The sequence below is a fragment of the Pholis gunnellus genome (assembly GCF_910591455.1).
Source record: "Pholis gunnellus genome assembly, chromosome: 8".
NCBI classification, from domain to species: domain Eukaryota; kingdom Metazoa; phylum Chordata; class Actinopteri; order Perciformes; family Pholidae; genus Pholis; species Pholis gunnellus.
Genome location: NC_136534.1, coordinates 7,083,527 through 7,227,705, shown reverse-complemented (window position 1 = coordinate 7,227,705; position 144,179 = coordinate 7,083,527). Strand labels below are relative to the sequence as shown.

Sequence of the window (144,179 nt, the reverse complement as noted above, 5' to 3'; positions counted from 1 at the left end):
TCTTTTAGCCGGGGCCAGGTGGGGAGTATGTCCACACGTGGTTTTAGGTTCAGTAAAATTCACACCAGCCTTTTATATCTGACAGGAAACTACATGGAAATGTGGCATAATGGAGAACAGGCAAGTGGTGCGACAATTGCTGTGGGGGCGACGAAGCTGAGGGCTACGGGTTTCATCACATCTGCCCCCCCCCCCCCCCCTCCTTTCTCGCACTCACTCATTCCCCTCCCTCTGCCTTCACAGGACAAAAACGTTATGTTCAGGCAAGAATTTTAATGTTGTGCCGCTCTGAGTTTGCCCACACCACACCAAACACAGTCCTGTCCCTGTAGGCTAGCTCTCTCCTGGCCAAGATCAGCTGTCTGACCGCAGAAAAGCTTCCTGTAAACACTAGCCAGATTACCACACAGACAACACACACACACACACACACACACACACACACACACACACACACACACACACACACACACACACACACACACACACACACACACACACACACACACACACACACACACACAGCTCTGCAAGAAAGATCACGCTGACAAACTTACAAGCAATCATTGTCAACAAAATAATTTGCTTCCAGCTGCATTGATTTAGATGGAGGCAGTTAGAAAGATTACAACTGGATCAAATAAAAACGAAAAACAACATGAACATCCAAATCCATTTCAGACTGTGGGAAGTCTTACATTTCGTAGAAAAAAACAAAACGCAACTCTGGTAATCATGTGCACATGATTGGCAATAGCTGACTATTAAATTTCACCCCCCCCCCCCTTAAGAAAACCCCACTGCAGGTGCTACAAAGGCACGATCAGAGGTAAAGACTGAAAGCTATAACCAACCAAAGCCCTACCGCAACAGGGACACAGTTGTTATTGTTCCAAGTGCCGCTGTCAAACGTAAAAATGACCCTGAATTTTGTTGGTCTGTCTCCCTATGCTGATGTGTGTTTATGTAAGAGTTTCTGTCAAAACATGATGGAAAAAAAGATGAATGTGGCCAGTTAAAAGAACATTTATTTGGTAGTTGTTGTAATAGATACCGCAATGTGGGGTCCGGGGGAAAAGCTCCCCTTTAACCAATCACAACCGCTGCGGACATTGAATTTGACTCAAATGCAAAAGTGGTTGACTTTCTTAAAGCCTGTACCTTGCTTACCACTGCCACACACACTCGCACCGGGGCATAATATGTAAGAACACATCCACACAATGTTCATTAAAAAGAAAAATCTTCACATTCTGAGCTACAAAGCTGAACTGATGGAAGGACTGAGTCTCGGTGACTCACGGCTCTGACATGAATTGGACCGAGACACTGAGGCATGAGCACACCTGCTGCACCTTCTCCCTGCCCGCAGAATGTCCTGTGTGTGTGTGTGTGTGTGTGTGTGTGTGTGTGTGTGTGTGTGTGTGTGTGTGTGACTCCTGCTCTGTCGTGTCAAAATGCAACATGTTCCAGCTGACTGCAATTAAACGGTAAACTGGAAATACTTACTGTTGATTTAGTTGTACACAAATTGGTGGAAATGTGTTCCAGGGAGGAGCTGGTTACCTCACCGCTCACCACCCAGCAAGGACACACATTTATCTAACTGGGGGTTTATCAATTAAGCCCCCCAACCCCCCCCCCCCCCCCCCCTCCCTCCTTCCCTCCTCCCCTCACCTGCTTTTCGTGCGTTTCAAGGCAACATACGAAAATCATCTGGAAAAAAAACAGCACACGAATTCTAAGGCTTCGCAATCGATCAAGGACTGGACTCAAACGAACACAGCCAAGCAAAGAGAGATTCTGAAAAAAAAAAGCACAATTTCATGTGTTGTTTTTTTATTTTCTCTCTCTCTCTCTCTCTCTCTCTCTCTCTCTCTCTCTCTTTTCTTTATTATTTGACTCTGTTAAACATCATAAATCCTCTGGATGGGAGATAGACTGGAGAGCCTCAGTGAAAGATTTATGTCCCTTGCCTTTTTCTAATCCAATATCCCCTCCTCTCCAGCCATTCCCAAAATGGTTTGGCTGTGAGGACTCTGTGGAGGCTCTGCTGAGGGGGAAGCACACACACACACACACACACACACACACACACATGTTCACACACCCTGAGTGACCAGAGCAACAAGAGGAATGTAGCGAGTTGCGCCACATCCCAGCTGGACTGACAGTGAGCGCTAGCGGTGTCCTCCTTTCCACCGAGCAGGATGAAAGGACATCAACTCGTCTAAGACACAGAAGGAACGCCTGGAATTAAGAAAAGGGGAAGCTCTCCAACGGGGGCTTGCCTGGGAGACGACCTCGGTTCACTGCTAAAGCAAAGAAGAAGGTGGAAAAAAAAAGAGAGAGAGAGAGAGAGAGAGAGAGAGAGAGAGAGAGAGAGAGAGAGAGAGAGCGAGAGAAGAGAACTTCAAAAACACTCCCCACGCCACACCTGTGATCAATTATGATCTGCAAAATTAGAGAGTTACTAACAAAACCCCGGCCTGTAATAATTCATAATTATCAAAAGAGCAGCGAGGAGGGAGCTTGCCGGGTTCACACAGACTTTGGAACCTGTTTGGAGGAGAGAGCAGGGGTGTACGAGTAGGTACGATGTCCTCGGCGTGGAGTCTAATTGTGGTTTAATCATGCATGTCTATTGTCAGTGAAAACATTTGCCTCGATGTGTGATGAGAGCTGTGTTTTTACGAAACATGGACGTTACTCTCCCCCTCCAAAACCTCTTCCAACTTCAAAAAAACTGCATTGTAAAATAAATAGTGCCGCAATAAACACCTACTCCACCACTCTGTTCTCGGTTTGTTTTTGTAGCTGCTAGCGATTTCTCTCTGATACATCACATGTAGGTTAATGACATCTATTATCAATTGATCTGAAACAAATCAACACAAGACATTTTTGGCCGAGAACTTTCCAAAGCACGTCCCTGCATGAACCAAGGACTTTTTAGATGGAAAACTCAAAGACATACAAGGCAGACATCCTATTCCTAATTTCTTTTTTTTGCAAGGCCACAAAGGACACAACAATGAGGATGACGCAACAAGGTGGAAATCGCACTTCAAAATGTAATCTTTTTATCTTTATCACCGGCCTTTATGGTTGTAGAAACAGCTCTTATCTTAACGAGGGATTAGGAGTGATAAATGTTCACAACCCTGTAATGGTTGTCCCAGCTGTTTTTAGCACCATCATTAAGACAAAGTCTAAAATAGAAGTGTTTAGATATTGTACACCGAGAAGTAATGCAGGGAGAGATACTATCAGTGTGAACTGCGATGCTCTAGTCATCAAAATATCTTTGTTCATCGCCGCTGCTGCTAAAACCTGTCAGAGAATCACAGCAGTAATAACCAGACATGGCCTCACACCAGTGGACACTTTTCGGACTGAGAGGAGGAGGTGAAGAGGGGGTGGGGGGGGGGGTGCAAAATGAAACTCCTTTCCAAACAATCCCTGTGCCAGAGAATATCCCAGAGAATACACTCTCCCTGAAAGAAAATAAATGGAATCTCCTGTTTGGGTTAGATCGCCGAGAAAAAATAAAGACAATTTGCCGAAACTGCTCAATATTTAGTGTGTTAGCGCCGGAGTTAATTGGAGGAAAAATGTGAAATGTGAGCCAAAATGGACAAGGATAATTGCTGTTCACTTTGAGCTGGTAGTTCACAGCACTATCCTGAAATAAGGTCCTCAGAATTCGACAAAGGATCACTGTTGACATGTGTTTTTTTATCGCCGTGATCAAGATGAAGGAGCCATGTCTTAGATCCCCGTATCAGATTTTGTTTTAGTACTTGATTCCAACTTAGAAATGGGAAACAGAGGCAAGATTGTCATTTATTTCGATTCACCACTAAGTTTTCTCAGCTGCAGGTATCTGCAGTTGTCTCTCATATTACATTGTACACTATAATCCATCATACTTTAATGCTGAAGTTTTATTTTCTATAATGCATAGGTCTATGAAAGCACCTGTGTACTCAAAAAAATGGCTAAACAACATTGGAAATGTAACGTTGAGCTTTTCAAATCTTAGTCTGAGAGCTAACATTTCCAAATACCACTGATGTAGCTTTTGCATGAGGTTATAATTACAACCAAGCCAGCTTGGATTTTCCCATTTCTCGCTTCCACTGCAGTGCAGCTTTAGGGCCCCAGTACTTTGTCCAGGAGGGTATTGTGTACAGTTTAATCGAGTATTATTTAATTAAATTACAGTATATTTCATGTTGCTCAGGGCCACATGAAGGCCTCCTACACGGTTTTCCAGACTCCAATTCAAGAACCACTATTGTCTAATGATACACCATTTTCAAATATTATAATACAGCCTTAATCAACCTTATTATTACACATTCCTTCATTGAACCCTGCATGATAAGCCTGTGTGTTGCCCTGTGAGGATATGGCTGCTAACTGGGAGAGTTAAATTATGCAAAGAGGGTCAGGTTGCTCAAACAGTTCGCCTGCAGGGCTGCCAGGGTGAGGTCCGACCGCGGTGGACCCGGTTAGCAGGAGGCCCAATCTGTCTCCCAAAAGCCTTCAGTGCTAGCATGCATCTCATTAAGCTAACAGCTTGCCGTCAGCACGGAGACAGGAAGTCAGACTGTTGTGTCATGATGAATGCTCTCGTAAGCACCGCATGTCATGGATGGAGGTTAAACTGAGGTATTCAAAGAGGGGGAGTGCGTCGGGTTAGGGGTGTATTGTGTTGTTGGAATATTCAAGTTATGTTAAATTATATTCCCTTCCTTTTTCCCACACCTGTACAATTAACCACGTCATTTTTAAGGGAAATAAAGGCATTAAATTCCATCCGTTTTCATTATTGAAAAACATTTTCATAATGTAACTCCTTAACTACTACATGTCAGACATCTCAAGCTTGTTGACTGGCATAGTTGTAATTACTTGTGGCTTTGAACAATATCATACCCAAGTATAAAGTTGTAAGATTTATTCTCCCTCATCACCGTGTCGCAGTTGCGCACAAGCAACAATTGTGAAATGTTCCTTCTCAAATCAAGATAGCCATAAAGGAGAGTTCTGTAAACAGTGTGACAATCCACAGAGTTTTTGCCTGATAGTGTAGATTTATAAACCACATAATTATTTTAGAGCCAAAAAGCAGATTTGCGATCGGCTTACACAACACTAACTGGCCTGGAAGTCTTTACTCCAAAGCAGCAGTGTTTTATTGGGGGTCGAGGCAGAAAACGATTGCTTGTCAAACTGATACATTTGTTATTGCACAAATTTGCAAACAATACCCCAAGCACTTCATATATAACCATTTTCTGGGATAATTTGATTGCTCAGACGCTTGTCTGGGTCCCCTGTGTCAAAGGTTTTTGCCCCAGTGTGCAATGTACACTATTTCAGCAAAGAAAATAAACCTCATAAAAACTGGGGTCTGTGCCAGCAAGTACCCAGATGGTTCTTTTAAGTACCATGGAAACAACATTATAGGTTTCTGATTGTACATATTTCATAAAACTGCTAAGGTCACCCCTTGGTTCTCTCCATGCGTGTGCTCACAGAAATCCTGTATGCAAATATATTTCATCTTCATATGTGGCCGCGTGCGTCTGCACATACAATGGACGTTTGATGTTTGTCCACATTAACATTCATGCAGTTACTTGCATATGGTCAAATCATGTAGGAGGAAAAATATCCAGATGTGAATCATACAGAAGAACACTTTCCTAATTCAGGCTGTTTACGTATATATTAGGTGGGTGCTCGGGCTCTTTTTTTTTCCATATCTAATCACAAAAAGTTAGTAATGTGTCATATATATCTTGAACTTAGTAGCAAAAGCCTGGGTAAGTTGAAACTAAAGGTAATGATAGATGGATTTTTTTATTAGATAACTAAACTATCATATACAAACATGACACGTCTACAATAACTAATACAATTGTGGGTTGATAATAAAAATCTCAATACAATAATGTGTTTGTAGGCTAAGGTCTTTGTTACAAATACGTACCTCATGCTGATGCGTATGAATTTGTTAACACGTTTTTTTTTTCTCGGTTTTAGTCTTCATCAAAAATAAATGATAATGTACAAGTCCTTTTTCAATCTGCCATCTAACAGATTGATGCACAAAGGAGAAGGAAAAAATGTCACAAATGTTTACATTTTGAAAAACAATGCAGTCCTTAAGCAGGTATTCTCTTACTTTCGAGTAGACATTTCACAAGCTAATACAGGAGACGCTCCACGAACATTTTCCTGAAAAGTAAGAATTACAGCGATATTTCCCGCCCATATTTGAAGTTTTATTTTCTTTGAAAGGGATGAATTTTTTTTTGTGCTGGGCAACGACTAACATTTTTTCAATAATGAATTCAAAAGTAGTGTATTGTGCACTTTTATTTTAAAAGTACTGCTATATGAACAAAAGTGCAATAACATTTGGTTTGCAAACACTTTAAACAAATAAGGTGCTTTTCAACAGCAGTATTCTCTTTACACAGTAGCAGTTAAAATACAGTTATGATTCTGATAATAGATATTCAGCCGGTGTTCACAACTTTATTTTCATGTGTGTAATAGATGGAATTTGAAAAATACACCTTGAAAACTGCAAACCTCATCATGTCATGTTTTTTTCTTTTTTTTAATGTTTGTTAAATTCTCAGTAGCAATAACTAAATGATATGCTTATTATACATATTCCAAACAAAAACACTAATTTAAATGAATAATTTCGTTTTTGCTTTTTTTGGTATTTTGGTCAGACACAACGCTGATTACCGTAATATGTGTGGTATTTGTTATAAATGTACGTTGGTACATAGAGGGTGATAAGATGCTGTACATGGAGGGACTTAGGACCCAGGGGAATGTAGGTGAAGGAAACAGGAAGAGACGCCACACAAACAGCTGTTCACCCCTCGCTGCTAAAAATGTCCGCTTAATAATAAAAAAAACTGTTTACGCGCGATAAAATAATTGTTGGCGTTAATTAATTAATGCGTTAACGCGATAATAACGCGTTAACTTGCCCAGCACTACTTTTTTTCAATCTAATGATTGGTTTCAAAGCATGAAAAAAAAGCACCACTGTAATGTGGCTACCTTCATTTCAGCTGCCAATATAGTCACCACTATAACACATATATGGGAATAACACCATGTGTTTTACTGTACTGTGGAACAAAACAATGGACTCAGTGGATTCAGACGGAAGCAGAAAGTCGATTCATCCATAATCTCACCAGGTGGTGGCGATAATTCACCAGTTGATTGTTTGCCAACTGCCATTCAACGTAAATCAGGGGAAGAAGAAGAAAACATAAAACAGCTTGTCTGTTTTGGTATTTTAGAATGAAGTTTCTGAGAAAGCTTTACACGTAAATCAATATTACTCATATTGGCCCTGCATGCACTTTGGTTTGTATGTTTGTGGATGCCCCGCACCTGGATGTCCCTCTCACTGTTGATTTTGTTATCTTCTGCCCACCGATGCCTGAATTTTCATTGTGAAAACAATATCGAAATAGCGGTTTATTATTTATTTTACACTGTCACTCTCTAATGGAGAAAAGCAGTCATCCTAATAAATTCCACGACGACAGGGCACTCCCGAAAACGACGGTCGCTCCCTCTTTCACCATCTGCTCCTCTGGCATCATTCCCGACCCCTGCCAGTCTCTGGGAAACTCCCAGCGTGCTCTCTGTTCCACCAGGAACCGCAGGAAATGAGACTCGGAGAGCGCTGAAGTTTAATAAAAAATAAATGAATGGGGTGTCCCAGGGACAGAGCGAATGAAGAGTGGGAAAGACAGGGAGAGAGAGAGAAGTCAGAGTCGGTGCCCTGAAGTGGAGGACAGGCAAGAGAGCAGAAACACGGTGTAAAATCCGAACCCATTACTGTGTGCGTTTCTGCACAGTGATGAATCAGGGAAACCAAAACCAGCTGCAACGAGGGGTTGTCGTGAACAAGAATGGCAACGCGGATCAACTAGCGGATCGTTGAAAACCATCTAACCCTCTCTCTACCCTTTCTCACAATGACCAGTGGGCACCGAGCCTATAAACACAGCACAAACACACACTCAAATGTGCTTGTGTGTGTGTGTGTGTGTGTGTGTGTGTGTGTGTGTGTGTGTGTGTGTGTGTGCGTGTGTGTGTGTGTGCACAGAGATAGCCACATAGATCCCTTTCTTCCCTCTCCCGACACAATAACTCTCATGCTCTGAATGGAGGGACAAACATTCCAGACATGCCACATGTCGGGGCTGCTGGCGAATCATTAAACTGTGGAAGAGAAACTGCAGGATACCCTCTTTTTCTCCCATGTCTTCTCTAATTACCCTTATACCTTTAATTGATGTTAAACATGAAACAGGTATTAACTTAACGAGGAAGGAGGAAAAATGGAAATCTGCAGGGCATTTGGACGTAAGTGGATGCACTTTATGCTCCGACGAGGATATGTGATAACTCTATAAATTAGGGAGGGTATTAGCTTCCTTCGGCAGCTGACTGCTCCCAGGATTACAGCTTACCTCTGGGCCTCTTGGCCAAAAAGGGAGAAAAAAAACTTCCAGGGAAAACATGACAAGGGAGTGCGGTATAAAAACACAAGCTAGAATAATAAAGGTTTACTCAACAAATCCAACTCTGAGCTGGTCTCGGAGAGAAAAAAAGGGGCGATTCGGTAACGCTAGTTGTTGGATATCTACTCAGAGCTTGCATGCCCCGAGGGCCCCGGCCCCCCTTTGAAAGCGTGGCCGTCTAAGTGCCTGAAGTGTAACACCAAGCAGTCTATTCAGAGGCAGGTGATGTGCAGAACAAAGGGAGGATTCAGCACCTCAGTGACACAGTGGGAAAGAGATGAGTGATTATTAGCCCCACCGAGGGCCTTGACAGACCATTTAAAGGCAGCTTCCTTTGATTGTGACAGTGTAATTGTTTCACAGATACAATCACGTTGAGCACTTACCTGGGGCAGGGGAAACTGGACTTTCATTAAAGTGCGGGATTGTCTCCAGGCCGCTCTGTAATTGTGCCTGTTGTCTTGTTTTGTGATGTTGTCGGGCTCCGTCCCCCTCCTGCTCTGAGGTAATCCGGAGGTGTGAGAGTGTGTGTGTGTGTGTGTGTGTGTGAATGCGTGAGGATTTGACTGTAGGCTATTTAGAATCTGATACAGCTTCAGATGCCACACATAGTGGGTGAGTCAAAGTAAAAGTGTTTGAGATGCAATGAAACAATTCTGTTTTCAGATTGCAGATTTCACAGATTATCATTAACCGAGGAAACATAATGAAATGGGATTAAACGCTAATAAAAAATCCCTAATTCGAAGGGATTAATTTGACTTGTACAAACCTGTCAAGAAGGGAGAATAAATCACACTCAAGGAGTGTAAACAAAGCTAAATAAACGGCGCAGGAGGGTGGGAAGACTTCTCCCTTAATCCCGGTCTCCTCAAAAAAGAGAACTAGCCCCCGTGTTTGTTTTTGATTCAGCAGGCTGAGATGACACAGTCTGTTGGGTACTCTATTGGCCATGTGGTCTGGGTCCATTGAGCGTGGCTGTGTGTCCAAGGGCCGAGCTGATTAGATAATAAACCACGCAGGACGAAGCGAGAGGACAGCATTGTTGGGAAGGCCTCTGAGATTCTGTTTTTTAAAATCTTTTTACTGCTGCATCCTCCTGACAGGTTGCTAAAGAGCTTGATGTCTGATAAAAAACAGCACTGCACAAAAATGTTTTAAAGACCTTCAAAGTGTTGACATCCAGCCTGTGTTGCCAGCTACTCATCTATAACTAAATATGTTTTTATCAAGAACGGAATGAACTACTTTGAGGGATTTATCTGCTTCGTAAACACAGGATGTTTATGCGCTTGTTTAAGGAATTACACAAGTCGAGCACCGGGCCACAGATTGCAGATTTTGCAACTTGATAAGTAAAACATACAAATCATCGGCGCTTTGATTTGAGAAGATTAGTTCCGGAGCAACAACAGAACCACAGCACGCTGCCAACCGTGATTTGGCAAGAAGAAATACACAAACACACAGCTGAGGGCTCGGCGCAAGAGCTCTCCCTCGGTTGTTTATTCCCCATGTCGAAATGCGGTGTAAAGTATTTTTCATTAAAGAAAAATTATTTAGCGTTATTATTGTTTAAATCAGTCATGCCCCCCCCAGCGCATGTAACATAATCCCACTCGCCTTCCTCTTGGTTTTGTGTTCACCGCTCATTTTAAGTGATGTATTTTTGTTGTCAAATGACAAATGTGTGCTAACTAAGAGCTTGTGCGTCTGTGTCCGTGTGTGTGTGTGTGTGTGTGTGTGTGTGTGTGTGTGTGTGTGTGTGTGTGTGTGTGTGTGTGTGTGTGTGTGTGTGTGTGTGTGTGTGTGTGGCGGCCACTGACCCCTGTCCTGCATGTTAATGCTCAAAAAATACCCAGCTAATTTGAAACCTGTTGATAGATATGATGCAGATCATATGCAATTCTAGGGCAGCTGCACAAAAAGTCAATGAGGAGAGGTGAGCGGGGAGGTGTAAAATGCGTAGATTCGATCTGATCTGGGTGGCACAAACAAAAGACCAAGGAGGAAATCAAGAGAAACAACTGGAGCTCTTAGTTAATGGAATAGTTTGAAATGTTGGGATATATACGGTACGTTTTTCCCCCTTTCTTCTGAGAGCTATTTTGAGGAGTGATACCGCTCTCTTGAAGGCAGAGTGAGCAGCCGGTTAGCTTAGCTTAGCATAAAGCCTGGAAGTAGGGGTAAACAGCTAGCCTGGCTTGTGTCTAAAGTTTAAAAACATAGTGCACACCTATGGCGTGTCTGCACAGAGAGCGTTACTGCTGTCCGTCTCACATGCATCTGATGGAACATATGCATTTTTATTTGGATTGGTCTAGCTAAAAAAAAACAGGCTGCGTTAACGGCTTCCATTTTAATTGAGTTATATGTGCATAAACCCAAGGCTTCAAGTCTATTTTCTTCCATTTTTAGCACATAAATACAGTGATTGGGCTCTGAACACTGCCACAACATGGGTGACCTACTCTCAATACTGTGCTTGAACGCATCCTGCGTAGAATCAAAGGAGCACTGAAGCGGCTGCTGCTCTGCTACTTTGCTACTCATGCTACACCTCCTGTGTATGCATCATGTTAAAGCTCCCCTACTAACACATTGCATATCATTAATGAGGGGCTTTGTGTAGACCGTAGACACAACTGCAAAAATATTTAAGTGGTCATATTAACGTAAAATAAAGCGAGGTGAGTATTGTTGTTTGTAGTCAAAAGCAGCTTTGGAGACACAAGTGCAGATTCTTCAGGCATGGAATAACAATGCTGGAAGTTTTTTGCTGTGCATTGCTGTTCCTATAATAACTTTTGTACAGCCACAACTCTGTTCACCTGTAGATCCAGTCATTTCATGTGAAAAAAAGTTGCATATTGTAGCTTTTCTGCTGGTGAATGAAGAGGTGAAGTGACAGTCGACACCAGCATTGTATCCCTTAGTGGTTTGGCGTGTGTCCATGAGTCCCTGTGCTATGCGTTCGACTCAAGAGGCTCACCAAATCTAATTCCAAAAGGCTTGGGGGAGCGGAGCTAACGGGGCCCCCAGGAGCAGCACCGTAATGGGGATCCTGATGGGCCCCGATCTCTGTGGAAAGATCAGTTCTCCTGTTTAATGAGGTTCCGGGCCCCTCCACGCCGTGGACTTACCTCTCCCCGCTATTTCTCACGTCCACCGGATCAGATTCACTTCCTTATACCGTAAATCTGGAGAGCAAGCACCCTGATCGACGTTAATTACCTGCACTCCTCCTCGAGGAAGTTCACTCGCTCGTCCGATGACTGGATGGGCCCGCCAAGCTTGTGCACATGTGTGTGTGTGTGTGTGTATGTGTGTGTGTGTGAAAGAGGAAATTGAGTTACGATAACAGGAGATGAGCAAATTGAATTCTCACACCATACATCAACGCAGTGGGACGGCCCATACCTCCCTCCCTGCCTCCTCACCGGCCACCCCCACCTCCCCCCTCCCTCTCCGCTGCAGAGTCCCCTGCTCTCTGTTTATAATTGCCTGAGCCCCCAGAATTTAAAATAATAAGATCAGGTTTCCAGGCAGGTAAGTGCATCCAGACTTGTTATCTGTGATATCACCGGTGCTTTAGCCCTCTTCCTCCCGCTCCTTCGTTTTCTCCCTTATCCCCTCTCTCGCTCTCTCCCTCTCTCCATCTCTTTCTAGGATATCCCCTGCTTTTCTAAAACTGTACAGTGAAACACAATACTTTGCATTATATACTTTGTGAAAAGCGGTTTCTGCAGCATCTTGTCATCGTTTGGGTGACCGGCTGCTGTTTGAAGTGCTCTCGGGTTCAGGGCTCGGCGTATAACAGTGACGGCTCGGCTGCACAACAGCGTATTATTTACCCAGATGGGGTTAATTGCTGAATAAAAGAATGGTTCTTTTCAGTTGACCATTGTAAAGCTTCGCCCACCCCTCTACTACCAAGCCTTCCTCCAAACTCACACACACACACACACACCCACACACACACACACAAACTGCCCGTCTGCAGAAATATGAGCGCGCATACGGACAGCACACACACAGGGAGATATACATGCACGTAGACACTTGTACCCACACTAACACATGTGCACAGACATACAAACATTACAAGAATGCAAGCACAACATCACACACAATTGCACAAATGCATATGAAATGCCCACACAAACTCACACAATTTAACAATGAAAATAAAACACAGACTTCTGCTATCGCAGTGGAGACGCTTTAAGTTATTCTAAAGAAACGACAATGTGTGTGTCTGGTGTGCGTGGCTGAAGTGAAAAGGGGGGCTGGTGGGAGGGGGTGGGGTGATAATCCACCGGCTTCCCCCATCAGATCAGCACTAAAGGAGGTGGCATCATTCCACAAAAATGCAAGCCTGTGATCACATACAGTACAGTTACTTATCTAAATGAAACTCACATTGCCTGAGTAATCACATGACATATGATGGCATGCAGTAAGTATGAGAGGAAAAATTCATAACGTGTGAGAGGGAAGAAAGGGAGAGGGAAAAAAAATAAGAGTTAATGCACTGAAGGGGTGGTGGGGGGGGGGGGGGAGAAAATGAGAGAATGTGAGAAAGAAAGAGGAGGAGAGGTTAAATAGCTCCCACACTTCAGGGCAAGATGGCAGGTTGGACAGGGCTTGACAAGTCCCAGAACAGTAGCCTCTCCTGATCCCCATTAGCAGCAGCCTGACAGTATTTCTGCTTTGAAGAACAGAAAGTCAACACTCCATTTGTGGAGATAAGGTGCAGGTGAAGGAGTGAGCATGGGGCCAGAAAAATGGTTTGGGCGAAAAAAAAAAGGTTAAATCATTTGAACTACTGCGCTGTTTCATTGAAACAATGTGTACATGTTACTGTGGCTCCTTCCGTCTTTCTGCTAAAACTCCTCATCGGAGCCTTTGAATGCTGAGCGCTTTACGCCGCTGACCCATTCCTGTAAACATCACTTGGACGGACGTACAGATGCAGTGACGTCACGCACCTGAACAAAGCTCGGGAGTGGAGGCCATCAGAGTTCCCACTCTCCATCTCAGTGACCTGTATGTCTCTTAAAAGAGGTCCACACTCTCCAACCCCCTTTCAGAGACCCCGGTGTCCCATCTTAGCCCTGCTCTTCAAACAGGCCTGCATTGATTAACTCGGGGGGGGGGGGGGTGCTTTCTCTGCCATCCACCTATTAATTATATGGCCTTCATTAACACTGGGCTGATGAATGGCCTCTGCTGGAAAGGAGAGTTAAGAGGAGGTGTTAACACAGCACCTGCCTGCACTCATGTGGCCACTTATTAACCAACAATGACCTTCCACATCATAAACCCACTGGCCGGCTATTTGCTGTCTAATAAACGGAGCCCCTCTCTCTCGCCCCCCCCATCCCTTTCCCCACCACGGCCCCCTTTACTTGAGCCCCTCAGAGTTTATTGTTCTGGAGGAGAAAAAAATTAGATACCCGTAAACTTCGGACACCTGGAATCAACTAAAATACAGATCCATGGGACCAAAGAGGAGTTAAGGAGCGTAGGTGGTTAATGGATTGATGGAGAGCCTCTCCACAAGCCCTCTGAAAAGAAGGTGGAAGCCGCCATAGGTAAGCAACAAAGCTTTTCTCTCTTGACCCTGTAGCCAATGGTAGCAGCTAGGCAGCACTCCAATACTAATCTATCATAATAGCAGGTGAATATGCACTGTGGGTTCACTGGGAAGATGTAGACCCTGGAAGACATAACACTGCTGTTTTCATCTATCAGTTAAAGTAATGGCTATAAGTTACCACAATGAACCACAATGCTCGCCCAGTATTCACCACCTGGTGAATCATAACAATATATAATGTCCGACAGCTAACAAGCATGACAAGACAGGTTGGTACTCCCACTTAATTTGTATTTGCTCACATGCTGTAAAGCGTTTCGCTAGATATTACTAGCAAATCCACACTGTGCGGGGTCGGCTTGTTCTGTGTCTTACCCGGACTTTGATGCACGGTTGGTAATAGTTTGGTCTCTCTGTGTTCAGTGACAGTGTGTGAACCCTGCAGCTTTATCGCAGCTTTAATTTAACTTTGCGCACACAAGATGAAATTTAAGTAATTCAATCTTGCAGTGGTCTTAATCAGGTTGAAAAAGAGTAATCAGATTAATGTCGTCTTTACATTTGCCATGGTACAGTTTGTCATTGTCACCTTCATGTAAAAGCAATATAGATGCCGATTCAGACACGAGACGTCAATTTGGGATCAAATTTAAGATCAAATTTACTTAACGAGGTGCACGTGTTAAAGGTAGCCATAGTTTGCTGAGCAAGTGGAATCATATATTTGCAAGTTGATAATGGTGAGCTGAGGAATGAAGGAAAACACAGTAAAGCCCCCAGAAAATGATGACTGGGATTGTTGCAGGGATATATTTCTGTCAGTGTCAGAGTGAGTAGTTTCGGCCATTTGCTCAGCAGTTAGAGTGCTCCACAGCGGCTGTGCGGACGGAGACCTCTCAACAGCAGGCCATAGTTTGGTAGATCTCAGACAGACATAATGGTCGGAGGCCGAGCCACCGCTCAGTCCCAGCGCAGACCAGGGGGAGAAATGGGAGAGAGAGGCCTGGTAATGGGCCCTAATGTGAGGACGTATTTATTTCATCCACTGGCCCAAGTAATTGGCTGTCTTTCAGTGTGGCTGGGGTTAAAACGCCGAGTGATGGATGGCGGTTTTGACAGAGGTTAGCTGGCTTCCGCTTTCACTGCTATTCTTCTCTCTGAAAGATGGATCCTGTCACTGGCTTCGGTGGAGGGATCCACTTTGAACCTCTTCATCACGGACCAAAACCACAAGGCCAATTTTTTGCACAATTACAAACTGAACATTAAATAAAACACACATTAAGGAAAACAATAGAGCCATTAGCAAGGAGCAGAACCCACATATTTACCCTGGACTGGAACATAATTCTCCCAGTTTAGGTTGTAATGTCACATTGAAATTCCTTCATGCGGTACCAAAGTCACTTTGGGAGTATGGAATAAATGGGCATGTCAAACCTTATAGCAACTAATCTTAATGAATGTAACGATGAGAGATGAATTTAGACGGGGAAGCCCAAACTGACCCAATTATAAAAGCCACTGCTATGCTGGCATGTGAATATTTTCCTGTCTATTAGTAGAAATGTATTGTACAATAAACTCAACTAATTCCCTCGTCAATGGATCGGAGGGGGAAAACGATGGTCTGGGGGTTGGGCTCAAGTTTCAGTTGTTTATAGCATCAGCATTGAGACCTCATCTGCTCATTTGAGTCAAAAATAGTTCTGTGTTGACCTCAAAGTGGAATCATTTAGGATTTGGTTGGGATACCATCCGCCGAAATGTTTTTAATTGAACATTTCATTCATTGTGAGCTTTGCCAAACCCATGAGGAGCTCAATGTGCGGATTCAATCCCCAAAAAACGGAGCCAACAGACTTACATTTGAGATTGAGGCAAGTTTCCTTTGGCTTGGGGACAAAACTGTACAAGTGATTCTGAGAGCCATAAAAAAAAAAAAAAAACACATTCATGAGGTTCCTGAAAAAGAAGCGAGGAATGTACAACACCAAGAAAAATGAATGGGGGACTCGTTTTTATGATGAGCAGGTATCCCCGACCACCACCATTATCTTGGCTCAGGGCGAGGGGGGCGGGGGCTGGCATGTTAAATAACAATGACAAGTTGTTACACAGCTGCCAGGCCACCTAACCCTTCCAGCTAAAAGAAACCCGTTTAATGCATTCCATAAATCTAATCAAACAAGCGCCTCTCTCTCATTACTCCATCTGATTCAGTCGTGTTCCCTCATGCCACGCACGGCTCGCCATGCCAGGACAGCTGAAACATCAGGACCTGAAATCCAAAAACAATGTAGAGGACTTAAGCCAGACGTGGACACAGTGCATGTTTTGCTTTTTCGCCCAGAGGAGACTTGAAGAATTATGTTCCCTGTTATCCTTCAGTTGATCCCTTGATTATAGTCATACAGGTTATGCTGAAATTCTTAAGCAAGCTGGGAAAGGGACTTTGAGCATGCAAAACATACTGCTTTATGGGAATGAATCAACCATGTGACAGCTTTTGAATTCCTCAGAGTCTCCCAAACAAATGTTACTCCTGATGGTTGGAGAGGAAGTCTTCGCCGCATCCAAAAGTAAATCAAATGCATATTTATGTCTCTATTTTGTGTGTCTCACACTCTTTTTTTTCCCCCCTCCCTGTTCCTTCTGTGAAGCACAGCCTCGACGGAGAACTTTCCCTGCTTCAGCGGACTAGGCCGTAGGGATATTAGTCGAGACAGGCAATAGTGTTGATTACTCATTGGCCATTAGATTGCTTTCACGGCAGTGGCTAAGCCTCCTGCATCATGAGATCGCTTGGCTGAGTGCAAGATTAGAGAGCGTGCTTTGGTCAAATCCCCCCGCTAGCCCCCACCCACTGACCCGCCACCCCTTCAGCCCTCCCAGCCACCCTTCCCTTCCCTTTCCCCACCTCGAAAAAAACTTCATCTGGCTCCCCTCAGGTCAGTGAGGCAGTGCAGCGGCAAGACAGGTTGACTAGCTGTGCAGTCCTTATTACCTCATTTCCTGTGACCACAGCTTTACCCCCTTTTCTTTTTCTAGTGCAGGAACATGTTTTATGATGGTAATACATAGTTAATGGTCCCTATGACTTAATTGTTTTTAGGGTCAATTTGTAGTGACAAATTCAACTGAACCCAATTGTTTTGTTGGCTCCTTGGCAAGCGAGGAGCGAGCGGGTTCTGTTTATGATTTTAGGCGAGACCTGTCACACACACCATCACACAACTCCCCATATGCACCAAACACATGGATAAACATGCTGCCACACATACTTGTACTTATAACACCCCTGCGGATAGAAGGAAGGATGGTGAGAACTCATTTGTTACATAAAAGCCCTGTGAACTATTTCATACTGAGTGGTATGTCCATGTTTCTATTGTTGGCTTCTTAAGCTCTGACAAGTTCCAGAAAAAAGCAACGAAAGATTTCGTGCTTAAAACAGAACAAGAGAGAAATAAATCACACTTCACGTCCAAAAGTTAGCGCCGCTTGGCAAAGCGAACCCGAACCTTACTATGAGGGTTTATAGCTTCGGGCCTCCTCTTCAAAATAAGCTTGGACTTGAAAGGTGGCGAAGCAAAGGCAGGGAGAGGCATAGCAGTGCAGCTTAAAGCTCATTACCCTCTCTCCCCGGCACCTCGCTGAGTTGAAAAGGCTCGGCTGCCTCTCGCAGACACATCCACCGGCTCCTAATCAGGTCAACAGCGGAATTAACCAATCTTTTAAATTTGGTCACTGATGCTTGCAGGTTGTAAAAATACTTGCTTTTGAGTGTCATTGTGGTTTACTGTGATATAGTTCTTGTCTGTCATTAAGAACAAAGAGGAAACCTTTGAGAGAGTTAAAAGACGAGGCTGAACTTCAGGGAGGACAAGGCCACATAAAGGCTTAGTTATGAATCTAATAGAGAGCTCTGATGTGGTGGAAAGCAACTAAACACATTTGCTCAAGGGTAGCACAATTTTAAGGCACTGCTATATATATACAGATATATATATATATCTGTATATATATATATATATATATATATAACCAGCTCCTTAACCAGCTACAGCATTAAAATGCATCAGTACAAGCCCAATAGTTAAAATATATGAAATAAAACTACAAAAAGAGAAATTCTCCATAATGAGTAATTGTCAAAAGTAACCTCTGATGTCAATGCATACATCACTGGCTATAGTGACTGCATGTAATGTAGTGGTGGTGGAAGAAGTACTCAGATCTTTTACTTAAGTGAAAGCAGAAACACCACAGTGTAAAAGTATAAAAACAAATACTGCACAAGTAAAAGTCCTGCAATCAAAAAGTTAAAAGCACAAAAGTATTAGCGTCAGAATGAACTTAAATTTGCAGCAAGAGCCATATTTTTCCCTCGGAAGTTGTTGGAGACCAAAATAGCGCTACGTAAAAGAACTTCATGAATGCTAATTGTGCTCAACTTTTTCAGGTGATAATATTTAATTTTTTTGTTTACAGCCTTTTCGCTGCCCCCAAGTGGTAGAAAAAAATAAATGATTGCAGCTTTAAATATAATTTCTAATGCTTCTATATGCAATATGCTATTTTTACTTAAGTAAATGGTCTTCCTCCAGCCCTGCAGCTCAAATATCTACAACAGTATGTTACATGATACCAGTAAATAAGGTGCAACCTATCTCCACTTGTGTTGGGATTAAATTACATTACATAGACAGCACATTCAAGGATAACATAATTCCATAAATATTGAGTATTTGGAATACGCATTTGTGCATGTCAGATTGCTAGTACTGCATTGTGTGGGACATACACACACACACACACACACACACACACACACATTGGTGCAGCTGGCGTGCACTAGCCAGCCTCCCTGACACGGACGGTCATGCAGCACATTGTCCTTCTGAGAGGTGCATCAATCTCTCTCATGCAGCACGGCGCTAAAGTCGGGCCATAAAACCGCTAAAACACAGAGTGGCATGTGTGTTTTTCCCCAGAGGAATTTTTACTGAGCTTTCCTTCTGAAAGACCAAATCCCTGCCTTCAGTTTCTTTTACTTACCACCTCTTTAACACAAAAATGAATGCGGCGGACCTCCAAAGCCCCCCCCCACCCTAACGCTCGGTGCTGTTTCACCCATGCGGCCTCAGGGAGTCAAGGGGGAGAGATCATGGAGGAGGTTGGGAGGGTGAGAGGTGAGGTGTGGGGGGGGGTTGTAGCAGTGGCAGAGACCTGGGGTGAGCGCTGCTCAACTGTGGGAATGTGTGATATGCTCTCTGACATCTCTGTGTGGATTACAGCTCAGGAGCCATCACTCCCATTTGGCCCGGCTCTACATCACCGTACAACAGCACCTATGAGGGAGCAGGTCTGGTAAGAAGGAACACGGACCGTCAGCTCAGTCCAGAAAGATGAGGTGGTAGAGAAGGTACATGAGGGACTACAAAGGGTAGGTGAGAGGGGTCTGAAGGAGATTTATGAACCCCTCACAGAGGCCCAGTGGGTCAAAAATAAAAGTCATGGAATTTTCCATTCCCTCTTCCCATTTTGTACATCTCTATAAAGGAATTGTAACATGTACGTAGTGCCTCCAGCCCATATAAAGGGCAGATAAAGTGGTTTGGCACTGGAAAACTTAAAAAAAGAGATGTTGAAGAAGCAGGTCGGTAAGCAGGAGTTGTGCCAAAAAGAACACAAGTCAAAGGAACACCAAACAAAAGAGAGCTGCAGCCTCACAGAAAGCTGCCCGCTCCTCTCTCCCCTCTCCGTAGTCCAGTGAATGGGATACCTCCTCAGTCTCACCTAACTGAAACCTACTACTGCCCATGTAAGAATAGAGGGAGCTAAACAGAGGAAGCATCCAAATCCCTCAGAATAATTAACATAAATGAACAAAAGATCTCTAACTTACTGCTGACGTCTCAATCTATCTATGGACACCAATCCATACCAACGAGCACAAGAAGTATTATAGAATGTGATTTACTGCAGAACTATCTTACCTATCTTCCTACAGCTTAACAGTGGCCAACCTCTCCCTGCTAAGAAGACATAATGAGGCAAACTTGTTTGCACTTTCCTTAATTGAGCTGCTGAGCAGCTGATCCAGCCCAACATCCCAGGCAACACAAAGATCCTAACTCATAAACAAACAAACCAAACAAGCTCGTGTCAATACATCTGAAGGGATAATATATCACGTAAACTGAAACATTGGACTGTAATTAATTATTAAGCCGAAAAAAACACACACTGTTAATGTTGGGGAACAGGGCATAGTATTAAGGGAGAAGGCAACTTTTCACATTTAGCATTTAGATAATAATTACGAAAGGTTGGGCTGATGAAAAAGTTATAAGAATTCATCCTGAGGGAAACACGAATGTCGGTGCTTGAAAATAAATGTTCATGGCATGGGGCCGCGCTGCCAGCTTGGCTGAGAACATCTTGGAAGCAAACTGTTGAGCTACAAGGATTATTCTCACAGCTGAAGTGTTTGATGAGATGTGACAGACGCTGTATTGCACATGTGCATTCTCTGAAGGGACAAACAGGACATCACAGGTGAGAATAAAGCTCGTGTGTGTGTGTGAAACACAGCCATTATATGACGTACGATTCGTCATCCACTAACTCCACGCAGTTTGAAGCCATTAATGAAAGACAGTCTGGACTCTGACACCGTGACTCACCTCCATCTTTGTCTGCTTTTTGTAAGGGGCAATAAGCACACAGGGATAGATGGGTAAAACAAGTCAGCAATGGAGATCATGTGTGGGGCATTTATGTCTTGCAAAAACAGGGCGCAGGAGAGATATCAAAGCTCCGAGATAAAAAGGTTTTGCTCTCGTCCCTGAGAGTAGCCTTCACCCAGTGAGCTCATTCCTCAAATTCCAGTCAGAAGCAGGAGCGAGTCTCACCAGCAGCTCATTTGGCATGATTGACATTATTTGCTACCATTAGCCACTAGTATGCAGTTGCCCTCTGACCCTCTGGCAGCCATGTTGTTTGAAACAACTTTAAGCAGTACGGTTTAATCTGCATGGGAAAAAAAGCTTGTGGAACCCGCCTGTCCTGGGCCACTTAGATCAATCAACAATTAGAGGTGAGATAATGGTGGCCGTATCTCCGGGGTCAATGATCGTACACTCTCCTCCCAGACCAGCCTGGCTTAGCCGGGAGTCCCTCCCGCTCCGTCACCACCGCCATAACAGTCGTGAAGGTTGTAGCCGCAGACGTAGTGTGTTTTCTTTAACCGCAGCGGTTTGACGTTAAGAAAAGGAGAAACGCTCTCCTTTTCTCTGAGCAAGAGAAAAACGTTTGAGACAAGAAGAAGTTCCTTCCTTTGCCTCGTCAGACTAAGTGTGAATCAAGCAGCGCAGCATGGCAGCGAGGCAGAGCCGGCTCAAAGCACTTTGATTGACAACTTGATCCACGCGATGAAAGCTTGTTTACCATCCACTGTGCGCGGTCTGTGGCGGCGCTGAGACATTTACGCTCAATAAAATTAGGCGGGATTATAATACAGTTAAATGAAGGATACCCCAGTGACTGTGATGGATTTACTGTGCCAAGCAGTCAAGAGAGTTCTGTTTCAGAAAAGACTTGTGGTATTTTGTAAGAGGAATAAAATGCACAAAATAGATTTTGACGAAATGTGCAGCATTTCTTCCAACCGTAATTCCCTGTTTTGAGTGTCCCCTCTATGTTCTGCCTCCCCCGCTGTCACAAAATGCCGTTGCAGAAACATGTAAGTAAGGCCAGTGTATGTCCATGTTAAAGGGGTGTAGAAATGAAGAACACCTGAGGCATATTAAGTTTGCAACAGGCTGAACTGTGACCCTCCCGTATTGAGCAGCTGGTGTGAAACAAGGGTTAACAACATCTAACCCCCCCCCCCCCCCCCCCAAAAAAAAAAAAAAACATCTTCACCCCTTTCCCCTGGTGAGGAGCTGAGGCTCACATGAGGCGAGGAAAGGGGAACTCAGAGAGGGGGCAAAGAGGACCCTGTTTAAAAGCTAACAATAGCTGCTACAATGTAATCTGTTTCCATGTAATTTGAGGCGATTTCGTTTCTCAGAACATCCAAGTGCTTTAACATAAGGAGAAACCATCCAGGTGAATGCTTCTGAGAAGACTTTCCCTGACATGTGATATCGATTTGCTCTTGTCTGTCAGTAAAGTGAGTCATTGTTTAACTTCCTCTCCAACACCCAAAGCCGTCTCTCCACGGGACGAGGAATGTTTGGATGTTGAAGGATGAGAGTTCTACTGTTGGTAATAATCCTCCTCGCTGTGTTGGGCTGCACAAACACATCGGACATATCCGTGATGACAGCTCCGAGCCACACTGAAAGTAAACATATGATGCTATTGTTCGACTCAAAAATTCAAACTATTTACTTTTTTTTTTTAATGTCTGGAGTGGTGGAATCATTTATGCAAGTACTGGCCTTCTACTGTACTGGAGTATTACTGCTATAAACGACCTAATATTACAACTATAGTACATGTTTCAAGGGGAATAGTGTACTTTGTACTCCACTACATACACACTGTATGTAATAGCTTAAGTTATGAGTGATGATTAATGTTTTAAATACCATATGAAGTAGTTAAAAATGAGATCCACTTTGACCAACTACAACAGTAGAATATCACTAACACATTAATGATCCAACAATATGGTATTATGACTCTCACTGGGACGTTCTTATTTTTGATACTTTAAGTACACTGCTAACGATACATCTGCCTTTTTTGCTTTACTGTAAGTACAATTTTGAATGTAGGACCTTTTATAAACTTCTGTTTATTGGAATTTTCGATTGCAGAGCTTTTACCTGTAATGTACATTGTGGTTACTTGAGTGAAGGATTTGAGTACTTCTTTCACCACTGAAGTACAGTAAACTTCAGTGTGTCCACACATTGCTAAATATGTCTTTACCTAGTATACTCAGCCAGGGAGCATCTCCAGCACAGACAGATATGTTAACATTAAACAAGGTAATGGTTAACGTAACCGTAGTGTCCCACTGAGCCAATCAGTAACAAGTCTTTGTGACATTTGCAACGATTCTCTTCGGACACTTCAGGAAATTCTCAAAACACTTTGCTAACGTGAGATACATCGATCCGGTTTTGTTATAATGCGATCAGCAGCATGCGAGAGATCACATGTGACGGGCAAAAGCACAAACTAACAACGAGAGACGCTTCTTACCTTGATTTCATCAAACAACACCCGCTTCAATGAGTAACTACTTTCCATTCACACTCCACCACAAGAACAGCCTGAGGCTGTTGTTTATGTCATGCTCAACATGTTCCTTCCTTCGGGAATCAACACATTTTCCCGGGCAGTTTAAGCACTGCAATTTAGGATGCGTCTTTATGCACCACGGACTTATGGTAGCTTGATAATTGTTTAAATGTGTTTTTTCTTTTGTGTGTGTGTGTGTGTGTGTGTGTGTTTATGTGTACTATAAGGAGGTTAATAAAACAGCATTTCCTTACTTCAGGGAACATTCCCTGTCGAGGGAAGTGTTAATAAGTGCACTTAAAACCTGTAGAGCCTTTCCAGAATGATACAATAGCTCAGCATTCGGCCGACCGTGCACAACAGTGTAACCCTTTGTATATCGTTTGTGTTTGATGCTAAAAAAGTCTTCGACGTACGGAAAATGTCAGTAAAGCATCACGCTGACACAGAACCGTTTCAGGTCTTACAGCTGACATGAAGACTTGTATACAGTAGTGGGTAGTTGCTGTGAACACACGTGTCCCGCTTCAGACCTGTTTGTCTCCTCTCTCTGCGGTGCCAGATGCTGCACTGATGTGTTCTTCCATATGGAACCACTCGGCTAAGCAAACAGAGAGGAGGCTGGATCACCACAGTGGGAAGAGAACCGTCCCTCTGAGTAATAACATTGAAAAGTAGGCTAACCATACGTCCACTATCCCACATTTACAGCATTCTCTATCCCTCAAACCCTTCCTCTCTGCTCCTTACCTGCCATAATCCTTAACAGGTTCACAACAAGTGCACTGAAACTAGAATTGAACTGGTGTGGGTTTGTGACTGGATATGTCAATTATTGCTGCCTTTTTGTACCATTATTGAAAAATCAATATTTAATAGATAATTAATTGTTGTCTGGCTCAGCCTGAGAATAAAAAAGCAAGGCAAGTTTATAAGTATGTATTTGTTTATTTGATAGCAATAATAATTTGGGAAAAATGCAAGAGAAAGCGACTGGTACATACATGACAAGATCTACAAGACAGTTTAATTAAATATGGAGAGTGTAATATAATATATGCTCTAAACAAAAGTCCCTCACAATTCACCTGGAATCCAGGCTTTGTGAAGGTTAGGAGAAGATCATGGTCATGAAAAGCACTAACTGACTGGTGGCGATAGTGGAAAAGTCAGGGAATGACAAAAGTCATCCTCTGGGGACCATGAAATCAAGACCATGGCAATGTAATCACTCTCCTCCATCCGAAAACATTGACATCCCTCGAGTCTACTCCCTTAATACTAGCTTGGGTAAAAACGAAAACATTGACTGCTTCGAGAAGGGATGCAAACCATGGTCTCAGGGGTCAGAATCAAACACTTTGTAAGTCAAACCATCCACCGGAACCTCCCAGCTTCGAGCGTTTGTGGAGATACAACAATGTCATGATGATTGTATGTTAGCCTTTACAGGAGGATGGTCATTATATCAGGTTGCAGGTTGCTTGACTGTCACCTTTATCAACAGGATGATGTTAAAGGGATGTTGGTTTTACTGGTCTCATATTTGTCCAGTGTGAGTTTTTTACAGGGTTGTATAAGCCTAAAGGTCATGGACTTTCTCTCAACGACGAGCATGTCATTTTTCAACTGATGTTAAAACCTAAAAATGCGCAGAATGAGAACTTTTATGTACAGACACACAAAAACACGCACACACTGGCTGTATCATAATGTCTAAAATGTCTACCTTACAAACAGTAAAACAAACTAAATTCCCTGTGGCAGCAACTCTTTGATCAGAGAATTGGCTTCTTTCAGCCCCTGGTGACACATATTTCTGTGTGTGTGTGTGTGTGTGTGTGTGTGTGTGTGTGTGTGTGTCTCAGTCTGCTGCCTTGGGGTCCCCTGGGGTGAAATTGAGACGGCTTCATATCAAGACATACACACCACTGCTCTCCTAGCCAATGGTCCCCCTATCCGCCTATATTACAAAATATGATTTATAGCCCCTAAATACACAATGAGGTGCTTTAATAAGACAGGGAGCTTATAAAGAGGGACGTGTGATTAAGAGCAGATCCCTGATCCTCTTGGGTCAATGAAGAGCATATAATATGGTTTGGGGGGGGGACAGATGCACAGAGCTCTGGAAGGTAAGACCATGAGATCGTATAGGCTGTTGGACACAATCCAGCCAGCACCCTACCACTCTGAGCTCTGCAATGATCCTCCTCTATGGGAAAAGATATTACAAAATAGAATAGGAATTCTCCTTTTGTAATGTCTGTTTTACAATTAGAGTGGCGGTATTTATCTCCTGGTGTAATGAACAGAGACGTAGAATAATGTGCAGGGTCAAGGATTTCTACTAGACCACTGAGGAATAACTAAAGCCTCTCTGTACGGCCCCTCCTGACGGAGCTCCTTACAAACTGAGGTTGTTTTACTCTGAAACAATTACAAACGCACCGTGTGATATGATCCAGGCTGCACTTGCACTAATTGTGGCATTTTAGTCAAAGGGTGGGGTCTCTGGGATCCTGTGTGAGGCTAGAAGCACACACACACACACACACACACACACACACACACACACGTGTCTATCCCTCCCTCTGCTCTTCACCTACAGGGAACAGGGTTGAGCTCTGGCTTCAGTCAATGAGCTGGACCAAAACTAAGGGCAGTGTCCACCCTGTGCTGCCTATGTTGTATGTGGGCAAACAAAAGCACAAAGATCTAAGTGCTTGATCTGGGCCAGCCATGTCCAAAGTCAGAAATAGGCTACATACAGTCGACATCATCAAAAATGTTGGCAACAGAAGTCGAGTTTTGCCCCGGCTATTCAGGCGAGTTAGCTTTAAACATTAAATCAAAACAGTTCCAGCATCAAAATGTCTGATTGTTGCATGTTTGATTGTCACAATAAATATTTTAACAGCAGACTCAAGTTCTAAAGAATTCCAACAGGATCACAACTGTTTCAGAGAATCAGGTGTTTCAGTTTAACAAATGAGCGCGTTAACAGGTGACTTTCAGCCACATGAGTCCGTGGTTGCTTGTAGTGGCTGTCGTAAATGGTTGGTATAGATAAAGAACACAGATGAATCTGTATTCAAAATTAATTGAAGGCTTTTACAAGGAAACCAATATGTTCTGTTGGTGTTTTTAACAGCTGCCAAGAGGCTGAGAGTCTCCAGTTAACACGGTCACTCGTTAAACTGAAACACACGTCTATGGCTGCAAGCTATTAAATGTGTTCACTACCACTGGATCAAAAAATGCTTGTGTTTGTAATGCCCATTTCAAAACTGAATAAACGAAAAACTCATGGTATTTGACGTTCTGTGCATGACCACAGATAACGTAGTTGGAAGCATCTAGTGAGCCGTATGCTCGTAATTTCTCGCTGGTGTAACATTAAAGGCTAGTTAGCTCTTCCAAATACATGTATATATCTGGCACTATATATTAGGCCACTTGCTAATGCATTCTACCTTCTCACTAACAGCGTACGGATCTGGAAAGTCAAATTCATTAGTTTGCATTTACTATCTTTGGTGATTAATGCCCCTACATAGCTTGACAAGATACTCCACTCCGCTGTACTTCCGTTGCCAACTATTATGCCAAACATATTGGAAGTGTTCAGTTTCCGCTTGTAGCCTGAGTAGCATTGACCAATAACGTTTGACTGGGCTTTGGTAAAAAGTCTATGTGGAGAGCAAAAGAGGTGGAACGCATTGGTCGAAATGCAATCTCGGAATCCATCAGTTATCGTCTGATGTAAACTTTTTATAAACTTGGCAAATTGGCTAATTGTCAAACAGTCCGGTCGTATCCATAATCCGGATATCAATTAAGGAATCAAGACAACCAGAAAACGATATGAGAAATAAAGCAAATATTTTTGTCTGCATTCCTTCTTTATAGAAGCATTTAAGTGTCCATGTGTACATCCGGTTATGTGAGTCATTCACTTGTAATGCATGGTAATATTGATGCATGGACATACTGAAGTTTATGTGCCATTAGGGGCAAACAGACTGTCCATTGGAAATGGGTAAACAACAGCATCGCTAAGTGACACTCTCTTTTTTATTTGTCCTTTTGGCTTTCGTTTCTTCCGGTTGCTATTACTAAACTGGAAGTAGTGAAAAGGAAAACTTTAATTACATGAAAAAACATTATTACCAGGGGGCAAAAATATGAAACGCTTTAATTCCACTGTTATTTTACCCTGGATGCTCTGTCCCAGACTCAGCTGTGGAGCTGGGGAAGCCATTAGCATCAGAGAGACTTTAACAGAGACGTCCCTGCAGCTCAGAGGTCTGCTGAAGTCCAGGCTCTGACTTGGAGTCGACTGAGGCGTGTGGCAAGCAGGCAAGGTCTCATCATCACCACCACTCACTCTCTCACTCTCGCTCTGTGTGGTCCAAAGTGTTGACCATCTGGGAGAGATGGAAGAGGAGGACAGGTTCCCAATCCAACTAACTCTGTCAGCGAGGCAACACATTTTCCCGCCATCTGTCTACGAAAGACTGAGGAAGTAAGAGAGAGTGGTGTGAGACAGAGAGAAAGAGGGAGCCTGTCCTCTCTCCGACTAGTGTCTGCTCACTGCTAACCTCCCCAGGTCCTGCATTGCCTCATCCTATATGAGCTCAAAATGGGCTGGGACCCATGTGTCAGGGGTCGCACTGTGGGGACTAGGCTTGGCCTGAAAGCCTGGGAAACGTGTAGATATTTGGCCATATACATTGTAGCTGCCAAGAGCAAATACTGCATGCATGCATGCTCGTGCACAAACACGGAAATAGACACACGCTACATTTGAAACACATGGCTAAGCAAGTGGGTGTAAAACTATAAAAAAAGGGAGGGAGGGAGGGAGGGAGGGGCCTGCTGTAGGTAAACAGGTCGGGAGCATCGTGGTTGTGCAGAGGGGAGAATCCCCCTGCAGGATCCCATCCCCTTGTTGTCCTTCCACCACACACACACCTCACAAATCATTGCAGAACTCACCAAAGTCCACATTCCTCAAGATTCAACCTCATGAGAAACATATGGCTGACGTGAATCACATTATTCCTGATTAAGTGAGTATTGGAGGAAAGCATCCATAATAAACAGTTTGGGTATTCAACGTGAATTCATTAGATTGCTACAGTGCATTGTAGAGTAAAAGCAATGCCCTGCCACAGGTAACGCACTTGGATGGGGTTTTACGTTTCCTGGCATGGGATCAATACAATGTTCCAAAGATGGTGAGAGATAAATGCAAACGTAACACTTATGAGGGATTCGGGTTTCAGCTGATACTTTCCAAAGTTACAGCATCGAAGAGGGGAATAAAGAGAGCTTATGTCCCTTGCAATAAACAAATAGCTTTTATACAAAAATACAAATGAAATCAATTATAAACCAGCGGAGACATAGTTTCAGGGTCAGAACCGAACAGCTGGCAAGAGGATGAGAAACCACTAAAAAAGAGAGGGCTCTGTAGGTTCACTACAATGTACATGTTCAACCACAAATAGCACGAGTCAAAAGGGTAAATAAGGAAAAAAACATATAATCCTTAATTAACTATAAAAACCGTTTTACATGAATGTGTTTTGAACTACAAAGAGAGCTAAGTTAACTCAGTAGCAGTGCTGCTTTGGTTTGATTTCAAATGTAGAATAAAGAAATGACCTGCAAAGCAGATTTCAATTTGTTGCAGCTGATGGTGTAATATTTAATATGTATTATGTATTATCAGAGGAGGCTCTCGTCAAAGTTCAATCTTAGATCATGTCCTTTCCACAAGCTATACTAGTAATCCAGCACTGTTCAACAATAAATCATTCAACACTCCACTTGTATGCAGATGACACTATAATATTTACAAATGCAGACACACATTTGATTGAAATACACTGCAGTTTTGACTGTATACAAACGTTGCATATCAATCTGAAACACAGTTCATAGCAGTGTACCCTTGATTTGACAATGCAACAAAAAATATATTTTTAATGTCGAACAGTGTTTTGCAACTCTGCATGTGTGTGTTTGTTTGGGCGTTGGCACTTCATCTCACTCCTGCAGCCACCTGCACACCTGTGACCCATCCGCTCATCAAGCTCCCACAGAATATATACCCCGGCTCTAAACTCCAGGCTACGTCAGGTAATTCAGTTTTCCAGCATGGCCCGAACACCATGACCAGTTTCTGGTTTCAGTCAGTTAAATCCTTGCGTTTGCCTGAACTTTGTATAATCTTGTATTTTCCATTATCCGCCTGCCTCGCCCAGTGCCTCACCAGTCTGCTTCACAGCTCAGCTCTCTCTTTCTGGTACGCTCCCCTGCAGTCCCTCTGCATCAACTCTCACCACACGTTTATTAAATAAAGCTGCTTGTTAACTATTACAAACCTCTGGACGAGTTCTACTTTTGGGCCGAAAATCCACTCCATACAACAAATACACAACTTTGTTTTATAAGTTATTAATTAACAAAGAGCTGATACAGCATTGATGTAGTATTTGTTGAAAAAAAATGACAAAGCCCATTGAAATTGAAATACACATAGCATTTACTGCAAACACATACCAACAGTTTCTCTCTCCCAACTCGTCAAAAAAGGCGTCTTGTTTAGTGGCCGTACCTTACGTAACCTAGCCTACGTAACACACATACGAAGGCTACACTACGTATGTCTTTAAATGAGTCAACATTGACATTTGGTTTCACACGGGACACACTGGTCTGCCGGGTGAAAGTCCTGTGTTTTTGGGATTCAACAAATACTTCCTTGCAGTGTTTACCTGAGTTAAAAGGTGAGTGCTTGTGCTTTGACTTGTCAGAAATGAATCACAGAGATTAAATAGTGTCGGAGATGAGGCAGAGCCAGTCTGTTTGGCCTGCAGGGACGTGGCTGAAGGCTTGAGGAGTCATTACACGAAGAAGAGATTGACGTGTAAGTGATGGCATGGCATTTGGTCATTGAGCGCACTCTACCCTCCAATTCACAACATCCCACAATCAGCTGAGAACACAGATGAAAGGAACAAGACAGTGACACCACGGCAGAGAAGAGAGGAAAAAAAGATGTATCGAAAGAAAACACAGACGGGAGAAAAAAAAAAAAACTCCCGCAGCAAACATTGGTGGAGGATAATTAGAGGGCAGGATCTTGTCATGCCATGCGATTACTCAATTCCTGTGATATCCTGAGAAGCTCCAGGCAGCTCGCTCTATAATCTAGAGCTCAGCCAGAGGACACTGCAGAGGAAGAAGACGGCATAGCAGACAGACGGATGCAGCGAGAGAGTTCACAATGTCACCAGTAAATCATGACTATAACAGGATTTCAGGGGGTGTTTTTCCTCATATTTTGACACAGAAGTCCATAGTTACACCTCAATCACCACAGAAAATGGAGCATAAGGTGTTTAGCATTATATTCAGCCAATATTTAACAGAGTGATACAAACCAAAAACGTGTTCAGTGCATGACTCATGTTGCCCCTGGGAGTATGGGAGTATGAAACTTTATTAAGAGCCCTGTAAACCCGGGGCACCCTTTGATTATTAATTACCCAAAAAGAAGCCATCTATTACTGAAACCACGTCATTCTGCTGTTGGCGGAGAAGCCAGCCAGTGATTCAGAATGGTGAAGCACAGGAAACTACTCCGGCAAAATGACACAGAGGGCAGGAGGAGTGTGAAGCATGTATAGAGGAAAACATTGTACAGCCTGCAGTCATACAGACTGGGTGAAGTGGGGTCATTGCAAAAGTACCACAGCTATATTATAAATACTAGTCACTGTCGTCCTGTCACTTCAAATGCTACCACCGTACCCTCATTTCATGTTACCACTCATATTTAATATGTTGCTGATGACGGGGTTTTTTTTCTTAGTGACCTTGGAATACCGGGTGCAACATGTCAATAATGATAAGTGGTCACATGATCTAGACCATTTTATTTGGTAAGGAAACCATTCCCATACAACCATATTGCATTCTAAATTATGTTTTGAGGGAAACATAACGTATAGTTAACGTAAATTGAAACAACAACAAAAAACACAACAAAAGTATTTTGTTAGGTTTAGTAAAAAAAAACATGGTTTGGCTTAAAATGACTATGTTTGTTACGTTACCTAAGCCATAGACGAAAATCGTTTTCAAAGTTGACTTTTCTTTTCACACGCGACACAAACTGCTGTCTCCTGTGCGACAGTCTTGTGTTTGTTTAAACCATCAATCGGCCACCCGGACCCATTAGAAACGTATTTGTGATCAAAAACAAACTCAATCCATGACAAAATAACTTTGCCATTAAATGTTATTCACAATGCATTTTTGTTGTATAGGAACGTAGTTTTTCGGGCACATTAACCTGTGCATTACGCTGCATGTTTGCACTCATGCATCTACAAAATGTTTAGTTTTCCCTAAATTGTGCTTTTGTACATTTTCAAATGTTTCCATATATCTAAGTAGTTCTTTCAGATCATTTTCCTCCCTTTATTTCTTTCTATGTTTCTGGTCCTCTTTTCACACATTAGTGTCAGAGTAGCCACATTGCATTTTTTTTGTATGTATGTGACATATTAGAGGAAAGTAAGGTAAATGTCAGCAAAATAATCAGTTGAGAGTATTTTTGTATGTAACAGAGAGAACAAATAAAGAAAACAATTGGAATCGAACTCTGCTTGTTCCCCAGTGACAGACTCTTTCATAAATCTGCTGGTTTGATCTAGAACTTTTCGACCTCAGTCGATTAATTAGCACTTTCTCTGAGTAGCTGCAGCATCCGCTCCGTCCGCCTGAAGATTTATGCCTGAAAGAGGGAAAGACAGCGAGGGAAAGCACTCTCTGATTTCAGACTCTCTTTTTTCTTTTTCCTTTCCGCTTCCTCCTCTCAGACCGAGTCCCAGCTCCTCTACCCTCCTACTGCCGCCCATAACAGCACTGATCTATGAAAACATACAAACATGACACTGAGCCTATGATAAACACCAGGTCTGTATTTGGGGAGTAGAGGAAATCAACTCCAGTTCAGGATGTGACCACTACCTCTGCCCAGATCAATCATACTCCAACAGACCTGCATGTGGGGGGCAACCATATCAGTACAGGGGGGGGTTGGGAGGTGTACACACACACACACACACACACACACACCCACACACACATATAGACACACACATACAAACAAAAGCTCTGGAAGTCTCTGTGCAGTGCAATGGACACATGGGAACAGCACACACAAAGTTAACAAGTCTCCCAGGCAGGCAGGTAAAGAATAAGCCCGCTGCAACTGGATTCCAGGGCATTGGTGCTGGGTTTACACTTTCAACTCCCCCTTCCTTATCTCCCAGATTAGCTCGATAAGAGAATTATGAAGCCAGACGGACATCTAAAGCTTCCTGGGGGGTCAACGGTGTGATGAGAGACAGCCCGCGAGGGGAGACCGCCGCCTCCGAAACGCTTAACCCTCCCACAACATACATGCACACACATGTGCACTTATATGCACAGACCCCCACCCCAGGGCTCCATCATCCCTTCTCCCCTTTATCAGAAAGAGAAGGAGCGGGAAACAAAGGAGGAGGGAAGTAAAGGAAGGGGGTGAGTACAGATAGCCTTGCTTCTGTGACTTCCTTCCTGAGCATTCCAGGTTTTGTGACCCTCTTTCAAGGACAAAGAGCTGAAACTCACTTCCCTCCTTCTTCTCAAAATTCAGGGAAAAAATGAGAGTTCCTCCCCAAGTTGCAGGAAGTAAAGAGCGATAAATTATGGAGGTCAGGAAGTCACCTGGTCACAGGAGCGACTCAGCACTGTGCAGGTACGAACATCTGGGTGTGGAATGTCCATGAAATGTTTGCAACGGGGAGTGAAATATTTGTACAGGTTTTTAGAATTGACATTGACATTTTATTTCTGCAAAAGAGCAACTTTCTATATGAAAAAACACAACACAACATCCATTTTTGGAAAAAATTGCTCATAATTGCAAAGCTTTTATTCAGCCAAAATCTCAAAGTGGTGCGATGGCAGCACTTTTGAAAGCACCGCTAAATAGAATCAATGTTCTGCTTGTAGCTGCATTGCCACACAGTGATAATGTACTAACACCGAGAAGGTTCAAATGTCTTTGGAAGTTAACATGTTGTATGATTTGCAGTTCAAGTTGGAGAAGTAAAAGCAGTGTCATTTAAAGTTGAAGCACAGCAATAGTTTGAAGTGCAAGAAGTGAAAGGATTTGATATGCAATGTGTAGCTCTGAAAGTAGTTGAATTAAGCGCTGAAGAGTAAGACTTGAACGCAGCCGGTTAAACTTTAAACAACGAGAACCATCAGTTAGTGTGTAAGAAGTACTAGCAGGTGAGATTTTAAAATAAATGTACAAGTAAATGTAAATTATTGTTTATTGTGATGGCAACCTATCATGTCAAGGTTTATGATTATAGTTGATAATTATACCAAATTGAAGTGAATGGGATTATGTTTTAGTCTTGAAAGTAGGGAATTAAAAAGCCTATGAAGGATCAGCAATAATATTGTGGATTTGGAAAGTAGGGTAAGATTTATAGTTAATGGCCTAAAACATGCAAAGCCACATACAAAACGAGTGTAGGATTACAACAGAGCATCTACTGGATTGAAGAACAAACTGTTCACCTCTACAAGATGCTTTACAGCAGTCGTTCCCCAACCTTTTTGCCTTATGACCCCTTAAAATAAAGGCATTGTCTGACAGCGACCCCATCACATGTTTTATTGTGTCGATAAGCTGTGAGAAGTTCCCAAAGAAGATTGATGTTTTTCTGCCCAGATTTTTTTTAATTTGAATAACTTTTTCAAACCTGAAGCAGTAAAATTGTCCAGGTTTTACACGCAATATGCAACGTTTAAATAAATAAACTATTATGTGTGGAACGGAAGTATAGCAGAATTTCTCAGGATGGAGGATGTGTCAGTATCCCTTCAGGATGATTGTCTTACTAAATTCTCTATAAACAGTGTCCTCTTACTGTCCAGCCACCGGAGATGAGAGAAGATGTGAGTTGATGAAAGAAAAGGTTCATACACACATCTGAGTCACCTTAAGTTATTCTCATACACTCAAAGCAAGTAGCTTGACGAGCAGCAGTGAGTGTTTTGCAGACATTGTCTCCCTGGGTTGTTGGGGCTGAAAGGAATATGAGACCTGAGACACTACTCAAGGCTAACCAGCTTTGTTTTCTGGTTAATATTCTTAATTAACATTCTCATAAAAAGACAGTCAAATTGGACGTCAGGCAAAGATTAAATCGTAAAGCACCCTGCTGTTTGTAGTAAAGATGCAAATTATATCATTATGTCATATCAAGGATTAGATCTACAAAGGAAACAAAAAATGAGGTATTTGCTATTATTTCAATGTGTATAAATGAAGATAATAAATAGCATGTAGAATATATTTACCCATACGTTTGGTGTTTTTCCTTACCGCACAGCACTAAAACGTCTCCTGCAGGGTTTTCTGTTGGCAGAAGGGAATCTGTGCCCCTCACCGATCGCACATCGTCCCTTGGGCGAACACCTACGTGATGCCAGAACCTAAGAGTCTCAAAGAGGCTTTAAAGGAACAGCAAGCAGTACCCCAACCGCGCCCCAAACATCTCTGCGTTTCCCCCCGCATCTAAAAAAAACCGTCAAGTCTCGGCGTCCATCCATCCCATGATTCATCCTCCAGCTCTGTCATCTGTGACTGGTGACGCACCATGCTGCCCGGGGCATAATGAAACCTCTTGCAGAGATTGCAGCTGCGCCGACACTTTCGCCATCTGATCCCCTGCTCTGGTATCATCTTCACCTATGAACCGCGCAAAAGTGCCCCTAATGGACCCCTTAATGCAGACCTTGTTCACACTTGTGCCCTCACCTTTGGCTCAGACCGGCCAACCTCTCATGCCATGCTAATTTAATCCAAAAACACTTCCTATAGCAGCCTGTTAATGTCAGAGTAGATTTCCTCCGCGTTCTCCGTAACCCAGAAAAGAGCACCACCCTGCCACTTTGCCAGGAACCTTCCTTGGTTTAGTGTTTCCCAACAAACGGCAAATAAGCTTCAAAACCAATAAACCTACCCCTGATATTTATTAGGCTGTTATTCAAGTATTCCCTTCCTACTCGGCCAAATGGAGACACATGCAAGTGTATGCACACACACACACACACACCTTTCGTCAGCTGCAGACGTATTAGTAATTCTAATGAGGAGCAGAAGATTAAAGAGTTGCGCTGTCTTGGGTGTTACAGTACACGTCTAGCTTTACCATGAGGACCAGAGGTCAAGAAGAGGAACACGGAGGGAGGAAATTGAGAACATTTCTTGATTAAAGGCCTCTGGAACATCTAACCTTTGACAGACTCACCGCTGCTCTGACTGCATATGCTGCCTGGCCCGGGTTGGGTTTTTGTGTGTGTGTGTTATAGGACCTGGTAAAGAAAAGAGGATAAAGGATTATATTCTAGGACTCACATCGCGTGCCCAGACATCTGTGGACAAACTGGTAAAATCAGCAGCCAGCTTGGCAGCAGCGGTCATTGTTTGGCTCATGTAACTGTAGAATGACATCGGCATGTAAAGACTGCTCATGATTTTGTATGGAAATAACAGGCACGCACTGAACATTACATTTGCTCCTTCATGTCCCTGCTAATGCTTTCCGAATTATTTTTTTTTTGGGGGGGGGGGGGGTTGTGGATAAGTGTTTCTCAAAACAAATAAATATTCTAAGGAGTATGTGATGCACTCACATCAAACACATCTTGAAAAGGTCAAGCACTAGATTTTAACATTGCTTTTAAGCTGACCGAGATGTTGAAAACAAACAATTCCCATGCTGAAAACAACTTTATGGGGCGCATCTCCACCTTTTCCTCTCATTCATTCAAGCCACTGTTTCCTCCTGTCCCCTGACCTTACAACTGCCTCACCCCCACCCAGCAGTTTGCTTATCAATCCTCCCTCAGCTCCGTCATCAATCTCTCAGTGAAAATCTCCTTGTTTCTGCCAGTTGTTTCCTCGACTGCCAGCGTATTTGCTAAGACCCTGCAAAAGCTCCCCCTTTCCTGCCGGGTGAGTCGGAGGCTAATAAAACTGTCTTGGTCAGTCATGAGACACCCAGAGAGAGAGAGAGAGAAAGACAGAGAGGGAGGGGGGGGGGGGGGGGGTAGCAGGGTCACGGCTCAGAACAGGCTCAGTCGGACCTTACTGGCTCAGCCGAGGGGAGGTTCTCGCTTTTTAGACCTCCAAACCTTGAGGATGATAAATGGCATTTAAAGGAGACAGTAAAACACAACTTTTGCATAAAGTCATCAGTTAAAGTTAATTACAAAATATATGGGGGTTTGATTGAATGGGTCTCCGGGGAGCGATCAGGGAGAGAAGCTGCAGGCGAGCCGTAGACAGTCGCCCAATGAGCGGCAGTGACTCACACACATTCCCTTGAAGTGGAACCTGGTCTGTGTAAAGGACTTCAGTGAGCCGGGATGATTCATCCGGGGCCGCCATAAAAGCAAAAAACATGAGCGAATGTTGGTCACCACCACGCCGATCCTTGATGAGGAACCTGGAAACATCCCGGCAATCCATTTAAAGTCAAGTTTTATATTTAAAGCTGCTTCGGTAAGATTTGTATGTGACTTCCAAGAGCAAAATCCTACACTTGTTTGTAAGAATGAGCGTGAAAATGACTGTACCTGCTTCATCAACACCACCCCAATCAAGAGGAAACTGAGGTCCAGTAACATTACACTTTACAGACACTGCACCACACTCTTTCACGTTATAGGAATGGCAAGTCAGACGACTTTTAAGTTTTTTGTCCTGTTGCATCTCATGGTTTGAGTTTATATGTGCTAACGTGGCTTTAGGGACAAAAATGTATTTGATGACCTCATGCAGCTTTTTAAAGTTTATTGAAAATCTGAAATTAACACATAAATGTAAAATGTGTTTTGGATTTTTGCAGGTGACCATTGTTTCCTTGTAATGCACACATGGCCAATATTAGAGGGATTTCTATAATTAATTATTATAATTATTATAATAATTATTATCACAAGCATGTCAAGCATGCTCATGATCAGCCATATGGAACAAAAGATTATTTACTGAAAGTCATATAACATATACATATAGAAAACAGTGGTATAGAGGTTAGTATGCATGCTTTATATAAGTGGTCACATCTCTGTGTTTGTGTGTAGGTGTGTGTGTGTTTAGTGGGATCTGTTACGTTTCAGACAGAGGGCTTTGTTTCTGCTTATGACTGTTGGGGTGCAGCCGTGCATGCAATCAGTCTGTTTCTTTATAATTTTTTCAATCATTTTTGGGCCTCCTATACCTCAGCGCCAAGTCACCAACACGATCCCACATTCTCAAAAACGCACACAAACAAAAACGCACACAAAAAAACAAACTGATTTAAGCCAGTTTCTCATTCAACCAGCAGACGCCATGTGTTTCTCATGTTGCTCTGACGGTCCCTTTCCATGAGTTCTTCATGTTTTACTTCAGCTTAAAAGCGACAGAAAGACTATTCTCTTTGTGTCATGTTATAAAGTACAAATCACATTGAGGGAAAATGGTGGAGAAGAGAAGAATTAAAGGTGTGTGTGAGGGGGGCAGGGCTGCTGATGGTGGTGGCGATGGTGGTGTATAAATCTTCATGGGGTTTGCAGGGAAGGAAACTCTTATGCTGAGGAACAAGAAGCACATGTAGCGAGCAAGCTACCAGGAAATTGGTATAGTCTTGTATGATTTTATAGGGATCTTGGGCATGCCCTTCACATTAATTAGGATGTGGAGTGCTGAGGTATTTTTTACAGGAAACTAAGTATGGAACCCCTGCTGTCTGCCTCGGGGCTCCTGAGTCTAAAAACCTAGAGGACTCTGTAACCAAAGTAAAACAGGATAATGCAGGTCATATGCACACAAACACGATGACACACACCAACAGGCACAAACACACACATACACAGAAACATACTGTACGATCGCAGGAGAGATTTTATTTTATTTATTTTATCATTTGTCGGGAGCTTTTGCAGGTTTTAGTGCAGGTACTGTTGACATTTTAAAGTAAATCATTGTTTTAGTAAAGGCACAACGTTTTATTTTTTTGTCATGTTGTTAAGGAAAGTTTGCTAAACTCTACTACTCCACAGTGGCAAGAAATACTTAAATGTGGGTTTACATAGTGTGTACTCTTTTTTATTTTATTGACATTGTGGGGACTATGTTTGCATAGCCACGTTATGAGGACTCGTCTCCTATTTGGTGACAAAAACATGATCGACACAAGCTGAACTTGCATTCTAAAGCTGAAACAGTTACCTCAGATCTGTATTCCCCTTCCCCTATTTTAGCCCAGCGTGTGTGTAAGTGTGTGAGTGCTGACTGCCTATTTGCAAACTCCTCTCCTCTGCCCACCCAGGTAGTTCTTCAAAAGTACACCGTGGTAACTTCATCCTCTGTCTACTTAAATGTGGCACTGCTGAAATGTCTGCGTTCATTCGCCAACCTAAACGATGACCAAAGGGAACTCCAAAACATGTCCTCAAATTGTATTTAACACCCCAACCTATGTGGATATGTATTTCTGTATGCAGATGGCAAAATAATCTCTGAATTCCATCATTTTTCTCTGAAATTTACTCCTTTAGGTTATAATACTAAAGATTGTCATGAAATCAAACCCAATTTTTGATGCTATTTATGGTCAACATTTTCTTACAATAGTCATTCAATATAGTTGCATTCTGTAATGAACTCTAACTACCTCTCTATAAAGTAGTTTCCATTGATATAGGTGGAGTCCGCCTCTCCTGATCTACATGAATTTGTGTACAAGGGATTCCCAGGAAATTATGCAATGGAAAGCATGAAATAAGGTTGTCACTGCAATTATTATTGACCAACTTGGTTATCAAAACAACAGGAATGTGTTTGCTGCATAGAAAATAGTTACACCGCTTGCTCTGCTGTTTTATTTCTAACAAAATCGCTGCTCATCGAGTGTTTTCTGTTGTCTTAAACCACATTTGAGGTCACCAGAAGGATTATAGCTTTAAGGTCACATTACAAAAACAAGTGAAAAAATCTGCTAGCGCACTGAAATTATTCAAAGTGATCTCACAGAAATGATCACAACCTCTTATTAGCGCATTACGTGTTGGTGGCCTGCATGTGTTAAAGTTACGTGCCACCACCACGGACACAACTCAACATTAACTTTAGGCAACAAAACCACTTGGTTAGGTTTAGGATAGAAAAGTTGGTTTGGGTTGGAAGACTGTTTGTTACATAACTTCTTATGTTGGCTATGTAACCAAAATAGCTCAATGTTGATTTTTGTTTTCACACAGGACACAAACATCTGACTCCTGGGTGAGAGTCCTGTGTTTGACCCACCTGTTCACCCCGACTTCCTCCATACAAGGACTTTGATCAAAACAAATTTCTGTTGAACCTGGGAATTTGTGCATCCACCACAACAAAGGATCTTAATTTACTTTAAATTTGCATTGTTTCCAGGGTGCCAGTACATGATTTCAACACATTATGTGCTACCACAACCTAATATGCTATTCATGGGCGTGGTCATTTCCCTTTTTGTTTTAAGGTATGGTTTCTAGTGGACACATTTTAAAATATATTCCCTACATTGTCGTTGAAAATGAAAAATAAGGATTTTGAGACTTAATTTCGACCAACATTTATAAATAGGATCTCCATATTTAGCAGCATATATGCATAAATTCATACTTTGCATTATCGACAAAAATACAGTATAGCAGTGGTTCCCACCTTGAAGATTTTGCTTGACAAGAGTCATCAAATTTTAAACAAAATACATATATTTCTGATATATAAAGTAATGCTTATTTATACCTTCTGCTAATCTTTGCCTTTTCTCATGAAATGCTGGATGATTTTACTTGTTTGAGGCTTTAAAAAGTGTTGAAATACGAGAAAGAAAATCACATTTTAGTTGAAACGATCCAAACCACATGCAACCGATGACAAGTTAACAAATAGTAAATGTTTTGTCGGAAGGCGGCACAAGCCAAAAATGTGGGGAATCACTGCTCTGTCGGATTTAGTGGCGGTGTAAAAAAAAGAAGAGAATATCCCACTCTTAATCCTCTAAATACTTTGCTATTGCTTTTATTCCTGACCATTTGCCCTCCCACACAGACAAACCAGAGGTTAGACCTGCAGTTGCAGGGGAGTGTGTAGCACAGTGTCAGGACAAGCTGTGTCTAAACGTCTCGATGTATGTTTACACAATCTAATGCACAAGTTCAAAGGTGAAGGGGAAAAGGCCTTTTAATGTTTCCGGGTTTATTTATTCAGCCTAGTGTCTGGCTAAGAACTAACTCCCTCCCACCCTCACATCAGGCCCTCCTACAAGGGTTCCCACCTCAAATGACATCGCGAAGCTTGCGATATGATTGGTGAGGAGCACAATGTGGTCTGTGTGAGAGAGGGAGAAAAAAAAGAAAGGAGCTGTAACTTCTATCCACATGTTTTCCAAGGCAAGTTAAGTACACACAGTAGTATATAAGGGTGATAAATCAGCAACAGTACCGCTCATTTCTGCAGAGGGACTCGGGAGGTGTGTGTGGGGGGGGGGGGGGGTTGCTATGTTATCGATTTCAAATAGCTCATGTAATTTTCTTTACAAGCACAGGGCCCTTGCTTTATTGATAAGTTGTGTCATTTTGAGAAGAGAAGCAAATTCTGAATTATGTGTGGAAACTTGTGTGTAAAAAACTGAGTGAGCAGATGTTCAAACAAGTATTAAATGGGCACATGCACACTACGCACACACTGTAAAAAAAATTGCGTCAGGTAGGCAGACGCAGTGTGCCAAACTTTAACTGTTGTTCCTGTGAGCAGTCAATCATAAACAGTTGAGCCATTTTACTTGGCCAACTCGCTGCCAGTGGAAAGTGTTGGCACTCTGGCCAGAGGCTCATAAAATTGACATGTCTGTAAATTCATGCATTTATTGACACAAATTAATAGATGCAATGCCTTTCTCCGCTTTTTCACTCTGCACTTTCCTGAACCAGTCGGACAGTTTTTGGATGAGGTTCCCAAGTCTAAGGGAAGTGCTTTTTCTTCTTCTATATAATTTTTTTGTTTCAAAATGTTTTAGTAGAATGTCGTGGCCAGACTAAACAGAAAACAGAAAAGTTTACTGTGCACAGATGCACTCAAGTTCAGTTTGAGTCCAGGAACTCCAGCCAAAGAGTCATGGCTGGCTGTATATTATGGCTATCAGGGGGCTCTCTTCTTCAGACAAGGACAAACCATTACATTATGCAGGGGAGAGAATTTTCTTTTTTTTTTGAGGGGGACAGTTTGATAGTCACTGCTGGTGCGTTCTGCGTGGAGTCTGCATGTGTTGTCTGTGTGGGTTTCCTGCAGGTGATCCAGTTTGTTTCCCACAGTCCAGACACATGCAGGTGAACTCAAAACTCAAAACAAAAATGTTTGCTCAACGAATCCAATCTTTTGGTGACGCTAATTAGAAAAAAAGGTGTTGAAAAACTAAAATAGAAATATACTTTTGAAGCAAACTCCTCCATATATTTTATATTCATGAACACTATTTCAGAACTAATTTATTTAAATTGTTGTGTCCTCTTTAACGGCTTAAAAGATCTGGTTTATGAGTTTTCCTAATTATACAAGAACTGTTACCTAAATGTTTCAGAAGTACACTACAGGACATGATGCCTTATGTAATTCTGTTTGGGGTATTAGAGACCTCAAAGAAACATACAATGAATCCTATTCTGTATCTGTGTGATTGGTTTTCACAATATTTTTTATAAAGCACCACCTACTATAAAAAACAGTTTGTTGAAATAGGTATTATATCATACATAGGTTATATTTCTTGGTCATTTCTGTTTGTTGCAAAGGAAAATGTGACCTTTTCCATACTTGTCTCCATGCTGGGTTTTAATGAGGTCAGAGAAAAAGGAAAACCCAAGTGACAATTTAATTTTTTACAAATACATCAGTGAGGCCTGCATGACTCCAATCAATGAGGAAGAAAGACCAATGTCAACAAAACACAAGGGTTTCAAAAACAGTTATTTCAGAAGTAACTGTTTCTGTGGGGTATGTTCAGCTGTACAAGAACACAACAATCTGGTTTCTGATCCACCGGTGATCCCACCCAGAGACAGGAAGCACTGTACGTTATGGGTTCAATGTGCCATGAATTATGGGTTAAGGTTTTAGGCCGGAAGACAGTCTTTTAATGTCCCAGATAGCTGGGCAGTGAGGGAAGGAATGGCTCTCACGTGGCTTTCGTTGATGAGTTATGGTTCTTCAGTAATTTTGCTGATTTAAACCAAAGCAAACAGGCTGCAGGCTTGAGAAAAAAAACTAACTCTGCTTTTTCTAAATCTAATTTTCTCAATTTCACCCTCTCTCGTCCCCGCCTCCAACGAGACGTGCCAGTCGCAGGACACCCTGCTGGCCGCAGAGAGCATTGCCGCTGTGGGACAGGTGAGGACCGGGCTTTTGCCGATCAGCCTGGCTGGAAATCAGGAATGCCCTCCTCCTACTCCTGCTTCCCTTCCTAATGGCTCATACCAGACTCACCAGGAGATCTATGACCGCACCATCTCCGGACCATGTGAAGACCGCCACCAACTTCCCCTCAGAGGTGGAGGATTATGAGCGCAAATGCTTTGCATCTGTGCGCTTTCATTCTGTGCATGCCAGACTGCTTTTTCTACAAATGCTAAATGTAATGGGAGGCGGAGGCATATCCCCAGAGGTTGAAGTTTCATGCAGAGAGCGCCGATGTTTCCGATTTGCAAACAGAACAAGACAAGATGCTCAGAGATGCTATTCGTCTTTCAAATCGCATCTGGCGTTTTCATTCATAAACTATTGATTGTAGCCTGTGAGGAGGCACTGGCTCAATTTGAATGCCGTCATACACAAGTGAATGGCACTCTGTCATGAAACTGTATCCATCAATGCGTGCGCTTGTTAAGAGGTTTTTATAAAAACATTCTGAAAAGATGTTTCACTACTGTTCTGGTATTTTTATTATTTTATTTTTATGAGAACATATTTCTTTCCTCCCTGTCCGTTTTGTTTCTTTGCCTCAGTTTACATTCTCTTTACTGCCTCTTCACCGGAGGTCAGCTGGAATTGCTCTGTTTTCTCCACAAGAATTTTACGAGTCTCTAACAGAGTGTTGAGACACAAAACACTTGAGCAGTGCTGGAGAAGACGACGGAACCGGACCGACAAACAGGGACACAAAGCCTTGGAGGAATGAGGAGGAGAGGGATGGAGGCAGACAGGAAGAGAGTGCGTGTGTGAGTGCATGCGTGCCTGCAACATATCTCAGCCTGATGACCAAGCATTTCTACTTTATCATTTAAAGTCATTTCCAAATCTCACAGGAAGCGTGTATCTGGCTTCCAGAGGACATATGGTGTTAAATGTACCTGCTCTGCCCAGTTGTGCTCCAATTTTGACGTTGATGAGCTACATCTCACATGTTTAATGGTTCACAGCAGCCCTGCAGCATCTGTTCAATGTCCGTCTGAGGGAGGATACACGCTTTTAGGGCCAATAAGTGCACAAGTGACAGGGGTTGACGGAATAGTTCGCCCCAGATTAATCGGATTCAGTGCAATAACCCTGCAATCCTAGAAGTCTGAAGTGAAACCCTGGATCTTAATTCAGACTTTTCAGAACCCCTCTGAAGTAGACAAAGGGGTAATTTGCAAAAGCATCTGGATCCGGTGGCGAAGCCGGGCCGAGCAGCGGAGTGCACGTTCCCATCCACAGCCCCTCTCCAACAACCCCCCTCCGCCACAAACCCCCTATTCCCCTCCAACCACCACCCTCGTCTGTTTATCATAGGATCTCCAACACACAATCAAACATGAAAGGATGAGTGCTCGCGAGAGCCTTTTTAGATTTTGTGGAAATGTGACATCTCTGGAAACATTTAGCCTGTCATAGCTGCTGCTGCTCTTCAAAGAGCGCAGAGAGGAATAGATTAATGTCGCTTCTGTAACAAACCTTCTTCCTGTCTGTCCTTTCCTACTAAACACGCCGGCTCCCTATATCTACTGTAACCATTCACAGAGATTACCGACTGTATAGTAATAAGGCAGCAAATCATTTTAAGATGTGTGTGTGTGTGTGTGTGTGTGTGTGTGTGTGTGTGTGTGTGTGTGTGTGTGTGTGTGTGTGTGTGTGTGTGTGTGTGTGTGTGTGTGTGTGTATGTGTGTATCAACATTGTACCGGCTGAGATTTCAAACTGATAAGGCATTTGAGCTTAATTCTCATATCATAAAATGCTTGCTTCTGTAGAGCATGATGTAATCTAGATTTAATGTAATCTATATGTCTTTGAGTTACTCAGACTAAATAGGAAAGGCATGTGAGCACATTCTGTACACTTGTATGTCATAAGGGGAGGTAGTCTGCATTTTATACTGTATGATTTCTGCATCAGCACAGGTCAACGGGAATTGCACGTGAATGTCTGTGAATGCATTAATGTATCTTACTCGCATCTACTGAACATACAAACTACCCATGTCAGTGTACTGGAGAGACCAGTCGAATGCTGTGACAAGGTTTTCATCACGTCCTACCTACGATGTAGCCGATAAAGATGAGAGGGGAGATGAGACGGACTGGAGAGAAATGATAGTAAAGAACTTTCAGTTCACACACAGTCAGCGTATACGTTACAGTTAACATCTGTGCAGTTGCCGTTTGCTGACAAATGAACACAAACAAATTTGCTTCACTTTCAGACGACAAGTCGAAAAGTTGTTTTTTGTTGCAAAAGCAGGCATGGGTGTTTGAGTTGGGTACCCACCACTTTTGTCTTTGGGTTAAAGATGTAGATATTACTACTCTTTCACGTGGTTTGAGGCCGCACAAGGTAACGGATTGAACGTAAATATCTCGACATGCTCTAATTCAATAAAGCAAATAAGATAATTTAGGGTGCGAGACAGGCAGAAGATTATTTTGCTGACTCTAGCTTTTCCTGAAAGATTTAGTGGAGACGACATCAGATATTCACATGGGCAAATCTCAAATAGCAGCCCATGTGTTTTTTGCATTGGATGTGTGTAATCCAAAAAATAAATATCCCTGTCAAAATGTTTTCACCAAAATATTTCTTTACGATGTGGACTCTTATTCCCAAGTCGTCAAATACCTGTGGATGTATCTTGACCGGAATCCCTTCCCCACCACCCAACGCTAAACAAAAGACCAATGAGGTCTTACGCCTTACCAGCCAGCAAACAAAAGATATTTTGTCAGACTCTTGGTTTTGTGAGAAGACAGAATTCAGCTTATTAACTGACTTTTCTACTCCTAGGAGACTCATACAAGCAGTGTTTGTTTTGCACACAACATCTGTATTGTTGGAAAAGGGTGCAGACTGTATTTGACTTTAATTCACATAGTGATCGCACACATTTCCTCATCAAATGTACCTGAAATAGGTACCTAGTTGTTATTTTTGTATTCAGGAGGCTGCTGGTCAGTCAGAGGTCAGATGAAGAAGTGGAAAACAGGCAGCAGATACAAACTGGGAGGCGAAGTGCTTTTGCTAATATAGACAGACTATAAGAAAGACGAGAGAGAGAGACAGAAATAGGAGGCAGAGAGGGTCAGACGGAGTGAAAGGAATGCTGTTTACTCATTGCACTCATCCATAAGAGGGCTCCATCTCAACAGTCAGTCAGCCGGACGTTGCCTTGAGTTCAGCACCACATCCAGACAACAGCCCCCCTTCTCTCACCCCAAACCTCCCGACCCTAAACCGCCACCACTTTACCAACACAAAAAGATGCAGCACGGCACTTTCCTTTTCACCCTAGCATGCAACTCCCCCCACCCCACCCACCCAACACACACACACACACACACACACACACACACACACACACACCCCTGGCCTCCCCCTTTCCCACCTTTGTATCAGTTGAAAGGCATATGGTTACTGCCATCCGATTCCCCTCGGCTGAAAGTGCCTTTCACTTTACCGCAGTTCACAAAGGGGTCAGACTACGGCAAACAGAAATATTGTGTGTGAGCTCCCTTTTTTTTTGTGCCTGAGCTGAGAGATGTGAGAGACACAAGCGTAGCAGGGGAGAAAGGGAGTCCCTGATAAAGTTACATCTGGCCAAACAAACCTCACTCCATTCCTCGTGCCAGAGCGGGAGAATTTACGTTGCAGCGAATGAAGTGCGGCATTCAAGCGAATTAACAGGAGCTAACATTGAACATGGTTCGCCGTATACATCCTTCATTTCCTGATGCGGCTCAAAACAACTGCGGCAGAAGTTTGCTGTTTTGGAGCCACGACAGTGGGGGTTTTTTTTTACGAAAAAGTCAAATCACGAGACAAGGGGCGACTTGTCCGAGGTGACCGTCACAATGAGAAAGTCAATCATTCTTGGGCAGGTAGGGCTGATAGGAGCGAGGTGTCAGAGGTGTCACGGTGGCCGGTGTGTGTAACATGATGAGGCAGTGTTTCAGTCACAAACGCCTGGGTCCTCTGGGCTATCTAGTCTCTCCAGCTCTCTTTGTGCTCCTTCAGTAAATCATTAATAATCAGTGTTCCTCTGCTGACCTTGTTTGTTTGAAGACTTGTACCTGACAACTTTCCACAGTTTGTGCACCGAATGAAAACTATTTCCGACACAGACCTACTCCTATTTCCCACTTGCACGAGTCATAGAATAAGTTGAGCTCTTTGAAGCTTTTGCGATCTCTACCCCAGCGTCCCTATTGTTAACCTTAATAATTGTAGCCATGAGTTGAGCATACATTTTCAGTCCGCAGCCCTGTAATTAGACTGCCTGTTCAGGCACCAATTTATGGCCGATATTTTTCTTGGCACAAAAGCTACTGAGCTTAAGACTTGATTTTCAAGCGGGAACTCCGGGGAACCACACCAAAACAGCCTCTGGAAAGAAACCGCACAGCCAAAGAGTCTTCAGCACTTCAAACACCCTACTGCCAGCTAAAAGAGATTAATTCTGAAAAGCTAACTGGTGTTTACTTTGCCCTTTATGATGGTTCCTTTCAGTAGGATAACATTTGGTGAGAAAGTGTCAGACTCGGTTTTACTCGAGGCCAGCCGCTTCCCCCGCAGACCAGGGACTCTTCGAGGAGATCTTCCCCCAGCAACCTCTCTCCAACCCCAACCCCCCCTAACCCCGTGGGGTAACAGACTGACGACCGGCCTGGAAGTGTGCCTTGTTCCGCGGGGCCATCAAACATTTATTCATCACATAAGCTGCTGCCAACAGCCTCACTCACAGCCGTGGGCACTGCAGTGAGCTGAAGTGAAGGCAGGTCAGGCTCACAGTTGTGACAGTCATGTAAAAGATAATGCTGTGAAGTCATGTGCATTTCTGTTTTCGGTGTGTGTTTGTGTATTAGGGAATGTGGTGGTGAGGGTTTTTTTTTTTTTTACCCCTGAATGGAAGACTGCCTTGCACCATAAATCTGTCCCTCATTGGGAAGACAAAATGAAAATGGCCCCGTCATAAAACATCTGTAATGGCTCCATCCACCACCAACACATAATGGGGCAATTACCAGGAAGGGGGCTGGGACAGCATGAAGCCGTTAGCTCTCTCTGGTACACCACACAATGCTTTGGTGTATGCGTTTGTCTCATATGCATATGTCTGTGTGTATGCATATGGTGGCGCTTCATTCCAGCTCAGGACCGCAATGTGAAGATATTGACAGAGGTACAGAGCGAGGCACATTGCCCTTTTACCGGCTCATTGAACCACTCGGTCCATTCGGCACACTGACAGACGGGCACATCTAATCTGAAATTGCATTATTGATGCCTGATCTTTTGCATCAGGCCCTGCGTCTTCCACACCTCGTAATCAAGCATAATTGAGGTTAACTGTACGGCACGGCTGAAACGCTAGACAGGTAAGCCGCAGCCTCTCATGATTAATGTAGTGTGTTAGTGTTCTGGGCTCTGACCTTTTGAGATAGGCCAGGCACCATTTTTAAGTGAAAGCTCTGCCTCTGCCGAGCTGTGGAGTTGTCCATCAAGTCCTCCTGCACCCCGCCGCCCTCCGCCCTCCGCCCTTCACCCCAACGCCATCCCTCCATCCAAAGTCAGATCCTTGTCTTGCTGCCTCATTGCCCCTGACCCTTGTTTGTTTGCCTACATGTCTCGCTTTACAACACAGAACCGAAACCTCTTTTTTACCACCCAGCTCCCTCTTTAGATTTGGGTATGTTTTGTATATTGTAGAGAAAAAGTTAATGGGCATTGATTGAGGAGAGATAGAATTGTGCCTTTGACTCTTGAGATTCTGGGTTTTTCCCCCACTTTTAGAGTCGTAAGGGCTGTTCCAAGCTACCGGGGAGCGGCTTTACTATTCAATTCCTATTTTTCCCTTTAACATTGCGAGCCAATGCATTCACTTTAGTCCTAATTTGTCCTCCCGCGGTCCGAATGCTCAGACCAGTGAATGCCATTGTCTGGCCCCTGTTGGTCAACGACCCTCCCTTTCTTCTCTACAAGCCTCCGCGGATGTGAATGGGCAGCGAGGTCATGTCCTCGCCTTGCTCCCAAACACAAGCATTGTCAGAGTTAACTGAGTAAATTTACTTTTGACTCGAGCTCATTCAGACCCTCACACAAACGCACAAAAAGATGAACTGCGGACATAACCAAAAAGACAAGCTTCCTTTCTGCGGAGATTTGCAGGAGAATCCGAAGGTGTACTTGTTAATCAGGGATGGCGAGGACCCGGGTCACCATCTGTAACATAGACCAGGGGCAGTAAATGGATGAGGAGGGGTGAAAGGGCACCCTCAGACATTCCTTTAGAAAATAAACAGAACAAAAGCAGGCTTCTCTGGACAGGTATTCCAAGCAGATCTATCAAGTTGACTTGAGTCTTTGCTGTTTTCCAAGTACATAAATGCATTTAATGCATTTTTCTTCCCAATTACAAAATGCACATTAAAGTTTCTAATGCAATGGGGAAAAAAGCAACATGGCTTCATTCTCACATTTCAAACGCCCATTTGGGAGTGAGTTTAATGCAATTAGCAGGTTATCTGTGGTGAAGTGGAGGTGTCCGCTCTCTTCCTGTTACCGTATGGTCTGACAGGAGGGAGGGATGGCTTTCTGTGGGACCACAGAGGAAGAGACGGGCAGATGCCCCGTTAGAGGAAACACCCTGATCTTTTGTTACACTATGGCTGCTGTGTTTGGCCTTTATTATCTGTCTCTGCTTAAACAGCAGCTGCCAAGTGCAACCAACCGCCACACTCTTAAACAGCTTTTCAGTTTTGGTTCTCGTTCGACAAGTACTTCTTAAAAACATTCTACAAGGCACATCTTTGATTTTTTTGTTCTAAATACGTTTTTTTTTAAATCTGACTGCAGAAGAAAAGAAAAAAGACAGTGACCTCTGGCATCAGGGCACAAGCAAGTGTATTTAATGTTTGGGGCCGCCCCTGCCTTTGTGTTGAAGCCAGTGGTTCAATGAAAGGCGGCAGTAAGGGTCACTTCAGGCATCTGCTGCTCTCCTGCACCACTCAGCTGTCCATCTGTGTAAGCTGCTGCCCTTCTGTCCACTCATACGCGAAAAACATACAGAAAGAGAGACACTCTTTGTTGCGAGTGAATGCACATGCACTGTAGGCACGCACGTCTGTCAGGGTGTTTTTATTCTGCATGGGTATTGCATTATTCTGCGCAGAGAAGCACCACCTTGCATTGGCCCGTGTTCTTGCCCTGAGGAAGGTGTCAAGCTTTATTATGGAGGGAACTGCAGTATCTGCAAACCATAACGGTGGGAACTAGAAGAAACCAGAGAAGGAGAGACCCCTCTAGAGGCAAAAAAAAAAAAATCTGTGAGGAGAGAAACAGTCACAGTAAAATAAATAACATCTTGCTGGATTATATCAGTAGCAGTTTGAAAGTCCGGCCTTGGCAGCGTCCAAGGCTTCTCTTTTCTCTTCCCCTCTCTACATTTAGATTGCATTCGTTCAACAAATCAAAGCACAAGATAAGTCCTAGCGATAAATTCTCTAATGCTCTTTTAATGCCGGTTAAACAAATTTCTGCTTGCTTCGAGGTTCTCGCCCGTCTGAAAGATCAGCATGATTTATGCCTTTCCTGTCGCTGATGAGGACATCACTGATAACGGAGCGGTTAAGTATGAGGAGCAGTCGTGTCTCCATACGAGCCAAGGCGTTCTTTTACATCTTGGAGAGCCTCCCGGGACCTTCCTCTCGGAGCAACACCTAGTAGATCTTCACTTATGCAGCCTCGCCGATCTCTAAATAGGAGCCTCCACTCACAGATGTGGGGTGTCAGGACTATTTGTGTTTCTGATGAAAAGGACCCGTCTCTTTGCCAACTTCGGTCTGCTTAGGCTAATATATTAGGGCCAAGTTTCAAATAAACACGACTCTCTGCTTTTGCTCTCTCTGCCTCGGCGTGGAGCGGAGGGACAATAAGGCGGTTGTGATGAAGAACTTTATAGGAACATTTAACTTGAGAGTGAGGGATTGAAGCGGGTAAACAAAGCATTCCTTTCCCTTTCATCACCATTTAACTGTTCCCTTAACATTCGGTCTCACCTCCAGGCCAGTGCCCACCAGACCGGGGAACTTGTCAAATAAATATAAATCAAAAAGGAAAAGGTTTATCCCACGACGTACATGAAGCTGCTTAGAAATGCAGACTTCATTGTGCAACATTACAGTATTTCTAATCTAGAATCAGCCGCTACAGTGGTGCACAGTATCTCCCATGCTGCACTTGTGAGCAGCAGGGATAGCGTGGCTCGCAGTAGCACCCCGGCGATGGTGCTCCAGACACATAGCCCGGAGGGCCATTTGGTTATACTCAGGGGAATGGTTGTTGTGTCAGTCATTTGCTGCGACCGCTAAAGAGTGCACTTAGCATCCCCTGTTTCCCCCTAGCAAACATGTGGGGAGTGACATGATACTGTACAAGAGCCTGGACAACATATACCATTTCAAAGCAATTTCCTAATTGTTTCCAGGCCAAGGTCGATAGACGATATGGAAGCAATCCCTTCTTTCAAACTTTTTTTTTTTCATCCACAGATTGGGAAACATTAAAGTGTTAAGTAAACTTGACCCAGGCAGGCTAATTCATTGGGAAATAGCCGGGGTTCGTACATTTGGTGCCATATCAATGACAGTCAGTCAGTGGATTTCCTTACTTGGATGGTCACCATATGTTTATTTGGCACAATCCCCAGCCAGCCAGTCACTGAATGATGACATTTGTTGTCTATGATGAGAGACTGTTTACAAAGGGGAAGGATAGATTAGCTTGCATACCTGAAGGCAAAGGTACATGTGCTCCATATGTGCATTATACACATCTTATTGGGGAATTCTGGTGTTGATTTTGATAAAACCTCAAGCTAGAAAGTCTCTATAACTACGAGGAATGGTCTGAAATTGCCACAATATCTTTTTTTTCTTTCTTTTTTCTTGAAAGGCTGTTCAGTATGATTTTAAAAGCATATGTAATCATCCAGGAAGAAAGAATATCATTTTGTTTAATGTTATTTGGGCCTACATAATGTATTTATAAATCCATTGATAAAAAAGTATTTCTTCCCTCATAATGAAATATGATGCTTCTTTTTTTGTGCTTTCTGGGGAAGTGAGAATCTCTTAAAAACACTTGAATGTATGAAATGAATGCCACAAGGGAGTTGCATGAATCATCAGAAGTACCAGGCTGGTAGACTTTGTTTTGAATTTTATTTGTACAGTAATGGTGTGGAATATTATCCAGTAATATATGTATATAAATGATCTTATATATCATTATAAAAGCTCTTTACGCTCTAACTGAATGCACCTCAAAACTCAGATCCTATATGCAATTATGAGGTAGACATTAATAATGGTATTTTCCACCCTCTGCAAAAAAAAGACAATATCGAATACATCTTAAATTACTCTTATCAATGTAAGAAATATATGATTATCATGAAACTCTGTACATCACAAATAATAAAATAATTATAGAATAGAAATTATACCGATTTGAGTGCATTTTGTATATTTACAAAGAAATGCCTTTTTCTCATTTCTTCATTCGTTGCACTTTGTAAAGTTTTCGACTGTACAAATATTTACAGCTCAAAAAAAAAAGAAGTAATGAACAGCAGTGCATTCAAAGCTAATGTGCATTTAAATATCGCCTCGTTTGCGAGTCTTTTTTTCTTTTTCTTATGTTCGTCATCAGAGAAGACAAACTTTCTCGCTGACCCGACCGCGTGTCCTTGGCGCAGTCAGTTGCGGAAGTGCATTTCGTAAAGATGCAGACTTTTGAGCAAAAAGTTCGCCTCTGTAATGTGTGCTTTTTTCTTCTTCTTCTTCTTGTTTTTTTTGTTTTTTTACAAGAGGGCCCCAGTCAGGCACAAGTCTGGTTTTGTGTCCTTTCTGTCCACAAAGGCGCGTGACGCCTCTCAACTGTTCTCCAGTAAGGCAAAAAAAAAAAATCTCTTGAAGGCATTACCACCACATCTTATCTCCTCTCCTCAGACCAGTGTGTGTGTGTGTGTGTGTGTGTGTGTGTGTGTGTGTGTGTGTGTGTGTGTGTGTGTGTGTGTGTGTGTGTAGGTGTGTGTGTGTGTGTGTGTGTGTGTGTGTGTGTGTGTGTGTTTGCTAGATTAGACATTCACCCCCTTGATTTGGATAACAGGGCACTAGCTGTGGCCTGTAATGACTCCAGCTGGACGGTGGCAATTACGGCCTGGATGCACATACCCAAAAGAGTCCGGCCTGTGCTGGCAGGATCACGCAGCAGAGCTGCAACAAAGCGCTGACAGGCAAAAGCCCGCTGTCCTCTGGCCTCGGCACGAACAGGTGCACGGTCGGACTCAATGGGCCCCCATCATCTCGCCTTGTAGAGCCACCCCCTCGTGCCACATGGACACGGCTCGCTCTCTGGGGAACAAAAGCCTGTTTGATGAGCGACGACTTGTTGCGTGGATGGGACTGAAGGCGTAACACGTTAAGGCAGAGAGAGTGAATTACTGTGACTGTATTAGTCTGAATAAATAGCAGGTATCGCCTTTGTGTGCATCCCTTTTGAATAAAGACGAGGCGCGTCAAAGAATGTCAGACCTGCGAGGGCTTTATATCTTCAACCTGGGACCCATCGAGGCTCATCTTTGATTTTTTTTCTGTCTTTTAAAGTTGTTGTTGTTATTTTGTTTTTTGTTCTTGCGTAAGGACCGCTACCTGCACCCACACTGCTCCACCACCATGTCCTCGTACTGTTTGTACACCACGTTATTGCCTGAGTCTATGTACAGGATGCTGATGGGGCTGAGTTTGGTGGGGACGCAGCAGCTGGGCGGGGTGCTGTTGGGGTCCATGGAGTTCATGAGCGTCTGTATGATGGCGTGGTTGGTTGGCTCGAGGTGCGACCTCAGGGGGAAGTCGCACACCCCCTCGCAGTGGTACGCCTCGTAATCCAGGGGCGCGATGATCCAGTCGTCCCATCCCAGCTCCTTGAAATTCACATGCAGCGCCTTTTTGCTGCACCTGGATTTGGACTTCTTCCCGTGCCTCTTGCCGTGACGGCTGCTCAGCGCGGTCCTCCGCCGCCGCCGGGGGCCCTCCCCCTTGACCCCCCTCAGCGACACCCCCTCCTCCCCCGCCGCCGCCGTCGGCTTCGCCGCCGTCGCCTCCTCTTTCTCGCTGGCCGACCTCCGCGACTTGATCTTCTCCTTCATCTCGTTGAACAGGTTCTCCCTCTTCTTGGAGCGCGTGTAGGCCACCAGGATGGCCTTCTCCTGCTGGGACCGACCGCTCCTGTCCAGCCCCAGCTGCCTAAGGTCCACCTCGGTGTCTGATTTGCGGAGAGTCACGCGCAGCTGGAAGCAGAGCTGGTTCCCCTGCTGGAAGTGATGATGATGGTGATGATGGTGGGGGTGGTGGTAATGATGCTGGTTCGCTTTGAACATGTCCCACGCGTCCAGAACTTCCCAGCCGGCCTTGGTGGAGTCCAGCGGGTCCAGAGACCTGGAGTCCAGCAGTCTGTCCGAGCGGCAGGGGTAGAGCTGGATGTCGTAGAGGCCCGTCGTCTGCAGGGAAGTTTGCAGATTCCCGGGCGCTCTCCTGAATATCCTTAATTCCGCCCCGACCAGCTCCTCTTTGTCTGAAAGGGTTGAGACATCAAACAGATACTTTTGTCTTCGCAGAGGAGAGTGCAAAAGATCGTCTGCAAGGATAAAAGAAGAAAATAATTGCAGTCAGATTCACTTAGGGTGTACAGTGTTCAGAGGGATGGGGGAGGGAGGGAGGGGGGCACATTCTCCCACAGAGGCATCTCTCTCTCTCTCTCACACACACACACTCTCTCTCTCTCTCCGCCTCTTGTTTTTCAAATGTCCACCCTGAACCTGCCTGAAACAAACTACAGCTGACAAGTCCTCAGTTTGGATATGAATGAAAAAAAGTTTATTATTGGTAAAAAAAAAAAAAGAACTGCCTAAATCCATGATTATATTATACTTATAAATCCATTATTTCCCTTTGATTTGATTTGACTCCATTCAAACAAACTGATCTCGACAATAAAATATGTTGCAATGCTTAAGGATATGTGAGGGTTAAGTTTAACCTGCTTTACGGTTTCGTAATTGAATTCCATGCACATTTGTTGCACATGAACAGTTTGAGATTGTATTGTGATCTTCATGTCATACACAGGAACTTCGCTTGTTAAAAAACAAACACATATATACATTTTTTTATCCACCTGTTATTCCAGGGCTGGAATTCGTTTTTTTTGATATTGCAGTGACAATAATCCAATAAAATCTGAGTAAAATGTAATGTCGCGCTACTTTTAATCAAGGCAGAATGTTTTAATGAAAACGGCTCTGCTTTCATTCCACTTGATGACAGATTGATTACTAATTTCAAGCTCTTTGACAGAGTGGACATGAAGTTGTTCCTTCTTTGCGATCTCAAACGTTCTCAAGAAGCAGTCCGAATATCACAAATGTGTTCTTGCAGCGTTGTAAGGCGAAGGAAGAAAAAAACAAAAAAAACAAGGGGCCTAGTGATTTGTAGGCCCCTGGGTGCTGCCAGACACAACGGACCAAAGGCGACATACTGTACACTCAACTGAACAATACACAATTAATGCATTATTCCCTGCTGGAGACCCAGGAGGCCAGCAAATATCCCATCAATGAGACTGGAATATAACACTGAGGGACAATGCATGAAAAAGCATTAGCGTTTACACAACACAATAAATATCTGCATTTAAAAAGTCCGAGTGTTTTTTAAAGTTTTTTTTTACGAAATGCATGTTTGATCAGAATAAAATATGTTTGACATGTGTTGTCAACACAACACATATTCAATTAAATTGTTCTTGGCTTTGCTCCAATATCAACTACAACAAGGTCTTTTTTGTATCATTTTCCGTTTATATCATTCTTTTTTTGTTTCCTGCATTTTTTCCTTTTTTTCGAGATTTTGATAGAGTGAATGCAGAATTTATGAGGAAAATGTATCAAGAAAATTGCACACCATTTAAAAGAAATCTTAAAAGGTTTATTAAGTTATTATGGGATAAAGGAAATCCTCTCTTTTAAACGTCACCTTTTCCATACAAGGTTTTAAACCTAAAAAAAGGAATTAAATTGCTTGTTGAGATGAATGATGTGTGGTCTTTTCTTTCTTGTAAAATAAAAGCATGCTGCCTCGATTGACTGTCTCCATTTCTATCTGAAATTCAAACAAATAAAAGTGACATGACTACATCTAAGAACCCTTGTCATAAAATTTGTAAAACTTGCTCTAAAGAGATATCTGAATCTAGTTGTCAGTTTCCCTCCGTGAACCCTGCCGCGTCAAACAGTAAAAGCTGATTGAAACCGTGTGCTCGTTTCAGTGACTGTGCCCGTATGGTCTGCATTAGGACTCTTTTTTTTTTATAAGACCTCAAACAAATCGAATGCAAGTTCACCAAATAATTAACAGTTCTGAATTCCCAACTTCCTCATTAAAGCACTTCCCCTCTTATATTTCATCTCATCCTGCCAACGACAACATTCCCCTTAAAACGCGCCTGCACGGACTGACTGACTGACTGCACACACTGTTGGAATTATTGAGAGATATTCGTGTTGACAGTTAAAAAAATGCAGAGAGTTTTCTTAATTTCATTATTATGTAAAAAGCCAATTTTTTCCATTACGCGTAAGATGCTTGATGGTGGATAATTGGGGGAGAGAGTGCGGTGGACTTTATTGCTTGGTCAGAATGGCATTCTGTGCACTTTAGTTTGACCCTGTTGCTTGTTTTTGATCCAATGTAAAACATATTTTTGCCATCTATGCCTCTGTTTAGAGCGAGAGAGAGAGAGAGAGAGAGAGAGAGAGAGAGAGAGAGAGAGAGAGAGAGAGAGAGAGAGAGAGAGGCCGGGCTGCACCATCTGCGCTTTAATGAGTCACACCAAGTGCCAAAACAAATTTTCCAATTCGGGTTATTCTTTTCTGATCTTGCCATTTCTGACCTCCAGAAACACCCTGCCTGGTTTTATAAGCTAATTTAATTTACCTACAAAGGTGCGAGAACCAAAGAAGCCGTAGATCATAGGTGCACTTAGTAAAACCTGTCTCTGCGCGCATGAATATGCGTAAAAGACGTAAAACCTGTTACTTTACGCGTCAAAAGCTGCCCCCGTGTGTATTTATATTCCTGACGGAGGCGATTGAAATAACGAGAGCTCCCAGCTGAGGTCCATTCTGCAGGTTAATGCAATACAACACTTAGGGGATGCTGGGAGGAATCCCAGAAGAAACCAAAGGCGCTTGAGCTGAAAGAACGAGAAGAAAAAAATATTTTCCGTAATTAAAGTGGCGCTCGCAAAGGGAGGTTCCGCAGTAAAAAAAAAAGAAAAAGAAAAAACAATTCACAGCGGAGGAAGTGCTCTTTCATTTTTCGCCCCTCGTCGTCTTTTTGGTGATGTGCCCATCGTGGCCGAGCTGGGTCATTATGGAAGAATAGACAGTGTTGGATATGTTATGACATGAACACTCAATTAGATCACCGAGTTCAAATACTCCAATCAGCCGTTCGATGCCAAGCAGCTCTCAGAGGGTCCAGCTCGGGGTCAGAGCCAGTGACACATCACATCAAAATCACAGGAGAAAGTGAGGCGTTTTTCCTATCAGATCAGTTCACACTGCAAGAAATGGCACCACGGACGAGCCATTTAGCTTTATATTCAGTCTTTAAACTTATTTTCTCTGAAAATGAGCAAGTGAGTGAGAGAACACCACATATAATAAATATAGGTTGTTGTTTTGGTTGTTTTAGCAAAATGTATCACATATTGTAATCAACTGTTCTGAATGACATTCCACTGTCTTAAAATAAGTTGATTTGCGCTGTATATGTCTACAGTTGCACCTCACCATGCAGGCAGATAACAAGTGGATTCAAGCAGCCGACTCCGGACTAAATAAATCGTAATGATGGATATTTTTTGCAGCGCACAGTCTCGGAGTGTTCCAGACCAGAGGGAACGCAAACAAAGATAGCTTTTATTTCTCCTGCAAAGATTAACTCGGCTTATGTCTCTTTGTGTGCGCTGGATGTGGATGTGTTTGTGTTTATCAGATTGTGTTTGTCCTCGGAGGCCAGTCAAATCACTTGGTTACTACATGTTAACTGACCCAAACACCTGCTTCTCACACCGACCCGCTCTGCCTTGGCCCCCAACTCCCTTTGTCAGCACAAGTTGGCCAAACTGGGCAGCATAACGGCAACTGATTGGACTCTTTAAAATACGTGACGGGTTTTGGGATGCTAGCCTCTGTTGGTATTTGAAATGTTTGGTGGGTTTTTTCCCCTGTTTGCGTTTGGAAATGAAACAACAACTGAAGTAAAAAAAAAGATTCCTCTGTATTCACGTGGAGGGGGCAGATCAGTTGTTGCTGTAGACTGCACTGACAGTGATTTACTGCCTTCATTTAGAGAGCGCCTTAATTAGTGTTTTACTGTCGTGTTACCTAGAGGTTAATTTAAGTGTAATATAAGTAAATACTTGAAACAAGTTACGTGTTTCGCCGGCTTTGCGGTAAATAGATCCCAATACAGTCACAAAAGTGCTCATGTACAACATGTAATCCTGCAACTTTCTAACCTTACTTTTGATTCACACTTATTCGTATGTTTTAGATATGTTTTGTGCGCGTATAAGTGCGCTTTCACATTATATTTGCCTGCTCTAAAACGTGCGTAAAAGTTGCCGCTGCGAGCTTGTTTTTCTGTACTTTTTTTATGCATGACTGTAGTTGTAAGCCACAATTCTATACGAGAGAATATTAGACCCGAATTTTAAGGAAACACTGTGTCACCGAATTATGCAAGAATGAGCTGATGGAGCTGGCAAGGGACTGAAACCAACCTGTTCCTCTGTCCACAAAACTTGTTATGGTGTTGGCAGATTTAGAGGAGCGGAAAAAGCTTGCGTTTAGTCCGAGCTTCTCTGCAGCCGAGTATGTCCTGTATATGGAGAGCATGTATTCATGCGGCACAATAGCGTCCTTTAGTTCTTCTTTGTGATGGCCCACGATAGGGTGCGTAGACGCGAGGATGTCTTTTAGGATCTTGGATGACCTTTGTCCGTCCCGATGAGAGATCCGGGCTCCCCGGTTTCTCCTCGGCGCAGAGGGAGAGATGATAGCAGCAGACTGGAAACACGGTATATTCCCAAGGAAAGTAAGGAGCAGGCCCAGATATAGCGTCACGAGTCGAGATGCGTCCATGGCTGAAAGAGTCACCGGGAGATGTTAAGAAACTCCCGCTCAGTAAAGTTGGATTCGGGGGGCCGCCGGAGTCGGAGATGGTGTGCGCGTCAGGGTCGGAGAACTGCTACTTTTGCGCCCTCCGGTCGCACCAGAAGAAATGCGATTTGCGCTCTGGACTCCACACAACAGCGGAGACTGTTGGGCCGAGGGAAACACGCCCACATGGTCGCTCAGTGCAGGGCTTCTCAAACAATTTCATGTCACAGACCTCCAAACAGACGCGCTCCAGAGACAACAGACCGACACAGACACGACAGTCCATGAGGGAAAGTTGTTGTTGGTGGTGGTGGTTTAGCAGCCAATTGCTGAACTCATCTACACCGTCCAGAGAATTATGGTTCCCTTTTAATTTGGATGAAAATAATTCAGATTGTGACGTATATCTGTAAATCAAACAATACAATTATACTGTTTTGCTCCTTCCTCAAATAATTATGTTTGACAAATGGTTTAGACTAAAAGCACAGGAGCAGCATAGAGATACTTCCGTTACTGGAGGTGTATAAAATGTACCAAAGATGCAGGTCCAAACAATTTTCAGAAACACTTGAACAGAGTTAAAGTGCTCCTTATCACAAAGTCTGAAAGCTTCCAAGGACACGTCAAATCAGATTAGATTAGATTTTACGCACAGATAGACACACAATGTGCACCAGGTGATCATAAAGCAGCGGCCTTTTTTTTTTTTTTAAAGAAACATACATTTTTTTTCTACTGGATTTAATACATGTATTTGAGGAATATTGAATAATATGATTAATATAACAAGGCAGGTGACATTTCAGTATTGATTTTGTGTTGAGCGTATAGCATTTTCACAGGAGAGAATTAACGGAAGGGCAAAGGTCTCGTGCATTTTAATTGTAACTCAGAGGTGACCACAGTAAACTCTCAACATTTTAGCCGAAATGTTGAGCCGAAATGTTGAGTCACTCAAATGCAACAAACATGTTTTAAATAACACTAGTGACCTCTAGTGGACATTGTCATTTATTACAACCCAATGTGGACCAGAAAGAAACCAGGACAAATGCTGCATTCACGTCCTCTGGGAAAATCTGATTGTTTGTCTGATCATGTATTATATTGAATTCAAGGTAAACATGTAATTCACCAAACTTCTGTTGAATGACCAGTTTTGACAATGACTGAAACATCAAGTAGGAACATTGTATCTTCATGTTACCTGAATGCATCATCAAGGCCAGACGCGCGTGCCACCAACCAACACATTTGTACTTTTGTAATTTCCCAACTCCTGCGTTTGGTTTCTTCATTTTTTCCTAAAAAGACAAACAGTTGTGAGTTTGCGATGATTCAGGTTACAGTGATGGGGGTCTTTATGTCAATACATTTAGTTGCGTTAACCTGCAGCCCACTGTGTGACATTATCTCGTTCCAGCAGAGGGCCTCAGTGCTAAGAAGACAAACTGCAGCTCATATAAGTCACATGCTAACGTTTAATCCAGTACCAACCAGTGTCCAGCGCTTCTTCAGAACCAAATCGGACGCACTTGTAATGGCTAACGCCTCTGCAAACACAACATTAACGTGTGGTCCAAAGGCTGTGTTTCAGAGGAGATACATGGCGCAATTTGGTCCATACTGCGGTTGCGCTGAATATAAACGGTTATAAATTGGGAGAGGAGCCGCGAGCGCCTCCCTGATTTCAGCACCACGGAGAGCAAACTCGCAGAGAGGAAGTCAACACACGCACATGCCCGTCTCTGTACACATAGACCTCCTGCGTGTGTTCAACACACATGCTCGGCCTATATGTCACGTTTTTACAGCTGGCATCCCATAATGTGACTCAGTCAGCGACATAAGAATTTAAGAAATACTAAATTACACAAATCCACGGAAAAGCCGTTAGGATAAATATTCTGAATTTTTAAAAAGAGGATATGTTAATATCATATTAGAACATATTATAACTGGTTGGCCTCGAGATGTATCGAGGCGTGTGTCATGTGGTAAAATGGACATTTAGATTTATATCCGGTGTGTCAGTTACATGTTGATCATATGCCAGATTGCCATACACACATGTCACTGCATATAGCCTACATATTATACGTCAGCAGTCGGCTCTATGTGATGGAGGGGAGTGAGTGGTTAAGTAATGCCTCTCGCGTTATGTAACACCCTCAGGATGGTATAGTCATATCGCGCGTGCACTGTCAGTGGTCTCGCTTCCTGTCCAATCGTGTCCTCATCTCTCTCTCTCTCTCTCTCTCTCTCTCTCTCTCTCTCTCTCTCTCTCTCTGTCTGTCTCTCTCTCCTCCACCCAACATACAAACATCAGATCGGAGGCTGCCACCACCGGAGCACCAGCACAAGCAGCGGAACGACCCTTTTGTGCTTCACCGACCGACGCGCATCCTTCTGCGAGGAAACCACCGTCACACATCCAGGCAAGCATGTCATTTATTTTTCTTTCACGAAAGATCATTTCTAACCAATCCATCATTACCATTTCGCTGAAATTAAAATCAATCAATAGATATAAATGAAACTGTTCACAGGGTGGGAGCAGGTGGGCTGAGGAGAGGAGGGGCTGTTTACAAGTTCAGGAACGAGTCTTTTTGTCGAATCACCCACATGAACGCACGCACCATCATCCATGTTTTGGGTGGTTCTGGGTGAAATGAGGACACATGAGGTCTGAAGTTGGATGTTTACATCACCTCCATTGGTCACAATCACATATATAATTCGCGTGCCTTTTATTCTCGAGGCATCTCCCGGAGGGTAAAAACAAACAAACATTCACAGCAACTGTGGGGGCATCAGATGAAACAAAACGAAAATCCCCATCGCTGCATACATCATGATATAATATAACACAAGCCATTTGAGGGCAGTGTGGGAGAAGATGCTGTCATTGTCAGAGGATATCTGAACAAGCCTTTATAATGAAAATGGCTTTGAAGTGAGATGTGGAAAACAAAAGGTAATTTTGTAATTGGGTGATATTATTTGTTAAATATAGTTTATTGTTAGAATTGTATGTCTTTTTAAAAGGGTTTAGCACCGTAAAGGTCCTGTGTGGAACCATTTGGGGCCAAAACAGAGAGAATGATGCCATAGGGTGTTATCATAACAGTCCGCTACTTATGTATGGTACGAACCTAATGAACATATTCTGGACTATCAGGAATCCCTTTTATCAGTGTTGGCATCGGCTTCAATATGCTTTATGCTCCCTGGGATGATCAAAAGTCAAAGTGATTACTCAGTCTTGATGTCATGCAGTGATGACGCAGTCTGTTTAAGGGCTTGAGGGGCTCAGAACGAGTGTTGCAAATGATGTGCTGCACCGAAAAGAATGACACTTCCTGCGTTTGGACATAGATGCTCAGTTAAGATCACACAGTGTGCGTCGAATGTCGTCACCACTGAAATTACGCAACTTAACAGATGGAGTGGGGTTAATATCAAATTGGAATAAACAGCTTTCACATTAGTGAGTTATCAACATTAAAAAGCACATAGACTGGGATGGATTAAGGGAATTTATCATTCACGCCCACGCCATGCTGTTTTACAAGCAGACCATCTGGACACGGGAAATAGATTCAGTGGAGGCTTAAAGACTTGTTTACTAGTCATGTACACATGATCTCAGCATCCCACCCACACGCGTTTATCCAAGTCTACCTTTCCCAGTTCATCTACTTCCTAGTCAGGCCACTCTTATGCATAGTTGAGTTGTTGGAGTGACTGTGTATCCCTGACACAGGTAGATTGGAGCAGTTTGTCATGCTCAAGAGAGCTGAAAATCTCCTGTGTTTGCAACTTAGATCATGCTTAGCCCGTCGCCCAGTGGGTAGCCAATCAACATTGTCTGGAGTCATGCAGAGGATCCGGGTGCATAATCTTACTTTATATGGGCTAGTTCAGGACAAGTGCAAACACATGCGAAACAGGCAAAAATGTCACCACAGCTCAGATGCATCATGGGCAGGCGTCTGTATCCAAATACCTCACAGGGGTTCATGTTACAAGCTGACACTATTGAGTGACTTTCAACATATTATGAATACAAATACCATGAGACGATTCCTTTTTGAATGATTTGGCTCGTGGACGCCACAGTCTGATCTCTGATGCTTTATTGCATGTTCTGAAGAAGCCTCTTGCGTTTCCTTCATAAGGCTGCTTGTAGTTGCATGAATTTATTAAAAAAAAGTCACTTCCTAAAATAGAAAAACGCCACTCTCTCCTCTCAACCACACCCTGTTTATTGAATTATTTCTGCCCCTGTTCCTTCATTTGCCTCAGACCTAATTTCTTGTCGAGCACTTTCCTAGTGTACATAATCATACATCACAGGCTCATTGGAATAACTCTTTTAACATCCATCATCATGGATTTTTTAAACCTGTTGTCTTCACTGTTAGTTTCTTTTCTTTCCTGAGCTCACAAACGCTGGCTCAAGGACACAATGTTCATTCAGTGTGAGAAAAACACTGAACAGCTGAATGGCGAACACCCCCACATCACTTCGGCACACTCTAGATATTTTTCTCAGTGAAGGATATAGCGTCTCAGGATGAGCAGCAGAAGTCTACAGTCTTTGCAGATTTACACATAATTGGTCCCATCTATAGCTGGAGTCCTTTCGTAAAGCGCGTTGCCCTCGGTTGCTAAGACTGTTGCTAGGGCACGGCTGTGGTTGCTCTGCCCTGTTTGGTGCCTATAATCGGATTCTGCTGTGCCAGTGCGTCAGGCAGCTGTGCAATGCCTCGGTATGATGATGCTGTGGATGCCTGAAAACAAAAGTGAAAAATGTAGGCAAGGTGGTGTTGGCCGCACAGCACGCAAATCTATTTTAAGGGTCTGATTAAAAAAAAGGAGGTTTGAGTCTGATTCCCAGGAGTCTCTGCTCTATTTTTGCAATCCTATTTGGGCCTCTGTGGTTTGAAGAAAGAGGGTTTTGCACGAGTCTGGGCTGCTCATACAGGGTACGTGGCTTATATTAGGTCAAGTGGTGATATCATTCTGTTATTGGCAGGGGGTTGTTTGGGGAATCCAGATGATCGAGGCAAAATCGGAGAAAAAGTTTACCATCTGGATGAAGCAAGTGTTCGGGTTCATCGATGCGGCAGCAGCACACAGGCCTTGGGGTCAATTACATCATTCCCAATGCAAAAAAACAACACATGTATGCTCTTACGCAACTGACCCCCTTAGGCAACGATGCTGAGAGGAAATGACGTGAAGTGATTGTATAAAGTTTATTCAAGCGTGAGAGAAATTCTGCATTATTTAGCTTCAAAGCATCAATAAGATATGTTTCTTCCTTGTTTGAATTTGCATTTACGAAAAGTTTTGTTAAGAGTTCATCACGACTTTGGTCTCTACAGAAGACCTTTTTCTCCCAAGAGGATGTCCTATTATATCGCTCCATCGTCTATTATATCCCAATGATAGAGGCACTTTGTAGCTTTTGGCCGGCAGCCCCACAGTTTTGGCACAGAAGGATGATAAGGAGAGTTAGTGCAGTGCACAGAAATGGGACACCTTTCATCTATTATTGTGCTGCATTTGATCATCTGAAACCAAGATGACTTTGACGAAAAACAAGAATATGAAAAGAGTAATACCAATCTTTCGTCTTTATAGCTGAATCTGTGGAGACTCTGAACTCTACATTTGCATTTGTCTCATCTCTTATTCTGTTTTCAGCCACGCTATCATGGCTCTATGGAAATCTATTGGTCGGCCCACCACTTTGGTCCAGACTGAAAATCCCAACAGCTGGTTGATGCATTGCAATGCAATTGAGCAGACATTCATGGTCCCCAGATGATGGATCCCAGAGGCTTTTCCTCTAGCACCACCATCAGGTTGACATTTGTAATTCAGAGTGAAATATGTCGACAACCATTGGATGGATTGCTGTAAAACTTTGTACGAACATGCATGGTCCCTTGAGGATAAATCTGAATGACTTGACCTATTAACTTTCATCTAGTAGTGCTACCAGCAGGTCAACGTTTTCATTATATTCAGGGATATATCACAACATATACTTGATGGATTGCCTTGAAATATTGTACAAACATTCATGGTCCACAGACGATATATCCTTTATGAGTTGGAGAAGCCCTGACTTTTCCTCATAGTGCCTCCACAAGGTTGACATTTTTGTTTATTATTGAAATATGTTGACAACTAACCAAATATGTGCAAAGGTGATGACATTCCAACCAGCCTCAGCTGTACGGGCTGATCCGCAAATGTTAGCATGCCAACAAGCCAAACTAAGATGTTAAATATGTACCTGCTAAACGTCAACATGCTAGCATTATCATCACTGCAAGCATGTGAGCGTGCAGCCATTAGCATTTAGCTCAAAGCACAGCTGTGCTTAAGCCACTAGCGTTGCTACATACATGGTATCTTATATTTTTACACCTTTTTGTTTGTTTTTGCTGTTCAATGTATTTGTCTTCATTTGACTGTTAAAGGACCTGACACATTCTGATTTAAAAAAGGTTCTTTGCTGTTTATTTTTAGGGTTGACATGTAGAATTTTCCCGTAAATTCAGTGTGTGTTGGTCGTGGCTGGCTCTGGGCTTCTTGTGCCGTCTGTACCAGGCAGGATGTGTGTGTGTGTGTGTGTGTGTATGAGGGATCTAGTGGCGTAACGGAGTTCAGACAGAGGGCCCTTGTTTGTAAAGGGTTTCAGCGCCACGTCGAAACGCTGCCACATACACAGACCACAGAAAAAATAACTTCGCTGATATTTCTCCTCGTTTTTCATTTGACAGAGGAAAACGCTGAGTGAAGCACAATGGGACCGTTCCAGGAATATGAGGTAAGTCTTATCAATTACTTCTAGTCACCGTTGACAGATTTCTGCACGTTTGAATGACTTCTTTTCCCAAAGAGAAGTGTCTTTTTTTTAAGCAATGCAATAAAGAAAAACATGAATAAAACGTGACCTTACAGCTGTCATGAGGCACGCAACCAACAATAAAACAAAATCCAGTCTTTTATTAATTTGAAAATATGCCATCCTGAAAAAGAAGTTCCACTGAGTGAAGGTGGGAGGCTACATCCCTGCCTGCAGCTCTGACAGATGTTACTTCGAACAGGAAAAGAAGTCGCCGGAGAAAGGAAGCCCCCGCAGCCGCATCCCACGTTTGGTTCTCCATCCCTTCCGACCAAAGGACAAAGGCTCGCCTCTGTCTGATTCGCCGTTTTCAGAGGAGGAGGGGAAGGAGTGTGACATCAGCTCAGACCACTCCAAAAGGACCATCAGCACCAACAGCTTTTGCTCTGGTAAGAAGTTCAGCTCCAGTCTGAGGACACCAGATACTTTGAACGCCATTTACAGGCTTTCAGGTGCAAGATTGTATTGGTTGGTTGGGAAAACGTTGAATCCTGACTGTATGTGTGATGAAAGCAGTGATGGCAATACTCCAGTAAAATAGCAAAAGTACAGAAGTGTTATCAGCCAAATGATATTAAAGTAATACAAGTAAAAGTACTCATAAGGCCAAAGGGCACTTAGAGTGTTTTCCATTTGATCATCATGTGCATAAACATGTGAGCAGCATGTTATTGTTATAGCTGATCAAGGTGGGGCTGATTAACTGTTTTATATGATGATCGTTTTGTGGTTATTCCCTAAAATGTATTTCCTGAGTAAATTAACTTAAATACTTTCCTGCATGCTGGATAACACGACCTCAAACTAAAAATATAGAGAGTTTTTTTTTAACAAACACAGGAAATTAAAGACATACAAGACTACACTCCAGAAAATGCCTGTGTAAATGTGCATGTACATGTGTGTGTACACTATAAAAACTACCACGCAACAAGCACACTGACAACTTTCTTAAAGTGTAGCAGCCGTTGTGAAACGTGTCGCGCTATCTGTCAGGTAACACCCAGACTTGAACCTTGAGCTCTCACTGCCTGTGTTCGCTGCCTGCCCCACGCTGCCTGTTCTCGGCTATTACTGTCTGTGTGCCTGTCTACAATAGATGACACCGGCTGCCCCACTAGTCAGTCTGTGTCCCCCTCCAAAACCCCGTCAGGCTCAGAGCAGAGTGCCCACGGCTCGCCGACGCTGCCCGAGCGCAAGACCAAAGTGAAGAGGGTGAGGGTGATGGCCGAGTGGAGCGGCGAACCACGGAGCGCCCCGAGGCACAAGAGGGAACTGAGGTCGGCCATGAAAGCCAGAGGTAAAGGAGAATGCGCAGATAAAAGATAAGATAGATATATATATATAGCAGATTTCCCATGTATGTTGACTTGAGCAGACAGTGGCCGGGAAGCAGCCGCTTGCCTAAAAGGAGAAGAATAACTGGAGTGAAACTGAAACCGTGCACTCCAACAACCTTTATCCCCAAAGTCTCCCCACTAAATATGAGGAAAGAGAAGAAGAAAAAAACTGCTTGATCATGAGTCAAGATGAGGAGGACAGCTGATTGGTTGAGGAGAAGGTTTGGGAGCTTAGCCAATTAGGCTGATTAGCAGGAGGTTAGTTCACTGGTTGAATGTGCACAGAGCAGCAGTTTGACTCACAAAGTGGTGGAGGATCACATTAGTTTCGAAATATTTTCCTTGTCACAGTCATCACAGGACACACTAATATGGTTTTGTTTGATGGTAAAAGATGCTGCTCAGGTACGGCTTTGAATTTCTTCTTTAATCATTTCAGCACAATATTTAATGAGCAGTTTTTCTCTGCTGAAACAATTTAGCTGGAAATGTTCTCGGCTTCTGTATTGTGCTGAGGCCTCTTACATACAGCGTCTGTCTTGTTACACATGGATGTTATTGGCTAATTCTGCAGCGTAAATGGTATTTGTAATGAACATGAAGGGGTTTACCTGTATGTCCCGCTCTTCAAAGGTTATATTATGGGATGTGGGCCATCCAAAAGCTGCTGTTTGAGAATGTGTCGGGCTGTTCTATCTAGTTGGTCCCTCCATTAGGGAGACATGATGGAAGTCCTCTTTACAGACACTGTAACATGATAGTCCTGCTTTAATCTGCGCTTGATCCTAACGGACCTAGACGGTGCTTAGATAGAGAAGAAAAGATTGTCCATCAATGATGACACAGAAAAAGAGCGTTAGTGTTCATGTTAGGCTGAATGTTGAGGCTTAAAGTAAGAATATAGCTTTTTCTGAACCGCAACCACTCAGGGGTAATGGAATGGGACCACAAGCCGGCACCAAGAAACATGTTTCTTTTAGTGAAGCACATCGTTTTTACTTTGCTTCATACATTTTTAAATACTCACTTGGTCAGTGTGAGTCAGTGAGGCTGCAGCAGGAAAAACCCTGTGTGTTGAATTGAGCAAGGATGTTTTATTTCTTATGAATTCAACTTTTGATTTAAGGAGGAAGATTGTAAGAAATCACCTTTTCAAAATGATATAGTCTCGAAGTGCTAAAACACTGATGGTTCTCCCTGCAGGTAGTGAGGCCGACTTCAGCTCCTCCAGCAGCACAGGCAGCCTGAAGACCAGGGAGGGCCTCGCCTCCGTTTCAGCTGGAAAGAGAGCTCCTTCACGCAGGTATGAGGTCCATCCGTATAGTCTGCTGGAATAAGGCACTTCTAGTTTAACTTAAAAATAATTTCTTCCCTTTTTTATTTATTTTTCGTTAACAAGTCGGTGATTTATTTATTTTTATTCTCTAATGCTTTCTTTTATCAAGTCGCGTCAGACCGCTCCCAGTGTTCAAACCACCCGGGAGCCCTACAGCCAACCGCAATGCAGAACTCTACGCTCCCTACAGGACTCCACCCAGAGCTGCCTCCTCAACCAACAGCAGCAGCTGCAACTCCAGCCCCACCGCCAGGTACACCAAACACGGCTCTCACGGCATGCATTATTAACAATCGCAGAATAACGATTGTGGTTTTTTTTGGAGTGGGCTCCTGGTCATGTCTGACCTTTCCACATTTCTCCTACTTGGATTCATTACAAATCCAACCTTCCCTAGTTGAAGGAGAAACAAGTGGATTTCGGAGAGCTTTGGACTGTGGCTCATGTGCAGCATAACGATGAGTTAGTGAGTGGGTGGGTGGCTGGATTAAGCTCGGATTGTTTTATCATTTCCTCTCGCAGCCGTCTGGGATTATACCGTCCATGATTTGGCTGTGGTTGGGATTATTGAGGATCTAATATAGCAAATGTCTGAATATGGTAACCAGACAGTGACCCTGCAGACTGCATCCCATTCGTAGCAGGTTTACAGTGAACGCACCTTGGTTTGGAGGAGAGAACAGAGTCATAAATATTTAAAAATGACAGAATTGATGAGTGGACTGAATAGCCTAAAGCTCAGAATTGAAGCCCATTGATTTCTGACATGGTGCTCCAGGCTCTGCATTACTTGGAAGGTTTACTTCTTAGGTTTGTTGGCAGCTCCGCCCTGCGTACGGTTCCACCGAAAAATCTTCTCTCAGCAGTATGAATGACAAACCACAGCCTTTTGAGTTTTCATGCAGTAGTGGAATATGCCCTCTTTATCTCATGTTTACAGCGCCCCATAAATGCATTATAACCCTCCACTCTTGTCACTGCAGGACGCCGTGCTGTCGGCTTTCCTAAGAGTCTTGTGACATCTTTTCCTCTGGCATGCTACCTTCTCCTGGGCTGTTTCTATTTCTGGCAGGGATGCAGTGCTTCGAGTATCCCAGGTTGCTAGGATATTGTGCTTGTGGAAGAGAAGGGGCTTACATGCTGCTTTACATATTGTCCAAATCCACCCACTCATCCTCTGTGGGGGGGGGGGGGGGGGAGGAGAGAGAGAGGGGAGAATGAAGAATCCTTTTATCAGTTCTCTTTGACAATGATGAAACACAGATCAGGAAATGCAATCGGCATCTAGATTGAGGTGTTTTTTTTCCGGTAAGGTGATTTCTTTCCTTGCCAACTGTGCTTGTATTTAGATAAACCAGCATTTTAGGTTTTTTGGTGTTTTTTTTCCCCTCTAGTCTACATGCCAGTAATCCTGTGTCAGACAGTAATTCCAGGCTTCAGAGAGCTTCTGCCAGGACAGCACTCTCTCAGCCAGACAATTTACCATCTGCAGGAAACGATTTTACTTTTAAGTGACAAATTGTTTTTTCTGCTGTTTCTTCAAAATGTCCGGTTGGAAACTGATGGGAAAACCATTGGTTCTAAAGAGGTAAACTTTACCCTTTTGAATCAACCTAATGATCTCTTTCACAAACAGAAGAGCGAACCCGGGCCGCTTCCACTCCTGCGGGGACAACCATGGCATCAGACCCCCGAACCCTGAGCAGTATCTCACCCCTCTACAGCAGAAGGAAGTGGCCATCAGACACCTGAAGACCAAACTGCTGGAGTCTGAGAACACGGTCCGTGACAGGTTAGTTCAGATTTAGCAGCACAGAAGCTCCTGGGATTGGATCTGTAGCTTTTTTTTTATGGTTCTAAGGAACGATGCCGGTGGTCGTAATGGTGGAAGAAAAGGTGAAACCATGGTTGTGACGTAATGCCTACATACTGCAGCCCTGCTCAACTATTCAAATCCTCTGGATTGTGAACCCACTGGGATATTACTATTATGTCATCTGCATTGATGCTACTTGCACAAAACATGCACTGTACATGAAACAAACAAGGCAACTTATTTTAACCTGATTCATCTGCTCTACTTTGTATCTCCTTAAAGAGTTATAAAAGTAGTTTGCCATTATATTATAAAATGAATTACTTTCTTGCCGAGATCGATACCCTTCTCACATCGAGTGGCATCAAATTTCTCATCTGAACTACCGGCAAGCAGATTTTCCAAAATGACAAACTATTCCTTAATTTCCTCTGGACATTTTCTTCCCCTCTTCATTAGAGAGACGGAGGTCGAGGAGCTTAAGTCCCAGCTCGGCAGAATGAGGGAAGACTGGATTGAAGAGGAGTGTCACCGGGTGGAGGCTCAGCTGTCCCTCAAAGAGGCTCGCAAAGAGATCAAGCAGCTGCGCCAGGTGGTGGAAACGATGAAGAGCAGCCTGATGGAGAAGGATAAGGGAATACAGAAGTATTTCATCGACATCAACATCCAAAACAGGAAGTTGGAGTCCCTGCTGCAAAGCATGGAGCTTGCCCAGAGCGGCGCCAGCCTCCAGGACGACAACACCTTGGACTTCATCTGCGACAGCCCCAGCAGCTGCGGGGAGAAGCTGGTGGGGGAGGAAGAGGAGGAGGAGGGTGGACTGGAGCTGGGTAACCAGGGGGCGGAGGCGTTGGCGGATAGCGGGCTGCTGGTAAACGATGAGATGGCTAACAGGGCGGACATTTTGGAGCAGATCTTCATGTCCACTGCGGTGGATTTTAGTCAGGACTGTAGTGGCAAGCTGAGTGCGGGGACGGAGTCTGGGCCTGGGGTGTCTGCGCTGACAGAAGAGGGACAGTTGATCGATGACTCTACTGCACCCCCAATGGCTCTACCTAACACAGCTTCCACCACCATCGACATCTCCTCGAGCGCACTCTCCCAGCACAACACGGAAGACACAGGAATCCAGACTGACACAATGCCCATGTCTGCAGATGTGCAGACCGTGCTCCTCCAGCTGCTCAAGTTCCATGGGGCAACAGGGGATGACGCGGCTTTGTCAGCCCCCAGCAGTCTTCTGGGTCTCCCAGACCTGCCCACTTCCACCACTGCCAGTCTCCCCGACTCAACACCTCCCCCAGCCAGCGTGCCTGGTCCTGCTGCCCCAGAGAGCCCCGACATCTCCGCCGATTCCGGCCTGTGCTGCTCGGAACCCGTGGAGAGCCGACGGTTCATGGAGGAGCTGGATTTCAGTGTCGGCGAGGAAGAACCCCGCCTGTCTCCGGGACTGGATGTGGTCGGCAAGCGCTACTGGAGCAACAGCTTCCTGGTGGATCTGGTCGCGGTGGCAGCCCCTGTGCTACCGACGGTGGCCTGGCTGTACTCGCGGCACGGCGTGGACGGCATCGCTCCAGTGTACAACATCGCCGCTCTCATCAGGGGCTGTTGCATCATGGGATTGCACTCTCTTCGTCACGTCAGACACAGGCCGGATGCGTAAAGGCTTCAACCCCGCATGCACACCCCTGACCTTGAACTCAAAAGCACTTAAGCATTTTTCGAGAGTATTTGCGAGATTTATTGCGCTTTCTGTTGAACACTCTGTATTAATGCAGTTATTTTTGTTCCGACACTGTTACTTTGCACTGTATGGTTACCATGAGTTGAAGCGAAATGGTGACATGAAAGGGATTATTTATAAAGAGGGTTATTTATATATTTATTTATCATTGACATGTTAAAAACTGATCATCTGGGTAGATGGTCATGTGTTATAATTGTCGTGTGGTGTCCCTAGTTGTCCTTGTGTTTAAAAAAAATAAGAAAAAAAATTATAATAAAAAGTTCTTTATGTTCGGGTGAAAGATTGAATTTTAGTTTCTATTTGATGGGTTTGGAAAGTCAACAGTTTTGAGTTATTGTTCTAACGAAACCTTCAGCCAAAGCTTTAATGTGAGTTCACTGCTGTTTTGTGAAGAAGTGTGTGTGTGTGTGTGTGTGTGTGTATATATGTATTTTTCTTTTTTTTCCTCCCTGGGAGTAGAGCTTTATTTGGTACAGCCTGTGTATTGTTCATAGAAATAAACTGATGCTTAAGCAATTGACACTTGTTATGTGCCTGAGCTATGTGCAATACTGGTAATTTACATCAAATGTCCTTGTATCTTTATTAATAAAGCATGATAAATTCTGGCCATGCATTTCCTTTTTTTTTATGGTGTTTAATTTGGGGAAATGACTCAACAGGGACAATTGTTTCGTAAGACTTCTGTAAAAATGCTAGCGAAGACCGGGCGAGCCCAAGTTTTCTTCATTTGCACAAGATGCTCACATGAATTAATAAAAAGCAAAACTATCGAAGCAGAGTGCAACGAAGCGGCGTTCTCATGACAGCTCAGCTTACGTAAGAGCTTTTCTGGCCTGTGTTTGCAGACGTCCCTTGGGTTGTGGAGCTGACAATGTGAAGTGCATTAGATCCACTTAACTGAGATCCCTCAGAAGCTGTAAAATGTCATCTGTGCTTTTTTTTTATACCAGTGAAAACTGGGTCAGTGCCAGAGCAAATGTTTGCCTGCAAAAACGACCAATGCTGTTAGTCATTACATAACATATTCCCTCTTTCACTGAAAATTGGGTGTGGGGAAAAAAAGTTCATTAAGTCTGAATGAACTTGGCATCTTTGCCATGATTATATCCCACACAGCCATATAGCGATGTGTCTTAAATTGCATAACCGTGACCTCGGTTCAAAAAGGATCAGACCAGTGAGTCGTCGGATGCTGTAATCCCCGCACTACGTGGTCTGTGGATGCTGGAGTGGGAGGCAGTGGTTGTAAGTGGAACCAGCTGAGAACACACCAGTCTTGCACTATCAGTATTCTCAGTCTTCCAGGACAATTATTCAGCCATTTAGCTCGTCCCCTTTCTGAAGACTAATGACGTGCGCTATCCGTTTTTTTGAAAGTGGGTCAGTCTCAGAGGTTTTGGCAGACAGGCTGTGGCCCCTGACAGATGGGAGTGACATCATTATGAGGGTCAGATGAGTGACGGCAACGTCCTGTCAATCCAAATTAAAGGCCACATTGGTGTCGGACATCATGTTATAGTGACATGAACAAGTCTAGAGCTTACAGCTCTGTCAGGCTGTGCATGGGGGCTGTAGTGCTTCAAGCTAAATGCTAACAAGCTCACTATTAGTAGGTGTGTGTGTGTGTGTACCAAATTGAATGGCACGCCATCCAAGATATGTAGAGATATTTCAGTCTAAGTGTTTGAGTGACCGACTAAAAACCCTGGAGCCACGTCACTAGCTTAGCTGATAAAAAGCCCAAACCCTTATGTTGTACCCAGAGCAAAGCTCAATAATAATTTAATGTCACCCTTTTGTGACAACATTTCATCTAGTGTTTCCCAAATTGCACATCAGACACTTGACCATCGCGTTTCATCTCTAGGAGGTATGAATCAAATCAGTTTATTAAAAACATGTCGGACTGATACAGCAGGTGTACAATCTGCCAAATCCTTCTGGATTGATTGAGCTCGTGGTCCTCAGTTGTGCTCAATCATGATTATTATTATTTTAACATGAAGTCTTACACGTGAATGAAAAAAAAATAAAATGGGAGCGAGAAAATTGTTTTGTAAAACAGATGTGCAGAAAGACAAAACGGAAAAACCTGCAGCTTTACTCCAGGAAACATAAGTTGGACAAATAGTTTGCAGAATTCCCTTAAAAAAAACACCACCTTTCAATTAAACCTGATCATGCACTCGTCATTTAATCATTCAAGTTTCAACAGAGTGTCATTGCTTGATAACATCAACCCATCAATTAGCTCGCGAAGCTTTTACTTTTGGAATATTCAGTTTAGAAATGTGCCTCCATCGCCTCATATGAGTCATTTATCAGGAATCACAGACCAGCGACATGTTGTATCTTGTCTGCACATTTCAATTCATAAAAATGGCCTTTTTCACTTGTCATGTTTCCATGACAACAGCTTGCCTATTGGCAGTGGTGCCGATTTGTTTCCAACACTGACTGGTACATTTATTAGAACGATGCATAACAGGATGCTCAGTGAAAGCCATTTTCATCTAGTTATCGACCACGGCAGCCACTCAGAGACCACACTGCGATGGTGATCCGGGTTCCTGTGCAGCGAGAGTAACAACTATTTAGGAGCACAGTAACATTCCCACCACCTTGACAAATAATTAAAATCAAAAACCAAAAGGCAGTGATCACTGGAGTTTCTCCTTCAAAAGCTGACAAAGGAGGAGAATGAATGGCAGATCAGTAGCCATGAGATTACCATAGGAACCCACAGCTAACATTTACAGTTGGGCCAGATTCTAGTCTATGGTCCTTCATCTTTACTCATAATGAAGATCTTCAGCCTTCATTCTGACAGAGACTTCCAGTGTACGAAGGGCTGCACAGCACAGGGGGATGTCAACTATCAAGCATTCATTAGAAAAGAAAAAAGCAGTTTTCAGACAGTGAAAGACATGAATATAAAAACACAACGATCAAGCAAACCAAGCGATGTCACTGGTATACAGTGATGCTTCAAATTAATTTAACTCCTTTGTCCTTTTGAGATTATAAATACGACGAAATGTTCCTGGGAAAGAAACAAAATTAAAAAAAATGTTCTACGCAACCCGGCGGATGTTATCAGAATCTAACTGGTAACCCTCTAATGCTGCACGTAACCTTTAACCTCAGATGAACCGGATCGTATGAATATAGCTCTCCCTCGAAGACCAAAAGGAGCTCGCCACATGAACGGGGACACCAGGAGCGCTGTCTGACCTCGAGAATGATGCGTTTCACACTGCTGCAGCTGGAAAACGGACTAAAATGGCTGCTGGTGGAAACAGGGTGGAGTAGGACAGATTGCTAAGAGATAAGTAGTGAAGGGTGGTAATCCTGTTTGGTATGATGACTTCAAAGACAGAGTGACGATTGGTTCAGTGTCCTTGCCCCCCCCCCCCCCCCCCCTTTGGCTCGAACTGAGCATTTCTAATAATGTTACGAGAGCTTGACGGCAATCTTCTGATCCTTCTTCATCATCCTCTGAACATCTTTCTCCATCTTCTTCCTTTGCTGCTCCATGGACCTCTTTTCTCTCTCAGCCATCTTCTGTTGCCTGTTGGATGGGAGGAAAGGCAAATTGCAAGCAATGTCACTACAGCGCACATCAACAGACCCGAGGCCAGCTGGGAGTGAGGAAAACAACATCTTGTTACTTGCTGTGTTGTAATAATGGCCAACACTGCCACCTGCTGGTCCGTGTGTGAACCTACATCCCTCCAACACAAAAGTGAAAGGGCGCTTACAGTAGCATCATCGGTACAAAAGGTGGCCAGGATGCCCATTGTAAGTGGTCTTTTCAACGAAATCCACAAGGAGAAGAGCTGACCAAGTCCTGTGTGTTATGGTACACTGATACCAATACTGGATGTTTGCACACTGCCTTATGTGGGAAAGCTTAATAGTTGTTATTTCCCCCTTCGTCTTACGTACAAAACACACAACTCGTGCAACTGTTCCTTTAACTGGCTGGTGCATTATTAATGATGAACAGTAATGAATTTGGGCAACTGAAAAATCCGGACAAACTGGTAGTAGTGCACGTCTACATACTGTGTATAGGCGTGGAAACTTTCTTGAAATATTACCTGAGCACCACCTCCGCCTCCCACGCAGCATCAGACTCGTCCTCCCAGGCGTTTGAGTCGCCCTGCCAGGTATCCATTTCTCCCAGTTCACCCTGCACAGACACATTCACAATCATAGCCACTAAACTAAGAGCCTCTTAACTAAACAATTGTTTTGGATGTCTCCTCTAGCTGAACCAGAGATGAACTGGAAGGAGGACAATCTACAATTCATATTGTTGCATCTCTGCTAGTTCCCAATGTAATGTCCTAGTTTAGGTAATCACCACACAATCTAATGTGCAAGCGTGACAGGGAGACGAGTTAGTGATCGACCTTCTACTGTAAACATGTCCGCACACATCTGTCATGATAGTTGCTCATGAAAATAAAAGGAAAATTTTGCATTTTAAATCTCTGGTCCATTAAATAAGTGAAGTGAATTTGTTTAAAAAAAGGTTTGACTTGTCCTTTACTACGGCCTGAAAAATACCCATAAATGACCAAACAGGGTGAATAAAAAGTGATATGATGCTCTTTGCTGGAGGCTGTCTTACTAATAATGATAATTTATTATTGGATGTGTTAGGAACAGAGGACCTGCCTGACGCTTCTCGTGGTATTAAAGCTGTAACTTACTGAGGGTGGACTGAAGGTCATCATATCCTGAGAGGCTGCCAGTCTGCTGGAGAAACCTGCTGAGCCATCAGGAACCAGGTAGTTCAAAGGCTCCCGCTTCTTCAGCACTATCTGCAACATGGAAACCAGAGAGACAGCGGCTGAAACTTACACTGAAGCACTTCGTGACGCATCACAATCCCACTCGGATTCGTCTAATACATATGCAGATACGCTATGTCATGCTCTCATGCATTTATATTATATCTATATAATGTCTTGTTAGTATATGGAGCTCAGGAAAACTATTTCCAGGAAAAAAACAAGCAAAAGGTGAGGACAGGAGCACTGCAATCGGTCGGCTGATATTCCTGTTACCCACTGGTCTAACCTCATATTTCAATAACGGTTCTAGAAACAGAAAATGCAAGTTTAGTGCATCATGGTTCATGTTTTTATGCAAGTTATCATTGCAGAATCGTTTTTGTTTACCATTTACTTCTTGGGAAATGTGTTATTTGCCGCCTAGCAGTGTTTTACAGGTGAAGCCTGAAACCAAGACCAACTCCACTAACAACAAATAAAACATTAACTTTAAGGAAGAACGAGCGTCTGCACTATTTCAAACAGCAAAAGCCACAAACGTATAGAGTGTGGCTACTGTTTGTGCAGTCACCCACCAACTAGATTGATGACAAGATGATGTGTCATGCTCTGGGTGGCTTATTATCACCAAAGCATTTCCTGGGAGAAACGCTGCATTGCTAGAAAGCTTACCCATACTTCTAGCATTTGTGAGTGGGCACAAACATTAGGGAGTCGTGTCTGTGTTGAATGTGCACTGTAAGTATTCCTTTCATGAAATATCTATTTTAAGATGCAATAAGTTGGAAGACCGACATGTACTGATGTCACCAGCTTGGAAAACAATGTGTTCAGGATATTCAGTGTATCATAAGTTGTGCGTTTGTTGGGTAAACTGGACCTGCTGCACTGTCTGTGGACATACCTTCTGTGTTTTCCGGATGGTGGGAGTCATGTCTTTGAAGTAGTCGGGCTCCTCGTCCATCTCGTTGCCTGTTGGGGAAACGTTTCCGTTGCCACCTTCGATCTTAATGCTCGTAGGAGCCTCTTCATCCCAAGAGCTCCATTCTTCGATCTCTGGCTGTGCAGAATAGACAATGAAAGCACTATGTGAAGTCAAGTGTGTACAAGGAATTCAAGAGCAGGAGTTTGTGTAGTTTATCAGCAAATATAGGCCAGTCTCGAATTGTTGTTGAATGATTATATCTGTAGTTTGCGCTGCCACAATATTGACTGATAGGCTCTGAAGTTCTCAGGGCCGGGTTGATTGACACGATACTGACCTGTTTTGGTACCGAGGATGAAAAATCCACTGTTGTCGGGAGAGTTATTTGATCACCGCTGAGCTTGCGACCCCTTCCGGTCCTGGAGGCATTGGAAATAGCAGCAGCAACATTGTTACCAAACACTAAGGCCAGATCGCTTTCGTGTACAGAGATTGATCCACTGACAGGGATGTAAACTCTGCCATTTACATTTTCAGCATGCATGTGACCCACAAATCAATGATCTGGTTTATGTTAAGTGCTACATATTAAAGTTAATACAATAACAGCTATTTGGTTGTGGCTCAGATGCTTGCAACACTTATCAGAGTATACTGTCAATTGTTCAAAGGTATTCGGTTAGTTTGTTTTGACGTTTTTATGTTTGCCACTAACGTGCATTGACAAGCTCTTCATAAAAGGAGAATAGTGTGTATCGGGGGTACTTTTCCAGTTGTGCTCACCTGCATATCAACCTTTTAAAGAAAGACAGTAAGGTGGCTAGACATGTGCAGATCTTGAATAGACGGAACTGAGTGATGGCCATGATGAAATTGAGCTGGTGGGAAAGGAAAGAGAAAATATTAGCATTTGGATTCGCAACCAGGACTTGTTATGCGCCAAAGCACCAGGATGTATAGTAAAGCAAGCCTCCAGTAACGCTAGACCGATTAGTATGCCGGGTAGCGTGACATTCAGAGATAGTCTGCCAGGAATCAGTCCTTATAAAGAAATGTGTAGGCGACAACGAGTCATATTATCCATCATGTGGAGAACGGAGACACTAGCATCTTATTCAAATGCTGCTTGTGGGCACACGGACACAGTTTGCTAGCTCGTAGATCGCATGCAAATGTTAACGACAGATGCAATGAACATACTTAAACACTAATATATGCAATTATACTGACAGATACGCGATTTTCACCATACAATATAAGATAGACCTACGGTTAACGTTAACTGTTCGACATAAGACAAGTTCTGCCAACATTTAGCTTATGCTAAATTAACGCAACAGCGTAAACGTTATGCCTTCACAACACATGTTTGCATTAGATTGGCTAGCCATCGTACAGACACTTACCTTGCAAAATGTCAACACGCCGTATGCAGAGCAGCTGCTTTCTTCTTGGATGGCAGAAGAGGCAAGTTCATGTATTTGCTAACCGTTGCTTGCTAGCTTAGCCCACAGAAAAACATGATATTTCTGAATCCTTTAATTGACTTCGTGAAACGACACATTGGCAATGACAAATTATACCGCTGTCATTTTAAAACCATGCATGTAACAGCTGTACACCCCAATGCGGTTTCATAACAAAACTCCTAAATTGGTGTCGTCTCTCATCTCTGTCCCATGGCTGCCATCTTTGAGCTGGGAGGAGCAGGAACCAAGGAAGCTAGAACAGGGAAGTGCAGCGTGGAGCTGCTGCATTCAGGTACTGTCGGAAAATGAGCTTGCAACAACTTTACTTAATCCCCAGAGAAAAATTAATGACAGTAAACCTTTATATTTCTGTCTGAATATTGTATACACTTTATCATTGTCATTTTAAGATGATCTTTTTTCACTTTTGTGAAATATTTTAATCTGGATAGCATTTCATGCTTCAGCTTGAAAAATACATATAAATAAAGTTATCATTATCATTGTCACACTAATAACATTATTATTGTTATCATTATTATGTTTCTAATTATGGGAGGTTCATAAAAAACAGTCACTGCTGTCATTTTTCTATTGAAAATAATTAACTTGTTCTGATAGAAATACAAAACCTGAATAATTAAATAAACCATAATATAACTATAAATATATATAATGCATTATGATAATTAATTGTAAACTATGTATTACACATATTAACATGACTTGTCTTCGTGGCTGAGGGTAAACGCTGGTTTGTAAACACAACCAACGCTGTCGTCACCACACACTATCCAATCAGCACACGACTGGGACGGAAGTGGCATATTTGAAAACTGGCAGTTGAAGGCGAGCCTTTCTTCGTACTCCACTGAAACAGGATTAATAACATCGTAAACAAGGTGGGGTATTTTTCAATAATAATATTCATTTAATGTGAATGAATATATCTTTATACGTGTTTCTCTATTCTTCTTGAGTTTGCGTAGCCCATGGCGGAACCAAGTCGCTACCGGCTAACACGCTAATCGTTAACATGTAGCTAGCTAGCTAACTGAGCTAACTCCGAGTGTAAACACGAAAGAGTAAATTCCTTTGTAAATCTAGAACGGTGTCCAATAATCTGTCTTGCATATGTCAGTGGAACTCTTCCTTGCTTCGCAGCGATTATGAATACCAGGTATTTTAAGAAAGTTAGTTAATATGTGAATAAATAAACTGTCCATAAAGCTGCACGCCATTGTGGTAACGTGCAATTTATTTATTTTAGTTCTCTTAACGTTTCTCTGTTAACCCACATCCTGGCTGATATGTTAAATGGCACTTATAATGTTAGTAGAGTGTCTTGTAGGAGTACGTCCTATTAAAAAGTTTAAGATCGTGTCATCACATCAGTAATGCACTTTGTCATACCGAGTAAGGAATCATTAAATCGTCATCCTTTAAGCGTGCTTTCTGTTCAAGACAGCATGCACATCTGGGCTCATGTAACGTGTCTGCTTCTCAATTTCAGATGGAAGAAGAGGAGCATACGGACAGGAAGCAGCGGTTTGCCATGCTTTTTCAAAAGATCAACAACATTACAAAGGATCTCCATAAAGGTAATGACCCAGTAGTCCCGTCGCTGTGAGCTCCACATGCATCAGTATCCATATGTACATACTTCATAAAATCATAATGACGCCTTGCACTTGTTACAGATGACACGGACAATATTAAACAGGTTATCGGCTCAAACTCGCCTGAGTCGTGCCTCTCATATTTGACGGACCTGGAGGAGAAAGGAGTCCCTCACTTGGATCGTAACCACCTCACCAGACTCATTGACTTTTATACCAGAGTATTCTCCAATATGCCGCTGGGAAAACACTGTCAGAATGAGAGCTATGCCCGACTGTTGGTCCGATTTGCAGAGCTAAAAGCGTGAGTAACCATGTTATTACTTCAACATACAATACCTTTATCCTTCTTCTACTTTTAATTATGTATTCATCTGTAGATTGAGTAGACCGGAATAAATATATCATTTTGAAAGTTTGGCATTTAGTCTGTTTTTCCTGTTGTTTTTTTTTAATTAGAATTCAAGATGTCAATGAGGCAGAAGCCAATTTCAACGTGGCGAGATCTCACAGCCAGAACTTTGCATTTGTTCACATCGCACATGCACAGTTTGAACATTCTCAAGGTAGGTTTGTTTGTTGGTCTTGTGCATATAAGCACATTCTCGTGACACGCTATCTGGGGTATTTCAGTGTCTGTTATATCGTCTGACCAGGCAATACAAAGAGAGGCATTTACATATTGCATAATGCCATTGAACTGGATGCCAAACCAAAGGAGCTGCTGGAGGCTGCCTTGCAAAGCATGCAGACGGGGAAAACACCATTATTCTGTTCAGAGGACAAGGAAAATGTACTACGTGAGTTTTTTTATTTTTTATTTATTCCATGGAATTACATTGTTTGACTGCTGTACGGCCGTTCAGAATACTGTTACAATGCAATATTATCAAATATATATAATAACTTCTCATTGTCTGATTTTCTCATGTTGCCGTGTTTTCTTCCTGCCAGAGTTGTCGAACAGTAATGTGCACGGTTCGGTCAAAAAGGGCTCGGTATTCCAAAAAGTATGCAGAACATCGGACGGCACAGGCGACTTGCAGCTCTCCAGTATTTTTGGTTCAGGGTAAGAATAAAAATGCCACTTTCCAGCGTTTAATAAGACCTCAGTTTGATTTGGGAGGTATTCCATCTTATGTCGATCTCTGCCCTGCAGGACGGAATCCTTCGCTGGATCATCAGATGACCAACTACCAGGCTGGAGATCTGGATCTCATTGCAAGAGAGTAGTTGGCATGGTGAGAGTTACAGTTCATCCTACTTGTGGTCTTGCACATGCTTTTTTTCCCTGTGTGATCCTTTTACTTTTTACCATGTTTTGTTTTTTTCCTTACGAAGATCGTATGAAATTCATTACAAAATAGCCCTTGAAGTTTTAAGGTTGTATGCTGTACTTTTGTACTGCAGCCAGGGAGAGTTCCCGTAGTACCTTTCTCTATCCCAGAAAAGGATGATGATGACGACGTCAATGAGAAGCCCTCAAAGAGAAATAATGCATCGATCCACACCAGCATGTCCAGGTAACTCTTTATACCAACATCTATTTGCAAATGTGCTTGATTTAATTATGTCTTGAGGAATACTGCATGAAAACACTTTTGTCGCCAAATAGAATATGATATACCTCCGGTTGCATTCTGTCAAATGGCCATCAGGGGGCGACTCCTCCAGATGGAAAAAATAAGTCTGCTTGTATATGAGAAAGATATTGATCATTGTAGATAGCAATAGATAGATATACCTGTCACTTCCCATGTTCACTTTGGATGCAAATTCTTAAATATTTCAATACAAATGTGTAATAATCTGTAAAGTTTCAAGTGTTGTATTGTGTTATTGATACTTAATTTGTTTCATTTTGTCTCAGGCAAACATCAGGTTCGAACGTGAACCCGCTATTTCGGCTATCATCTTCAAAGAGAAAAGATGTCGATCGTTTATACTATCGAGTGAGTAAAAAAAAAAAAAAAAATGAGCTACAGAATGTTTGGGTCGAGCAATATCAGAATCGTCACACGACATCGAGTTAAAGGAAGACGTGTTAAATCGCTCTCTTATATCGCTGTGTTCTCAGCCGCCAGCTGTCAGTCCCGAGCATTGCCCTTGGGAGGACCAGGCAGCGGTGGACTCCACCACCACACTCCTCCACACGCACGGCACAAGGGACGCCCCGAGAGTGGAAGGTACGGCACTGCTTGTTGAGTTGCCGATAAAACGTTCAGAGCAATGTGCATTTAGTGTTTTGACCGTTTCGATGACATTTAGTTTTTTCCCCGCCCCTGGCAGATGTGACGTTCGTCTTCGACCAGGTCGTCAATACAAATTCCCCCGAGTCGTGTTGGACATATCTGATGGACCTGGAGAAGCGAGGCAGCCCTCACACAGACATCAACCTCCTGAATAAGCTCAAGGACTGTTACTCTAAAATCTTCTCCAGGCTGCCGATAGGACAGTTCAGCAAAAACGCCAGCTACGCCAGAATACTGGTCAGATATGCAGAACTCAAGGGGTGAGGAGAAAAAAACCCCACTATGATTGTGATCAGTTTCACCGCATTTTATCTGTCAATGTGTGTAATCATGATCACTTCAAAATGCACGGTAAAATATATTTTTCAGTGTTTCACTTGAAGCTCAGACTCTACTTTTAATTATGTATTTAAGTTCACTCACTGTTCAAGATTTTTGGCAAACCTTTATTTCTGATCATTCAGACGGGACACTGTGTGAAGTATGTCAATGGGGAATTTTGTCATACTGTACGGTTATTCAATGCTCCCAGCCCAAAGCGTGGTGTGGTGGTATAGAATGAATAAAGACATTTATTTAAATGTTACCATATATCATGTCTCGCGTGTCTGGATGTGTCTGTTCTCGCTCTGTAGGTTAAAATCAGTGCAGACAGCACTTTGACCCTCTCAAAATAGAGTGTTTATTCTAACAAGCTTTGTCAACCGCTTTGTAAAGTATAATCACATTTCTGTCTTTTTTTGCAGGATTGAAGACCCAGATGAAGCCAAGGACCACTTTATAGTTGCAAGATCCAACTGTAAAGCCTTTGCCTTTGTCCACGTAGCACATGCCCAGTTTGAGCTTGCTCAAGGTACAGTGGCTTTGTGTTTTTAGTTTCCATAAATCTCATCTGACACCGACCAAATGCACAGATTAACGCAGTTATGAGTGCACGTTTAATGGAATACATGCAGGTTTACATTTAACAACATTCATATGATAAACTGTTAAATGAACTGAGTTGCTTGTACAGATGTGCCAGTGTCCTAATACTCTTACCAGCTCTGACTTTATTTTATAGAGAGGGTGACTAGACAAGTGTTGATTTTACTGAAATTTTAAAAAATGTTTTTCCGCCTTTCCTTTTAAGGTAATGTGATCAAAGCGACTTCAATTCTGCACAAAGCCCAGGCGTTAAATGCCAGGCCAGCAGAGCTCTTGGAGTTGGCCATACGTAACCTGAAAGCTGGGGAGAAACAGCTCGTGCCCCCCAGGGAGGAGGAGGAGGAACATCCCACAGGTAGAGATTAACTGAGGAGAGTTGTTGAAGTCAAAACACTGAGTTGGTGATGGTTTGTCATCATTTCTACACTCTTTTCTTGTAGATTTGCAAACATTTGGCGCGTCTTCTTGTGGGAGAAACCAGAAACTTCAGCTCCCCGGTCGGGTCCCTGTGAACCGGTCAGCCGAACAGCCTAAAGCTGCCAGCAAGGAGCCTTCATCCGAGTGGAAGATGCCAACTCTCATCAACCGGCATGTTTCTCCAGAGGTCTGCTGACATTCGTTACTGCTGTTTTCTGTGCAATGCATTTAGAGCAAATGTGTAAGATGTTTCATAAACTTTCTTACTATTGGGGACTAATGTCTACTTTCCCTTATTTGTCAGTGTTTTCTCCAAGCTTGCTGTCTCCGTTCCACTTTCTAATTCCTTTTTTTTTTTTTTTACCACTTCCCATCATTTATTTATCAACTGTAGTCTCATAAACATACCCTAGTGCTGATCAAATTCATTTTCCTCCTAGGATAAACGAACTACACCTCCTGAGCCCAGACCCGTCCCCCGTATGCGTGAGTCCCTCCCCACTCCGTCCCTCCATCTTCCTTCAAGAATGAACCCACAGACAGTCTGTCAGACACCGAACGGCTACAGGAACCCCTGTGCTAGCAGGTATTATCTTGACTCTGGTGTCTGCTGGTCTGGAACGTAATCAGTTGGCACTTCATTTGCTTTAAAAGACATTTCTTGTTTCTTTATGTGCTGCTTTCTATCATTATAAAAATGTGCTCAATAACACCTACTCCATCCCCCCCCCCCCCCCCCCCCCCCCTCCCCTCCAGCTTTATTACTCCTGTCTTAAAGAGAGGCCCTGAGATGTCTTCCTCTGCAGTGGCAGCGCACAGAACCGGACCCGTTCAGCAGCCGTGCACACCGCTAAACCAAGCGTCATGCTTCCAAACTCCGCAGGTACCACATGTTCAAGCCCTACTTTTCCTCTTATCTTGGATACTAAATTGATTTTTAGACTCCGAGGACATACTGCATGTGTCCACAACGGTTTCACGTGACACCAAACACCTGTCGGAACTGATAAGGCCACAATAACTCAGCGATCAGAAAGCTTTTTTGTGATGCTTTTTACTGTTCATACAGCAATGCATGATGAATCTGTACATGTAAAGATAGCCGTAGCTTGTCTTGCAGTATGAAACGCAGAAAGGCCGTCACAAGGAATCATTTCAAACTGTAGTGACGTGGTGTAATGACTTTAGCTTGAATTCAATTTTAGGCGTCCCTCTCGGCGTTGTCAAACGAAACCATCACCATCAAGGGCAAGCAGTTCTTCATACTCAAGATGATTGGACGTGGTGGATCTAGTAAGGTAAAAAAAAACATTAGTGGGAAATTCACATTATGTTACAGCGATCATTGGCTTTGCTTTTGCACCTCTAATCAGTGAGCGTTGTTTTTCTGCTCGTTCCAGGTCTACCAGGTCCTTGATCACAAAAAGCAGCTGTTTGCTGTGAAATACGTCGACCTCGAGGAGGCCGATGCTCAGACAATAGAGAGCTACAAAAATGAGATTGACCATCTGAACCACTTGCAGCAGTACAGCGATCAAATTATCAAGCTCTATGACTAGTAAGCACACGTCCAAAACCAACGTGTCAACGCATTGACAAGGAGACACCTTTTTAAGTCACATTTGTATACAAAATAAAGAAATATAATGGGGGATATAACCATGGCGGATGTTTATGTGTTTGCAGTGAAATAACCAACAGCTACATCTACATGCGGATGGAGTGTGGAAACTTGGATCTGAACACTTGGTTGCGAAACCGCAAGACTGTGAATCCGCTGGAGCGGAAGTTCTACTGGAAGAACATGCTGGAGGCCGTCCACACCATCCACAAACACGGTGCGCCTTCCTCCAGAGCTCGCACCGCTCTTCCCTCAATCTCGGCGGTGTTTACTAAATGGCACGCAGAAGACGATCTTCATTTCTTAACAATTCCAAATATACTGAATGTCCTCTTGTGTCTCTTTGTGCAGGCATTGTCCACAGTGACCTGAAGCCGGCAAATTTTGTCATTGTGAATGCGTCGCTGAAGTTGATTGACTTTGGCATCGCCAACAGAATCCAGCCAGATGTTACGAGCATTATGAAGGACTCGCAGGTAAGAGTGATGTCATATATATATATATACGTGCTGAGTCTCTTGCATGTGCATGTTGTGTTGACGTGCAGCACTCGTGATTAGATTAGTCTGAAAACGCATCATCGGGCTGTATTGGATCTATACTCCGGGTGGAAAGGTCTCCACCCGTGAAACGCATTGGTTGTTTGTCAAACACAGGTGGGAACCTTGAACTACATGCCCCCTGAAGCCATCAAAGACACCTCATCCCAGGCAGGAAAAGCCCGCTCAAAGGTACCAAGCTCAGTCGATTTAAACATTCGGAGCGATCCTTTCTGATTGCAGCGCTGTTGTGAAGACATTTTTTTTCTTCTTCTTTGTTTCTCCCAAAGATCAGTCCCAAAGGTGACGTGTGGTCCCTTGGCTGCATCCTGTACTGCATGACTTACGGGAAAACTCCATTCCAAAGCATCACCAATCAGATTGCCAAGCTGCACGCCATCATCGACCGGTCTCATAGGATTGAATTTCCCGACATCGCCGAGACCGATTTGCTGGATGTGTTGAAGGTGAGAGGCCGCGGCTGAACTGCATTAGTGTAGCGTGAACACAAAAGATACAAGTCAAGTGGTTAGAGTTTTTGGAGTGATGGTAAACTAGCTCATTGTGTTTCCATAATGGAGGTATCCCTGCTGGGGTTGGCCTCGTAAAGCACTTTATTGTGCTTCCACTGTAGTGACCATACACTTCTGGTAAATGGACTTGTACTTGTAGAGCTCTTTTCTAGTCTCTCAACCACTCAAGGTGCTTTAACACTTCGTGTCATTCACCCGTTCACACCCATTCAGTCACTGATGGCTGGGGCTACCATGCAAGGTGCCACCTGCCCATCAGGACTAACTAACATTCACACATCGTAGGCACAGCTACGGGAGCAATTTGGGTGTCTCGCCCCTTATGTAGTATACAGTGCCTATAACTGTAGGGTGCAGGTCAATATTTACTTTTTTATTATTAAATTAATATTGTTTATCCTATCATTAGATTTATCACTTTTACGTCAGCGTGAACTCCCGTTCACAACTAAAACGGGCTACTGTAGAAGTGCTGCTGAAGTGGTGTGAAATACAAATCAGTTGTTTTTACCTGGTTGTTTCAGAAGTGCTTGGTACGAAACCCCAGAGAGCGAATCTCTATTGCAGAGCTGCTGGAGCATCCATACCTGCAGCTGAAGCAACAAGCATCACCTGGACCAGGTAAAGACACACACACTCCATCACACACACACACACACACACACTCATCAAACTGTCTATTTGCCTGCCAACTGTGCTGTTCACCACGTGACGCTGACTCGCACTCGACTCGCCTGTTTCAGAATGTCCGAGTAACCGTGAGCTCCAGAAGATCCTCACAGACCTCGCAGCCCTGCAGTCTCCAAACAGCATCGTCCGAGCTGCTAATGTGAGATTTACCAAGGCATAAACTTTAGATCTTTGACTCCATCCACGACTTTCTTAAATAACAACTCTGCTTTCTGCTTTTCACAGAATCTGGCCAAAATGTGCAACAGCGGCAGGAAGTTGGATGTTGCAGAATGTGCAAAGTCCTCAACCTTTAACCCCTGTTAACCACTTCAGTACTGTAACTGTACTTTCTGTAAGATGTAGAACTAACAAATGTTGTGACTTTGAAACAAAATAATTATATTGCTTCATTTTTACTCCTGTCCTCTGATAATAAATGTAAGCATACACCATAGTCAAATAGAAGTGCTGTATCCTTAGGACTTGTTGATTTATTTGTCTCCGCTGAAAAGAAGGATGGGAACCTGACGAGGTACTATTGTGTGTCAGGTGCTATTTAATGCATTTCTCTGTGATAGGATTCATTATGTTGAGTTTATCAAGATAGTCACTAAATGTATATTCTCCAAAACACTCATAGTGAGACAAATGCAATGAGGACATTTTTTCTAATTGTTTTTTTTATTGTCAATAACTAAATTGTTGTGTGGCGTTTAGATTTTTTTCATAATTTTTTATTTTTCTATGGAAGTTCCAATCCTTTCCACCGTCCTGTAGTGCAGTGGTTCACAAATGGGGGTACGTGAATGAACTCCTGGGGGTACGTGAGATTTTTTTTTAAATAGATTTAAAATTAGCATCCATTCAAAAATCCTTGAAAAATAGTTATTTAATAAATATTCAATAAAATATAAGTGTAAGTTCATAAACTGAATTTTATATTCAGTAGGCTATTCAATGTCACTATCCTATGGCCTAAACAATGCAATCTTCAGTGTTGACAGTTTAATAAATCAGACACTGATGATCTTTTTTTCAATCCAAAATGCGTTGCGCTGGTTAGGGGGTACTTGGCTGAAAACATATTTCACAGGAGGTACATCACTGAAAAAAGGTTGAGAACCACTGCCCTAGTGACAATAATAAAAACAGGAGATTACATTTAACTTTCACAACATCCTTGAATTCTCCCTGAAATCTGGGGAATCATGTTATAGAGCTGAGAGCAAGTCTTTTTGGAAAGTTTATGAAACTAGTGGATCATTTTGACTGTTTTCACATTAGATGGGTAGCGGCATCATCTGGGACAGAGTGAATGCTTCTGATTAACCTTATTAAATGTAGCCATAAAGGATGATAAACTAAATGCTGTACACAATGTTTATGTAGCCATATTGTATCTAAACATGTATATTGGATGGTGAGCCACTTAAAAACATTCCATATTAGAAATGACTAATATATGGTGACGTGAGGTAAATGAAATACTCAGCATTTATAAATGCAAAGCACTTTTTTAAAAGTCATGTCATTTTTTTTTACTAGAATCACTCTGTTACCCTTGAATATTTATTTTATTTATTTATTTTGCACAATTCAAACTGAAATTTAAAATAAACAAACATAACAGAGATAAATGAATATCACAGCCTCCACCTATATAATATTATTACAAACATAAAATATGCATAAAACATTACAACAAAACAAACAAAAGAAAAAGAAACAAATAATGTAATTGTGTGCGAGTATGTGTGGATGTGAGAGTAAGCATGGGGTTGTGTTTGTTATGGGATGTTGGTTTATACACCTGCAGTAACTCATAAGTAATGGTAATGCTACAAGTCCCTATGAGTGAAACAACTATAAGTGAAACATAACAGCTAAAACATAAAAGACATGAACACTAATACATAAAAGAACTGTTACAAAACTGCAATTAGATGTTCTTTTAGGCATCTTTTGAAACATTTTATAGAGGGACATTTTTTGTTAGGTGGGAAAAGTCATTCCATAATTTGGTTCCCCTAAATCTTATTGAATATTGACGAAGATGTGAAGATTGACGAGTTGAGTATGAGTGAACCTGTGAATTGAATTTGTAGTAGCGTCTTGAAATGATCAGGAATATTCCCTTCACCTGAAAGTATCGTATATCATATAGTATTTCATATATGAAAACACAAGTTTGAGAAATATTGATGTCATAAATAGTAAGAATCTGGATTTCTAAAATAGAGGAGCAGAATATGTGTGTTGTTTTATTTGACTAAGTTTTATTTTAAAGAAGATTATAAACTTGTCTGTCTTCACAGTCTGGCATGAATGTCATTTGAATCTGTTATGGGAAAGGATGGATCTGTAACATCCACAGTTGATTAAAGAAAATGAAATCTACTCAAACTGAAGATGGATAAAACGTACATGGACGGCGCTGATGCCAACTTAACAACGTAAACACCCGAGAATGAAACTGCTGCTTGACAATGACGTGATTTGGCCACTGTTATTAAAGTGACCGTATCCAACACCGCCCTCCTTTTTGACCAATCACTATCTGCGCTTGGAGGCCGACTGGTGTAGAGAAAAAGCAACAGGAGGTCTCACTCTGACACTCTTGCCGGGGATCACAGAGTGCCGACGTTCCTTCTCTTCCGAAACTTCTCGTTCCACTTGTCGATGCTCTCTCGGCAAGATAAAAGGGATTTCTAAACCCAATCATCGCAAAATGTGCATGTACTTTTAATACAATACAATTGTATTTCAAAGATATTGAATTCAATTTAATTTGCAGAGCCCAATCAAAAAAACACGATTTGCATTAGAGGGCTTTCTATCTGTGTGATAGATGTCATGTGTACAGAATTAAATAAAATAACAATATCGTCAATCCATATGTCAGAAATGGTGCATATAATAAGAGTATTAAAAGCAGTAGGGGCACAACTATTAGTAGAAATAATAATAGAATAAAAATAATACAATAACAGCAGCTGTGGATTTAATACAATGATAATTAAAATAAAGGCAGCAATATATGTTAAAAAATATATTATTGATGGGATACAATTGTTGAATGATGACAAAATATTATTATAATTTTTTGTTTTAACCGGTACTGACATATAATTTGTGAATTTAATTTAGAGTACTGATAGAAAACCTGTATATCATGTGTCGGGTGTAAGAACGATTGTGGGCGGGGTTACGGCTAGATAGCCTCTATTGAGAGTGATCTCCTCGCTTTAATAGACGATCTTCGCGCTTTGCCCTTCCTGGTTAGTTATAACAACAGCGATGGCGGCTGCTGCACGGTTCCTCGTCCGAGGTGCACACTCGAAACTTTCCATCTCTGGCGTTGTCACCGGCGCTCAGAGCTCTTTTGCAGCCACCCTGCTGAAGCTGTCGCCGGGCTCCAGCTCCCGTACAAAAACACAACGGAGACATGTCGCGCACTTTACCTTCCAGCCTGACCCCGAACCCACACAGTATGGTGAGTGGCTGGCTAGCCGGCTAACGTTAGCTACTATTACAGGAAATACTCGTTGGAGGTTCTTCACAGTTCAACTGTTAAAAGTCAAGTGACTCGCCAGCATTGAGAACTAGATATGAAAGGGTTGTATTTGCGATATTTACTCAGCTGTCAAACCGGGAAAGAGACGCATCTGTCACGGCATTTGACCGATCTAACGCTGTGTGTAGACCGCGCTTCTCCCCGTTTCAAGATGTCAAGTTCTAGGTGAATGCGCATTTTGAGTGTCTTTGTATGACCTGTGTGAGTTGCGCGTTAGACCAGGGTTGTCTCCAAACTAGCTGCGATGTCCCAAAAACCATCAGGTTACAAACAGGTGTTCAAGGTGAGCTCAGAGGAACTTTCCCCCAGATGAATGTGACAACATCCCTCCCCTGTCAAACTCTTCACATGCATCATTCTGCACAGTGAAGCTCAACTAACGACAAGCCAAACACAGCTTTTTGACTGCAGTATTAGTAACCAGGGTGCATGCTGCCCTTTGTAGCAATGATGGTCAGCTGTGGCTGACGTCACTGTCTGTCTTCAACCGAGAATGCTGCGATTGCTGATGAGCTCCATTGCCTGGTAGAAGATTACTGCTGGCGTATTTAGTGTGTGTGTGTGTGTGTGTGTGTGTGTGTGTGTGTGTGTGTGTGTGTGTGTGTGTGTGTGTGTGTGTGTGTGTGTGTGTGTGTGTGTGTGTGTGTGTGTGTGTGTGTGGTGTGTGTGTGGTTCAGTCGACCAGGATGTTGGCACTCAACACATTGTTACTGGATGCAGTCAAACATTCTATTGGAATGTTCCTTTTCTATAACAAAGAAGTGTTTCTTTGATTGAAGGCAGTTTGCCAAATGTCCTTAATGTGCTTTCTTTCCTGCTATAACTGGTACGGTCACTTGCAGTTTGTGTCCCAACAGTGTAATTATTTTTTGGTCAAATGCAAAATAATGAATTGTTGCTTGTGTTAAGTTCTTTTTTTTTTTTAAAAACATGTGTTTTCTCTTTCTTAAAACCTTTTTAGGCCGCACCGAGAAGATGAACATGTTCCAGTCGGTTACGAGTGCTTTGGACAACACACTCGCCAGTGATCCGACAGCAGGTAGACATGTTATAGTGTTTATTAGATGGACATCTGTGAAGAGTCATCCCTTTGATCGCTTTTTAAAATCATTCTCTTAAGATGAGCCATGCAAAATGTTTTACTACGATACGATGCCTCACATTTGAAGTATTGAAAGGTTAGAGATATCTAACAAAACATTGCATCTTTTTAAAAGACTTGATTGTCCTGCTAAATGAATCTGAATCTGTGTCACAGTGGGATAACTGTGTGTCCAATGATGTATAAATCACTATACAAACAAACACTCCAAACACTAGATATAAGAAATTCTTAAAAAATATAAAAAATCTGATTCTAAGTTGGGAACTCATCACATCATTAGACTATAATGGCATTTGATGTAACCGGTTGTGGGGTCATCATGTTTTATTCATTGAAATGTTCTGATCTTAAATTGCATTCTCATAGTGATGAGTCCTCGGTGTTACTCAAACCAACGGGCCTCATGCGAGAACCGCTCGTCAAACAGATCCGTGATTAAGTGGCTGCTTGCGAGGGATTTAAGAGAAGTTGCTGCGTTCACTCATTTTCTCGTGTTTTTAATTTTCTCTTTGGTATGAACACAATTAACGGGCGGGCGAGACTTGTCCTAATAGTCATGTGCAAAGAGTCTGCTCTTATCCAAGCCTCAGTCTGTCACTAATGGAGTTATTTTATAACTTTGAAGCAATTTTGCGATGGAAAACACCATATTAATTACACTTCATGATTATGTCGACATTATCCTGTTTGACTCTGCAGTTATTTAGTTAATTATAATGTAACTCACAATTGACTATTGATGCTATTGTATGAGATCAATATGAAGATCTTAAGCAGTAAAACCGCTTCAATTCTGCACTAGTTGAAGGTTAATTTGTCTCTTTATATAATAAGGTCAGTGAGAAGTGTAACCATGGCTACCTACTTTTTTCTTTTGGATGCCTTAGCGTGTCAGTGACGTTATGACCATCAGGTGACGTAGCACGAGTTATTTTTCCCATTCCTTGAATTCAGCAAGTCCTTTAATTCCGCTGCTGACTGTGTTAAAACGTAGATTTTCCTTTATGGATCTTCTTTGGTGCCGTGTTCACGAATGAAGACGTATAGACACACATGGTCTCATTGAGGGTTAATTGTGCTTATTCACAATTCTCGTGAACATGCACTCATTTGTGCATTTATAATGTTCAGGCTGGTCCCTTTTACACAGTTATCTTAAATATAGAGTGTTAAATGAATCCGACGTGGCTCACTCGTACGAGAAAAAAGTGGGAGAAAGTTAAGATGAAAATGTTCTCGCATGATGCCCAATGTGTTATGAGTTCTTCATGAAGGGTGGGTTTGTAGCTCGATCAGTTCTCTTTGTAAAAATATAATCATCATTTTTAACTCGTTTACTTCTTTATTCTGTTGTTAAATGCTGGAGGAGAGAACCCGACATGCTGTGACTGCCTGTGTTGTGTGTTTCCCTGCAGTCATCTTCGGGGAAGACGTTGCCTTCGGGGGAGTGTTCCGATGCACAGTGGGTCTGAGAGACAAATATGGTGAGATGATCCGTTCTCTGCCCGCATTAGAAGAGATCGCCACTAGGTGGCAGCAGAGGACTGTGGACGCTCTCGCCTACTTCCTCTCTTGCAAGGTCATATTCCTGTTCACTGTTCACCTCGAGGACCAGAAGCATCCGTTTGCACTTATTTGTCTGTTGTAGCAGAGGAGCCTGACAAACGAGACACCGTGAGCTGGTGAGGAATGTCGTTGCCCACGTCTGAGTTTGTTTTTAGGAAACTGCTCCTTTTACTCTGGTGTTCAAATGTGACTCGAGACGTTGCTAAAATCAGGCCCATCGAACTAGTTTGCGTGAATCAAGTGTTCCCTTTTAACATGCCTCATGTGAATATAAGTCTGTTAAAGATTAAATCAGCTCTGAGTTACATACAGAAAAGACTGCTCAGCTCTCCATGGACTCATTCTTTCCAGCAGGTAGCAGTCGTGGTACATGTTGGCTTATTACAGATGTATCAGAGTTGGCTCATGTGTCGGCTAACGAGTGGCAGGAAACGGCAGTGCAGACGTGCCCGAGATGTGTTTGAGTTCATTTAACTGATGGGCCTTTTTCACAGCAGACATTTTGACTTGTCACAGTAGGGAAAAATAGCAGCTCAGGTGCTACTTATAGATTTAACGATGGCTCCGTTCCATTCAAGTGTCCCGAGTAAGCGGTGACATTGAGCCGGCATGCACGATACCAGGAAGCTGAAGCAGCTAAATGGAATTCAGCCGTCACACACCTGCGCCTCTCCCATCGTAACGTGTTAAATGGCGTAATCGGGATTGAGCTGCTACTTCCACTTGCGTCGGCAGTTTGTTACATTAGTGGTGTGTGTGTCTTCCTGGTTTTAGTCGGTGAGGATTTTCCCTTCAAAGGCGGCAGTTCCAGTTGGAGGCACTGACGCCATTTCTTTCAGACCAAGTACAAGTACTTACATATGAGTACTTACCAATATGAGTACTTAGTGTAATGATTTTAAAACATGTTTTATCAGATGTTCCCCTCTTTTCTGACTGTTACAAATTAAATTTACAACAAGCTGCTGTCGCTGACATTTTAACGTTCAACATTGCGTTATCCTGATACAAAACAAATCGTAGTTCTTTGCATTAGGGTGTTAATAATTAACCGTGGCTGTCAGAAACAGTTCCAAGAAATATTAAAGATTTTTTTTAAAAAGCCGAGCAAAACTCAGAGGAGCGGCTTGTCACATATAGGAGAATATTATGGTCCACTATAAAGGTGTGCCCACCTTAAGGGCGCCTGAGCTGGAGCTGTTGCTAACATCGGGGCTAACCCGCTTCACTTCAATCGTCAGCTGGCTGACAAGCAAGACACGGGAACTCAGCTCGGGTCTCCTCACGATCCTCGAGGAGCGGTAGCATTTATTCACCAACAAACAAACTGTACACACACTGCGCTGCTACATTCACAGCTGGAACGTTACTTCACACGAGTGGACACTCCCTAACTGGGGTTGCAATACAATGCCAGGCAGACTCCCAGCTAAAGTAATTGATGATGAGGTGGAAAACTTACTGGGGACTGCCTGTTTTGCACAAACACTGCAGCTGGTGAGAAATGATGAATACAACCTGTTTGTGCATCAGGTTAAGTTAGGGTCACATTGCTGTAGTGGTCTCGGGTGCGGTTGTATCGGATGTAGTTTTACAACCACGAGCACAGTATCGAACCCGTTCCCCAAAACTGGTATTTTTCGACCCAAATTATTTTTTGTATTCAGTAAATCTGTGAGCAACCATTTTGCAGCCCAATGTGTCTTCAGCTAAGTTTCGATCCTCTAAAACTAGATGACTAACCAGAGCACAGAAGCTCTGCAATGAGGGTACTTAACTGTTCTTCTCTTGTTTATCCTGGCATAAAAGCAGTATCACCTAGATGTCAGTAGATTACAGTACATTTTGTGTGTGTGTGTGTGTGTGTGTGTGTGTGTGTGTGTGTGTGTGTGTGTGTGTGTGTGTGTGTGTGTGTGTGTGTGTGTGTGTGTGTGTGTGTGTGTGTGTGTGTGTGTGTGTGTGTGTGTGTGTGTGTGTGTGTGTGTGATAGCATGGAGTGTCGAAACCACCCCAAAGTAGCTGGCTTTGCCTTTTTGTTTTCATTGACGTCAGAAGTGTTGACCTTTCTGGAGAGGGATCATTATTTTCCATCTCGTCCTTGTGTACAGTGACGAGCGCAAATCTGTTTTTATCCCCCTCACCGCTGAAAGGGATGGCGCACACCTTTTGCCACTCGCATCCATTATACATAACAGAGGTTAATGCAGGGCGGACACTATATGAATGGCTTTTTACGAGGCGGATGCATTCGCCATGGTGATCCAGCCCTCCCGACGCCGGCTGCCTCTGATGTTTGTTTCTCTGAAGACGACAGCACAGATTGAACCCATACGCTCACGACGAGCTCTCCCTGATGTGTGGCAGACGGCGCTGGCCATAAAAGTTAACATGTTGACTGTTAAAATATGCATTCTAGTCTCGTGTGAACAGCTGAGCCCAACGCTGCACGTGATGGTCACACATTGTGATTGTTGTTGCATCCCTTGGGTTTGTTTTTCTCGTCATTAACTGATTTATATCTCATGGTTTTGATGACACCAAACCACACACGCATGTTAGTTGGTGTCACGTTCACATGGAGCTGCATATTTGAGGCGAAGCACAGTATTTGCATCGCTTCATTGTCCGTTCCTCACAGGGTTTGGGGTGCTAATCGAACCACGGGGCAGAGCAGGGCACGCAAGGGCAGAGTTTCACTGCTGACGAGACGGAATCTTCCCAGCGAAACCGAAAAAGACCGGATTAGCAATTGAGATGAGAGCAAAAAATAACAACTCTCGACCCAGATTTAGAGTCCAACTCTTGCGGCTCTTTTTCAGATTATAGGGTGGAGGATGGAATTTTTAATTTATTTATTTTTTCTCTGGATGGTGCGTGCGTGCGCGCGCGCATCTCTGGCTTGGTTAGCTACAGCCGAGGAGGAATCATCGTTTGTCACTTCATTTATTTTCGGGCTGCTGGCATTTTAAGAGAGTGTTCTTTGCAGTGTCATTACGTGGGCCTTGTTCTGTTTTAAGAAGAAAGAAAACCTGCTATTCCTTAGACACCCTCCAGAGTTGTGGTCCGTGTTCTCGATTACATGATGAAGTACAATGGGCTGTTTGGTGATCCCAGCCTGCAGTGATCTCTTCCTCCCTCACCCAGCAGCCCACAAGTCCTCTTCCACTGCTACTGCTTCATTTACTTACAAGTGTTCTCCTCCTCTCCACCACTGTCCCCCCCCAGGTAAGGACAGAGTCTTCAACACTCCCCTTTGTGAGCAGGGGATTGTGGGATTTGGCATTGGCGCAGCTGTTGCTGGTGCCACAGCCATTGCCGAGATCCAGTTTGCCGACTACATCTATCCTGCTTTTGACCAGGTAAGTCGGGCGGCAACTGACGATCAATCTGCCGATTTTCTTTTTCTTGATCAGTCTCTTTGTCCGTTAAATGTCTGAGGGAAAAGTGTGAAAAGTGCCGTTATAATTTCTTAAAGCCCAAGGTGACGTCTTCAAATGTCGGCAGTCCAAAGATCTAAAGATCTTCACTTTACACGATGACAGAAAATTTCATTTCTTTCACATTTTGGAAGCTCAAACTACAAACGTTTGTCCTTTTTGCTTAAAAATGGACTGAAACTATTTAATAATCAAAGCAGTTAAACTTTCTGTCAATCGTTGCAGCTCTACAGGTAAGGTCAGTGACGCGCTATCGCAGACTAATACAGTGCAACACAACTATTGATGTCGTAAAGACAAGAAGTCCCCTAGATATTTGTACACGCTGCAAAGTAACACCTGGAAGTTGAAAGTTCTTCTGCTTGTTTTAATGTTGATGAGCTCCAGGAAGAAGCTCCCTCTTTGCAGTGGCGCGTTGTATGTACTTTCGTTAAAGGGTTAGAACGGTGGAAAGTACGCTGACGTAACTCCTAAAGCCTGCCTCGTGCATCAAAATCCTTCTCAAGTCATAACTTGGACTGCGAACTTGGAAAAGCTGGACGCACAGACTTCATACAGTTATTGTTGGATCAGAACACTCTGATATATGATATGGCTCAAGGAAGAAATTAAATATAATGGAGCCCCTAAAAACCTCAGATTATATTATTTAATGAAAAAAACATCCTGTTTGCATCCCCCAAAGCATGATGAGAACTGCAATGGCAAAAATCAAAATATATGAATCCCTAATGGAAGAATGAGAGATGAAAGTGGAAAAAAAACACTGAACACATTTTATGTCGGTACAAAGGCTAAGATTAGACCATCTACATGTTTTTAGATATCGTTCCCTCACACGCTAGATGATGGCATATCTCAGTGACCAAACTATTCCCATAAAACACCAGCGTATGGCTAGCCAAGGCACTGAGTGACTACGCCATAGGCCAGTGTAAAAGCAGCTTTTTAAAGGCGGAAAATGTCAACAGAAAAATACGGTGGCAGATGTCTCTAATCAGGTTTCATTTATGTGTGAACGACAGTTTGAAATCGCGATGCTACTTCTTTCTATGCCGCGAGAACGTAGAGCTAAGTTGTTCTCTTCATACGTGCCTGATGTGAACGCACATCTGCAAAGGCGCTGGACTGAGAGCACGCAAACAAACCTGAACGTCATGGTCCAAGTCTGCGGGATGATGAATCAGTAAAGAACATGGTTATGTAATATAGCTTTGCTTTGCATCCATGTGACTCGTACCAGACCAGTCCTATATATGCGATAACCCCCTATGCATATGCAGTTTTATTTGCAGGGGAGGGATGAGGCTTCCTTGCAAAGGTTACACAATTCAGCATCTACAGAAACACTTGAAAGAGAGAAATTGCTAATCCGGCAGCCGCTGATGTTCTTGATTTTTTTTTTTTTGTATTCTTCCGACTCGTCTTCTGTCTCGTTTGTACATCATCTTGCCTGTTGCGTGCAGGTGTTTGATAAACGGACCTCGAATTGTCTACCGTCTCATGTTCTACAATCTAACTGTAGATCCGTTGACAAAAGGCGCCCGTTCTGTGTCTTTCCTGGGGAGGATTAATGTGGCATTAACAGGCTGAGCAGGCCATCGGGCGGCGCTGCTGTTTTACCGTGCACAGCACACATGCGGACACTCGTTTCATTCCGAGTATCCTTGCCCCTCCACAAGATGAATGTGAGCCCCCGCTATGTCGAGGCAACATAACAGAATGTGTGATAATGGGGCCAGTTTCTGAGAGAAATCCTGCTGCGATGCAGAGCCACAGTAGATCAAACCTGGTGCCGCTCCCTCTTTCTCTCTCTCCTTCTGTGTTCTCGCTTAAAAAAACGGCGCAGTCCAAACTGACCTGAGAGAGGCATAAAAGCTGAATTAACTGCCCACCTGAGCTTCAGGGTGGAAAACTTGGGAAACCTTTTTGGAGGATGCCCAGTGTCAGAAACCAGACACTTGAGGTTATTGTACTCGTTAAAAATAAAATAAGGTTTGCAAAAGCTTTAAGGGGAACAGCAGAGAGAATGGCTCGGCACATGAAGTACCCACAGCTGTGTTTTTTATTTATTTTTTTATCCATAAACATCTTCTAGGGGGCTTTTTGCTAAATAGATCTGCAATTGGTTAAACCAGCATACACTTGAAAGAACCTCGTAATGTTTACAACCCAGATGTCTCATAAGGATCACTAACGTTTCTTCTTCTTATGTCAACCAATGATGTGTGGTTGCGTTAACCTGAATTACATTGGTCTCCTTCCAGATCGTCAATGAAGCAGCCAAGTACCGCTACCGGTCTGGCAACTTGTTCGACTGCGGCAGCCTCACCATCCGAGCTCCGTGGGGGTGTGTCGGCCACGGGTCCCTTTACCACTCCCAGAGCCCCGAGGCCTTCTTCGCCCACTGCCCTGGCATCAAGGTCAGCCATGTGGTTCATTCCAGATTCTCTTTACTATTTGATTTCCTTTTTATATTATTGTTGTTGTTTTTTTCTATTTGTGCAAACGTCTTGCTCCAAAACATGTGAAAGAACATCAAGGTGTGGAGCGCACTCCCAATTTGAAGTCCTCAGTTATAGTCACGCTAACACAACCACAATACTGAAAGTTACTCGACAGAGTAAAGAAGAACGTCTTCAAGCTGAGACGACAAGTTCACATATGGTTGGGCACACAAAGAGGAAAGCTGCTGAACGTTCGGAAAAAGTAGCAGGACTATTTAATCAATGTATTACTTTACTACTTTATTCAATCACCCCTTCTATTGTCTCAAGAAGGGACTGAAGAAGAGTAGAACCAGGGCCACTAGACGCATATTAGATAAAACCTGCACCAAGACATCTTAACTCCTCATAGGGATTTGATGCAGGGAGTTTACTCTGAACTCTGATAGTTTCTCTGAGATGTGCTCAAAGTAAACAAGTTTGAATGTCAAGATATAAATTCCCTTCCTGCTTTTAAAAAAAAAAAAGAAAAAAAAACTAAGCATACATATAATCATCATCAAAGTATCTCGCTCGCCACAGAGTGGGAATGACTGTACGGTTTACAGCGCCAGTTCATCCGCTGTGAGTAACCACCACTGAGAGCAATAAACATGTTGTCTGGCAGCAAATGTCAGCCGGATAAATGTTAATATTTGTGCAAACAATCGGCTCTGTTCGCTCCAACTGAGAGTCGGTCCCACCACACAGTCTGACAGGCTTAATGCAGCTTTGGACCAGTGTTGTCCTGATACCCTAATTATGACCGAAATACCATTTCGTCGGATTAATATCCGACGAGTCTTAGTCCACTCTGTACATTAAGCAGTTCAGCAGATACTCTCTTCCTCTGGAGCCCTTCTACACTACGCACAATGAAATAAGATGTGAACAAGTTATATTATAAACAGCCAAATTGTTTATGTTTCATACATAGCAGTGTAAGTGAGATTGTTCTAATACAGTGTGCAAATGTGTCCCTCAGGTTGTAATACCTCGTAGTCCAGTGCAGGCCAAGGGACTGCTCCTCTCCTGCATCGCTGACCAGAACCCCTGCATATTCTTTGAGCCCAAGATCCTGTACAGAGCATCAGGTAAGCGCGGTTCTCTGCGAATATGAATCTTAAGTAAACTTCAACTGAGCTCGGGCTGTTGCGCTTTTGTCGACTAACCGATCTTATTTTAAAGATCTGTAAAACAGAGTCCCTCCACAAACAATCGCATAAAAACAACTACTTTTAAATCCTGTGTTTACCAGAGATGTGCTCACGGCTTTCTTGGGAAGCCATCGTGCCTCGGTGGACTTCGATCCGTTTGCGGAGACCCCTTATTGAAGTGGTCTTTCAGGAAAACAATCAATATGCCTGACTGCAAACAATGCGAGTTACATCAGCGGGACCACGAGTGCAAAGCAGGCGCTCTCAATGGGCTGTGAAGTGTTGATGGTGCCCAGCTGAATCCTCACTCTCTGCGGAGGGAACATCAGTGTTGAGGCCAGCATGGCTTTGGGCAGGCTGCCTTGTGAAACGGTGTCCAGCAAAGTGGTAATAAACTCTGAACAGTTGTCAGCAGCTGTTGCAAAACAGTGCTGCCTTAGCTACAGGATGTTAATTTGGTATGTATGATTAAGAGAGTGTTGGAGGCTCCTAGATGATGACCGAGCCTGTTATAGTAATGAAAGACAGAACTAGGAACAGATTGGTACTACCAGCCTCCAAGCACAAATATCAGTTTTCCCAAGTTTTGTTAGTTTTCCCGCTTTCATAAGAGCCAGATGAGATTGGGAAATATTGCCGCCAACTGCTGCGATTGTTTCAATTATGGCACTAGGTTGGTGATCATTGTCCAAATCATTTCTCATGTCACAGTGCAGTCGGATATTAAAACCACTCCTCGGCTCAAAGGGAGTGACTCCAATCATCACGTTTTTTTACTTTTATCATGATGTATAACTTTTAAGGCCCAATCGCAGCGAAATTCATTTACATGTCCTAAACATTTGGTTCTACCATAGAAGCAAAAAAAATCTAGTTGCTATTCACAATAGGTTGGTAATAGGCCAATAAGTTCACATAGTTTATTCAAAAGACTAAAGCAGTGCTCAGTCAAAAAGTGCTTGCCCATGAACCGGCCGATTGCTTGGCCTCCGGTATTGCTGTTGCAGCTTTCTCAAGAACCGCTGATTCAAACAACTTCACACTCGACACCGAGCTTCCTTGTGTCCTCAGCAATACACAGGCCAAGTTTAAAGTCGATCGGATAAATGGTTGTTGGGAAAATCGCTAACAAACATGTCCCGTAGATGTCAGGTCTGTCTTGCTTTGTCTGTTCTTGAATGTGCTGTAGTGAGCCATTAGGAAGAGTAAAAGTGAATAGGGGGCCCTCTCCCTCTCAATACACTACACAGTGTGTACATAAAGCACCTCCATAATACTAAATATATCCTGTAGATCTGAAGAGCTTGCACTTCCTTGTGTCCTCAGCAATGCATCCACCAAGCCTGAAGTGGATCAGATGAACAGGGGTCGAGGGACAGACATAAAGGCAGAGACTCCTTCCACTTTAGTTGGACGCATCTGTACCACGAGTCCTGCGTCTGCAAACCATTCCTCTGTTGTGGAGCAGTTTATACTCCAGAGAAGCTTGATGAAGACTGGATCGTTTAACGGACCTATTAAGTTGCGATAGCCTTCTTTTTTTTTCTTTTCCTTTCTGGCTCTCCATTCCCTCAAAGCTCAGCACTGTTTAGACAGCTTGCTGTGGATCGGCGTTGAACTGGAGAACGAAAGGAATTAGCGGGAATTTACTTGGCACCTGCGTGCAAATACTTCGGTATTTGAGTTCGGTGGAGTGAATTTATTAAGTTGCGAAATTTCCGCAATTTAAATTCCTGTGTGGCCTTTAGATTTATAGACTACTAGTTACATGGTAATAGATGATGTCTTGCCTTTTTCCGACTGTTACGAAGCACAAAGTGTAGCAGTAGAATATATGAGAAAACATAAAGGCAGATGCTCGATGTCTTTAATAACTCACAGCTGTGGTGGACTAATAGACTTTGACTTATCTGTCAAAGCCGCGTATGATTCAGAGACTGGGAAGAAAAAGAATGAGCTGACATTTGATTGCTCTATTTGTGAAAATGCACAGTGCAGGGTCAGAGCGGGTCACTGGGCATGATACCATGATACAAGAATGATGCCTTAGACTGATGTGGTTCAACAGGGCAGGTGCGAGTTCTTGGCAGTGTTGTTGTTCGTATTGGCGCTCGGTTGATATGGAGCTTGTTTTATTTGCCTCTCGGGAAGTGATGAGCTAGCACATGAGTAATAAGCTGTATGTAAGAGACGTCTTGCCTGCCAGGTTATTTCTTCCAGCATAGAATGAACATATTACTTAATGCTTAACATGTGGTCCCTTTTTTTTTTTTTTTTTTAAGGTTCTTTAGGTTTTAAAAGCTGCGTGACAAATCACTCATCTGTCTGACACAGGGGGGCTTAGTGCTGGTAGCGGTTCAGGAGTTCCTTTGGTTTCCTTATGGGGCAGAGCGAGCCAGCTCCCGGGCCAGGTCCACATGCCTGTAATGATCTCGGCCTGGATTATGAGGATAAAGAAGAAAAAAAGCCACACATTTGTCTCATCAAGGCCACACTGTTTTAGCGGGGCCTGAGGTTCCACTTATTAAACCGTAACCTAGTTTTCATAATTCAATTTTGACGTTTCGGCAAAAAGCTATTATTTCACTCTGAGGGCCTATTTTCTGTCTCGTCTGGACGCTTAAATACAGGCGTTGCGTATGATTCACGCGAGCCCTTTATGTTCTTTTAATACAGTCGTCCTCTTGGGCAGTTTTTCTTTCCTCTACGGCTTCTGAAGTCATTCAAGGTTTCCAGAAAGGTCTCAAACCCACCGTCTCCCCGGAGCAAAATTACTCTGCAGTTTACTCTAGCAAATTTGACTCCATGCGTTGCCGTGTAGGAATGCTTTCAGCAGTTCAGCTCAAAGTCCTCTCACACTTGAATGCGCTGCGTGTTGTGCAGCCAAAGCCATAATGCTGAATGAGATAGTTCAAATACTGCCTTTAGTGATAATCTGTTGTCTTGGCACCAGGAACAGCGCTAATGAGCTGCATGTTGAGAAGTGATGGCAGTTTGAGTTTATGATACGTTTTTGCATTGTAATGATTTCCATGCTTCAGTTTTCCAAGACATTATTATCGACTATTATTGAAACCGTATACTTACATGCACTTTGTCTTGGACTCTGGATCAAAGAGAGGCTGGCCGCTGGGCCCCCCGTTTTTGGACCGAGGCCCCGTTTATGTGGCCACTTTTCTGATTGATATCCCATCCCACCAATGTTTTGTTGTCGGGATTAATCAGGGTTAGGGGCTCCCAGCTGGCAGAAGATCCCGTTAGGTCATGATTATGATTGTGCTGATAATAGCACACTATGTCTCTCTGGTGGGAGATGAGGTCCTGGAAAAAGCATTTGTAATAGGCCAGATACAGTGTTCTAGAGTGGGAATTGTGTTCTTTGGGGAAATGACAGACCGTCAGTTTGTCATCAGTTTGTCATCTAGTCTATCATTTAGGATCCAGTCAGCTCGGGATCTGAATATTTGACATGAAAACCGCAGGGTGCATAGTGTTCAGAATCGACCTCGGTTTGTTTTGCGTGTGAGCTTGCCTGTAATGTGTTGGCCCGTAAAGCGCTGATGGAATACTAATCTGTCATTGAATGTGTGTGTGTGTGTTTCCTCAGTGGAGCAGGTTCCCGTGGAGTCCTACACCATCCCTCTCTCACAGGCCGAGGTCCTACAGGAAGGAAATGATGTCACTCTGGTTGCCTGGGGGACACAGGTAGGCGTTCTTGCGTATTACGTTGTCATCTATCTTTGGATCATTTTCCATGGCCACAGGAAGAAAAAAAAGGAGTCTCATCTCTGCTAAATGCCGTTTAAAGCCACAGAGGCGAGCAGTGGATTAACTTTAAGTCCACCAGAAGCCCCCTCTGTCTCAGCCGGCGGTCTTTGGCTGTATCGGCCCAGACATCTCCACTTCATCAAGGCTGTTCTCGTCTCTCTTTGTGTGTCTAACGCCGCACACTTTCCATTGTCGCCCTTCTTTTCATCCGAGAGATTCTATTTTCTGCAGCTCTGTATCAAGCGGCCTGTAACTCGGCAGGTGTCCTCCCCGACTTTGATTGAACCCGGCCACTTTAACAGGCTTATCCAGGCCGTAATGGACCCGGAACACGGGAGGGGGGTCGGAGGGCATTGAAGGAAAAGGTCTCCATCAAAGCCAGCATTATCGTTGAAGGGTGGACTGAGAAGAACAGGGGATCCGGTGAAGTAGTGGAAAGCATGGCTCTCCTTTTTTTTGAAATACCACTCTTCTCTCCTTTCACCTCATTACTCCCCCCGTCTGTCAGGCCTTTGCGGATGAGAGTAAAGAAAACAATTTTCACAGGTCGGAGTGAAAGGATTAGCGCCCAATCCGCAGCTTCTGATCGCCCAAACAGAGGAAGTTATCCCCCGTAGTCTTAACAGTCCCTCCATTAATGATTTCTCCCTCAGGAAGATCCTCTTTATCAGCTGGAAATAATGTAATGGCAGCACCATTCCATCATAAATCTAAAATAAACTCATAGTTATTGAGTTTATACAGTGCCTGTATCTTTCAAACTGGCTTGACTGTTGAGTGTTGACGCTTTAGTTGTGATGATTCAGATTCAGATCAGTGATTATTTAGAAGCCATGAACTCAAGTACTTTATTAAACAATTGATGAATTAATGGGAATAACTTACACTCCATGTTTTTTTTAGGTTTAAATAGCTGTTTTTAACTTTCAGTTGTTTGGGCTCTGATCTGAAAGAGGCTATGCGATCCTCAGCAGCAAGTACAATAAAGAAACAATGCTTTATTGTTGTTATTGTTCCCCCTGCGTACCAGCGGAGAATGTGAATGTTGCGACACAAAATACCAGTTTCAACAGTGAGTTTTAATATATTTTTTTAACATTCAAACTTATTATTGCTCTATTTAATTATCTATTTATCTCTTTATTATGCACACGCACAAATATCTTTACGTGTAATGCGGTGCCAATACTTCACCGTGGATATTTGGCGCAATTCTACAGCAGTTCTGCATGTCGTTGATGGTCCAACTACATAATTGCTTGTTTGTGTTTTGGGGGATTTTGCAACAGCATTTTGAGTAAGAACTAGACCGCCTGAGTTCTAATAAATATCGCAGCTCTGCAGCAGCTGGAGGTAATCAATCACACTAGATATGTTAGTGCCTATTAGAATTGAAACACATATAATGCACAATAGCTGTTGGACTGTTTATGTAGCAGCAGGCGTGACATTCTTGCCAAATTGTAAGCTGCATCGGCTCGTTAAATTTAGAGGTGTTCTTTTTCTTTTCTTCCATTTAGGTCCACGTGATGAGGGAGGTGGCCAATATGGCTCAAGAGAAACTGGGAGTGTCTTGTGAGCTCATCGATCTACAGACCATCCTGCCCTGGGATGTTGAAACGATTTGTAAGGTAAGAAAAGCACGCATGCGATCACAAACGCCGCTTGACAAACAAAACATTGCAAAAACTGAGAGCACCAGTAAAGGCAAATCCTCAAAGACTCATTCTCTTTTCATTTTTGTGGCATTTCTTACCAATATTCTACAAATATGTTTGTATCACAGTTTGTTAATATCTCTGTGTGCATCTTTGGTCACGTACTGTGTAGCCATGTTCTGCATCTCTAAGTGATTACACCACCGTAGATCATTTAAATCCTCATTTGGCATCAATACTGTTTCCATTGAGCAGCTGTTGTTCGTTGGAATCACCCTCCTACCGTAGATGTGTTTTATTGTGGTGCAGAGGCAGGACTCCGTGGTTCTCTTTGGTGCTTGAAACAGGATTCCTTCCACTGCTGGCAAGACTTGACCACTAGTTTATGTTGCCTCAGCTTAATGGCACTCACCAAAACAAAATATTTAATTTGGGAGGGTTTTGAGATGCTTTCCAGGGGGTAGTCCATCTTTTTGATAGGGGGGCAAAGGAGCACAAAGCAAGACAGTTTAAAGAATAGTGGCGTCTATCTTGGTCACCATTGGCGAGTGTCAGTAGACCAAAACAGCAGGAGAGAGTCTGACGTTTTGAAAACCAAGGTGTGTGTTCAGGCAGACTTCGAGGAGCTTCAAAGTCATATCTACATCCTCTTCACTCTCAGGATGCTGCTTATTTGTTTCCAGTGGCCCTTGAATGTGTCACATTCTGTCACTCGAAACGTTTTCATTTAACGTATTTATCTTCCGATTTTCATGCTCCTCTGGTGAAACCTACAATGTTTTCAGTGAGCTCCACGCTGCTCCGGCTGCCAAGCAAACCTTCTAACCAACAGTTAAAGCCCAGGACGAAACTGCGGTAGGAGAGTAGTAATTTAAGAGGGAGTCAATTGGAACGGATGGCAGAGACTGTAGTGTTGCGCTGCCGCTGAAGGATTTGCAACTCGAAGTGAGCAGTAGTCAGTTACACATTGTTTGCTCAAAAAGGAGACTTCTCAAGGGAATGTGGTGAATTTTTTTTTTCGTTGTAGTTCCCCATTAAAACCACTGCCATGAAATTGAATAGAGTGTTTATGTGCTGCTTAGTGGGCCTAATGCCAGGCCTGCCACCTCGGGCTTGTCAACAACATCTCTCCTTGTCATTTCCTCCAACCAAATGCCCTCTTGAATGTCTTTCCATGTGAAACCCATAAACCAGTTTCTCCACAACCCTGCTACACACACACACACACACACACACACACACACACACACACACACACACACACACACACACACACACATATGCGCGCACAAATGCACTCACTCACATCCTGTGCCCTCTTTTGTTTTTGGCAGCTAAGTCACTGTTGCATTACACTGATACACCGGCATCCCTACAGTATCCCCCCCCCCCCCCCCCCCCCCCCCCATTGAGACCCTTTGTTCCTGGCTCGTTGCAAAGAACGAGCCGTTTTCATCAAGCTATTATCAAATCTCAGCGAAGGCACAATTAATTCTAGGCTAAATCATGATTCTCATCACCCCAGCTAATGCATAGGAATACACATTAAGGGCCTTATCTTTTAATTAATCTGAAGTGTGTAGACAAATATCCGGACGAGCATTAGTCCGAATGAAAACCAATGTGAATGCTCAGTGCTGTCAATACAAAGAAAGGTGTCTGAATCAACACAATATCTTGTTCTGTTCCTTTGGTGCATTAAAGGTGCCGATTGCGTAGCGCTGAGATAACCTCTGGTGTCCAAAGGTAGACGGGTCTGCCATTGTTCATTTGCAACGCTTGGCATGAACTTTGCCTGTGCTGCTGACACTTCTTAAGAATGAATCTGGGCGGGTTACAGATGCTCTTTGGCTTGCATAAGAAGGGTTTGTTTTTGTGTTTCATATTTAGAATATGATGGCATGAGTTGGATCTGAAACAATTGGTCCATTGATTGCCTTGTCAGTGAACAGAAATGTAATTACAGAAGAAATTGTGAAATGACCTTCAATTCGCTCTGTGAATTATTTCTCATGTAAAAATTCAAAAATGTCTTCCAGCTCCTAAAATGTTTGAATTAGCTTAATTTCTCTGTTTTTGTATATTTTAAAATGACTATCATCTAGTTTTGGACTGTTGGTTGGACTGGGCCCCGAGAAATTGTGATGGGTATTTTTTCTTTCTGACAAATTATAGACCAAACAATGAATCAATCAATGGGGGAAATAATTGGCAGATTAAATAATTGTTAGCTGCAGACCTAGAATGAGTGCAATCTGCTTCATTCATACAGTGTATTTCTTATGTATATTTACTTGACAAATTACCAAACTGATTATATTCTGTCATTTAAAAAATATATATTGTTAATGTATTAGCCCCAGTCTAAAGGATATACTCCAAATGGACATTAGTTGCAAATGCACGTGGTTCTGTTTCTACGACACTGAGCGTCTGCGTAGACAGAAGTGTTCATAAGTCTGCCTGTACAGTTCTTTGCAGCCATGCACACGCCAAAGGTATCGTGCACAGAATGAGAAACGCAGCCTTGTGCGTCCTCGGTGACCCTTCACAGTGGTGCCCTAACTACTGGGTGCTGCAGCTGCTCGGGGCTGGCATGGCATCTGGTTGGTTCTGTGGCTGCAGCTTTGCTGATGCTCAGACATTTAGAGCTTTGTCACACAGCAACCCACCCATGCAGATACACTGGTTTAGGTGGCATATCTACATGACTAATCGCATCAATCCTACAGTGTTTGTGTTTTAGGGCAAGACATTAGTGTTCAGCGTGTATGCTTTTTAGTATTTCTTGGACATGTAGTAGCTGAATATGGGCCATGCCTTTTCTCCTCACTGATGACTATAATAAAACAAAGTATTGCCAGGAGCCTAGATTATATGTTCATCACTGCATATAATAGCAAGTGTGTTGTAAAAACAATCGTTTAAATGCCTTTTGGCTTTGTAAGTAAGGAGTTTGTGGAGCCTTTTGTAAAGGTTACTATCTTCTGATAAATATAGTTTTAGTGCTGTTCTGAGCTGTAGAAGGGGAGCAGCCGAAAGATTGTGTCAACTTCTTAATTCAAAAGATTGGACACCTGGTGTCGAGCTTTTTCCGGCAAGCACACATCCTCTGTAGAGCTGGCCTTTTTTTCTGTAGCGCTCGTTAACCGTCCGTCAGATGCGGTGAGTGTGCAGACAGTGAGATAGGCCACAGACGCGCATCCGGCCACTGGCAGCCAATTAAAATTCCATGCGAGTCACATTTTACCTTGCGCATCTTTCAGTCAGGGATGTGTGCACGTGTTGTGTGATGAGCTGATTTACATGTTGTTCTTTGAGCGTGTGTGTGTGTGTGTGTATAGCATGAATAAAGAACGATGGGTCTTTCAGCATGAGAGATCATTAAGGCAGCGCTCTCGGGGAGCATGCCACCTCTCTGTTTCCTGAGGAATCCATTCAGCCACCAGCTATACTTGGATCTAAATATATCCAACCCTCTCGGTGACGAGGGGGAGTCGCAGGCAGAAATTGCTGTAAACGTGGAGAAGAAGTGAGTGACTGTTCTTTTGACCCGCTGTCTAGAGCTGAGCAGTCCAGTAAATGTATTAGTTGTTCTTTTTGGGATGAACAAAATGGCTGGTTTACCTCTGCCAGACCAATGGCTCAGATGTTATGCTGTGGAAAGTCTGCGTGTAGCGGAGATGTAGCTGTGTAAAGACGCTCACATGGCTGCATAAGAGCTTTTTGATTCCTCACTGAGTGGTCTGCTTCTCTCACTGTTGTTAAATGGCTTTTATTGTTGTTCAGATGGCCAGTGATCCAACGTTTCCGTCCGTTCGTACATTCCACATTTGTAAGAGTTGGCCAGTCAGCAGTATTAAAAACATCTCATTATTGAGTTAGTCCATCGTTGCTGATTCAGCCTCATTCTCAGGTTTTCCAGATTCCAGATCGGGCCAGTGAAGTATCAGAGTGGCTCAGCAGGGCCGGTCCGTAATACAGTCATCGGTTCTTTAACGGTGATTGGAGACGGCACTTCCCTCTGCGCCACACACAGATCCCACTGGGCAGCGGCTCGTGGACCTCGACAAAAAATTTAAAAAAGCTTCTTATTTTCCCGTCAGTGGTTCGACTGTAACGTCTCTACTATGTGACTGCTGGGTGCACCATCAAGCACATCTGCCCTGCTAAACATTGCCCGTCAAAGACAAACCCACTAGCATCACTTGGCTGATGAAGCCAAGACGAAGTATTGGTTTCCCACCTTTATCCCACTTGGTCATTTTTTTTCAAAAAGTCAAGTTTGAACAAATTCAAACTAACTAATTGTTAACTTAATCGATTACTTTGAATGAAACCCATGTTTTACCGTGCTGTTTCACACAAAGTCCACAATCACTGGAGGCGTGTGACTCGTAAAATGTCACGTGACGTGTTTCTTGTACAAACACGATGCACAAATGCGTGCAGAGTGATCTGTAAATCGGTATCTGTGCCTCTAAATTCACAACTCGTACATCACCATTTGTAAATTAACACAAACGAATGCATTGTCATGTTTTTTACTAGAACGTACCCATTTGCATGTCTTGATGACATTCACTCAACGTTTTAGATTGGAAATGTGTTTTTGGTTGCTTTGTCCTACTGGACCAGCGCTCTCCAGTAGATGGCGGTAATGCAACATTTAAGGATGCCAACTGCTGTTAAAAACTTAAACTTTATTTACAGGGCTGCCAACTTTTCAATTGAATTTATTTATTTGGAGCGAGATTCAATATTGGTGACTTCATTTTTGTGAGTAGGTCCTATCCTTCTGGTACTCACGGCTGGGTCAAGGTCTTCACTTCTCAACCCCGAGGGATTTAGTTTCAAAGGTTCACCGAACAAATTCTCAATTTTAAAGCATTTGATGAAAAGCCAAGTCAATAATAATAGTCAATGATGGAAGTTGATCAGCATACTTGCCAACCTCCAGCCATCATAGCCTAGTTAACTTAAAAGGTTGTTACCGGCAATAGAGAATAATCAGCTTTGTTAGGTTAATTTTTTTTTGTAAAATGTGTGTATGTGCTAACATGCTGAATCCTGTTTGGTGCTTCACGATGCTTTCTCATCATTTCTGTTTCACAAATTCTATGTGATGAAATGGATTTCTGATTTCTGACAGAAACTTGAATTTGCATACATGAAGTAATGTAATTTGTATAATTTACCTAATTGTAGTGACAGCAACAGTAACTCTTACAACATGATAATGCTGTGTTTTAGCATTAATACCAGCTATGCAGAATTTAAAAAAAGTATGAATAATTGGCTATATCCAGTTATAGCTATAGTTGAGTTATCGGTTATACATTTGTTTTTTTCTGCGCCATCCATCAATGTTGCATTACCTCCATCTACTGGAGGGTGCCTCGTCCTCCCGTCACCTTTTGTGTGACACACAGCGGTGAGACAAAACGGTCTGAAAGGGTCCACACGAAACCATCTAAGATTCACAAATGCTTCACGGTTCCCAGATGAATATATGGAATGTGAATGTTCTTGAGGATGATTTAGTAAAAATGTGACAATGTATTTGTACAACTGTTGTGTGTGTGTTTATATACAAATGGTAATATACAGTCTAAATAAAGCGCACAGATATAAATAGAGAGAGAGAGGTTTTCAGATACAAATCACTCATTTATTTCTGCATCGTGCTTTACAAGTCACACAACTTGACATTTGTTTGTTTTAACACCATAGCCCTCAGCTGGACTGCATGACAAACTAATTGAAATGGTTACAGGGCATTACAGTTCCAATATTACATTTCTCCCATGTTCAAATGAAAGTTGTAATATCAAATACAACCCTAATCCCTGTTCATCAATGTTTTGCAGTGCTGAGTGAGCTATAAACACTGCATTTGTGCATTATTTTACAACAACCTTACAATAGAGAGTTGAAAGTCATTTTTTTTCTTCATTTTCTTTCTTTGATGCATTGAAAGGGTCAACCTTACATCTCTAATACTTATTCTAAAAGGTCAGCACACAAGATGCAGTGAGCCCAGAGTCTGTTACTGTAAGGAGTGGTACACAGAAATCTGTTTTTACAGCCGCTGTTGTGTTGGTATCTCTTAGTTACTCGCTGAGCACAAAGCTCGGCCTGTTTTTTTTTTTTTTTTCTTCCTAATTATCTCTGCCTTTCACTCTCTCTCAGCATTATTGGACTCATCCCTCAGATTGTTGTTCATTTTGAACCACAGAAAGTCGGAGCATGTCCTCTGAGCAAGTCCGTGCGAGCCTGCGAGTGTGCAAGTCCCATCTGCGCCCATAAAAGACCTTAAATCATAATCCATCAACAATCCGTCTTAAGTATTAAACGCTGTTCCCCTGCAGGCTGGAAAGGTGGATGGTGAACTTTGTAGGTTGTATCCCTGCAGCACAGCACAGCAATCATGCGGTAAGCAAAAAAAAGCCAAACAATTGGACTTTGCTTTGGACTTGCAGCTATTGTTAAAAACCTGTCAGAATGAATGTCATGTCAAAGCAGTTTCTGAAGTTGTGTAAAATCATGCCATAGTGCGTGTGATTAAATGTTTGGCATTAGGACATCTCGATTTGCTCAAACTAACTACCGTGTGTGTATATTTTGGAGCAGTTCTGATGCTATTCTATCAGGACTTGAGCTGGCCTGGTGTGCCGGGTAACATTCCCCCCCCTCCCGATAGATGTGGCTCCTGGCCTGCGCTCCAGCTGGAGTCTCGTTGTGACTGTAGCGCTGCCTGGATCTCGGCACTCGGCGTGATGCAACCAATTTGGCCGAACCTGTTCAACCTTTAAAAAAACATATGCAGAATGAGTCTCTTAAGGACTTCAAGTGCACCAATATGTCAAGTCTTACAGCATAATATGAAACTGTCTAAGTCGCAAACAAAGGCAGAATTTAGTGGATGCTTGCTAGAGAGGGGGGGGGGGGTAATGGGGAGTATGCAACATCTGTTCTGATTCTTGGAAGTGGCGCAGGTTGCAATGTCTGCATGTTCCGAGTGCTCAGGAGTCTGTTGACTCACTGTGCAGATAAGACCTCCTTATCAAGGCTCCGCTCACCCCTCTCACTTTCTCGTAATGGGTTCAAGCCGTAATGTGTGTCCCGAGCCCAAGACGGCTGGCGAGTAGAGTGTTCGGGAAGCAGGCGGGAGTCGGGCTGGACGCAGAGCGCCCGGACGTGTTTGTTTGTCATGCGTTGAGGTGGAAACGGATGCGAAAGCAAACGGAGCCAGGGAGCCGGCAGCGACTTGTGCTCAATGTCAAGTTCAACCTGTTGTTTTAGTCCTGACTGCTGTGGTTGTTGTTCTTTTAATACCACCTACCATCCTTGTATGGGGTGAATAATCTGTCACACGAGGTTGCCATTAAGAGATTTCAGCAGAGCAGTGCCCCGTGGGCCGGAGGAAAATATTCCAAAAATTGCTACCAAACCATAGATGGTACATTAGAACATATTTGATTGTCTGTATTTATGCAAAACTGATTCAGGCTTCCTCAGATGGAAGCAATCTTTTGATAATGAATAAAAACTTGCTTTTAACATTCAAACCATAATTTAAATATTTATGACCAACAGAGTGGTCTGCCGGTTGCTTTCAGAAGGAAAATCAAACGAGTAATGGTGATGAGGTTTACCCCCGACCTCGCTCTTCTCAACCTCGTCTGATTATCTTTTGGAGAATTTGATGTAATATTAAAATGTTCAAGTGTCTGAGTTATTGTGGTGAAGTGAGCTTTCAAATTGATGATCAGTTTTCCTTTGGGGAAAGAATCTGCCAGGGGTATTTGAGTTTCCCCAATTTTGACACAGGATTTTTCTGGCACATCTGGCAGAAGCGTTTTCTAATAAACGTCAAGTGTTTTGCTCTGTTCACAAGAGACCCTGATCTCCGTAACAGAGTCAATTTTGATGATGTCGGCTAAGATTCCACAACTTGAAGCATTTATTTTTTTGTCATTTGGTCAACTGTGAATTTCTTTTTATTTTTAATTTTTTGAAAATTGATTAAGAAGCCAGAGAAAAGTGAAAAGTTAGTTTTTCAAGGACTGGGTACTTTCCTTAGCCCGCCACTCTGCTTTGACGTCTACCTCATAGCAACCTCATTATCCTTGTGATTTAGCTACAATCATGTTGAATTATGAAAACGTTCGGAGCTTTTCTAATGAAACCAGGTTTCTGAACGGCCACATGGAAATTGACCAAGTCCACTGGCAAATGCTGGTTCAGAGCACACGTCCACGTTTGCACTTGAAAACACAACCTTTGAACTTGTTCGCCGATTGTACTCCACCAGCAGAGATCAATCTCTCCTCCTGAGTGAGGATACAGCAGTGTCCCATGACATAACCACTTCTCATCCTTGTTTCAGGCACAGCTTCTTGTGACCTTTGCATTTTCAACTGGAGAGCATAGAGTAGAAATGACTTCCAGTCCTTTCTGCCTCATTTCCCAGTAAGAAAGATGAGCCTTGAGCTTTGTCATTGGCATCATGGTTTAGAAAAGTAAATGATGGCTTCCAACAGGTGGTCTCCAGATGATGGCCTAGGAGCTGCCTGTTTCTGCTGTGAAGAAGAAGAAGGGCTGGTTTACACTGTGTTATTCAAATAAGAGCAAGGCTACAGCAAAACCATCTGGACAGTAGAAATAGCAAAGTAAATGAGCTTCAGGGAAACGTTAAGCATTAGAGTGTCTGATACAAATTTCTTTTTTTCTTGCAATAATTGCTGAGTTATACAATTGTAATAGACGATCCCTATCAGAACAATAAAGTTGTACTGTTAAAGCAATAAATACATACAAATAACAGAATAAATCATTGCTTTAATGTCAGTCTAAGAAAAACAGGGAATGAGGAAATATGAAATGTTTTGATGTTTGATAAAATTGTGGATATGTTTTCTTTTCATTATAGTATTCATTTTAAAGGAAGGGTTGGTAATCTTGAGAAGATACGCTAGATTAAAAAAAAATGTATCAAACCTAAAAACCCAACCCAGGGTTGACAACTTTTTTCCGATGAAAGTAGCTTGCATTGCTAGCTCCTAAAGTTGCTGCAGGCAGGCAGCTGAGATGATTGCTATCAGGATGTAATGACTATTTCAACGAGAATATATCAAAAACTGTTTTTGAAAAAGATTACCCTCCCTGCCTTTAATGTTGAATCTGAATCTATATGAAAAAAACAATGACATAAATGACATTTTTTTGCTGCTTTTTCTCATTTTACGTTGGTGAAGTTTTTATTTTTATTCAGTTTTAAGCTTTGTCAGACCGACTGCTCAGAACACGCCTCCCAACAAGCTGTTGTAACAACTTAACAGCTCATGCTGTGATAGAGTCTGGTAAACTAGATAGCAATAGAGCGCAAGTAGAGAAAGGGTTGGAAATGCTTTTGCCACTCCAAGTGCTAGCAGTACCAATGCCGACTTGACCAAGTCAGCCGGGTAGAAAAAAATGAGACTAAGCATAAAAACGAGCAGTTACAGGATTCTGTATAAAATGTCTTGTATGAAAAAGGCTTAGTAACAATTTCCATTTCATGTTTTTAATAGTATTAAATAACGTCATGTTTGAAATCCGTTCAAAAGAACACTTTTGGAACATCATGGTTTGTGTTGGTTAAGTGATAGTTGAGCTCACCCGACAGGACTGTGGAGATACATCGGACAAAGACCCAATTTACTCTTAGTTACTCTATTGGAGGAGCATGAAGTAACTGTCAGTAAGCAGTCTGTGGAAGTAGCCACTCATCTATGGTCCGTCTCCTCTGTCCTTGTGTTAACGGCAGTTGGAGCCGTAAACTAAAATTTGTGTTGTCTGTCAAATACAAGGATCACCGAACGGCTGTAGAGTTTACCTGATATCTGCAGCACTGCGGCAGACGTGTAGCACGTCAGTTCTTCTTGATTTGGACCAGTGGTTTTTAAAATCCTTTTGTCAAGCGGCCTTTGATTTATTCGATAGGCGTGATTCAATAGTTCCATACAAGTTCGTCCCAACACAATTCCAGGACTGGAAAGAAATTATGGAAGAGTTGGATGATGTAGAGAAGCTCTTTTGCCTAGAATTTATAAGATGGTGGTTGTTGTTGTAACAGGATGTGAGGTACTTATCCAGAAAACCCATCTCTGCGGCTCCGCAGGCGCAGGCTTTTTCCGCAGAAGTATGAATTAGGCATTAGCATCTAACTACTGTTCTCAAGGTTGGCTATTAGCACGTCAAATGCTTGCAAGTTCAACAAATGACAATCCCACATAGAGAACGTTGTAGGTCTGCAGGATGTTGGACATGAAAAGGAAAAATATTTCTTGAAATGATGGGAAACCCTGCTGTGTGCCAGAGGATCATCCCAGGAAAAACAGACCAGACAGTGTTTAGAACAGAATCAGCTAGCTGAACATGCCATCCATTGTGTTTTACCAATTGGTGGGAGACTCCTAAATGGATTTTTTTATATATATCTATATATATTGGTTGGTTGGTTGGTTGGTTGGTTGGTTGGTTGGTTGGTTGGTTGGTTGGTTAGTCATGGGATTGTGTTGTGCGCCTACATAATATATAGATTTCCCTGCCTTGATTTGACACCCAGCACGGTGGTGAGCATACGCTGCCTTTATCTGAGTCTGTGGTCTGCAGCCGGGCCAGGCAGCCTGCTAGCGATTAGCACACAGACGGACCGGGCTCCTGCCTGTGTTGCCCTTTCAGTTGTGGCTACTCTGCCAGTATCTGCTCACTGGCCCACCACAACACTCCTAATAGCTTTGGCCCGCTGTCACACACACGCACACACACACACACACGCACACACACACACACACACACTGGAAACAATCTAAAGCGGAAGAAAATTGGCACAGGAAGATAGTGGCCAGAGGTTTGGCTCCCTGCATTCTTATTATTGTAGCCCACGACTGTAATTACAATGTTAACACGGAGCTCTTTGGACCAGACCCGCAGGACTTTGTGGAGAGAAAGTAAGAAAACATGGGGCAAGAGAAACCTGGTTAAAGAATGAAGTCATGAAGGGGGGGATCATGGGGCAAAGGGGGGGGCATGTGCCGTTTGGCTAGTGTGTGTGTGTGTGTGTGTGTGTCATAACTCTGTCATGTGTAGTGCCGCAGCGCAGTGTTTCGATGGTTATATCAGTGGAAAATTACTCATGGTTGTTTTTCTGTGATGGGTCCAGCTCCTCTGTCTGTCTCTCCCGGTGTCGCTGGTGAAAAGTATGGCGTAATGCAACACTGCAAAAGAATAAAACCTTGACCAGCACTTCAGTTTCCAGTCATTTATCTATACATGTGTAGATGTGTACATCACCAAGTTTGTGGTTGATGAAGCCCATTTGTGGTTCACCCTAACCTTTTAAGGTGGAGTAATCTCCCCCTCTGTGTCTCCTCAAATCCCCTCCGCCCCACACTTGACTGTCTGCTACTGACTTCTTTTCCATTCTTCCTCCTGGCAGTAGCTCGTGCTCACATTCCACCGCTGGGCACTGGAGATTTCTCAAATTTTTCCCTGTGTCACTCACCGGAGTAATGTGGCCAAGCCCACGCCTCCACGCATTGAAAAGTCGTATTGGCTCATGATAGACACTGAGATATAGGACGCATTGTTAATATTAGCCAGGGTTGTTTTTGTAAGAGACGCACTAGCCAGTGATTACCACACATCGCCGCCCTGTGTCACTCATCTCAGGTCTCCCATACAGATCAAACGGATTAGATTAATTACCCAACACTGTTGAAAATGGGCTGAAACATCAAAATGAGTCAGAGAAATCACACTTTTCACTTCCATTTCTCTCATGAGGAGATAATGGCCAAACACAATTTTTGGTTCCAAATGATAATGATGATGATTTTGATTATGGCAGTGGCAGTTTTTGTTACAAATCAATCTCTCTAAAAGCCAAAAAAACACTTTGTATTGGACCGGTTGTTGTTTTTTGGTCCAAGTCGCCAGTTTTCCACTGCAGAGGACAGGTTAGTTAAGGAGCCTTGGCCAGAGTTGTGGGCAGATTGAGATCATCGAGGTCAGCCTGTCGGCCGATAGCAGGATCAAGTGGAAAAGGCAGTGTCTGAAGTCACATCCAAGAGGTCCGCACACATACACCACATACCAGCAGATAGGTCTGTTGCCCAGGTATTCTACAGGTCCTTTAAAAGTCCGTTATAAATCATGGAGTCTGTTACGTAACCTGAAACCAAACCAAAAACTATTAAAGATTTTCATCATTCTTAGAAGGAGATTTTTATGTTCTTATTTTCACAGCAGCTCTTAAAATTAATAGAAAACACATTTGCTAATGTATTATGCATTTCTGTTCATGCAATATTTTAGAAATGTTCTATCAAAATGAATGGTTGGGAATTGGTAACAATTATTTAAACTCTCAATTATTTGTTCTTGTTTTTCTTAGACTTTCCATTTAGCGGTCCTGAACTTTCATATATATATATATATATATATATATATATATATATATACACACACACTTATAACACAAGTTAGGTTACTAATGTTACATTTTAATACTGTAATTATGCTGCTAAATTACAGTAGTCTGCTGTTATGGTTAATTGACAGCATTAACTGTTAATTTACATGCGAGGGATGAACATTTAACTGTATGTTACAGTTATTATGAAATACTGTAAGATACTGTTTTAAATCCACCATAAATTTACAGCAATTCATTAGTGTATTTTTTTTATTTAAAACAAAAAAGGAAAACACAGTTTTTGGACATATTGTTGTAAACCACAGGCCTCTTGGTGAGTGTTTCCCTCAGCATCTGGTGACTGACATTTTAGAGCGATTGTTTTTAGGAGATGCCTGTCAAACATTTGTCCCTTTTGTAACATTTAACATTTGGGAGGACCCATTGTTTGGATAAGTTTGTTTTCCACTCAGAAAGTGGAAGCTAGCCAGCTAAGCTAACTAGCTTCCACTCGGAAAGATGAAGCAATTCAGCCTAGCTTGCAAACATTTGCACTGATTCCCACCAGATGTTACTTTTCGAAGAAAACAAGAGAAAACAAAACTCTGTTGGCTGAGGGTGAAAATTGTGTCGAGACCATGTACTTGTGCTCTTAAGTGGAGTGTATTCTGTCGTAGCACATAGCGCTCTGCATTATATGCTCTATATTGTGTTAAATTGTTGTTGGCATTCGTCAGACCAATGTTTGTCGCTTAGAGTGTGTGTTTTGCATTGAATTTCTGCTGCAAAATGCCAGGGTCGTTTTCTTTTTTTATCCCAGTCCATCACTGGATACGACTGTGATGATGGCAAATTAGCAGAACACACTCATGTATTGATATGTACGCTCAATACATGTATGAATCCCCCTTTGTTCCAAAAAAGGTCATGGTAAATTATTTTGACTGTTTTGTGACACAAGTCACAACTGGATTAGTAGTCACTGTTTATAAAAGAGACGAATGGATTCGGGACATGAAATTCTTTTTCCCCCAAACCTCACTTTGCATAGTATTGATGGCAGCCAGATGCAGTTGCCTTTGTGATGTCCTTATGCTTCTGTAGGAATGTCACAGGCACTGGGACCCATTAAACAAGCTTCCTGTTGTGGAGGTTTGTGTTCCTCATCTTGTATTGTGTCTTGTGGTGACTTTTAAGGTGGTTTAATGAAATTGTGGTGTTGTATTTTGATGCTGCTGCCACCATAAAGCACCACTGTAAAGCTTTTTGATTATTGTTTTTATTTCCATAAAACGTCCTTCTTTTCGTTATCCAACACTGTATTATGAGTACATAGGCAGGAGACATTCTTCGTTGCTTAGAAGTATTTATGAGGTACAATGTCAACAAAGTCATAATCTGCAAAACCAAAGCAGGTTATGATGTGAAAATTGTACAATATGATGTAGGCTTGTCATCGTAGTAGAATTTCTGACACCGATGCAAGTTCTATCAACTTTTCTGATGTCCTCAAGGCAACGAAAACTGTCTTTACTCGTAGATTTTCATATTTCAGAAAAACAAGTTTTAAACTTGAAGAAACTTTAACCTTAAAGTTACAAGAACACAGCCAACCACAGTTTAATATTTCTTAGAAGGTAATTTACAACAACAGAGACTCCAGAGATTGAATAACCACAAGCACTAATTGTCAACATCGATTAAGTGGCGGATGAATTTCTCAAGCAATTGTTCGGTCTATGAAAGGTAATGAAACAGTTAAAGAATATCCATGATTTCTTTCCAGAGCCCAAAGTGACGTCTTCACATTGATTGTTTTGTCTGACCAACGGTACATGACCCAAAAATATTCAATGAAGAAACATGTCACAGTGAGCGAAACCGCTAATCCTCACATTGGAGAAACTGGAATCAGAAAACATAAATTCTCTTTGTCTAGCAGAGTCGAATCAACACTGTCACATTGACTTTAACACGACGTAGCACTATAACCTCCACTACGGCCATTTTTATTGTAGGGCTACGGCAATGGATTGCGTCATAGAAAAAGAGTACTATAATATTTTACTCAAGTAAAATGAATGTGCAAAGATAAAATGTTCTCGGAGTAAATGTTACTGCTGTTTTGGCTCCTTTTTCTTTTGTTCATTCTCACACAGTTTATCAGGACTTGTTCACGTGGCTTTTGTTTTTACTCTGACGGATGCGATACTATTATAAGTAATCGTAAAAATCGCGGATGCTTTGGCGCATTTTGACACGCCCCCCCGAACCTGTGATATTTTCTAGCAAGCTTACCTGAACCCGAACGATGCGTGGGTCAACTCGCGTATTTCTACTATATATATATGTAGTACAGCCTATATATTTTGTCATATATCAGTTTTATGTATGCAGGGCCACTTGGCGGTGGCCTCTGGCCCATTGGTGGCCTGCAGGCCGCTAATTCAATAGGCGGGGTATAGACCGTTTTTATAAGACCTCTGACGGTAATTGAATGATATTTACGACCTTGCTGTCCGCTCAAAACATGCAGCAGAGCTGTCACCAAGTTGGAGTGTGTGCAGTAGCTGTCGTGTGTCCGTGTGTACACACCGATGCAGTCGGTGTTGCGGTGTGGTTGTAGGGCATAAAGGTAGAGTGTGTGTGTGTGCGTGTGTCGGGGAGTAATTGAGATGAATTGGTTTTAATGGGACTTTATGGGATGTTTGGAGTTATTTCTGTCTGAGGTCTCCTCTGGCGTCCTGGCTCCTCTGGAGGATGGCTTGGCCCTCCGCCCAGCGCCGAGACTGTTCTCCCCTTTCTGCTCTGCTCTGCTCTTTCATCCTTGCACTCTCTCACCCTCTCTCTCTCACTCACTGGTTCTCACTTTCCTTCTCTGTCGTGAGAGGGAGGGAGAGAGAGAGAGAGAGAGCGAGTGATTGTATAGCAGTGAGTAAGTGAGTGTTTGTGTTTCCTCCCACCCCGCTTCCCTCCCAGCACTGTGATTTTTACAGGGCCTCCGGTTCGCCGAGCACTCACCCCTCTCCGCTAATCGCAGAGTGCCACTTTAAAGGCCCCAGCCAGTAGTCAAGCCTCATCCCGGCTCTCATTTGTCACGGAGATCACATGGTGGCGCATGAGTTAGGACCCTGTGGTGGCCGCACAATTACAGGGTCGGCGGAAAGGAGCGAAGCCAGCGGCAAGGACGACTCCTCGGTGGCGGCACAGAACTTCAACTTCCTCCTCGTGTTGCGTTTTGATGGACGGCCTGGAGAAAAAAAGGAGGAGGCATACTATATGGGAAGACGGTGTGTCACTTACAGTCTAGCATGTGTGTATGTGCGTGCACCGTTACAGTACAAGCACAGAAGATTTTGTTTTTGTTATCGCCGCTATTTAAACGTTTTTCTCGACCAATTTAGTGGCGTAAAAATACAGATCCAACAAATAAGTGTTGGCAACTTCTTCTGGAAGGAGTCTTGTGTTGTGAGAACTTTGAAAAGCACGTTATGGGATTCTGCACCAGTCAAACCGCGGCCCAGTTTAGCCCCAATTATGGACTGTTTTTATTCACTTCTCATCCCCATAGTCTGTACACTCCACAATGAATTAGTGCTCTGTATATTATATACTCCATAAATACGTCAGGTTTTTTTCCCCTATATATAAGTGTCTCCTTCTTTGCTCAGATGACACTTCAATGCCAAAATACCACAAGAGCATTAGCAGCAGGAAGCGACCTGTGAAAGTAACTCGCTGTCACTATCACAAAATGTAAATCAATCAATCCCGAGTAAGCGCCATGTATAAAAAGCATTGTGTGTCTGCTCGTGTGGTGTACTTGAGAACACATACACGTGCATATGTGGCTGTGTGGTCTGGGTGCACATCTGCACTTATGTGCGTGTGTGAGTATATATGCCATGGGAGAGTGACAGCTCTGACTTGAGCCTCTGAGGTTATGCCAGGTCATTGGCCGCTGGCCTCCGAGTGGTGAGGACGCATAGTGGGGAGCACTGGGACCGGGAGCATAGGCTTTAGAGCAGAAGGATAAATGGAGGGTTTTAGGGATGGATTGAGGGAGGAGCAAAGAGAAGAAAAAAAACTATTGAGGATGAGACGAACCACAGCATGGAGCAACGACAGAGTCACGAGGAATAGGACAGAAGGAGCCTGATGGTGGAGGAGACAGATTGAAGTAGGTGAGGACGGAGTGAATGCAGGAGGACGAGCTCGACGTCGCTCATTAGGTTTGGGTGTGTATGGGAATGGCTGTAAACAAGACATTTCCTCTGCAGCCAGTGGAACAACTCTGGCATCTAATGACAGCCCTGCAGCACAAAGAGTAGTGAAGCTGCAGCCACCAGAGCTGTCGCCAGGCCAAACTACCACCAGCAGCCACCAACCAGGAGTTTTGACTTGGTGCCCGGACCGGGTCAGGGAGGAGGATGTCTCGAGCCAGCAACTTGCAGAAGCTTATATACAGAATCGTAACTTACCTAAAATATTCCACCAACTAGGAAAAGGGTACAATCTAATGTTTTTGGGGACACAAAGTCAGATGCTGAGTGAAGTAATTACAAGTTTATCTTTCACTGGCAAGTGTCCCCCTCCAATGAAAAGAAGCTGGTGTCATTGAGGGGATGCCACAGTGTCCCAGCTGGCACTTAAATCAGGCAAGGCTCCGGGTTTGTATCTTTGTTTGGTCATGTAATTATTGTCTGGGAAAAAGTTTAGTAGTAAATGACAAGTTGACTAATTTATGGCCTGACTTCCTTGGATTTTGTTGGCTTTTCTCAGAAGCTAGACTGTGTTCGGAAACATTTAAAACTGATGCTTGACTCAGTCCAAGAATATTGTGCAGTACAGCAGATTAATCATAGGGCAAAGCTAACACTGAAAGAAAGTATTGAAGACAGAATTACACAAACCAATTGATTCTCCAACAGAATTAGAACATTTTAACAACACAAATCAGTTTCCTATCCACTGGAATTGGACAACATAGCAACTAACACCACTTTTTCGTTTTCCAATTCCCCCAAGTCATCACTCATTACCACACAGCCTTTCTTTTACAGTAAAAAAAGCACACCCTTTTCCACTGTCACTATCTACCTTAATATTGGTGCATAGTCTGCTATTTTCTCTCAACAACCCTTTTACTCACTGCTCCAATGTCGGTGAGGGAATTCTCACAGGACACAAGTGACTCTGTGGTAAACTCATCAGGCACGAGGCCATGGTGTAAAACCATAACAAAGAGGTCCCGCTTCCAGCACGTCTTTCTGAGGTTTCATTGAAAGATTCATGACATCTTTTAATTTAATTCTCCCTCAAGACACATCATTTCTCTCCTTGGATGCATCAAACTGATCATCTCCTTACAGTGTCCAATGTACTTCATTTGGTTCCATCGCTGTTGTAAGAGTAACTTCTTAGTCCCAATTTTACTGACATGAGAGGTTGCTGTCGTGGGCAAATAGATGACTTTTCAGAAAAGGGTCAAACCTAACAATGAGAGTGGATGGTTCTGTCTCCTGAAAACCCATCCAGGAACCTGAAGCAACTGGGTTAAAGACTACGGTCACAATTACTGTAGAAGTTAGTGTCCTGTCAGAGATGCAAAAAGTACTCAGTGCGAGATCGTCTTTTCTTTGTTTCTTATGTGTAATTGAACCTCAGGCGGGGAGGTGAGTTGAATGAGTTGGATAGTTTTGGTGTAAGGCCGGCCATGAATAGGTTGCAATCTGACAACAGAAGCCATTACAGTTTCCCTTTTTGTTCAGACTGGAAATACATTGAAGTGGATGGACAAATGTGTTCCCCAAGCATATTTCTAGGGACAGACAAATGCAAAACCGATATCCATAACTTTGACATTTGTGGTTTTTAAGTGAAGTGTCTCGACACTGGGTGGATCGCCATGAAATTCGGCGCAGATATCCATGCTACCCTGAGGATGAGTCCTAATGATTTAGGTGAACCCCCGGACTTTCCATCTAGTACCATCATCGGGTCAAAATCTGTATGTCTCCAATACTCTATGTTCTCATCAGCCTACCCGGCACTTTGTGTTGGGTTCTAATTAAAAACATGCTGACACACTAAACTAAGATGGTACACCTAATAAACCTCTGCATCTTAGTATTTTCAGTCTGAGCACACAGCATGTTTAATTCAATGCATTGGCTACAGTTTATTTGAAGAGTGAGAAAGTATAGTGAGAAAAGGTAATAGTTTTAATGTCACCGTTTTTTCGTATTTCTCTGACTGAAATGCAGTTACTTCAAATCCCCATATGAGCTGCATTACCTACTGTACTAGTGCACCCATTTGGTACAGTATTAATGCTGGCAGTATTGTTGGGGGCAAGAGGCCATTCGGGAACACAGGCCTGTTAGGGGTGCGAGGATTGCTTGACCCCCGGAAGAGCTGCTTGCAAAACGACAAAACCACATCCAGCAGCAAAAGTGAACACGACCATTAACATTTCGTTCCCTCCTGGCGTACAGCCCTGGATCGCCAGTTACGTAATTGGCCACCACAACTTGACATCGGGTTGCGTTTCTCCAGAAGTTGATTCCGTTTTAACGTTCTGCCGCTGCAATTTTATCCAAAGTATATTTAAAATTGCACGTGTCGCATGTCCACATTGCACCACAATTTACTCTGCACGTCCTTAAGCCCCCAGGATATCTTGAGATATTTGCAGAATATGCACATACAGACTCCTTGCTTTATCGTTCAGTCATATTATGCGCTACTTAAAATAGCCTACTGAACTAGCCCCAGCAAGTGGGCACTTTGCCAGAGACTGACACTTTTGTTTAAGCAGCAGGGTTATGGGTCAAGTCTATTAACTGGAGCACAAGCGTTCCCCTATCCAGGCCCCAGAGTCTGAAATTCTATCCCACAGTATTGTAAAAACGCTAGCGGGCTCCTTTTGTGTCAAAAGCATCTAAAGAATGCAATCCTGATGCAGCGAGCAGTATGTCGGATCTCCCCTTAGGGAGATGAGCCACAGGGATATCAGGGTTAAGCCGGTGTCGCGGTGTAAATTGGTAGTTATGTTGGTAGTCTTTGTGTGTGGTGTGTCTGTACGATGAGGACTGAGTTCAGCATCAGGATAGGGTAGATGATTGGGCAGCACGGCACCTGCATGAGTCATCACGCTAAGGCGAACCTGACAGCAACATGTCATATCAAGCCATCGCCCTGCTCTCAACCCCTCGCTTGATTCCTCCTCACTCTGCCGATTGCCAACTGTTGTCATTGTCTTCCAGTGTTTTTATTAACTTCCACATTCCTGAAGATAGTGCACTGAACTCATTCCCCTCAACTGGTCTAAGATTACAAAACATGTAGCTTCTGCCAACTAACATGAGCTTTTCTACAATAATGTTTAATGGAAAAACCTTTTTAAGAATCATTGCATTCAAGCTTCTAACTACAATGTGTTCCAATTTGCCCCATCAGGAAGAGGCATGTTGGCTTTGCATTAAGTTTTAGTTCCCTAGAGGGACACAGTGCTGACTCATTTTAGCCCCCAATACTAGTGTGTGACAGTGGTACAGTTTGCAACAAGTATTTAGTGCCTCACAGCCAAACCCGGGACCTCAGCAATGTAAACATCTTCCTGTTTAGCATCAGCATGAAGCCTCGGAATGACCCTGTGATTGACACTTTGTGGTCCTGTCGGAGGAAAAAAAAAAAAAATGTCTGGCCTAATTTTTACAGTGCCATATGGACATGTGATGCTTATTTTCAGTGGGTTATTTAGTGTTGATTGCTGTTTGTGGCTTGAGTGTATGGAGAGTCTGATATTTACCCCACTGTGTTCATGCGTATTGTTCAGTGCCGTTATTTCAGTGAACAATTAATGCATATTCCTAAACATGGACCACGGATTTCACTCACACATATATCTTAAATCGTATTGAAAGTTTTAAATTCTCAAAATAATGTAGAAAAAAACATGTACATTGCTTTTGGTGATGATTCTGAGTTGAGTTTAAGAGGTGTTTACCCAATTTATTGCTGGGAACAAATAGAAATCCAACAACTGGACAGAGGTTTGCTGAAGTTGCATAGAACAGACATAGCTTTGGTCTGGACCAGTGGCAAGTGGATGAGATTATAGTATTGGTTTTATGCTGTGGTAGATAACGGGTGGAGCAGCAAGAGGCATCCTTCTGCTGTAATGTCAGGTTGCAGAAAACCCAAATGCAAATGTCTGGGAGGCTGAGACCTCTAATGTCCATGATTGTCCCGTTGGCGCTGTATACCAGCCTAGATCAGCCCTCCAGCTCATAGTCTTGTGTCAGATCCATTTTGTACATGCACACACAGCGACACAGCCAGACATGCATGCAGCCTGAGGGCAGCAAGCAGATATAGCATACCACAGTAGGCAGTACGAACCATTCCTACTGGGTAACCGCTACATTGCAGAGACTGCAACTGGTCCCAGGTACCTATCGGAACATTAAAAGAAAAGTTGACTTGATTTGGGTGATGTTTGATGATATTCATCCATCCAGATTAGCAGTGCAGGCGCTACTAACAATGTTGAGTCTGAACTCTCATGAATTGGCCAACTTGCCCGGTTTTTATTTTAGCAGATAATGTCACATAATTTAAAGGTACTGCTGCTTTGAAACGATGAAAAAGGGGAATGCTGAACCTTCTTTAATCGTCTCTATGTGTCTTTGTTTTTCAGTCAGTGGTGAAAACCGGACGTTTGCTGATCAGCCATGAAGCGCCAATAACTGGAGGCTTTGCTGCTGAAATTAGCTCTTCAGTACAGGTAAGTGTGTGCCGTCTATTTCTCAGAACACACTGTGTCTCACAAGGGTTTATTGGGATCTGTAGCTCCCAGGGGTAGGAGGTTCAAAGCTATTGGTCTTAATAGGTTGCAATGGTTTTGGCAATAAAAGTCCCACTTTGTAATAAAGCTGAACTAGCCTTTCACTGAGTGCCCCTAAGCTGTGGGTTTGAAGACGGTGAAGTGCGTCTCCCCGGGGAGGGCCGCAGGAGAGTTGAAGGGAGGCACAGAGGTTGAGATGTGAGTCAAAGATTCTGAGTCAGTTGAAAAGGACTGGTGAGTGTTCGTATTAAAAAAAAAAAAAGAGTCTTAGTCCTCCTTTGAGATGTAACTCAGTAAAATCTAAACACGTGGACATAATACACATATTTTTAGGTGCAGTGTTACTCCCACTTTATTATATCTTTGATGTCCATTGCGAAGAGGCTGTACCAGTAGGTAACTGGGATGTTTCATGTGTCATATAAACTCCTGCCCTGAAGTAATAAAGGCATTTTGCTACCTGCTGGTCCGGAGCCATCAACAATAAGCTGAGCCAAAACGGCTAATGATTCAAAAGATGACTGTATACTAGAGGAGTATATGAGTTGTCTATTTAGCCGCACAGAGGATCTTTTGTGAGTTTATACTACTCATAGCAGATTGTTGATACAGTGGGTCTAACTATCCATATAAGGTTTACGAAATATTGCTTGTTGCTGGCAGTACAACAGGCCTGGACACAGTAACCAACACATGCCAGAGACAGCCGATGACAAGTCCTGAGCTAAATGTGATGCATGACTGAATAAAAAGACTTCCACTTCCCATCGTCTTAATTATATCTGTGAGGCTCTTAGCAGTGGGTACGTCTCTCCAGCTCTCCCCTTCATACCCGTCTCCTCACAAGTCATCGGACTAAAGCAGTGTCCTTGTTAACGTTCATGAGTTGCAGCAGTGAAATCAATCAATCCTCTCCACTTTTACTGCCGGTCAGACGTTGCTCTCTCTCCCCTGTCAGTGAGGTCTTAAATGGCCGATGACTCATCCCCCTCATTTCCATGTTTCCATGTTTTCACATTGTCTACGGGTGATGTAAGTTGTTGGTGAGTTCACTGATTCCCTTGATCTGCAGTTTTCACATGGCCTCAGGAGATTTGGATATACTCTCTGGAAAGAAAAACCTCGACTTGTTCATAGTTGTGTTTTATGAGGATGCAGCTTGACCTACAGGCCTCTGTCACACAATTAAACCCGACATTATATTACAGATATCACTTCTTCAAAGACAAAGGAATAGGCTTGTTTTGGCTTTCTCCCAAATATAAGGTATGATGGCCCACAGTAGCCTATAATGCCCAATAAGCCATTCCTCTTTAGTGATGTGTTTTAAATTACAGCCAGTTACCAGCACATAGGACTACAGCATTTCCTGTTAATAATCCATCTGTGTTCTTTTTTAGTCGATATCCGGCTTTGCGTTGTGCCAATACTGTACAGATGAACATGTCTGATTAATGGCAGAGCCTCGTTCTCAACTGAAGTTGACAGTTCAACACAAAAGCCGTCTTGTATGTATCCTGCATCAACGGGTAATGAGTGACTGACTCAAAGTTTGGCAAAACTACTGATGTTAAGCGAACAATAGTTTTTGTTTTTCCCCTCACCATGAAACTGGGTCACCATTGGAATATATTGTTACCACTGTCAAACCAAGCCGACTGCAGACCCCACAATGTGCAGAAGGACCAAGGGCTGCACTTTATTTGTGCGCACGCACACACACACGCACAAAGAGAGATTGCATTACTACGACAACAGGCAGAGTTGTCATGTTGCGGCAAAACTGTATTAAACGCAGTTTTCAATATGGTGATCTTTCTTCTGTTTCAATAGGTATGAAAGCGCAACATAAAACATAGTTTATGTAAATGTTTCACACAACAAGTGAACGATGATGGGCTAAATCTTGCAGCACTTATTGAATTGCCTTAAAAGGCACTTTGTAATGCAGCCTTCTCATTTGTCGATGCAGCTTGAGGTTGCGTGCTTGGTTTAATGAGATAGCTTGCCTAACTCGCTGTCTGGACACCATGCAGCAGAAATGTCTTGTATGAATGAGATTACTGTGTGGCATAATACAAAATGTCAGTTTTAATCCCACTGGGAAGCTTGTAAATATGTAGCTTTGAGCCGGAAGAGTCTGAGACTAATTCAGCAGTGCGGTTGTTAAAGGCTCTAACTTGTACCACGCCTCCTTGTTTACTAGTACAGCCTTCTACCCCTCCCAGGCTCAAATCAAGAAAAGAGAAACTTGTCAGTAAACCTGTATAGTCTAGGCGCTTCAGTCTATTCATTTGTGAGAGAGTGGCTTTACCTCCTAGCTAACCACCTCAGGCCCTTCCGTAAAGATCCATTTATGCTTGTCTCTCTTTTTCTCTCTGAAGAGCAGAGGGGAGTTTAGTTGGGCTTGGCAGGTTTCCTTTTTCAAGCTTTGGCTTCAGCCCTAGTGATATAATAATGTGTCATTGGCTGGCCCAGTCCTGAGTGTTTGGCAGATGTCTTGACGGAGAAGGGATGAGATGTGGAGAAAGACAATGCTTTCATGGACCTCAGGGATGCACAGAGAGAAATGGTGAATCACCCTCCTCTCAACTCCAAACTACGACAAACTCCACTCTAGTATATTCAGATTCTAAAGAAGGACACACTTTGGCTGATCATTTGGATTTAAGTTAAAAAAGAATTTCATTGGTTGTCAAAGTAATAATTAAATGCTGTTTAACTGCAACTGTTACAAGAATGTTTAGCTGCTTTGAACAATTATTTAAACAAGTGCAAATGACATACCAAGTGTAGATGCAGTATACTGAAGATGGTAGTTTGGTAGCTAAGGTAAAACTACAGTTTATTCTCTAATCATATTTTACATTGCATTTAATCATATAGCATTGTCACCCACAGATTTCTGTGAAGCCCTTGGATTGGCTGGTTCCAATTCCACGTTTTTGTTATTTGTATGTAATTTAAAACAACTGAGTCCAACATCCAACCCAGCACAGCCCCGCTGAGTTGTGGTACTTTTCTGGGACGTGGTTCAATGACTACGGACTCCACTCAGGCCTAGTTTTTGTTCGCTGAAGATGAAGGCTGACATGTTTTCAGGCTCGACAGTCTGGTGCCTTCATGTAGAATCAAGAGGTTATATAATGGTGGTCTGCTGCTGCTCAAATCCGTCAGTTGCCAATAGTCTAAAGCCTGCTTCACTCATTAGCCACGTCTCACCTTTATGTACCTGCAAGGTGTTTTGTAAACTTCTGATATAGTGCATCTGAATTTGAAACCAGACTGAAAATCGACCTGCGCTAGACGCCCCGTGGGTTGTCGTCGTACACGAGAAAAGATAATTGAATGTATGAGAAACGAAGGGAGAAAGTTTTTGGGTCAGTGGTAGGGAAATGTTTTTCTTCAGTGTCCATCAGAAATGTCCACCATTTCATAGATACCCTGGAAAAATACCCAAGGGCCAGTTAATAACCAAACAATAATGTTTATTAGATACAATGAGTAAACGTGACCATAACTCATCAAAAATAGGGGAGATATTTCAGTCAAGTCTACGCAGAAGCAAAATTATAGAAAACGCGTTGATTGTGTGTCGATCTAGACCTGCAAAGACAAAAGCTGTAATATGTAATTCCATCTACCTGCCTGTCAGAAATTCAAAGACGATGACATCCAGATTTGCTCCAGGCCTATTCAAGCACACTCCTGTTGAACCTAAACATTCTTAAGTGTGTGTTTCCACACTGAACTTTACCCCTGAAATCACCTGTTGTTACCGTGACTGAGCTTGGGCCCAGTTATGGCATGTATTAATGAGGTTTAAATGATCTTTAGAACAGGGCTGAACCGTTTTAGTGTGCTCATGGGTACGGAATCTTTCCTTTTTAATTAATTAATTATCCACTTCTGAAGATCATGACCCAAAGAAACCTTTGACATAGACATGGTGTTGCCTGCCGGAGGCTCTGTGAGCAGAAACACAGAACGTGTTTGAAAACGTGAGGCTCATTGAAGAGTGACATGTCTCAAAGAAACTTTTCTGAACTCTCTACTCGCATGTACTTTTAATACACAACTGACTTTTACTGTGCTTCATAGATCCCCCAAGGCCATGGACATTTGTCAGCACATGAAAGTGATTGGAAAATGTTGGAAAATGCAAACATTAGGCTTTTACTTTTAGTGGTACAGTGGCTGTTGGAGATGATCACTCTTAGGTTGTTCTGAAGTCTAAGAAGGAGGAAATAAAGCAATGAAGAGGAATTGAGAGAGAACTTTGTTATATTCCTAAAGAATGTAATGCTATCAAACTCCTTTTTTGATACTATTTATGGTTGGCATGTTTTCAGCAATAGCTATTCAATGTATTTATTAATTACCTCTCAAGTTGCTTTCATTCCTGCTCTGGATTTAAATGGCCCTCATACAAAACTATGCATCTATGTAATGTAATTATATTTCATTAACATTAGCCTCACTATTAATATATTTGATTGCATTTTAGTAAGATGCCTCCAGGAGTTTTATTTAACAAAGGTTGAACTACTTTAACTAAAAGACAAACGACACAACTCACACAAGCCCTGATGGAGGCCCTGGGACCATCACACCTACTATAGCAGTTCACAATTTAGTATAAATTATAGAGGTTTAGAAAAATGTAGAATTAAAGCTAGTCTCGGCTTGGTTCTCAGTTGAAATCAGGCTGGTTTGGATGCCTGACGTTGACTTTCTTAGCTGATATAGCAAGTGATATTTGCACTTTCTCACCCATCTGACTGCAACCCCAAATCTGTCGGTGTTTCTGACAAACTCAGATTTTTGCGTGACAAGAGACACAATATTGCCACAGCAACTCTAAGCCCCCGCTGCAAAGTATTTTAAACGAGCGTTTTGGCACTGCCAGGTTGACATATTTTTATTCTGACATTTAAGTATGTTCCATATAATGATGCACTTCCCAAAACATAAACACCGATTTGAATGAAATCTGAGTTGTGTGGCCGTTCTCTGTCCAGCTGTGGTGGCAGGCAGTTGGACTCCTGTCCTTTTTCTCCCACTTCCAGTGAATGTATTTCGAGGAGATTACAGACGTGATCCAGACAAAAGAACAAACTCCCTGGTACTGTCTGACTTGTTGTCTGTAGACGGGCTGATCATATATTTTTGAAGTTGTAATCTCAGTGGACAAGGATCATCTTATTGTCACTTTCATCAATAAACCTTGTTTTATTTTGGGTTAGTGGTAGAAGTTTCCATCAGAAATGTTCACCATTTCAAAAGTACGCTGGACAAAAGCTCATTCACTGCATGTCATGTTATCAAATGAATGCTGTAAAACAGGGATACTCAATTTGCTCTGCCCAGAGGCCACTTTTGCAATATGACTTATTAAGTGGCTTATTCATTTAACTTATTAACTAAATGTACGTGGCACAGCGATTGACACGCGGTCTATATGACTGATGCAGCAGGTATTTTACTGCATTTCATGTCACCAATGGCACAGTGCTTGTTGTCAGTTACTGTTGCAGAAAATCAGTCTCGGGTTGTTCTGATGTCTACAAGGAATGAGGAACCCGTTGTTGAACTAGTTGTCTCCGTTCAGAGTGCATTCATTAAAGCTAATTGTAGTTAACTAGCAGACCCAGCAAGTCCAAGCTGCCAGGCAGACAGCAGTACAAGCAGCAGGTCGGGTGGAGATCCCTCTGTTTTTGGAGTTTCATTCTTACTGGCACCAAACGAGACAGACCTGAGGACTACTGTGATGGCCTCTGTTCACAAGCTCAAATAATCTATTTGAAGACATTACTGACGACTTGACTGATTTTAACTCTATAATGGCTAGTTACTTCATATATCACCAATGTCCCTACTCCTCAAGTGTCCTCCAGATATCTTAGGACACCTTTGCATGGTGCCCAGAGGATATATCCTAATTACTTTTTCAATTCCCTGACTTTCCAGCAGAAGGCCAAATTCTTAATTATCTCACCATATATTAAACGCGTTGTCCCAAAATGTGTTGCTGACATTCATGGTTCTCAGATGATGAACCCTATATACCTTGGTGATCCCCAAGTCCCTTTACAGTTTTGAGTGATTTGTATCAATAATTATTGGATGGAATGTGAATTTGTTACTCACATTCACGTTCCCTTCAGGAGGATTTTGGTGATCCGTTAACTTTTCACCATCAGGTCAACATTTTTGATTTGGCCAATCATTTTTGTTTATGGAAGATGTGAAAGACTGCAGGAAGATTCAGGTCATTTTATCTGAATGTTATACTTGGAATCAAACTTTTCTTTTGCTTTGTGCGCCGCTGAGCAACTTTCATAGGAAAGAAAAAGAGCCCCACCTGTATGGTGCATTCATGCTTACTACAGCCTCAGAGAACAGCTGGCATGGCTGTAGACTCTTAGTCTTGTTCCTGTTTCATAAAGTGCTTCCTGAATCCATTCTTGAGTTGCAGAGCTGCAGTCTCTGTCTCTCTCTGTCTCTTGGTGTGTTTTCTGCATTTTTACACGCTGTAAAAGTAGCAAAGGTTCTTCATCAAGTTTGACACTCCCCTGGGTTCTGCCAGGTGTTATATAAAACATGAAAAACATAGTGTGAAACATACGTGTCCTGCACTGCCAAATGCCAACGGCAGATTTCTGGTGGGTTTGTAATGTGGAATTATATGGGTGACTGAGTCTGTGTGTGTGTGTGTGTGTGATGCTGTCAGTGTCGCAAGACACGGCTCAAAATCCGTTCAGTGTCTGTCAGAGACGGACTGACAAAGAGGGTGCTGTGTAACTTCCTCGGAGTCACCTCGTATGCTTTTGTTTTGGTCGCTTGAGTTGTTTGCAGGTCACTTTCCTCTGAAAGAGGGTACTTCAGGTCTGTTGCTGCAAATCTGTGCTTGCGTCCAAGTGTGTTCATTTAACTCATTAGGGGGTTTGTCCCAGTTGGAGTGTTTTGGCCAACCACTTTCCTCTTTGTCTCCGTGGGGAGAGGTCAAAAGCCAATATAGAGACACGAGTCATGGCTTGTTTTGCGCTGTGGCCAAGAGCACTGGCCTGCTCTGAGGAGCCTGAATGAGCCATTTTCACTTGAAGCATATAAGTGGCAATACAAATTATGTTGCAAGTTATTTGACCAGTTCTGAAGTAACCATTTACATTTTTCTTTCAATCAATACCTTATTGATAGCGTTGGATATGCCCAAGCATTGGAAAAGCATAAACCAAACCAAGCCGACGTGTGACATGCAGCTGCTTATACGAAGCGTCTTTCAAGCGTCAAACACCAGAGCGGTTGTAGTCTGAACATGTTTAGCTTTGCTTCGCTGCCTGAATGTATTATGTTTGAGCAATGCAAGCATTCAACCAATAATGAGAGTATTTGTCCTCATCTGTGTTTTTTTCTTTTTTCCCCCTTGCAGGAGCAGTGCTTCCTGAACCTGGAGGCTCCCATCAGTAGGGTCTGCGGTTATGACACCCCCTTCCCTCACATCTTTGAACCCTTCTACATCCCAGACAAGTGGAAGTGCTTTGACGCAATTAAGAAGATGATCAACTACTGAACCCCTGTCAGGTAGGAAAGATCTGACGGCCTCCTTTTGAAGGAATGAATTATGTAATTTTCCAACACTTAATGTATATTACGGCCTGTCAACCATAACCCTATCATCTGCATTATATTTTCCAGTAATGTAGTTATGAAGATATGGAAACAAATAATGACCTGCCATCAGTAACAACCATCATTACAGAGAAAATGAAATTGCACTTCATATCTTTTCCTACACACTCTTTTACTTAGCTGTCTAATGTGATCCTCTGCTAGACGTATATAGTTCATTCTTATCCAGACATCAAAGGCTAATGCCCCGTTCAGACATTGTGTCTTTTACATCTGAAATGCAGCTCTAGTAACCAAGTGGGATTTTATTTTATTTCCCAGCTCACATTAAATTTGATCAGATGGCTTCATCATATACCTAAAAAAGATTGCAGTAGCAATTTGCGTCCAGGCTACAACAACAATGAGAACTGTGTTGGTGTTTCAAAACGTATGTGTTCTACAAATATGAATCATGGTGCTTTATGGGGTGACTTTCTGTTTATCCACCAGCCGTGGATAATATAAAAAAAATGATTGAAGTTTCTGGGAGTCATGCAACATGTTGTCCAGAATCCAGCATAATGGCACACCATTAAAGGATTTCTGCAAGATGGAAGAATCAAATAAAATTATGGGATAAAGGACAGAAAATAAGTAGGGCAGCACAAAACCGAAGGGATCAACGTTGTTTCTGCACTTAAGAGTACATGTTTGAACTACCATTAATGTAAAAAAAAGTTTAAATGTGTGAACCTGGTGCTCTAGAAAAATAAAATGGCCATTTTCACATTTGTTGACTCTGTAGACGAAGTGATGAATTTATAAAGAAAAAAAATCAGCAGATGAATCGATGAAAACCCGAAGCCATTCAAGAGCACATCAATCATTTTGACCGTTTATCAGAAACAGACCTGGTCTGACTCTTCCAGTGACTGAGAACAATCCGTGAAGAGCCAATAAAGCTTGCCAACGCAAGTCCAAGTTTTTGTTTGGATACCTGGTGGCACAGTAGCACAGACCTGGCTGTCTCTAATAAGCACATCTGGCAGCTTGAAGATACTGAAGCGTCTGTTTTGGCTGTATTTAGACCTGTATTTAGAGCTGCTGACCTATAATCAGACCACCCAAGACTTAATGTGGTGCAACGAGTTTACTTTACTTGCGTAACCACATAGCGCTCTCTAGCAACGTAGATATGTTATAGCCTTTCATTGGTTGCAGAAGTGTTGAATAGGACAGACTCTTTCATAATCCCTTAATGATTGTCTGTCATCTTGAGTTATAGCCATTTAAATGTTGGCGTTTATTAATAAGGGGGAAGGAGCCATTAATCAAATATGTAGTTGAATCCAACACGTCCCCTCTCATCCTCGCTGCTCAGCATCTCCATCCAGCTCTACTTTTCCTCCTCATCTGACACTGTGGACCGCCAATTTATTCCCTTCAACTTATTGAACCTCTCTCCTCTTGCAGAGCCAACTTCTGGTAGCCCTGAACTCCACGCTCTCTCCTTTTTCCTCTTCATTTATCAAATCAGTGGAGCGCATCCAGGAAAAGACACTTTGTTGACCATCCAATCAGGAAGCAGTATCCAGATGGGCTCCATGTCCCTCATTGTCTTCCAGCTAAAAGACTGTTACAGCACCTCTGCATTAGGGAACTTCATTGTTTTGCAAGGGGGGAAAAAATGACGAGATCCGCTCTATATGGTGAAACACTTCTTTGGTGTTCGACACAATGCACATAATTTGACTTCCTCTTAAATAAGTGTCGGATACTTCGGTGAAAACTGTCAGCGTATTTGGTTGAATTGATTGTGTTTGACTGCCTCTCTGTGCTGTTACCTTTGCTCTAATCTTTATTTAGTTTGACCTTAACTGAACCGTGTTGTATTAATATAGTTGATCTGTGGTTTTTATGGAAAATAAAGTAATCAGATTTGGTGAAAACGTTTGGTCTGTTGATTTGAAAGTGTCATTTTGTCAGCAAAAAGTGAACAAGTTACTACAAATGTAGACCAGAATCGTAAAGTCTACAGATTTGATAAATCATCTGATGAAGTTTGGCAATTTCTATAACGCCCACATATATTTTACACATTTTTTAACATATTTATTGCATTAGATTTAGATTTTTAGGCAAAACAGAAAAGAAAAAATCAATCCGGGCCATTGTTGGAACTCTGTGTCCTTCTAATGCACGTTTGCGAAATCGTGAGTCATTGCTCAACTATTCCCTTAATGACGACGAGAACTGCACATCAAAAGTTGGAATCCTGCCCGTGAGTCCATTTGGAGACGGCGAGAAATGATCGTGTCCTCAACCGTGCTGCCATTCTGACTGTTTGTGTGTGCAATGGAAACGCAAGTGTGTCATCAGTGAGATCCTGTGTAAAACATGCTGACCTCTGGAGGTAAGATTTCACAATTACTTGTGTACAAATTGTAAGTTCTGGTCTAAGGGTGGTCCAAAATGCCAAAACTCAGCAGGGTTCATCCTTTTTGGATCATGGTTATTTAAAGCGAAATTGAAGCATAACCGCCATTAAAACCAGCCATTCATTAGTAACCTGCCTGGTATTTGGGCTAACCACCAAGTTGGACAGAGTTCTTCTGGAGAGCATGAAGTGTTCAGTAAAACTCATTTGTAATCTGCCAAATACGTTTTCAGGCATGTTAAGAATGCCCACTACAAAGTTAAACCAAACCATTATTTTGTGTACAAAATGAACAATGTCCCCTGAAGGTGTTGCTAAAGAGAAGCTCAAAACAATGAGCTGAAAGAGCCCAAAAAAGATGCATAGAGCGGGTTTCAAGGGGAGACGCTTGAGTCTGTGTGGTTTTGTTTTTTTCACTGTTTTGTGTGTCCAATATTCGCCCCTCCGTCACTCTTTTTCAGTCTCTACCAGTGCCTGAGAGAACTGTTGGGCTCTTCAGCTTGTAAATGCTCCACCAGCTTCGCTAGCTAGTCGTTTACGTGCCTGCCTGCCACGCTGGGTAGAAGACACTCATTGGAGACAGCTGCCTGCTACTACTGGAGACGGTGTCGATGCAAGTGAACTATATAAGCCGAAAAACGTCAAAACACTCCGTACACGTGAGGGGAAGAATGCGATGCTGAAGGCAGTGCATGGTAACAATTCAATTCAATCGGCAGACTTAACCAAAACACCATAAGACCTAGCATTGCCTTTTCACCCCCAAATAAGTTTAGTACTAAAAGGTGTAATTCTTTTATAATTACTGTATATAATGACATTTCCTGCCCACACAATACTGCAGCTATGTCATATTTCTGGGTTCTCCTGCACGCTTTCAACCACGTACTGACGGAATACAACAACACACAAACGTGTGGAAACATTCTGTGAAATGTAAACCTTAAATGACTTATTTATTCCTTATTGTGGCATTGCCCTATTTATCTCCCAGTTTTTGCCCCAGCATGTTAGTTGTCGTTGTTGTAATTGTATTATATACAGTATTGCTGCCTTTTGGTCATTTATTCCTCAAGCAGTTGTAAGCCTGTGGGGATGGAATAATCAGCCTGCTAATGAAACGTTTACAGTGGAGCCACAAGACGGACTAGAGCAGATGGCCTCGTGCCTCAAGGCCTTTGCTTTTAATTTGCGTCTCAAGGGCTGAACTCAACCCATCAGTTGAGTTTAGGAGAAAGGTGAGAATGACTTCAAAGTGTGACTGATGATTTAACAGGGCTTTTGAAGAGCAGTGGAGTACAGTGCAGACGTCCTGACGGTGCGCTTGACTTGCGCTTTTTTGAAGCAACTGCTTTCAATATGTCACACTGTAAACAATTTGTGAATGTGATGGGAAGGGCTTTGAGTGCAGTAAGAAGAAAACCGCATCACTCCAGTTGGCAGCAGGAATGTTGATTTGTGGCTCATAAGAATAAATACATCTGGAATGGTTGTGATAGAACTGAACTGTTGAATTTCATGGTAACAATGACCAGACCTTTTCTGCTGGCCTATCACAATCTGAACTTTCAAAGGGAGACATTTGTAAATGTCTCCCTTTGGATTGTCTGAAATGTGCCTCGGCGCCAAATGCTCTCCCTGTTGCTCATAATCGCGTTTACGTTGGACTCCATCCTCCCTCTCACCTTTGCCAGTGTGACACCTATCATAACTTTCGGGCAGTTCGGAGCAATCGGAATCGGCAGTCCCGGACGGAAGAGAGCAAAGATGAGATGGTTAACCCAATGTGAAAAAAACAAATATGTAAACAACACCACTAATCGGCGTGTATCTGCTAAATCCTTGTAACGTTTCAGATCGGATCCTGAGCGCTCTCCTCCACAAACCCTGGTCGAAAAGCAAAGATAAAACCGTGTCTGTCATTTTGGTCTGGGTGAAAGCAGTGCCTTAAACCACGGTGGTGAGGCGGCCCCTCTTTTGGGCGGGGTGGCAAAGATGACCTCTGCTTGGTAGGATGGCCATAATACCATCTGTGTTCTGACAGTGTGTCATTACACACTATATTTACATGAAACGCAAAAACCAGGGGTGGTAGGTCACGACGCAAAGCAACATGGGGATGAAGATGCTCTGGTGCATGTCGAACCGTACAACCAGAGATTACTGAAGATTATAGAACCGCTTAGCCTGTAATGTGGCCTGTTGTGCATTTTAATGGTTGTCGGGGCACGTTTTTTACAGCATCATTACACATTCGTAGGATTGTATTTATTCAACATCCATCTGATGTTTTATTTTGATAGTTAATTATAATAGGTACAGTCTGGGATAGTTTGTTCTGTGGTCAAAGTGGAAAATGATGATGGTAAAACAAATGACGTGTGGTGGACCGTAAAAAAATGCTAGTTCATTTTAGTTCAGCATTGCTGAGGCTTGTTTGCCTTTTTTTCTTACATTGTTGCAATAATTGAATTAGGAACTGGTTCCTGCAAGTCATGTTCATTTTCACTGATAAGGAAAAACTCTACCGGGTTTATTGAAATTAGCAGGTGAGCAGTACACCGTATCACAGACCCCCAGCTTTGGACAGCTCAGATTCACATTACCATGCTTGTGTTCAGCAGACCGACATACAGCAATGACTGCAGGCACTGGCTGTGTCCGTCATTTACAAATCAAGCCGAGATATCCTTCCTGTCTTAGTAGCCAGCTGCACAAGCGCCTCATAAGTTCAAATTCATCCTCATGTGTTTTATTAGTGTTGTAGATGTATGCGCCTCTAAATTGAAACCGGGTGTGCCACACAAACTAGTTTAACTGATAGGTGTAACTGTTGCACAGATCACGATTGTTCTGTGGTTTCATATCTTTTTAAGTTGTCATCTACTGGCTTGCTAGTTGATTCTGACAGCAGGGACGAGCTCGGAGCACACAGAAGACACAAGGCAGAGTCCAGTTTAACGAAACACACAAGAGGATATATGGTCAGGGACATCCAACTTACATCCTACAGCAGTTGAGTTTAATGCATCGTTTTCACCCATAAATTGTCATTTTTGGCAGTTATGCTGAAGTTTGTGATGCCAGTGTCATCCTGTTTACATAGTTGGTTGCTTTTGATTGGACGGCCCCAATATACACTTCCTAGCAACTCATTTACACATTAAGTCAAGTTTTTAATGAACTCCATTTAGTAAATCGCTAATTTGAAACCAGTTAGTAAAGCTAGTGTAGTACAAACGTAGTAATGGCTTTAGGAATTGCTGGTGCAGCCCTACAATGACTACAACTTTATACTTCTTGTCACCCTAAATATGCTATTTCTCTGCTTCTCAAACTAAAACCCTCCCACAGAGACTTGTAGCCACCCCGTCTCAGTCCTCACAATCCGGTTCCGATCTGCAGGTTAGGGTTAGGGTCACTAACGCGAAACAGAATGTATGCTTAAAGTACTTCCTTGTGATGGGTCTTTGTTGGACTTTGAAAAAATGCCTTTTTGTTCAGTTCCTTGTACTGTGGTCTATTCTTCACATTGTGTTTTTTAGAAAATAAAATGATGATGTGTTAGTAATCTTGAACCCGACGACGCGCCAGATGTTTGTTCTACACAGAACCATCTGAGAAGCCATCATTGGAAACTGTTTGGAAAAGGGCGGGCACTTTCAAAAAATAATATGCGGCAGGGGATTGGATGAACCATCTGTCAATCAAACGCTTACCAAGCAAGTTAGGAGAAAAGCGAAAACAACTTTTAGATCGAGAAAAAGCCTTCATTGCTGTTCTTTGCTCTTCTTTCAATGAAGTTCTGAAGAATCCTGTTCTGACATAACTGATGCTAATGCAGCATCTACGCTTACCAGAGGAGCAGCCATTGTTGTTTTAAACAAACAGTCGTCTCTCCATGTTGCATCACACACACCTAAACTGTCTTTAGCTCTTTACAGGATGCTGATTGGACACAAACGCACTGCTTAAAGCTTGACGAGATGGATTTTCGTGTCCTCTTTTAATATTGGGAGAATCCAGCTGTTGTGCAAGGTTACCCTTCAGGGCAAAACTTCAAATCTCTCAGAAACACCAAAGATTATATCATGTTGAGTCCATGTCTTTAAACTACTGCTGTTACATGATGTGTATTTGCCTTTAAAAACACAGACTCCAGTGTTTGTCTACTAGAATCACAAGGGACGGATGGAGAACACACGGCTGGTTTTGTTCCGTTTACCCAAAGCTTCATTACCCCATCAAACATTTACCTGCAAGCAGTGTGCTTTCACGAGTTCACACACACATACACACGCATAAAGTATGCGTTATGCATTAGTCCACTGATGCCAAAAGATTGAAAGAGCTCACTGCACACCATATACTGTTAGGGTTTCCAAGCTGTGGTCTACTGCCTCTTTAAGCCCGAACAGGGCACTCACAACAGCACTAAAACACGAAACACATGTAGCCTATCTGCCGTCTGACCATTAGATCGTTCCCTTACACACAAATTAGCTGGATATTATGAATTTGTATTCCTTCTTAATCAGAATCACATTTCTTTAGAAAAAAAAAAAATGTGATTCTTACTGTTGTGGCCGACAAATGGTTGCTAAGGCAAGAGGGTGGGGGGAGAAAAACACTCTTGGTCCAACGGAGGTCATTTTGCCGAGCCGCCGGCTTGGCGGGGTTGTTTGTGTACCAATCACATCCTGTTCAACACAGAGGGTAGTTTAGTCTCATATGACGTAAATGGTGCTAATTTGTGTGGCAACGGAATAATTTCCAGCCCTAATTGACGGAGCGTTGCATGTCAGGCTCGCACTCTTTCACCCTCCATGGCAAAACAGGGAGTCTATTCCTAATTCAGGGGGAAAAACTCAGATGGGAGAAACTCGTTATTGTCTGTGAAAGTTGATACGACCCAGAAGCGTACCATCTGTCTACGTTCTGACTGTGAAGGGAACACGATGTTTGTAAAGCTCAAGCTCGCAGTTGACTTTTGTAGACCCAAAAAGCTTTTTGGTGAAGGAAACATCATAGTTATTGGTGAGATTATGTCATCATCGGTTACAAGAGAAACAGATTCTGTTCTATTTTTGAGCCGGGTTCTTTGGGAGAGATCATTAAAATGCGGATAGATGAGTGGCCAGATTGCTGTGTACTGTAGGCTACCTACAAAGGAAAACATGCAAAGCCTCTGGCTGCTGGCTTATTGAAAGCAGCTTTTCAAGCAAAGCTTTTTACAGTTGGTTTCATTTCCATTTTTTAAATGCACTCCTTAGAGAACTTTAAAAATGAGTTGGTGTGGAGAAAAGGGCATGAAATGTAGATTAGTCTTAAAAAGAAGATAAATGACTATGGGTGCTTTCACACCTAACCCGTTGGGTTCCGATTGAAACAAACTCAGGCCCGTTTGTTTGGGTTGGTGTGACAGCTGTCAAAACAACTGAACCGATCTGCCTGAAAAGGTCCACTTCCAAGCGGACTCTGGTGCAGTTTGTTTGTGGTGTCAAAGGCTAAACTACTCATAAATCCATCTGCTGATCGTGAAAGCTGTTAAAGCGTTTGTATAATTAATCTGTATAAATCCTTGTGTAAAAATCAACACGTATTTTTGCTTAATTATTTAGTCAAAACCTGTTGGAAAAAGCAGTGCTTGTATCCGACTCTGTGTACCTTGTCAGTTCATTAAGTCCATTAAAAAGGGTGTGACAGCGATCCCACAGTAATACGCCCCGAA

The 144,179-nt window shown here is 42.8% G+C and overlaps 5 protein-coding genes across 6 annotated transcripts; 3 read left to right on the top strand and 2 right to left on the bottom strand.

Moving 5' to 3' along the window:
* Positions 1 to 53,800: 53,800 nt before the first annotated feature.
* On the bottom strand, positions 53,801 to 59,362 carry gdf6a (growth differentiation factor 6a; the record flags this gene model as incomplete). Its single annotated transcript, XM_079163953.1, has 2 exons — positions 53,801 to 54,789; positions 59,002 to 59,362. 2 exons carry the CDS (start codon positions 59,360 to 59,362, stop codon positions 53,801 to 53,803), a joined length of 1,350 nt encoding a protein of 449 aa, XP_079020079.1.
* A 6,847-nt stretch (positions 59,363 to 66,209) lies between these two features.
* Positions 66,210 to 72,466, top strand: sybu (syntabulin (syntaxin-interacting); the record flags this gene model as incomplete). The annotated part of the gene is made up of 7 exons (XM_079164399.1): positions 66,210 to 66,233; positions 66,514 to 66,700; positions 67,411 to 67,611; positions 68,855 to 68,954; positions 69,097 to 69,240; positions 70,624 to 70,779; positions 71,263 to 72,466. The coding sequence occupies 7 exons, from the start codon at positions 66,210 to 66,212 to the stop codon at positions 72,464 to 72,466; spliced, it is 2,016 nt and encodes a 671-aa protein (XP_079020525.1).
* Positions 72,467 to 75,981: 3,515 nt separating this feature from the next.
* ebag9 (estrogen receptor binding site associated antigen 9) lies at positions 75,982 to 79,972 on the bottom strand. Its single transcript, XM_079165559.1, has 7 exons — positions 79,690 to 79,972; positions 79,067 to 79,161; positions 78,621 to 78,702; positions 78,263 to 78,418; positions 77,275 to 77,385; positions 76,657 to 76,748; positions 75,982 to 76,124 (listed from the first exon to the last, which is right to left on the bottom strand). Exons 2-7 carry the CDS (start codon positions 79,147 to 79,149, stop codon positions 76,007 to 76,009), a joined length of 642 nt encoding a protein of 213 aa, XP_079021685.1. The 5' UTR covers positions 79,150 to 79,161; positions 79,690 to 79,972; the 3' UTR covers positions 75,982 to 76,006.
* Positions 79,973 to 80,590: 618 nt separating this feature from the next.
* On the top strand, positions 80,591 to 88,794 carry ttk (ttk protein kinase). 2 transcript variants are annotated; one of them, XM_079165497.1, is made up of 25 exons: positions 80,591 to 80,654; positions 81,266 to 81,353; positions 81,453 to 81,675; positions 81,831 to 81,937; positions 82,028 to 82,171; positions 82,326 to 82,440; positions 82,531 to 82,612; positions 82,782 to 82,894; positions 83,242 to 83,323; positions 83,449 to 83,557; positions 83,661 to 83,883; positions 84,370 to 84,476; positions 84,756 to 84,905; positions 84,991 to 85,154; positions 85,408 to 85,553; positions 85,724 to 85,850; positions 86,173 to 86,265; positions 86,368 to 86,525; positions 86,654 to 86,805; positions 86,940 to 87,064; positions 87,245 to 87,319; positions 87,418 to 87,594; positions 88,188 to 88,281; positions 88,404 to 88,489; positions 88,576 to 88,794. In XM_079165497.1, the coding sequence occupies exons 2-25, from the start codon at positions 81,266 to 81,268 to the stop codon at positions 88,654 to 88,656; spliced, it is 3,021 nt and encodes a 1,006-aa protein (XP_079021623.1). In that variant the 5' UTR covers positions 80,591 to 80,654; the 3' UTR covers positions 88,657 to 88,794. The 2 variants fall into 2 exon arrangements, with proteins under 2 accessions (XP_079021623.1, XP_079021622.1); XM_079165496.1 differs by having other exon boundaries at positions 88,185 to 88,281.
* Positions 88,795 to 91,620: 2,826 nt separating this feature from the next.
* Positions 91,621 to 137,960, top strand: bckdhb (branched chain keto acid dehydrogenase E1 subunit beta). The gene is made up of 11 exons (XM_079165347.1): positions 91,621 to 91,825; positions 92,868 to 92,945; positions 94,427 to 94,495; positions 97,803 to 97,936; positions 100,282 to 100,437; positions 101,486 to 101,594; positions 105,265 to 105,362; positions 106,946 to 107,056; positions 128,251 to 128,337; positions 135,830 to 135,981; positions 137,485 to 137,960. The coding sequence occupies exons 1-10, from the start codon at positions 91,630 to 91,632 to the stop codon at positions 135,968 to 135,970; spliced, it is 1,179 nt and encodes a 392-aa protein (XP_079021473.1). The 5' UTR covers positions 91,621 to 91,629; the 3' UTR covers positions 135,971 to 135,981; positions 137,485 to 137,960.
* Positions 137,961 to 144,179: the final 6,219 nt, after the last annotated feature.

What these genes read in the sequence shown, in the direction of transcription:
- ebag9 (XM_079165559.1), bottom strand. Translation starts at nt 79,149, where the DNA reads ATGGCCATCACTCAGTTCCGTCTATTCAAGATCTGCACATGTCTAGCC. An exon ending in TTTAAAAGGTTGATATGCAG is followed by an intron (nt 78,703 to 79,066) that starts GTGAGCACAACT and finishes CAATGCCTCCAG; the next exon opens with GACCGGAAGGGGTCGCAAGC. An exon ending in CCATCCGGAAAACACAGAAG is followed by an intron (nt 77,386 to 78,262) that starts GTATGTCCACAG and finishes TCCATGTTGCAG; the next exon opens with ATAGTGCTGAAGAAGCGGGA.
- ttk (XM_079165496.1), top strand. Translation starts at nt 81,266, where the DNA reads ATGGAAGAAGAGGAGCATACGGACAGGAAGCAGCGGTTTGCCATGCTT. An exon ending in AGGAACCCCTGTGCTAGCAG is followed by an intron (nt 85,554 to 85,723) that starts GTATTATCTTGA and finishes CCTCCCCTCCAG; the next exon opens with CTTTATTACTCCTGTCTTAA. An exon ending in CCACACCATCCACAAACACG is followed by an intron (nt 86,806 to 86,939) that starts GTGCGCCTTCCT and finishes CTCTTTGTGCAG; the next exon opens with GCATTGTCCACAGTGACCTG.
- bckdhb (XM_079165347.1), top strand. Translation starts at nt 91,630, where the DNA reads ATGGCGGCTGCTGCACGGTTCCTCGTCCGAGGTGCACACTCGAAACTT. An exon ending in TCTATCCTGCTTTTGACCAG is followed by an intron (nt 97,937 to 100,281) that starts GTAAGTCGGGCG and finishes GTCTCCTTCCAG; the next exon opens with ATCGTCAATGAAGCAGCCAA. An exon ending in AAATTAGCTCTTCAGTACAG is followed by an intron (nt 128,338 to 135,829) that starts GTAAGTGTGTGC and finishes TCCCCCTTGCAG; the next exon opens with GAGCAGTGCTTCCTGAACCT.